General features: G+C 44.5%; 2 protein-coding genes across 2 annotated transcripts; one reads left to right on the top strand and one right to left on the bottom strand.

Annotated features, from left to right (window-relative positions):
- Window positions 1-26,213: 26,213 nt before the first annotated feature.
- On the bottom strand, window positions 26,214-77,066 carry POLR3A (RNA polymerase III subunit A; the record flags this gene model as incomplete). Its single annotated transcript, XM_084244605.1, has 31 exons — window positions 26,214-26,362; window positions 28,318-28,450; window positions 29,595-29,726; window positions 29,981-30,145; window positions 31,209-31,373; window positions 33,992-34,084; window positions 34,281-34,374; window positions 35,399-35,569; window positions 36,117-36,199; window positions 36,287-36,373; window positions 39,719-39,832; window positions 41,010-41,180; window positions 44,024-44,161; window positions 45,768-45,886; window positions 47,892-48,003; window positions 50,580-50,752; window positions 53,833-53,997; window positions 55,179-55,317; window positions 55,482-55,609; window positions 56,011-56,080; window positions 58,213-58,353; window positions 61,015-61,156; window positions 61,760-61,863; window positions 64,346-64,482; window positions 64,672-64,834; window positions 64,941-65,180; window positions 72,908-73,062; window positions 73,329-73,500; window positions 73,951-74,088; window positions 74,342-74,477; window positions 77,023-77,066. The coding sequence occupies 31 exons, from the start codon at window positions 77,064-77,066 to the stop codon at window positions 26,214-26,216; spliced, it is 4,173 nt and encodes a 1,390-aa protein (XP_084100731.1).
- A 3,258-nt stretch (window positions 77,067-80,324) lies between these two features.
- On the top strand, window positions 80,325-86,751 carry RPS24 (ribosomal protein S24). Its single transcript, XM_084245261.1, has 5 exons — window positions 80,325-80,339; window positions 81,621-81,686; window positions 81,975-82,184; window positions 83,763-83,873; window positions 86,660-86,751. Exons 1-5 carry the CDS (start codon window positions 80,337-80,339, stop codon window positions 86,666-86,668), a joined length of 399 nt encoding a protein of 132 aa, XP_084101387.1. The 5' UTR covers window positions 80,325-80,336; the 3' UTR covers window positions 86,669-86,751.
- The last annotated feature ends 57,428 nt before the right edge of the window (window positions 86,752-144,179 follow it).

Here is a 144,179-nt window from a genome sequence, read left to right as displayed (position 1 = left end):
CGCCTCCTCCAGGTCTCCTGGCTCCATCCTGCTTCCTTCCTCAGTCTCTCCTCCAGCTTCTCCTCTTCCTGCTCAGCTCCACCCTCCCTTGGGTGGGGCAGGGAACCTCCCCCTTTCCTGGGGACCACCCTGTTACATGAGTGTGTGTGTGCACACATGTGAGGACACTGCATTGTGTACATGTGAACCTGGGAGTACAAACTGTGCTAGTATGAACGCTCGGTTCAGATGTGTGTGAGCGGAGAGGCAGTCCTTTCTAGAATCATTTCCAGTCCCACCCTGTAAATTGCAGGTGGTCCAACATCTGAGACTTGACATTTAAAAGAATTTCCTTGAAGAGATCCTTAAAAGAAGGAACTCCCTCAGGATGCTGAAAAGGAAATTCTATTTATGAAAACTCCATGTTGCACACAGCTTTTTAGGAATGCTAGAACTATGAAATGAACTATACCTGTTTTGGAAAAAAATTAGCATAGCCTGGTTCTGGTAGAGTCACAAATTATGAAGACATTTTTCTTCCAGACTGGTTTTTTTTTTTTTTTTGGTTTTTTGTTTATTTGTTTGTTTGTTTGTTTTTTAGTTTATGAACAACCCAGAGGCAAATGCCCTAAGATTTATAACAAGAAACCTGGGAGAGACCCATATCCAGTAATGAACATTGCTTAAAGTACCTCTGGGACAGGGCAAGATTTTGAGATCAGGGATTCAAAGCATTTGAGAACCTGAGACTGGATTAATTAAACAAATTAACGATCAACAATTCTTTATTGAGTGCTTACTGTATTCCAGACACTAGGCTAGGCCCTAAGTCTACTCATCTCCTTTTGCAAACAAAGAGCTGAGAAGTCCCTAATCTAAAACACAGAGCCAATACTGTCAGAACTGGGGGAAAATTTAAGTTCCTCAGCTACATTATTGCTCTTTGTATTTGAGCCCATGCCCTCCTTGGAGTCCTCAACTTCTGTTTTCAGTCCCATACAAACTGTCTGCAACAACCTTAGGCTTTTATTTTTTAAAGATTTATTTATTTATGCATACAAGAGCTGGGGTACAGGCCAGAGGTGTGGGGGGTGAGAGGGTTCACCAGCGACAGAACAGGCAGATGTACAAAATACACTGCTGAGGGGAGCAGCGGGCGAGGCAGTAGAGGTCTGCTGCGCCACGCGGGTAGCTCCCTGGCCAGCCAGGGGATAGAACTTGTGCTGCAGTGGCTGTGGACAGCTTCATAGGTTGCATCTTAACCCCTTGTGCCACCAGGGAGGCCCAACAACCTTAGGCTTATGCTCCAGCTCCTCACCTTTACCCCTTCTTTTTTTTTAAAAAAAAAAAAAAGATTATTTATTTATGCATACAAGAGCTGGGGCACAGGTCAGAGATGCAGGGGTGTGTGTGTGAGAGGATTCACCACAGAGTGGGGAACAGAATAGGCAGACTGACTGAAGTATACTGCCGAAGGGAGCAGTGGGGAAGACAGGAAAGGTCTACTGCGCCATGTGGGTAGCTCCCTGGCCAGCCGGGGATTGAACTCGTGCAGCAGAGACTGCGGATTGCTTCATAGTGTGGTGCTTAACCCCTTGCACCACCAGGGAGGCCCTGACCTTTACCCCTTCTTCTCATTAAAATACTCCTAAGGTCTGTCTGTTTTTTCTACAGACACAAGTTTGAAGTCACACTTGGGAAGAATACTGATACTAAGATGTGGTAACAGCTTTCTGGTTACATCTTCCAGGTTACTTCTTCCAAGTAGTTGATACTTTTGACAGCGACACAGAGCCTCAGGTCTGAGCAGTCTTCCTGATGGACCCTGGTAGAGCAGAGCTGGTTGCTCTAATTGTCTGCCCAGGCTTCATGTTTTGCAGAATTCGCTTCCTCACTACTCCCTCGTTTCCTCAAGAGTCTTCACTAGCTCCCCTTTGCCTATTGGACAAGGCTCAGCTCCTTAGCTGGATATCAAGCCCCTGTCTGGTATCTTCTAACTTTGTTTAGTTTATGAAAAACTCCTATTATCTGCCCCCCTCCCTGCCCCTCCTGTGATCAATCCTCTCTGCCCACCCCTGAACGCACTCCTCCTGGCTCTCATCTACCTGCTCAAACCTCTCTCATCCTTTAGGACCAAGAAACCATCCTTCTGCCCCTTGCCCTCCCCACAACTCCAGATGTGCTCATGTATTAAATCACTCTTCCCATGAGCCTCCTTGGTGGCCTAGGGGTTAAGTCTCAGTGCTATCCCACAACATCCTGAGTTCAATCCCTGGCCAGGGAGCTAACCACATATGGCACTGCAGAGCTCTCCTGTCTCTCCTGCTGCTCCCCTCAGCAGTGTAGATTTGCCTGCTCTGCTCCCCACTCTGTCTCTGGTGAATGCTCTCACCTCCCCCCGCCCATACTTCTGACCTACACCCAGCTCTTCCGCCCAAAAATAAATAAAATCTTTAAAACAACAACAACAGGGCCTCCCCTGGTGGTGCAGGCAGTTGAGCGCCATGCTGTGAAGCTGTCCGCAGACTCTGCAGCGCAGGTTCGATGCCGGCCAGCCGGCGAGGGTCCCACATGGTGTGGCAGACCTCTCCTGCCGCCCGCTGCTCCCCTCAGCAGTGTATTTCATCAGTCTGCCTGTTCTGTTCCCCGCTCTGTCTCTGGTGAATCCTCTCACTCTCCCACGCATCTGGCCTGTACCCTGGTTCTTGTATGTATAAATAAATAAATAAATAAATCTTTAAAAAAAAAAAAAACAACAACAACAAAAACAACACTCTTTCCCCTGTTGCTATGGTATATTGATGTACATTGTCCATGAGATCCCAAAATACATGGGATGTATTTTGTCACCCAAGCACACTGTAGGCCTGTACTTTGCACTGTTATTTTTCTCATAGCCCTCACATGCCTGTGGTAGTGAGTCCTGGAGCAGATGTTTCAGAAATACCCAAGGACTAAAAGAATCAAGGTTAGGGAAAGTGGGAACAAAAGGGGTCTTAAGTTGTCTTTTTTTTTTTTTTTAAGATTTATTTATTTATTTATACAAGCACTGGGTATAGTCAGAAGCGTCAGAGGGTGAGAGAATTCACCAGAGCCAGAGCTGGGAGCAGAACAGGCAGAAGGACCAAAGTACACTGCTGAGGGGAGCAATGGGCACGGCAGGAGAGGGCGCACCATGTAGGACCCTCGCCCGGTATCCGGGTATCCGGGTATCTGGGTATCTGGGTATCGAACCAGCGCTGCAGAGACTGTGGGGCAGCTAGCTTTGCAGCCCAGCTCTCAACCACTGAGCCACCAGGGAGGCCCTCTTAAGTTGTCTTTAAAAGCCACTTCTTCAGGGCCTCCCTGGTGGTGCAAGGGGTTAAGCACAGCACAGTGAGGCTGTAGGCAGCCTCTGTAGCAGGACCCACATGGTGCAGCATACCTCTCCTGCCTCCCCTGCTGCTGCTCCCCTCAGCAGTGTATTTCAGTCAGTCTACCTATTGTGTTCCCCACTCTGCCTCTGGTGAATCCTTTCACACACCCCCATCCCCGCACCTCTGGCCTGTACCCCAGTACTTGTATGCATAAATAAATAAATATTTTTTAAAAATAAAAAAAGTAAGGGCCTCCCTGGTGGCGCAGCGTTTGAGCGCTGGGCTGCAAAGCTGCCTGCAGCCTCTGCAGCACCAGTTTGATCCCTGGCTGCCGGCGAGGGTCCCACATGGCGCGCAGACCTCTCCTGTCTCGCCCGCTGCTCCCCTCAGCAGTGCATTTCATCAGTTTGCCTGTTCTGCTCCCCGCTCTGGCTCTGGTGAATTCTCTCACCCTCCCGCACTTTTGACTGTACCCAGTGCTTGTATAAACAAATAAATAAATAAATCTTAAATAAATAAATAATAAATAAAGTGTGTCCAACCTACTCCTACCTTGGAAGGCAAAATCCAACTGCTGAAAAACATACTAGAAATGAAAAGTGTCTTGTCCTTGCAGTCATATGCAAATCAGAATCAAATGGACCTGTGCTAGTCAGACTCTTGGTGGGAAGAATGAACCCAAGCTAGAAACAGTGCACTAGAAGGGGCAGTATACTTCGGACTCTGGCGGGGGTGAAACAGAAACCCACCTGTACACCAACCCTTCCAGGATACTCAGAGTCTTTTCCTGAATTCTTTCCCTGTCTCTCCCCTCCACCTTGTGGCGGTACCAGTGCCTCTAGTCCACAAGGAGGCTCAGAGGTGGGATGCTCAGGATCACAAAGATGGAAAGCAGAATCAGGGTTTGATCAACAGCCTTGGGAACAGCTCCCCACAGGTGTCAACAAGGTTGTCCCCTCTCAGCAAGCCTCTTTATGCAGAAGCAGCAGTGGAGAAACAGCTGCCAGCAGGAAAAGCAGCCTCCAGTTTTCTAGCCAGGAACCATCCGGCTCTGTGCAGTTTCACTGGGGTTGTTCCGTGGTGGGAAAGCCCCTCCGTGGGAGGCCTCATTTAGGCAAGTACAGGCACACGAGGTATTCCTTGCAGAGGCAGCAGCAGCAGCAGGCCACAGCAGAGTAGCTGCTCAAGCGCAAGGCCATGAGAAACTGAATATACAAATGAACAACGACCGGGCCATATCTAGAAACAGAACTCTGACCCACAGTCTGAAGCAGCCAATTCAGAGTCAACCCACTGCCTGCGGCAAACGGTCCAGGCAGCCAAACAGTAACTCCTGGAGGAATGTGCCCCAAACAGACAGGACTTAGCAACTGACAGCCTCACTAATTTCTGCCTCCATTAGCAACTGGAGAAAAGCAAATATGCCGCTGGAGTTAATCACATAGGATGCCCCACTTCTAGTGAAGCTGCCTTCAGCTTCCCCTGGCCAACGGCCTCAAATCAGAGTGTACCTGAAATCTTCCCTTTTTTCCGTTCTAAAACCTATAGACACCAAAGCAAGTGAAGGTGACTGACTCCCAGTAAATATCCTTTGCTTATTCTCATTTGGGTAGGTTTTGTTTATTTCCACAACTCCTAATTGGCTAATTGCTTTGTGACTCAGTTTTCTGAACTTTGAAATAGAATGATAATTCTGAGCATAAATCTTTAAGGAGGAACATGACTTAGATTGTGGGGGGAGCCACCTGATGTTCCCCCACTCCCGGGGACACTTCTGATCTCAATTCCTGTTGTTCTGAGCACACCTGGGTATACCAACATGTCCAATTTCCTCATTTGTTCTCAAGGGAGGAATCTGAAGCCCATGCAGGAAAAATGCCTACTTACCCAAGGTCCTCTCCTCCTGAGGCCTCTGAGAAACCGGTCTTGGGCTCCAGTTTCTTGCCACCTTGGCTCCCAGACTCCAAAAGCAAACATATGAGCCTTTTCAGGAACTCCGCAGGTGTCAGCTTATACCCACTGTGAACCTGAAGAGGGCTGAAGAACGCAAACTGCACCCAGGGGTGGGTTACCGGGAGCCAGAGAAGTTTCCCAACCAGGGGAGCCAGTTGTGGCCAGTACATGCAGTCTTCCCTCTGCAGGGGTTTTTCCTTCTCGATTTCAGGGTGCCTCACCCATTCTCTCTGAGCCTCTTTTAATGGGGAAGAAGACTGACTCCAGAGGAGTCCCTTCTCCTTTCCTGAGGCTGGCTCCACCCAAGGCTGGCCCCACCTTTTCCCTGCAAGAATAAAGCAAGGCAGAGGAGCACCATAGCCAAAGTTATCATTCAGGTTAGCACTGTGCCTTGCACTATTTCAACAGATTGAAATCCTCTGAGGTATTTCCCATTATTAGCATGTCCAACTCACAAACGGGGAAACTGAGTCTCAGAGCATTCAGATGAGCCCAAGGTCACACAACTCGCAAAGAGAACAACAATACAAAAACCCAGTTCACCATCTCACTGTAGAACCTCTGAATATTTTCTAATGAACACAAATACTAGTAGAAGACCTTTGGGGTCTCCCAAAGTTGGGGAAAAGATTCATGTACATTTTCAGAGAAATGCTGGAATCTCCCTCATTCTCAGTTCATTTTTGTTGCACAAACACCTATTAACCATCAAGAGAGGTACTAAGAGTATAGAAGCGAGTAAGAAATGAATTCCAGGGATAATGAGGAGATCACCCTGCTAATCCCCCCTCCCCCCGCAATCACTTCTGTATCTCCCAAATGGGAAAATGTGTCTCAGAGTCAGAGGAGGGTAGAATGGACACATCACTAAATGCACACACACCAGCAAGATGAGTTTGATATCTGGATCCCTGGGCCCCCACCAGACCTGTGAGGCCAGGCCCCCAGGGCAATGGCCTGAAAGCCTGAATCTTATCAGTAGTCTGGGAAATAGTGAGCTGGGACTCTGAAGTCCCTTCCTAGGGATAGTCAGTGCAGCTGGTTTAACTTGCCTTTTAAGCTTGGAGAGCTTCAGGCTGACTCACACAGCAGCCTTAAGCAACACTCCTGAGCGACTCTATCACGGTGCTGGGGGTAATGGATGCAGCCGGCTGGGGCAGATCACTCCTTTAAGCTCAGGTGCTGCCCACTCTCTACCACAGGGCAACGTAAGGTGGTCTACTCCTGGACTCCCTCCCCCTCCCCGACCCCTCCCCCACTGCTGACACTTTGGGACTTTCAGTATTTGTCAGCTGAATGAATAAATTAATGACAGAGGGTGACAGACGTGTTAACAGCTAACAGTAATTCTACCAGCATGGAGTAAGTGCTAAATGGTGGTAGAATGAGTCATTATTGCTGCCTGGATGCCGAGGGAAAGGCATTCATCCTTCTCCCTGCCCTGGCAAAACAGAACCTTAACTCTGCCTCCCTTCCCTTCTCTCTCACATTCAGAAGGCAGCACATCATGCATGAGTGTGTTAAATTCCAGGCAAACACCCATACAGTTCCCCCTCTCCTGCCCCCTATGAGAAATAGAACTATCCCAGAACCTGAGGCTGTGTTGTCCTGTTAGGGGGAACAGGATGTCCTAAAGCAAATTCCATATAGGCTTTGTGGACTCCACCCCCACCCCAGGCCAAAGCCAAAGACACTGGGAACTCCAAATCCCATCACCACCAAAGGGAAGGTGGCTGGGACCTGAGGGTGGGGTTAAGCAGCCAAGTGAGTATAAAGACAGACACGTGGGCTTTGGGGGGGGGTCCCCCATTTTGGCTCTCCACCAGCTCGCAGCATCCGGCCAGCTCTGAGAGTGACTTTGGGTTTCCAGTTTGGCGGATCAGGTAGAACGCATTAAAGACTTTATTTCCCTATTTTCTCCCTGAGTTGTACATTTTCCTTATTTCCTTTTCCCTTGTAAATAAACCTTTTATTAACCTTTTGTGTGTGCCTGTAGTGGAGTATTAATAAGTCCCTTTTAAGCGCGCGGGTGAGGACCCACAGCCAGTCAACCCCTTCAATATCAGGGCTGTCCTATAATAGTCCCACTATACTACTCCGCATTGTCCCTTCGCTCTTCCTCATCCAACCTCTGTTCTAAGTCTAATGTGAAACTTTTTCTTGCGTTTCTTGACAGTCTGGCTGTGAATGTGTTATAGAGCAACCCTGATATTAAACGGGTTCCTGGCTGTGGGTCCTCACCCGCGCGCTTTAAAGGGACTTATGAATACTCTACTACAGACACACGCAAAAGGGTTAATAAAAGGTTTATTTACAAGAGAAAAACAAATAAGGAAAATGTACAACTCAGGGAGAAAATAGGGAAATAAAGTCTTTAATGAGTCCTACCCGATCCGACGACCTGGAAACCCAAAGTCACTCTCAGAGCTGACCAGACGGACTGACGGACTGACGCTGCGAGCTGGCCGAGAGCCAAAAATGGGGGATCCCCAAAGCCCACGTGTCTGCCTTTTGTATCCACCTGGCTGCTTAACCCCACGCTCAGGTCCCAGCCACCTTCCCTTTGGTGGTGATGGGATTTGGAGTTCCCAGTGTCTTTGGCTTTGGCCTGGGGTGGGGGTGGAGTCCACAAAGCCTATATGGAATTTGCTTTGGGACATCCTTTTCCCCCTAACAAATGGAGATATCACTACACAACACATAGTCTAGAGTGGCCTGATTTTGAATTTTCTATGACTCTACATTTTCTGCTATGTCTTGCTTCCTTTGTGCCACCTGATTTGGGGGTGTGGTTTTGTCACTGTTCAAAGGCCCTTTTTTATCTGGCTCCAACCTGCAGCCATTGTCCAACGTGGACCAAAATATAGTGATGACATTCATGATGGTGATAGTAGAACAACAGCATTGGAGGTTACCATTTAATGAGTGTGTATTATATGCTAGTTCTTCTGTTAGGCTACTGACAGTCTCTCATTTAATTGTTGCTATACCCTTCAACCTTGGTATTTTTGCCATTTTACAGATAAGGAAACTGAGAATCAAAGAGGTCAAGGAATTTCACATGAGTCCTAGCACTGGTATGATAATCAGAATTCTCTGGTAGGAATCATATATGGCTAACCTTCAAGGAGGTAGCTCAGATATTATTTCCTCTGTAATCTGCCCCTGCCACCTCTGAGCAAAATGAAATGCTTCATCCTCTGTGCTTCCCTGGCCCGTGTTCCTTCTTGTTTATTGCACTTTCCAGAAAGTTTTCAACAAATCATCGCTGGGCATCTGCTATGTGCCAGGCATTATGCTGTATGACTGACTGCATACCTGTCTCTGCACAGTTTGATCTGGGTATGTTGGCAGAATTAAATGTGTTTCTTTTTTAAAAAATTAAGAATTACTATTATTTCAATTGTACTAAAATATTCATAACATGAAATTTACCATCGTAATCATCTTGAAATGTATTATTAAGTAGCGTTAAGTATACTCACATTGTTTTGCAACCAGTCTCCAGAAATCTTTTCATCTTGCAAAACTAAACCAACTAAAACAAAGTCCCCCTCCTCCCAGCCCCTGGTAGCCACCATTCTAGTTTCTGCTTCTATGAATTTGATGATTCTAGGTTCATCATATATGTGGAATCATGTGGTGTTTGTCTTATTATTGCTGGCTTATTTCACGCAGTATAATGTCCTCTAGGTTTATCCATGTTGCAGCATATGTCAGAATATGCTTCCTTTTGAAGGCTGAATAATATTCTACTGTATATATTATCTGTATAATATATGCATACACATATACATACATTCATGCATGTGTGTATCTATACACACGTTACACATATGTATTGCATTCTGCTTATCCATTCTTGTAGAAGCAACACTTGGGTTGCTTGTACCTTTAGGCTATTGTGAATAATAGCCAAATAATAATGGGTGTGTATAAACATCTCTTCAAGACCCTGGTTTCACTTCTTTTGAGCCTATGTCTGAAGTGGAATTGTTGCATTGCATGGTAGTTTTATATGGGATATTTTGTGGAACCTCCATGCTGTTTCCCATAGTGACTGCACCATTGTACGTTCCTATGAGCCCTGCATAAGCGTTCCAACACCTCCATACTCTTGCCAACTCTTGTTCTTTTCTGGTTTTGTTTTATAGTAGGTATACTAATGGGTGTGAGGTAGTTTAGTTCTGAAAATCTTGCCAAGTGAGCCCAGACTTAGCATATCAGAGTGTTTATGGAGTGAGTGAATACATGAATGAACTTGACAAATGGACAAGAGTTTTATTCCCTAAGGTTGTTTGATGAGTCAGTAATCTCCAATAGGCTGGTGTCTCATTCAAGGTAAAGAACCTGAATTTGAAATGCTTGACTGCAAGATCACACACTCTCACATAATGATGCCTTTCCTCTGAGCGACAAGGAGGTTTATTCCTGCCTGCAGTGCACCCTCAATGTCTCACCCTCTTGGCAAGTAACTCATGGAGGGGACAGCCCCTCTGTAGTTGCTTCTCCCATCTGGCCCCACCCTGCACAAGACAGACAAATCAAGGAGAAAGAAACACATTGGCTTGCAAAATCTAGGGACCCTGAAGCCCACCAGGGATGCTCTGCAGTCTGGGGAGGGAGGGGCACAAAGCCCAGCCAGCTCTCCCCACCCACCCGGTTCTCAGAGGGGTGGATTGAGTTACATTTCAGCAACACTCCCAGGCCAACTTGAAAGCTGAAACAAGCGGCCTCCTGAGAACTCCTCCGGATGCCTGCAGGCTTATACTGGGCTGACTCACTTCCTCACCTTAATGCTCTGCTAATACCTTCCCTTTTTCTGCAGCTTTACTCCTGGCACCACCGTCTGGGTGTGGAATGTCTGGTGAAGCTGCGCAGGTGGGTGGACTGAGCTGTCTGCCCAGATATTGCAAGCATGACCATGACTGCAGATAGAGGATGTGGGGGCCAGAGTGGGGGGCAAAAGTAAAGCCAGCTTTGTCTGCTGGTTCTGAAGTGCGTACTAATCCTCTCAGCCAGTTTGATCTCTGCAAGTCTGAACAAAGTCAACACCTCCAGACAGGAGTCCATATTCTTGAAGGCGGGAGCAGGGGCAAGGTGGAAGGTGGAGAAGAGCAGAGGAATGGGGGAACTGCATTGCACTTCCGGGACTTTCCATCCCATGCCACCTACCCTGGAGAACAGAGCTGCACCTGACAGGTCAAGTTCATAAATGATATTATGTGCTCCAGGTTTCTGGATTTGCTAAAGAATTCTCGCTATTCGCCTGGGTCTTCCTGATTCTGGAAATTCCGCTGTTCCTCTTACATGCATGCACTTTGCTCCCCTGTATGCAATTAAATGTTTCTTTTAGGACTGTAGATTCTTCATCTGTACCTCCTTCACATTGCTTTCTGTGTCTGCCTGCCTCAGCTTGTACACTTTGAGATAGAAATCAGGGCACAGTTTTAATCTTTATTAAAGTTATTCATTCACATAGTTCAAGAAGTCAAATGATGGTCTAAGACTTAGGGGAAAGGCCCTCTCCCTCATCAGAAACAACCCCCTTCAATTTTATGGCTCATTCTTTTGGTATTTGTCACAGTTTCCTAAATTATTTGCTCGGACATCCTTTTCCCCCTAACATTTTTACTATCTTATGATGTTTCAGTGTTGTGCATTACTTATTGTCTTCGTTACTTCAACACTCCACCCACCCTTCCTGACCCCCCCAGCCTCCGCATATAGTAATTTGGTTAGAGCAACAGAGGGTGATTACTTTACTACCAGAACCTAAACACTATTCCCATGTGTTTACACTATAAGCCATGGGAAGGACTATGATTACTTCTCCTTTCATGTACAAATTTTTATTTTCATTCTTTTTTTTTTTTAAGGATTTATTTATTTATTTATTTATTTATTTATTTATTTAAGCACTGGGTACAGTCAGAAGCACAGGAGGGTGAGAGAATTCACCAGAGCCAGAGCAGGGAACAGAACAGGCAGAAGGACTGAAGTACACTGCTGAGGGGAGCAGCGGGCGGCAGGAGAGGTCTGTGCACCATGTGGGACCTTCACCAGGCAGCGACCCTGCAGAAGCTGTGGGCAGCTTCGCAACCTAGTGCTCAACCGCTGCGCCACCAGGGAGGCCCCCCAAACTTTTATTTTCCCTGCAATTAATAAAGATCCCCCAGCCCTCTTTTCCTTTGATTTTCCTTGTACTCAATTTCAAACTCTTTCTGTTGTTGAAATTTCCTCCAATATCATTCAAATGATAGTCTGAAAATTTTATTTTCTTTTTTTTAAAGATTTATTTATTTATGCATACAGAACTGGGGTACAGGCCAGAGGGTGGGGGGGGGTTTGGTGGTGGTGAGAGGATTCACCGGAGAGAGAGGGGAACAGAACATGTGGACTGAATGACATACACTGCTGAGGGGAGCAGCGGGCGAGTCAGGAGAGGTCTGCTGCGCCATGTGGGTCAGCTCCCTGGCCAGGGATTTAACTCGTGCTGTAGTTGCTATGGATAGCTTCATAGGTTGCGTCTTAACTCCTTGCGCCACCAGGGAGGCCCCAAATTTTATTTTCTTAAGGAAATCGCTCCTGGAGCTGATTGGTCTAATCCATTTTAGGCTAGCTGCCCCTAGACCTATAGGATGGAAAAAAAAAAACCTACATCTTTTTTATTTTAAATGACTGAAAATGTCTTTTTCTACTTTCAAACTTGATTGATAATTTGCTTGGGTATAAAAGGATTAAGGTGAGGATAATTTTCTTTCAGAATTTTGAAAGCATTGCTAAACTGTCTTCTAACTTCCAGCATATCTCTGGAGACATTCAAGCCCCTCCAGTTCCTGACCTGTTCCTCTCTCCCTTCGTGAACTTGGAGGGTCTTCTCTTTTTCTTTAGTGTTCTGAATCAGAATGCTTTGTCTTAAAGTGGGTCTATTTTCTTTTCTTTTTTCACTTTATAAGGACAGGTTTTTTAGGAAAAGGATAGGGAAGAAGATGCTTGCACAGACACAAGAGGGTAGAAAGAGCTATTGTTGCTTCTCTGCAAAAGGAAGAGTTTTGTGAAAAGAAACACCTGCACTGGGCCTCACTGGTGGCACAGGAGGTTGAGTGCAGCGCTGTGAAGCTCTCCGCAGTGTCTGCAGCACGGGTTCGATCCTGGTCAGCCAGCGAGAATCTCACATGGCGAGTAGAACTCTCCTGTCTCACCCGCTGCTCCCCTCAGCAGTGTCTTCGGTCCATCTGCCTGTTCTGCTCCCCGCCCTGTCTCTGGTGAATCCTCTCACCCTCCCATGCATCTGGCCTATACCCCAGTTCTTGTATAAAAATAAATAAATCTTTCAAAAAAAATAAAGAAAGAAACACCTGCATAGGCACAGGTGAGCAGGAGAGCTGCTGATGTGGGTCTGCTCTCTACCCACTATGTCAGGCTTTCCATCACCCCCATCACCTGAAAATGCATGTTCCTCAGAGGCTGCTCTCTGCCCAGTTCCTGGAGTCTTGCCCTGTGCCTGGGTGGTTTAGGAGTCAGTTGAACTTTAAAAGGAATCTCAAAATGATCAACTTTATTGATTTAACACACAATATGTTGATTTACTTAGAATAAAATTCACTCATTTGGCATCATCTCGATGATGAGATGCTGCCCGATTCACGAACTGTTTAATAAAGACAATTAAAAAGACATTTTTAAATAAAATAACACTCACTCATTTCAAGAGTATGATAAAAGGATTTTTGACACACAGGTGTATAACCATCACTTCAACCAAAACATAGAACATTTTGCATCACCTCAAAAAACTTCTTTATGTTTTATCTACCTCCTGGTGGGTTTGGGTGTAGATTCTGGAGAGTTCCTCCCCTGCATCTCTTCCTCCCACCCCAATCCCAGCTGCCTTCGCAGCCTGGCATTCCAATCTGCTCATCCCATCCAGTGAAATTGCCAGTCTTGCTTTGGACACTATTTTCCATGAAAACAGTCAGTCTGAGTGAATGCTGAAGTAAATGTTTCTCTAAACTATCACAGCCTTGGACTCGTGATGTTGCCCATATGTGGAGGGGTTTAGTATATTTTGTCCAGCCTCTATAGTAGCTTACATAGGTGTCAGGAAAGGAGACATGTGATTGCAGCTATTCCATCATACCTAGATATAGCAGCTTTAAAAATACACATTTCATATGCTTTCTTTATAAAGCAGAACTGGACAATCTTTTCCTCATGAAAAGGGAAACCCCTGTATTTGAAGCCCTGGGATCTTGAAGAACTCCCAAAGATCCTGACAGGATAGATCTAGAGGCAGAAGATTGGGGCCACGTTCTGCGTTATACTCCCCAGGTGGCCTCTGAGTCACTGGGTGTTGCCATTGTCAAATCAACCACTCGAGAAGCCTGGTGAACTTTAAAGTCAAATGGAGCTGGGTTTGTGTTTTGGTTTTGACATTTATAATGTGCCCTGGGAAAATGACAGAACTACTCTGGTTCTTGGTTTTCTCATTTACAGCAGGGTGATTGCTGCATAGGAAAACCCAACACCTAGTGGACACTGATTATTATTTTTATGGACATAAGAATATTTTGTACCCTGTTAAGTACTTCAAAACTTGGTGGGGGCCTCCCTGATGGCCCAGGGGTTAAGTCTCAGCACTATTACCAAGACAGCCTGCGTTTGATCCCCGACCAGGATGCTAACCCACGTATGGCACAGCAGACCTCTCCTGTCTCACCTGCTGCTCCCCTCAGCAGTGTATTTCAGTAAATCCACCTGCTTTGCTCCCTGGTGAATTGTCTCAGCCCTTGCACCTCTGGCCTACACCCCAATTCTTCTATACAAAAAAAACAAAATTAAAGCTTAGTGAGCATACACTTTGAAAAGCACAGTATTTAAACACCTTCCTCCTCCACTGATTAAAGGCCTTCCCTTGCCTCCCATTCCCCAGCACAGGAAGAGCAGATCCTCACCCTCCCTGTCCTGTGCTTCCTGGCACCAGGAACCAACGTGCTACCTGGATGCATAGGCAGAGAGTAAATGGCCAATGTTATTTGGGCAGTGGAGGTGGTGGGGGGTTGAGGAGGTAAAGCAGGCTGCCCTGGGATGAGCCAGCTCATTCTCTGACGCCATTTGCCCGTTTTCTCATTGTGGATATCTTACTGCCTTTGTGATGATAGTGCTGTTATAGGACAGCCCCGATATTGAATGGGTTCCTGGCTGTGGGTCCTCACCCGCGCACTTAAAAGGGACTTATTAATACTCCACTACAGGCACACACAAAAGGTTAATAAAAGGTTTATTTACAAGGGAAAAGGAAATAAGGAAAATGTACAACTCAGGGAGAAAATAGGGAAATAAAGTCTTTAATGAGTCCTACCTGATCCGCCAAACTGGAAACCCAAAGTCACTCTCAGAGCTGGCCGGATGCTGCGAGCTGGTGGAGAGCCAAAATGGGGGACCCCTCCAAAGCCCACGTGTCTGGCTTTATATCAACCTGGCTGCTTAACCCCACCCTCAGGTCCCAGCCACCTTGCCTTTGGTGGTGATGGGATTTGGAGTTCCCAGTGTCTTTGGCTTTGGCCTGGGGTGGGGGTGGAGTCCACAAAGCCTGTATGGAATTAGCTTTAGGACATCCTGTTCCCCCTAACACTGTGAGCTACTGACATGTCTCTAAAAACAAAACAAAACTTTTCTGCATCAACAGCTGAAAGTGGTTTCTATATCTTGTTACCAGGAACTCTGATTACTACACCTAATGTCAAAAATAAAGCAAATTATCAAAAACAAAGTCATAATGTTTGAAAAGCCAGTGAAACAGGAAACAGGAGCATGCTGGCTCTTCCCCGGTGGCTCTCTTAGCAGTTAAGAACAGGCCACTCGTGAAAATGAAACAAGAGAAAACAAAGAGGTTCACATTAAAAAAGAGAGAGCATTTACTTCTGCCTGTGAGCAAATGTACATTCATACATTTGTGTAATTAAATGATTGTAGCTGGGACTGGAAGAGGAGCAAAGAGTTCCACCCACGTGGCTGGTCTCAAGGAATCCAACCAACTGTTGAAATCTCACTTTGGAGAAACATTTTAAAGATTGTTTCTTAGTGCCAGTGTTATAGGACAGGGAGAGGGGCAGCCCAAACCCCGCAAACCTGCCTATTCTAAATGGGTTCTGCCATCCACCGCATCAGCACAAAACATAGGAGACTTTATTTATTTTTTTTTTTTTTTATAAATTTTATTGTTATATTCCCCATACAATTGCAGCCCCCCATTCTGACCCCAATCCCTCCCCTCCCGCCCCCGCCCCCCTAAAAGTGTCTCTGGTTCATAGTTTTTTGTTGATTTTGATTTTCACTTTCTTATAGTTATTCATTTTCCTGGTCCCTTATTTAAGTTTTCTAGATTCCTGCTATGAGTGAGACCATCCGGTATTTTTCTTTTTCTTTTTGGCTTATTTCGCTGAGCATGATCCCTTCCAGCGCCATCCATGTTGCAGCAAATTGCATGTGTTTATCTTTTTTGAATGCTGAGTAATATTCCATGGTATATATGTACCACATCTTCTTGATCCAGTCATCTATTTTTGGGCATTTGGGTTGTTTCCAAAGCTTAGCTATTGTAAACAGTGCTGCTATAAACATAGGGGTGCAGGTGTTCTTTGGAATTGATGTTTCTGTGTCCTTTGGGTAAATACCTAGGAGTGGAATTGCTGGGTCATATGGAAGCTAAAACATAGGAGACTTTAATGGGAAGGAACTTTAATAAAACTAGGAAACAATACAGGTAAGACAAAGAGTCTAGTTTCTAAATGAAGCACCCAAAGTTACCCGTCCCCTCGTGGGTAAAAGTCCATCCATATGGTGTTAGGGGGAAGTGATGTCCTGAGTTAATCCCATACAGGCTTTGTGGACTCCACCCCCACTCCAGACTAAAGCCATCAAGACTCTGGGAAAGACAAATCCCATCACCACCAAGGGAGGGTGGCTGGGACCTGAGGGTGGAGTTGGGCAGCCAGGTTGGATATAAAAAACCAAACACATGGGCCTTGGGCTCTCTGGCCCGCGATCGCTCACCTCCTGGCTTCACCGCTCCTGGCTGGCGGCCAGCTCTCAGAGCGCCATTTTGGGATTCCTGATCGGCGGATCGGGTAGGACTCATTTAAAACTTTGTCTCCCACTTTTCTCCCAGAGCTGTACATTTCCTCATTTTCCCTTCCCTTGTAAATAAACCTTTTATTAACCTTTCACGTGTGCCTGCAGTAGAGCATTGATAAGTCCTTTTAAGCGCGCGGGTGAGGACCCACAGTCAGGCACCCCGTTTTGTATTGGGGTTGCTCTACAACAATGGGAATGGCCCAGAGCAAGGCCCCAAAGCCTGCCACAAGTCTAAAGCATCTTCCAGTGGGGACCCACAGAAAAGGGTCAGAAACAACCAGACAAGCCTGGAAGGAAAAGAGCAAAATCAACATCAAGATAAAAGCTGCCATTGTCACCACCCCATGGGTCTCACCCACATCTGTGTCACCTAGTCCATGACCAAAAGACAAGTGCAGTTTCTTCACGTGTCTCTAGGCTCCATGCGCCTCCTCCAGGTCTCCTTCTGGCTCCATCCTGCTTCCTTCCTCAGTCTCTTCTCCAGCTTCTCCTCTCCCTGCTCAGCTCCACCCTCCCTTGGGTGGGGCAGGGAAACTCCCCCTTTCCTGGGGACCACCCTGTTACACCAGGAACAGTTTCTTTCTATAGGACAAAAGGGGGAACAATAATTACTCCCATGTACATGGATTTGTTGGGAGTCTGACTTGTCTGTGCCTTTAAAAGAATTGTGGTCATGTGTGTATATGACATAACATTGACCATTTCAGCCATTTTTAGGTGCATCAGATATTTCCATTGTTGGGCACTTTCGTCACCATCCATCTCCAGAACTCCTCTCATCTTGAAAGCTAGAACTCTGTGCCCATTCAACAGCACCTCTATCCCTCCTTCCCTCAACGCCTGGCAACCACCATTCTACTCTCTGCCTCTGCCTCTGACTGCTCCACGCCGCTCGGATAAATGTAATCACACAGTGTATGTCTTGTGACTGGCTTATTTCACCTAGTATAGTGTCCCTAAGTCCATCTGTGTTACAGCATGTGAAGGGATTGCCTTCCTATTTAAGGCTCGCTCCTTTCCCATGGCATGTATATACGACATTTTGTGTATCCATTTATCCAGAAGCCATGCTTGCTTGGGTGACTTGCATCTTTTGGCTATTGTGAATAATGCTGCTATGAATATGGATATGCAAATGGTTGTTTATTTGTAGCCTGGGGGTCAGCCCATATCATCTTCTTCGAGACTTACATAAAATCAACTTGAAATACATGGACAGGGCCTCCCCCGGTGGCGCAGTGGTTGAGCGCTGGGCTGCGAAGCTGCCCACAGCCTCTGCACCACCGGTTCAATCCCCGGCTGCGGGGCGAGGGTCCCACATGGCATGCAGACCTCTCCTGCCATGCCCGCTGCTCCCCTCAGTAGTGTATTTCGTCAGTTTGCCTGCTCTGTTCCCTGCTCTGGCTCTGGTGAATTCTCTCACCCTCCCGTGCTTCTGACTGTACCCAGTGCTTGTATAAATAAATCTTTTTTATTTTTATTTTTTTTTAAATAGAGGCATGTTTATTTATTTTTATTTGCTTGTTTGTTTTTTGTTCATACATGCACTGGGTACAGTCAGAAGTGCGGGAGGGCGAGAGAATTCACCAGAGCCAGAGCGGGGAGCAGAGCAGGTAGGAGGACCGAAGTACACTGCTGAGGGGAGCAGCGGGCGGCAGGAGAGGTCTGCGCGCCATGTGGGACCCTCCTCCGGTGGCTGGGGAGCAGCCGGGGATCGAACCGGCGTCGCAGAGGCTGCGGGCAGCTTCGCAACCCAGCACTCAACCGCTGCGCCACCGGGGAGGCCCGTATAAATAAATCTTAAAAAAAAAAACAAAAAAAAAACTGCAAGCCTTCACCAGAAAATTGCAAATGCATTAAAAAAAAAATTAAAGAAATACATGGACAACACCTCACCTCTCATGCCTGAAACAAAAAAGAATGGAAGCCTCCCTCTCTGTGTCACAGTGTCCAGGAGCCGTTGCTGCTCCCTTCTGGAGACCATGATGACATTATTTCTGGTGCTGTATGAGGTACCCCATACTGCTTGCCCCTTTGTTTTAAAGAAAAGATTTTTTTATTTATGCTTACAGGAACCAGGGTACAGGCCAGAGGTGTGGGGGGTGGGAGGATTCATCAGAGACAGATTGGGGAACCAGAACAGGCAGACTGACTGAAATACACCTCTGAGGGGAGCAGTGGGAGAGATAGGAGAGGTCTGTTGCGCCATGTGGGTTGCTCCCTGGCCGGCAAGGGATCAAACTTGTGCTGCAGAGGCTGTGGATTGCTTCGTAGTGCTGTGTTTAACCCCTTGCGCCACCAGGGAGGCCCCTACTTTGTCTTTATAGACTTCCCTATAATGGCTATTTCATATAAATGAGTCATTTAAAATATGGTCTGGTATTGCCCTTTGTGACTTTCATTTAGAATGTTTTTGAAGGTCATCCTCATTGTAACATATGTCAATACTTCATTCCTTTTTATAACCAAGTAATATTCTATCATACAGACACAGCACTTTTGCTTATATCTATTCATCCATTGATGAACATTTGCGTTGTTCTCACGTTGGGGAAGTTATAAATAACCCTCTCATTAATATTTATGTACCAATCTTAGTTTAACAGGTTTTTAATTCCCTTGGGGTTATACCTAGGAGTGAAATTGCTTGGTCATATGGTTAAGTCTATGTCTAACCTTTTGAGCAATTCCCAGACTCCTTCCCAAGTGGTTTGTTATGAATTGTTTGTGTCTCCCCACATCAGTATATTGAAGCCCTAATCCCCAAGGTAATGGTAATAGATGAGGACTTTGGAAGGCTAATTAGATGTATATGAGGTCATGAAAGTGGACTCCCCATATGGAATTAGAGCCCATATATGGGGAAGAAGAGACACCAGCACTTTCTCTCTCAGCCATGTGAAGACACAGCAAGAGGGCCACTGTCTGCAAGCCAGGAAAATTGCTCTCACAAAGAGGTATCTGCCGCCCCCTGAGCTTGAACTTCCCAGTGTCCAGAACTGTAAGAATAAATGTGTGTGGGCTGTTGCTATAGCAGCTCTGATTACTACTCACCCTTTCACATTCCCACTTCAGTTCATGAAGTTCTAGTTTTTCAACATCTTTGCAAATGCTTGTCATTGTCTGTCTTATTGATTCTAGTCATCCTAATGTGTGTGGCGGTACCTCATGGTTTTGGTTTATATGTCCATGGCAACTCACCTTCCCTTGATTCTTACCCTCTTCCTCTGCTAACACAGAACCTAAAGGAAGATTCTTCAAAGGTCCCTCCAGCATGATGCTCTGAATTCTGTTTCTTTCAGAACCCAGAAGATCCACTGCTGGGCATGGGGGCTAGGGAGTGGGGTGAGAAGAAAAGGTAGACAAAGGGTCTGATTTTGGTCCTTAGAAATCCTTTAAAAAAAAAGATTTTTTTTATGCACACAAAAACTGGGGTACAGGCCAGAGGTGTGGGGGGTGAGAGGATTCACCAGAGCCAGAGCAGGGAACAGAACAGGCAGATTGACTGAAGTACACTGCTGAGGGGCGCAGCAGGTGAGTCAGGAGAGGTCAACTGTGCCATGTGGGTAGCTCCCTGGCTGGGGATCGAACTTGTGCTGCAGTGGCTGCGGATAACTTCATAGGTTGCATCTAAACCTTCATAGATTGCGCCACCAGGGAGACCCTAGAAATCCTTGTAAAGAGCCACAGTCACAGGAGGTCAATGCTGGAGAGATTTCTGCCTTCATCCAGTCCCACTACCTAGTTATTTTACAGGTGAGGAGATGGAGGACCAACTTGCAGCTGCCCAGCGTGTCACTGGGAGAGCAGAGAGCCAGACTTGCCTAGAGAGATGGAGACCCTGAATTGTACTCCAATACTTGGTGTGAGTGAGGATCACTTTCTTCCTTCCTTCCTTCCTTCCTTCCTTCCTTCCTTCCTTCCTTCCTTCCTTCCTTCCTTCCTTCCTTCCTTCCTTCCTTCCTTCCTTCCTTCCTTCCTTCCTTCCTTCTTTCCTTCCTTCCCTCCTTCCTTCCTTCCCTCCCCCTCCCTCCTCCCTCTCCCCCCCACTTCTTTCTTTTTTTAAAAATTTTTATTTATTGGGCCTCCCCGGTGGCGCAGCGGTTGAGTGCTGGGTTGCGAAGCTGCCCGCAGCCTCTGCAGCACCGGTTCGATCCCCAGCTGCTTCCCGGCCACCAGAGGAGGGTCCCACATGGCGCGCAGACCTCTCCTGCTGCCCACTGCTCCCCTCAGCAGTGTACTTCAGTCAGCCTGTTCTGTTCCCAGCTCTGGCTCTGGGGAATTCTCTCACCCTCCTGCGCTTCTCACTGTACCCAGTGCTTGTATAAATAAATAAAAATAAATCTTTAAAAAAAAAGATTTATTTACTTATACAAGAACTGGGGTATAGGCCAGAGGCACAGGAGGGTGAGAGAATTCACCAGAGACAGAGTGGGGAGCAGAACAGGCAGATGGATGGAAGAGACTGCAGAGGGGAGCAGCAGGTGAGGCAGGAGAAGTCTGCCCTGCCATGTGGGTAACTCCTTGGCTGGCTGGGTAACGAATCCACACTGCAAAGGCTGTGGAAATCTTCAGAGTGCGGCGCTCAATCCTCTGTGCACTGGGGAGGCCCCAGACTGAGGATCACTTTCTGAACAGCAGTTTTTCCAGCTATGTTATGGGGATAATACCAACCTCACACAGCTATTTTGAGGACATAAATTATTTAACATGGTAAATGCTTCACAAATAACTTATTTAATTTTGGAATAATTCTCAATTTGAATGATAAAAGAAATCTGACCAGTACATAAAGGTGCATCCAGTGAAAAATGTCTCTCTCCTCTACTTCCTTTTTGGGGCCCGCCATTACAACCAGTTTCCTGTCTTTCCCTTCAGATAGATTTTATATATACAATAGAAATTATTTATCACATCCAGCCCTAGCACTGGTGAGGGAAGATCATTAACTTGCCTGCCTTCCGAAGTTGGTCTTTCCCACTCTGCCCGCTCACCCCCCTTCTCCTGCCAATACACAGAACTGTAGGACTCCCTTATTTATCCAGCTCCCCCTTCCTAAGCCCCAACCACCTGGTAATGATTTCCTAGAGAGTCTCGCAGGGGTCTCCATGGGGACAGTTCCTGTTCCAATCTCCATGGCAACACTTCAGGTTGCTATGGTGACATTTAAGTGATTATTTGGAGACCCTTAAATAAATCACCCATGGTGGTATATGCTAGAAGCTTTTGGCTTCAGCTCTTATGTCCGGGGCCAGAGACGGGGCCTGGACCCACAGTAAAAATGGGAGGAGGTGGGGAGGTGGCAGTCAGGGCCCCTTGTCTCTGCTTCCAGCGCTGCAAGGGGCCCTCTCTGGGCAAAGGTGGAAGTGAGGCTTTGGGGAAGTGGTGGGAGTACAAGAAGCTGCCAGGCTTACGCAGTCCTGGAATAGAGGGACAGCTGCGAGGAAGCCGTTGTGATGAGCAGTGATTCAAAATCAGGTCGGCTGGTTTGTCAGACCCACACTTTTTGGTGCAAAATCCTGAGGGAATTTAAGATCAAATCTACTGTCTTTAAACCATCTACTACATGGCATGCTGAGCATTGAGTGACTAAGTCAAAAATTCTTGTTCTCGTGGAACTTATATTCTACTTGGGGCAATATAAACAATAATGTAATAATGAAAAGATACTGGCCACAGGACGGTTTAAATGTCAGGGAGGGAAGTTAGGGAGTGCTGGGATAAGCTGTCACACACTGCCACAGGGACTGGGAGCCTGGGCACATTCCTGGGCTCTGTACCAGGTACAGAGGGTGAGGACGAGGGGAAGTGGGGAAGGCCGGAGGGACTCTCAGCAGATCAGCACCTTTGTCTTCTGGCAGCACAGCTAAGCAATCGACAGCTTCTGGATACCTCACAAGATGTGCTGACGTGGACAGACACGGCTGACGTTTACTCTCCATTTCACAGACTGGGAAACTTGAGGCCAAAAGAAGGGAGGCAGCATGCCTAAGCTTATGATGAGGCTGCTGACGGGCAGGTGGTGGCGAGAACTTGTCTTGACTAGCGTATTCAGGACCATTTCTCCTGGACCAATGGATTTACTGCCAAGTCTGCAAACTGACACCTGTTGGGAGTTCTGACTGCATATGCGGCTCTCTGTGCACCTGGGAACTGGTGTCACTATCTGGGGAAATGTGGTTCATTTGTAACGTCAACCTCAGGGGCTGGCGATACACTCCCCAATCAACTGGGCAGGCCTTTTGTTTGGTGGTGGAACTGACTGAGGGGTATGTGGCAGGATTCTCCTAGCCCGTGGCTTCCCCAGGAGGCAATACTTCTTACTGGAAATGAAGTTTGGAAGCACAGCCCTGAGGCAAACATGGCAGTGTGTACTCTGTGCCAAGACACCTCCTGAGCAGGTGGTGAGACTTGAGTATTTTTAAGCTAAGTGTCCTCTGCCTTTTCCAAGTGTGCATTATCCACCTTCAACTAGGCCTTGGGTTTGGGCCAGGTTAAGAATGATTTCTGGGGCCTCCCTGGTGATGCAAGTGGTTAAGCACAGCACAATGAAGCTTTCCACAGCTTCTGCAGCACGAGTTTGGTCCCAGCTGGCTAGGGAGCTATTGGTATGGCGCAGCAGACCTCTCCTGTCTTGCCCACTGCTCTGTATTTTAGTAGATCTGCAGTGTATTTTAGTAGATCTGCCTGTTCTGCTCCCCACTCTGTCTCTGGTGAATTCTCTTAGCCCCCTGCACCTCTGGCCTGTACCCCAGTTCTTGTATGCATAAATAAATAAATCTTAAAAAAAAGAAAAAAAATAACAAGTTCTGCCGAGACTGTAAAAATTCAAGAGAAATCACCATTATACAGTGTCAAATTCAATCAGACATGAATCAAAGTGAATACACGTGGATAAACTCTGAAATAGAAACATGGCACCATAATTTAACTCTGACGCAGACAGTGAGACACTAGAATGTCTCCCACTCCAAAAACGGTGAACAAAGCAGGAGGCTGTAACAGAGTCAATAGCTGTTTTAATCCCTTTGCACAAAAGATGTAAACAGGGCAAAGGACCAGACAGATCACTAGTCAGAAATATGTATCTGCTTATGAATGAGACAAAATCTAAATGTTTTCCTTATTTCTTCCAAACAGGCCAAGAGGAAAATCCTCACTGCTTTTGAGCTCACTCACGAGCATACATTGCTATTTGGTGTTCGAGGTGTGCTGACTACAGAGCCCAGCGCCAGGGCACAGCAGATAATCACATTAGTGGGAATTTTAACACTCACCCTAGAACTGACAGTAGGAATTATCAGGCAGGGATGACAGCGCCAGGGCCAGTGCCCTCCAGGCATACTGCTTCTCACTCACTGGGAAAGGAACTTCATGTACTTGCCTCTTGCTGCCTAGAGTGCCACAACACAGACCCTGCGCCCTCATGCAGGTCCGACCCAGTGTCAGGGCCAACTTGCTCCAGCAGGTTCAGACTCCAGGCGGTGACATCTTTATTCCTCACAGCAGCCAGTTACCAGGATCGCTACTCCCCCCGTCTCAAGGGTGATCACACAGGCTGGTGTTCCCTCCCCATCTCCAATTCCACCCTCCCCCGGCACTCTTGGTTATTCCAGAGGCCCTGGATCTGATCGGGCCTGAGGCCTACTTTGCAGGCACATCTTCAGGAAGGCAACTGTGTCTCTCTGTGGCTCTTCACAGGCTGTGAGAGAACCCACGGCGAGGTCTGAAGTGTGTACTAATGGATTTAAACGCTTGTCTTCAATCAGGATAGCTCAGTCCTAAAATACAGGGTGTGGTGTGCTGAACATGAGAAAAATGGCATATTTCACATCACTGACAACCTAAGATAAGTTCAGAGGTCAATTTCATTAAGTGTAGGGAGACCACAGGATCAAACTACAAATTTTAATAGAATTGGCTCAAAATAACTCAGGTCAAGATTTAATTCAGAATCACATCAGTATGTGGGAGAACACTCACTGTAACACAGATCCAAGAGCGAATGGTTATGCTAGGGACCTCCCCATTATAAACACAGAACTGGGAAAATCAACTAGGAATAGCCAATGGATGCCAACATATTTCTGTAAAATGCTGCTTGAATTCTTGGGTCTCCCAATTTAATTAATTTATTTAATCACATCCATTTCTTTTATTAATCATCCAAACTGTCTCACTCAATAAAACACATCTCTTCAGTTTGGGGTGCTTCTTCCAGTGACTTGACACAATGAGATAAATCAGCTGTGCACCTCGGAAGTGCACCCCCTTCAGTGCATGGAGCCAAAAAGGAGGGTTAAAGGCCCACTTCACACTCTTGTCTCACTCCAAATGAGCAGCCGTGACTTTCCAAGGCCCCACTGGGGAGGAAAAGTCAAAACAACGGGACGTGGCTCTGGGCAGGCACCACGGAACCTTGTCCAGAGGGAGCAGAGTTGCAGTATTGCCATTTCTTCTTCCTGGCGCCAGGCCAATGGTAAGGAGCAAGCTCAGCACAAAGAACACACTGTCCCCAGGAGCAAACCCCTCTGTTCTCTGGAAGACATGCTACTCATACTCCCTTCCCATGTTGCATGAAACTCCCTCCCAGTCCTTGAAACACCCACCAGCGATGATGCTGCTCTTTGCAGAAGCCCGGGACAACTGATAAATGTGGGTTCTCCAGGGCGACCCTCCTGCCCGACATGTGCTTTCTGTTGTCGTAGGTGATTGGCTCTGAGTGGAGATTACTGCTACGGACACCCCCAGTCCCTGGTAGGGCCCTCCTGTGTCAGGGTGCTCCTTTCCTCCCTTATAGCTTATGCCTGCCTGTACCTGGGAGGGCCCCTCACCCGCCACAGCCCTGGGACACTGTCTGGGTCTCGAGTTTTGCATTGCCTTCTGTACTTTTCAGTGGTGGGAGGCAGGGCACACAGACGCCTCAGCAGGGGTATGGTCTACACCCCAGCATGTGGGGGCCCCAGACCCCCCTCACACATCATCTACGTGTGCACCAACAGTCCCCACCTTAGCAGGCCCCAAACTCTGCAAGGCTTCTACAGGCCATGAAGAAGGGGTCAGACCCTGTCACAGGGCAGGGTCTCTGCTCGTGGGGGTTGGGTAAAATAACAGAGTGGCCAGGGGTGTTTGTAAAAGACATTTTGGAGCGGCCTGGGACTCCTGACAGTCGCAGTTCAGTTACAAATCATAGATGGTTCCTTTTCCTTAACCAGTTTTTTTTCCAGTGACACTTAACAGAGGTTTCCTTTGGCTTACAACATAAAATCAAAATAACAACAAAACCCCAAATTCTTCAAACTGAACAAATAAATAATAGTAACAATATTTACATGAGTATGTCACAATGAGATCCCAGCACAACCCAGGAATGGATAAAGCAGCACTGTGCCCTGGTCCTGGGGCCCAGATCCAGCTCCTGCTTGGGTGTAACATGCTGGGCAGCTGATGGACAAACAGGTGAGGTGAGAAGGAGCTAGGCTGCCTGGCTGGGGCTCCATGTACGCTGAAGGAGGTGAGGTGGGCAGGAGGTGTTGAGCTGGCTGTAGATTAGGCTTCAAACGAACAGATGAACCTTTCATTCTTCCAACCAAGTACTGCGGTGTGGTGAGTGTCGCCAGGTGGGTGGCACTGGGGAAGCCAGGGCCCTTTCTGACTACTGGCACCACAGGGGAGTCAGGACCTGGGCCTAGGGAGCAAAACCTCTCTGGGTCAGCTGCTGGTCTCGAGCCCCTTTCCAGACAGGACAAGAAGCCGAGGCCAGGAGTGGTTCCCCACTTTCCTAGACTATGTGACGAGGGGGATGTGGAATTCGTTTGAGTCGAAGATCAGGGGCCTCTTGGGAGGACTTGGATCCCTGTTGGCCTTGTGGAGCAGCTTGAAAAGCCCAGTCCCAATGTTCATGGGGATTCCCATGATGATGCATTCAGACACCCCTGAAATCAACAGAAAGGAGATTAGAGAGCTTCTCAGCACACAGGTGGGTTTTCAAAAGATTACTGACTTAGGAGTCAGAAAACTAGGATTTGAGCCCCAGATCCACTACACACCAGCTGGCTGAACTTGGCAAGGTACTTCCTGGACCTCTACATGGAGAGGGCTGTGAAGCACAGGCTGGGCCCTGTTCTGGATGAGTAGGGGGAATTTCTGCAGCTGGGGGAAAGGACATTGCCTGCTCACAGTCCCACTGCTGGCTGGAGACAGGCCAAACCCTACCTTTCATACAGCAAGGATAAGTGTCCAAACTTAGACAGCAAAGATACTGATGTATAGGAAACTCCGAGTTTGCCACCCGGGCCTTTCCTTAACTTAGGGCCTAAAAGCAAAGCAAACAACAGGATAGTGGGCAGATGTCAATCCCCCCGAGAAAGTTGTGGAAAGTTGTTTGCTATGTTCAGGGGCTGGGCCTGGGCCAGGGCCAGGGCCAGGCTTCATGGCATCTGAGCCTTTGGCAGCCACAGCCCGACTGGAAACACTCAGAAGGCAGGTCTCCCTGTGAAGCGACAGCAGATGGTGTGCAGATGCTTTCTTCACGTTCCCTTTCAGTTTCCCAGCAGGCTAATGTGAGCTTTACATCAGGCTTTTGGTTTTACAAGTGAATGCATTCCTGCTACGTTCTGGGCTTTGTGCTAAAGGGGAACCAGAGAGGCAAAAAAAAACAAACTACCAATGCACAGCGAGGACTGACACTGACTTATGATATGTCAAGGATTAGCAGAGGGTGGAGTAGCTATGCCAGGCCCCCAAAGGGATCAGGCAGCAATGGAGGCAGCTGCTTGAGGTCCAGGGCCTAGCATGCAGGGTTGGGGCACTGGGTCTTTGTGCCATCATCAAGATTCGCTCTCATTCCTGCCCTGGCCTTCTCCTGCCCCAATCATTGCTCCTGTTTCTTTTCCATCTTCATTATCTTAAAGAATTATCTAATTTCTCTTTCCATCCACCTGCAACCTACCCCCCTTCTGAAAGGATGAAGAATTCATCAGAGGAGCAAAAACTAGGTGTGCACTCTCTCTAGGGCCCTATCTATTTGGCAAATTCAGGAAGGAGATGGGGGTAAGGTGGGCTGTGACCACGGGAAGCAGAACTTTGGTGCTGGATCAGTGACCAGGTTTGGAATCCCTGCTTGGCCTGACAAGGGTGCCTTGGGCAGGCCACTGTGCTTCCAAGGCCCCGTCTCTTGACCTGTCTCAAGCCTCAGGTCACAGGGGCTTGTCTTGGCATGAGATAGGTGACAGTAAAGCAGGCACTGGCATAGGGCTCAGGGAAGGGCCAGGGGGGTGCAGGCACAGCTGTGGTGACAGGCCCCCTCCTCTCGATCTTGGTAGGACCTGTCAGAGATGTGCTGTGTGGTGGTGGGATAAGGCCAGCACAGGGCAAGACCCTGCAACCAGAATCCCAGGGAGTTAGTTCCCTTGGCTTTCTTACTGGCTAGAGGGTTTAATACTCTCGCCTCACAGATATTCTGATGTCTCAGAATACCCCACCTAAGGTGCCAGGACGGGATGAGGGGGCGCTATGCAGATGCAAAGGCTGACTTTTCCAGGGAGTCAGGACAGCAGGACCCTTCGGGGTTGCCACCTCCTGTCAGCCTGACCCCACACGCAGGGGATGGAGGATCAGTGCAGCTGGCTACAACCCCAAGGGCTAGGAAAATGTCTACACCTCAGGGCTGATCTTTTCTTCTTGGGGAAAAACTGTACTGACAAGAGTCTTTTAACAGATATCGGGCAATACAGGATGCCCAAGTCAAGCTTTGAGGTAAAAGATCAATTCTAGATCCATCATCTGTGACTTAATCCTAAAAAATAAAAGCTCCGCTTATGCTGTCTGTTTGCCTCCCAAGGTCTAGTCACTGTCCAAGCTGTGATGCTCCTGGAAACGTAAGACCTACCACACACAGAGTCCTTCTGCCCAAAGTAGGCAGCATCAAAGAGGTGGTCAGCTGTCTTCTCAAAGGACGCCAGCATCAGCACACTCTCCTTCATCTTGGCCAGGCCAAACCTAGTAATGCCCAGGACTTCGCCCTGCATCAGGGTAGAGCATCAGATTGTTACTCATGACACTAAGGAATATTCAAAGACCACACCCACCATCTCCCCGCCACAGAATAAGAAAACCCAGCCAGTAGTTGTGCAAGTCACACCCTCTGCTTCACGCAGGCTTCTGACAGCCTCCTGTCCCTTCTGTGTCCCACTGAGGCCACCGACAACCGGAGGAGTGCACTGGCTAGCAGGTGCCCTTGAACAGAGGAGGGGGACTGGAGATCTAGGCTTGAGACCCTGACTTTAAAAAAAGAGAGGACTTCTATAGCTGTTTATCATGGCTCAAAATCTCAAATGAGTCTAAGGAGGGCAAGAGCTAAGTAAATTTAGGTGCTGTCATTCAAAGGATCATTGTGTCATCTTCAAAAAAGTATACTTCTAAAAATAACTGGCACAACATGGAAGATACTTGTAAGGCTAAATAAAAAGGATAAAAACGGCACAGATGCTATTTATTACAAACACATCAATATATGCATATAGAGAAAGAGCGGAAGGAAAAGCTTCAAAATGACAACTTTTACTACAGGGTGGCAGGAAGCGGGTCTTTTCTCCCATCTAGTTTCTGAACCTTCCATACAGCAGTACAGTCTTGTACAGACTTGTGTGAAGCAGTACAGACTTGTGTGAAGAGACTTCATGAAAATCAGCTTCCCTATTGAAACTGCTTGAGGAATACATTTTTGGGGAAAAGAACAACAAAACAAAGATCCACCAAAACCAGCCAATGAACCTCAGTCTGCCTGCCTCCATAAGCTCCTGCTTCATATCTTATTAATTTAACCTTTACCTAGGAGTAGCTACAGAAGTGTGATGAATAGATTTAACAGGAAATAAACAAACACCTCAGTTTGCCATGGAAATTTTGGCTTTGGTTTTGCTTTAGGATCCAATTTGTAAGAAGAACAAAACTATTCTCTACCTTGCCCCACAGGTTGTAATTTTCCTGCTGGAGTTTTACGAGAATACCCAGTCTGACCACCATGCTTTGGTTTTTGGGAGATGGTGATAAATTCTTTTCTCACTGTGGTCACCAGTTATGTGTTTGCTCAACATGTCTCAGAAGTTTGACAGCTTTATGTCAGGAAATTTGGGATGCTCAGCAGAACAGGACCCTCTCACGAACCTTGTAAGTCATCAGGTCCGAAAGCAGCATCACATGCCTCCTGTCAATACTCATGCCGTGGTTGACCATCGTGTACTGGATTTCGTTGATGATAGTTGTACGGGCAGCTTCGATGCCCAGCGTTTTCTCCACCTACAGAGAGCCAGAATGAGAGGACGCAGCCACCTCCAGGATGCTTTTGCAACTCCTCTATGGATCCTCCTTTGCCCTACAGGTTCGTAGCAAGTCCCATGCCCTTTTCCAGAAATGGACTACTGAACAGTATTTAGTGTGATGCCCAGAGCAAACAGCAGGATCCCAGGAGTGAGCCGGGAACCAGGAGTGGCTTACAAGCAGCACCGAGGGGGATGGGGCCCCTGGAAGGAGACTGTGGGTATGAGCCGTACCTCATAGGTGTTATTAGAGGTGGTTCGGGTCCCCTTCACACCGTGGGTGGCCATGACAGCCCGCAGGTTATCACCTTCCACCAGAAGCTTGTACTTCTCCTTCCCACTTTGCTCATCAATGTGGATGACAGCTCTGGACACCTCTGGGATGCCTTGCACCACCACCTGGACTCAAGAGACACAGAAGACTCGAGACCCTACAGAGCCCGCAGCCCCCGGACAACCCAATAGCCGCAGAAACCACTGTGAGAACTTGGAACACTCGGGTTTGTTACCTTGATCATCCCCATTTCTTTCTTTCTTTTTTGAAGATTTATTTATTTATGCATACAAGAGCTGGGGTATAGACCAGAGATGCGGGGGAGAGGGGGGTGAGAGGATTCACCAAAGACATAGTGGGGAGCAGAACAGGCAGACTGACTGAAATACACTGCTGAGGGGAGCAGCGGGAGAGGCAGGAGAGGTCCGCCCCACCATGTGGGTTGCTCCCTGGCTGGCAGGGGATCGAACTCATCCTGCAGAGGCTGTGGATTGCTTTGTAGCATGGTGCTTAACCTCTTGCACCACCAGAGAGACCCGATCATCCCCATTTCTTAGCGTTGATTACCAGTAACATACCAAACCTGAAAGTGCCTGTGTGGTATTTGTGGATTAGGGAGAAAGGCAGAAGTTCAGGGGATTGTGCCCCATTCTCTCTTTCTTTTTTCTCTTCAGGGAGCAGAAAGGGCAGGGTTAGTGTGTAGTCAGGGTCTGGGCATTCCCTCAATCTCCCATGAAGTGCCTGTTGCAGAGGGGCCCATCTTCGGGATGAGTGGCTACAGTTTCTGGCAGCGATCCCCAGGGGTGTAGAATCTCCAAATTCACTTTCAGGGGCACGGCCATAGCTCCCCAAAGGCGACGGTATCCAATTGCTGTCCGCACCTCTGTTTAAATCACTGCTACGAGAAACAGTGGTTCTTGGGTTGAGGTGCTTCTGTGCCCCATTCTATCACAGGTTTTACGAGAGGACAGAGAAGAATCTCACAGGCAGAACTGGCATGGCTGTGTTAAAAAGGAAAAATTTGGACTGACTCATTACAGATGTGGTGAAGAAGAAATAAAGAAATTGGGTGTCCCTTTCAGCCTCAGCGGTGATGAAGACCTTCGAACTCCCCGAGGACTGAACGGCTACCTTCTTAAGTCTCTTGGCTCTGGGCTGGGCAGGGCCCCGAAGCAACTTGGGTCTTACCTTGGGGAGGTCCTCCTTCAGGAACTGCAGCACATAGTACATGGAGCTCTTGCTGTTCTCTCTGGGAGTGACACACACCACAGCTTCGCCGTGAACAGCCACATCACCCGGCTTTACTCGGAGCTTGGACATGCAGATGGAGTACCGCACTGTTTCAGCATTCACCTGCAAGGGGCCGTGCTCCAGGACATTACTCACAGGCGTGGAGGCTTTGCTTCTAGTGTATCTTGGCCTTTTTTTCAATCAGTGCTCCTCTAAGAAGCCTGCTTAGTCTTTATTTCCCTAATCTCTCCACCCACCATGAATTTTTTTTTTTTAGATTTACTTTATTTATTTATTAAAGATTTATTTATTTTACACAAGAACTGGGATACAGGCCAGATAGGTGGGAGGGTGAGAGGATTCACCACAGACAGAGTGGGGAACAGAACAGGCAGACTGAGGAAATACACTGCTGAGGGGAGCAGCGGGTGTGACAGGAGAGGTCTGCTGTGCCATGTGGGACCCTAGCTGGCTGGCCGGGATCGAACTGGCGCTGCAGAGGCTGTGGACAGCTTCATAGCACTACGCTCAACCCGCTGAGCCACCGGGGAGGCCCAGAATCTTTTTTTTTTTAATGTAGAAGAACTGGGGTGTAGGCCAGAGGTGTGAGGTGTGGGGGGGGGGGGTAAGAAGATTTACCAGAGGGCCTCCCCGGTGGCGCAGTGGTTGAGCACTGGGTTGTGAAGCTGCCCACAGCCTCTGCAGTGCCGGTTCGATCCCTGGCCGCTGGCGAGGGTCCCACACTGCGCGCAGACCTCCCCTGCCGCCCGCTGCTCCCCTTAGCAGTGTATTTCATCAGTGTGCCTGCTCTGCTCTCCCTTCTGGCTCTGGTGAATTCTCTCACCCTCCCATGCTTCTGACTATACCCAGTGCTCATATAAATAAATCTTTTTTTTTTTTTAAATTATTTCTTTTTTATATTTATTAATTAATTTAATTTATTTATTTATACAAGCACTGGGGTACAGTCAGAAGCGCGGGAGGGTGAGAGAATTCACCAGAGCCAGAGCAGGGAGCAGAATAGGCAGAAGGACCAAAGTACACTGCTGAGGGGAGCAGTGGGCGGCAGGAGAGGTCTGCGCGCCATGTGGGACCCTCCTCCAGTGGCCGGGGAGCAGCCGGGGATGGAACCGGCGCCGCAGAGGCTGCGGGCAGCTTCACAACCCAGCACTCAACCGCTGCGCCACCGGAGAGGCCCTAAATAAATAAATCCTTAATAAATAAATAAATAAAAGCCCACCTGGTGAATCTTAGGTGGAAATGAGGAACCAAAAAAAAAAAAAAAAAAAAAAAAAGATTCACCAGAGACAGAGTAGGGAGCAGAACAAGCAGATTTACTGAAAAACACTGCTGAGGGGAACAGCAGAAAAGACAGGAGAGGTCTGCTGCACCATATGCAGGTTAGCTCCTGGCTGGGGACTGAACTCAGGCCATAGCGGTGATACATGATAGTGCTGAGACTTAACCCCCCACCATGAAATTTTAATGCCAAAGATATACTGTCTATTTGTTTATGTATTGTACGTGTATCTGTGCTTTATTAATAAAGAGTAGATTTTATCCCTAGGCTGCCCCCTCCTAAGAACTGGTTTGTGTCCCCACTGAACATGCAGGCTGAGTTCGTGGCAAAATGCACAGGTTGTGAGGTAGTTTGGGGTGGGTGTGAGGTTGGAGATTAGAATAACTGACAAGAGTCAGTGAAACCTCCCTCCACCAAACTGCTGGCACGCTGTCTTCCCCACTGCAGCTCAGCCCTAGTGAAAGAGCTGCAGGGCAAGGTATAGAAATTCCCAACTGAGGGCCTCCCCGGTGGCGCAGCGGTTGAGCGCTGGGTTGCGGGGCTGCGCGCGGCCTCTGCGGCGCCGGTTCGATCCCCGGCTGCTCCCTGGCCACCGGAGGAGGGTCCCGCATGGCGTGCAGACCTCTCCTGCCGCCCGCTGCTTCCCTCAGCAGTGTACTTCGGTCCTTCTGCCTGCTCTGCTCCCCGCTCTGGCTCTGGTGAATTCTCTCACCCTCCCGAGCTTCTGACTGTACCCAGTGCATGTATAAACAAAAACAAACAAACAAACCAGCAAACAAATAAATAAAAGCATGCCTCTATAAAAAAAAAAAAAAAAAAAAAAGATTAAAAAAAAAAAAAAGAAATTCCCAACTGAGAGAACTGGTTGCTCAATTTTGGAATCAACCGTCATATGGACAACATGTGAGCCTGGCACTTGAGAGAATGAACTGACAGAATGCTCTGGGGCTAGAATAGATTTTTAACCACCTGAGAGCAAAAAGAAGGTGCCAGAAAATGCACGCCCCCACCTCAGGCTGTCCATGAAAAAAAAAAAAAAAAACCCGACAATCTTTCAATTGTTACCTAGAGATAAATACTAATTTAAGAAGCCATATTACCCACCCATCTAAAAACATTTACTGAGTCAATTAGGCCCTGTGCTGGAGCCCAGACAAGCAAGATACAGGGCCCCGTGGTCTTTTCAGATACTGGGAAGATGGACAGAGAAACCATTATTGCAATATGATTTCACAGGAACAGTACTGTGGTCTGCAAAAATTTCAGCTGTCAGGTCTGAGAGAAAGAATGTGAAGGGACAACAGGCTGACATTGAACAGAAACCAAGCAAAGCCTCTCCAGTGCTTCTTGTGCTTTGCTTAGCTCTTGCCCTAGTTTATCAGCGCCTATCTTGGGACTAACAGGGGATGACTTCCTCTACACATTTAATTACGTGACTCACTTCCAGTCTCAGAAGTCTAATCCGTTCCAGGGAGAGCTTGACGAGAATAAAGCAATCATCAGGAAGAAACACTTCTTCAATGTACTCTGAAATCTGGGGTGTCAAAAGATCAGAATGTTAATCACTTTCCCCTTTCCTAAGAGCATGCACTGCTTATTTATTTTTTTTGAAGGCCATATAGTGTGAACGCACAGACTGGAAAATCCACTGCAGTGGGTTTTGACACTTGCTTGCAATTGCAACACTTCTGATCTGGTTTTCTTGTTATCAAGGGGCATTTTTTTCTTACCTCTCCCAAGAGGGTTTTCTCGATCCTCCCCTTCACAAGGCGAGCATAATCTGCATCGTCATCCTTGTCTAGCTGTGCAGTGATGATTGGAGTACTACGAGAAGCCAATGCGAAACAGTCACAACACAATGAACAAGACGGTTTGAAGACCACTGCTTTGTTAAATTTGGTTATCAAATTGTAATGCAGAAAGCAACTGCAATTTAATCAGCATTTACTGTCAGACATACCCTGGAGGGTTTCATAGACATTCTCATTAAAATTTAATATATTTGAAGCTCACGGGCAATCCACTCATCAGTGAATGAGTGACTCATATAATTCTTCCTTACGAGGTGAACCTACATCTCTCTTTTTCTCTGGTCCCAACCAGCAGTTACTTGAGTTCTGTTCTTTGAGTAAATCGATGCCTTGTGAGTTATTTTCGTTTCCTTTATCCCCTTCCCCCTGTCCCTGTCACCTCTTCTCCAGAACACCTCTGGCTTCGCCAATCACTATCAGCTTTGCCCTCGCTGTCACAGATGACACCCTGTAAAGACATTCCTGGGAAAGACCTGACCCGGCAGAGCTCCTGCTGTCCTGAAAGTCTGCAGAGTGCTGCTCTTAAACCAAGTGCAGCTTATGCTAATTACTATCTTTTGTCATTCTGTTAGCTTCAGATCCTAGGAGAAACATTTTGTCATCAGATGTACTGTAATATATTTCTAGCTTTTCGAGTCTCAGATCACCTAAAAATTCTATCATGAAAATACCTGGGATGGTCACAGAAAATGGCCACAGCCCAAGAGTGAGACACATCACTTAGGCTGAGAATAATGACATCCAAAAGGAAAAATCTATGCTGACATGTGGCTCCACTTTTTCCAGTCATTTTTGATTTCTCTCTTTCACGTGACTGGCCACAAAGAACCACTGCCTCACTTTGTATCCAGTTTCAAGTTATTTTTTTCTCAAATGGGTCATTCCTAAACCCAAATATAATCAGCACAGGCATGCCACCCAGACTGTGACACACTGCCTATTAGAGGATCATACACACGTGCCAAGGAGAATCGCTGCTTCTCAAGAAGTATAACAGCCAGTGGGGTGGGGACCAGTGGGGAAGGGAGGTGGAGCACCTGATGGCCTTGGAGGCATTGATGATCTCCTTGATGCGAGGCACACCCAGGGTGATGTTCATGGAGGCCACTCCCGCAAAGTGAAAAGTTTTCAGGGTCATCTGGGTGCCTGGCTCCCCAATGCTCTGGGCACAGAGTGCACCCACCGCAGAACCTGGCTCCATCTGTGCCCTGGAAAGAAGAGCTAGGAATGAAACAACTAGCGAGATTGCTGAGGAAAGGTTTCTGATTATTTCCTTTTAATGAAAAACATACAGCTGCTATTGGGACAGAGTTGGCCACAAGCCAGGCTGTGTCAGTGGTGGAGTAAAAAACCTAGATCAGTGAGAGGCACAGACTAGGGCACGCGATGCTCATGGGTCCAATAATGTCACGGTGCCTTGTGGACAGGGTGTAATGACCTAAACCTCACCTAATAAGTTCTAAGTGTTCTGCTAACAAACTGTCCTGGTGGTGGCAGAGCAGCTGGTATTTGTCGAATATACTGGTTAGTTTCTCCGTGGGGAGAGGCCATTGAGACATTTCTTTGAAATTATTTCCACATCTGAGAGCATCCAGCCTACCTAGCCACTGGCGTGCCTAGATAAGCGGTGACAGAACCCACTCAAACCCTGGCAATCTCAAGAGATGCTGGTGCAGGATTCTGTGCCTGAGCAAACTGGAAGGATGTGAAAGACCCACGTGACAGCCTGGCAGCTGAGCCGATTAGCGTCCCTACCTCATGTACTTGTCCCTACAGGTCTCCAGAAACTTTTCTATTTGGGTGGGTGTGATCCGGTCCAACTGGTACAGCACACGGGGCTGGAAGAACAAAAGCCAAGAACAGAGTTGGAGCAGGCAGCTACTAAAAACACCTGGCTGTTGGGTCACGTTTGGGAAGGCCGTTACCTCTGTTGTGCCGTTATCATTGATGCCATATTTATCTCTGGTTTTCTTAATCTTCTCAGAAACCCCCTTGGTGAAGTTTTTTATTTCCTGAAAGATCACACAGCAAAGATCAGTTATGTATTTCTCAGTATGGCAGGGATGGCATGATTTGCTTCATGAACTTCAGCAACACAAGCAGTCCATCATCTTCAGGGATAGCTAAATGTACAAAGAACACACTATGGATCCTGGTTCTATTACCAAATGTTTTTCTAAGGCATACAGCATGATATCCACACCCTTACACAGGATATTTCTAAGGCCTTCGTACTACAACAATGCTTCCGCAACAAGTGTAACTCTACCACTGATACGTTCAGTCTCTAAATTTTTGAGGGTTTCTTCTGATGTTGTTTATCATCTGTTTAAACACTACAAGTTAAAGCATAGCTTCATAGACACAATATACATTTCAAACACAGGCTTTGAGTCTGCCCTCAATTCCAAGGAAACACTGCCTTAGTGCTGTTTCTCAACACCAATGCAGGCTGGTGGGCCTCAAGGAGATGAATGTCCTGCCCAAGTTGACTTCAGTGTACACCACATAGCTGGACATGTCAAGGTTTGTCTAAAATGCATGTTTTAAGGCAGAAGGAACAAGAAGCTCACTTTTGCAAAAATAAAATCCTATAAGGCACCCATGGAAAGCTTAACAATAGTCCAGTTCCATTCCCACCTTGCAAAAATAAACCTCTTCAGCTTCTTACAGATATTGGATAACTTCTAGCTACTATCTTTTCAGAAAGCAAAACACTAAAACTTCAAGTTCTCATGTTTAAATAGTGTTAGCGTCTTGTGTTCACACTTCATGACTCATGGACCTTCCCTGTCAGCTGTGGCCCGGCTTGGCGAGACCTCCCTGAAAGGGGGCATGGCATTAGCCCCAATGCCCTAAAGCAGGGGACATTGAGGGGCTGAATAAGGCCAGGAGCTTGGTTAAGGCAACTTTCTAGAAAGTTGATGCTTTCTTTAATCTGTTCTTGGGGCAGGGATTTCTGTAATGTCATCTTTGCCCATGGAGAATTTCATTCTGTCTCCAAGGGAGCCATGTGACCAAGGGACTATGTGTGTGTGTCCATCATACCCTGGCTGTCTTTTGTTCTAAACTCCGCTTTCTCATGATACCCTTGTTGGCCAGCTTTCCTTACTGAAAAGTGTGGAGATAAACAGAGGGTTATCAACTGTTGTTCTACACAGAAAAGACTTTTATTAATTTACAAGAATCTGCAAAGTCTCAAGAGACTCTTTCTAAAGAGAAGCTTTCCAGGCTCACTTATTAATTACATGACTGAAACCACATTTTCAGATAGTTATTGCCAGTCAGGGGTAGAAACCAGAGCTGGCAAGGGCAGTGGAACAGCCTCTCCTGGCATAGCTCTTCTTAACAGTGGGGATATCCAAAGGCATTAATACCCACTGTACTTCATTTTCCCTCTGTATCATTCAGTGTAAAGAGCCTCTTTCACATTGGTGATCACTGTACTGTGCCTACTTGTGTAGTTGTGATTGAAAGGCCCCCTACCCCAGATGTTGATATTCGATCACCAGGGGCTTAAAGCCGCCCCACCTGTTGGCATAGGGAAACCAGAGCAAGAGCCTAAGGCTGAGCAAACCCAGGGCATTTTCATCTGTGAGGAACCTTGCACACAGGGAGTGAAAGGGCACACACCTAAAACCAATCCTCGGCTTATGCACTGGAAATGTGATCTTTCAGCTGCCACCCACATGGACGTGCTTCCGATGGCTTTGCTGACAGCAATGACTTTCCTTACACAAAAGACAGAGCAGATACTCTGGAAGTCAGGTTTTTTGAAAAAAAGGGCACTTTTTGGAAATGAAAACTGAAATAAGCTACTAGGAATCCAGCTAAGCCAAACCATGCATACTACAACATGGAAGCTGGCAGACAGTTAATCACACGATTAACCGGTAGTTAAATTCTCACACTCACTCTACAGCATGTCTATGAGCATGGGCACTGGCCGCTGGCAGGGCCAGGGCTCAACATCCTTCTGGACTGCCTCTGTGGGCTCAGCCCTGGCTCAGGTTACGGCCAGAGAACAGTTCACGGTCTCAAGCAAATCTCTTCTGGTTGGTGGATCTTGGACCCTCTCAGCAATCCTCTTCATTAGACAGTGGGTGACTGAGGGGGGCAAGGCCACATTCAGTCATCTTTGTGTCCCTGAGACCTGCAGGGTGTGTGAAATAACTTGAGGGCTGAAAGAGTGCTCATTGCATAAACAGTGCCAGCCAGGGGACACCCATTAAACCTTGTAGGAGGTAAGAAAGGAACCAGTTCAAAGTGATGAGTGGGGAAGCCATGTCTGCCAGACCAGGACAGAAATCTGTAGGCTCTGGTGCTGGCACATAGCTGGAGTGCTGGAGAGTTGACTCCTTGTGCTCAGTTTTCATAGCATGCTCAGTACATTACTTGATTTTATTTCTCATAACCTGTCTCAGTTAAGATCTTTGAGGATAAAAACAAGTAACAATGATGTATAAAAACCAAATCACAACCATAATTTGTTTAAAAAAAAAAAAAGAAGAAACCCTGGGAAAAAACAAAGGCACTCCAGTTAGCTGTACTCTTGATTTTAAACATATTCAAACCTGGAAGTCTTTTTGTGACCTTTCACAACTTAAGAAGAAGTGAATAACGTCCGTAAGCTAAAACGTTCTTACTTAAGTTTCACATTACCGTTTTTATTTTTGGTACACTGAAGGGATGAATTCCTGCTCATTTTGTGCTCCTCTGAAGACCCAATCAGTACAGAAAGGAAAGCATTCACTGATTTCTGTAATCCTTTGCTTTTGATCTTAACCATGGTTACAAACAGGAAGGAGTTGCTTGAGCAGGTCAGTGAAATTATGAAAACAAAAACAAACTGAAAAACCCACAAGGTAACAGCTCCCAGAAAGGAAAAAAGGAAGGCCGACTCAGAGGATTTCTGATCCATACTATGGTAAGAGGAAGAGTAATTCAAAATAAACGGTATTAAAACACCACCACAACTAATTAAAAACTACTGGTGTTCAGAATGACTAAGGGAAGAGCTGGCACACAGGGTTAGAAAGTGGGTCATAGAATGTTGACAGGAATAGGTTTCAAAAAAAATCAGTTTTACAACAAAAGCGTTTTTTTCCTTGAACAGGGAAACACTCATGTGAAAAATATACATAAACTAAGACAGACATGACATAAACTCTTCATGCTGGTGAGATTCTGCCCAGGCCATTTTTGAATTTTTAATCAAAGAGACACTTAGATCCTTCCCCCCTCTGGTTTATAAAGGTCACCAGCCGGCACTTGGCAGACAGCGTCTGGGTGGCAGACAGCACCTGGGTGGCAGGCAGGCCTGGACACGATGGCACCATGGCAGAGCTCTTGCTCACCTGCAGGAAGCTGTCCTGGCAGCAGAGGAACTCGCTTTTCTTCATGATGGACTCTGTCGTCAGGATGAGCTCGTTCCTACTGAGGGCAGGCTCGCTCTGACACGGGAAGACTGCCTCAAGTATTAAAAAGAAACAAAGTGATGGGGGGAGGCCACCGAGAAGGGGGCAGCAGTAAATGAAGGAATACACAAATGACAAAATAACCTTCTGCAGAGTGAGCTTTCAGCAACCGGGAAGTTTTTTCTGTCTAAACAATGTCTACACTCTACCTTTAACATGAGGTGAAAACAGGACAAATGGATACGCCATCTCATATAAAGACTTTTGGGCTGCTGAGTGGGTGACTACTCCATTATGCCCCAGCTTTCACCCACCCCCCAATTTGTGATAAAAATATAAGCCCCCGGGCCTCCCCGGTGGTGCGGCGATTGAGCGCTGGGTTGCGAAGCTGCCCGCAGCCTCTGCAGCGCTGGTTCGATCCCCGGCCGCCAGGTGAGGGTCCCACATGGTGCACAGACCTCTGCTGCCACCCGCTGCTACCCTCAGCAGTGTACCTTGGTCCCTCTGCCTGTTCTACTCTCCGCTCTGGCTCTGGTGAATTCTCTCACCCTCCCGCACTTCTGACTGTACCCAGTGCTTCTATAAATAAATAAATAAATAAATCTTAAAAAAAAAAAAAATAACCCCCCAAAATTCAAAAATGAACATACTCCCACACCCCTAAGCTCATGGGATTCCCCAAAGTTTTAGTGGCTGCATGTTATTCTAATGTATGGGCGGTCCACCACGTAGGCGACCAACGCTCCACGGCTGGTTTGCCGCCTCTGTGGACAATGCTGGGGAAACATTCCTGGCACGTTTAGATCAGTTCTGTTAGAAATTCTGATAAGTAGAACTGTTGGATCAAAAGGCACCCATATTTAAAGTCAGTTCAGTATTGTGAAACTACTTCCCTAAAATGTTGTTCTAAATTATACGCAGTGACAAGCACATGAAATGTGCACGCGCCCAACAATAACAACTTAAAACACTGGCCTCCGTGACATTGTACTAGACACAGAGAGAAACGAAAGTCATCTTCTACTGGCATGTGATTACTTGAGTATTTGCTAATTACTAGACTATGAAACTTTTAGTATATGAAAAAATCATGCAGAGCAACACAAAAAGAAAATGTCGGTTGGACAGATATGACTGCAGCATTCACTGTGCATGTTAATACAAATGTTATCCCCAGTCTAAAGAAACATCCATGAGAACCCTTTAACCATGACATAAGACCGAATCTTACTTTGATGTTGTCCAGAACCCTTTTAAACTCCAAGGGCTCATCTTTCCCCTCCATAGCTGCAGGATCTAAGCCATCTCCTCCATAAATGAACTGGATAATATCACCTGTTGAGCTTCGGACTGTCAAATCATACTGTGAGCAAAGATCTTCAAGGGACTTCACAAGCCTCCTCTAAAGGAAAAGAGGAGAGGAAACAAAAATTCAGCTGCATTGAGAAGACTAGTCATGTGTGCAGAGGATGAGATTTGTAACTCTAAGTATCAAGGTTATATGCACGTTAATCACACAGAAACATTTCATTATCAAGCCCTTAAAATGAGTCCCCAGGCCCAAAGAACGAGCCCAAGAATGCCTCACTAGGCTGTGCAATGGGATGTAGAATATGCTGCAGCCTCCAGCACTGTCGTGTGTCTTAGAATACATGTAATGAAAACCCCATTCCCCTCAAAGGACTCTGCAAACACTGTTTTCCTAGTCTGTTTTGCCTTCCCCCTCTTTCTCCCTAAGGTATAAATTAATGCAATAGCTTTGCATTTCTAAACACAACTTAATCCAGGACCCCTGTGGACTTCAATATGAATTACAGAGGATCAGGTGCAGGCTTCTTTTGGGACAGAGGGGAAAGAAGAGAGAACAGGGACAGTATTGTGTTTGAAGCAGCAGGCAGCAGCCATTGCTCAAATCTGCTTAGAAAGAACCTTCCACCAGCAAAACACACCAGCCAGCAATGTGGTGTGGGCTCAGCAAATTTAAAGACAAAGGAATCTTCCTCCAGGCAACCTCAAAACAAAACTCCCTGATGTCAGAACTAATTTGTTCTAGGTTAATACACTGCTTGGGAAAGTCATACTCTACTTCAAAAAGCTAAAGCCAAAAAAATAAAGTTCAAAGACATTCTGGCAAGAGTGACAAAACGTTTCAGCCTATTGGGTTTTTGGCAAAAGCAATGAGCCCCAAAATCGAAGGGCAATTTGCCATTAAAAGGAAGATGTTAACAATGACAGAAAAGGTTATTAAAACAGGTGTCTGCTGACTCAAGTCCATAGTCACCCTCATCAATCCTGCTGGTTCTGGCCCACTCTTTCACACTCCTGGTTTATCAATTCTGATCTCCCAGCTTGCAAAGAGCCATTGTCTCACACTGGAGTGAGGGGACAAAAAGTCACATCAAGTTCATGGCCCAGCAACTTGGGAGTGTTATAGCTGGCTAATCTTAGTGGGTGGCCTAGGGGTTAAATCTTAGCACTATTACATCTATCACCTCTAAGCCTGAGTTAAATCCCTGGCCAGGGAGCTACCCACATGGTGCAGCAGACCTTTCTGTCTCACCCGCTGCACCCCTCAGCAGTGTATTTCAGTCAATCTGCCTGTTCTGCTCCCCACTCTGTCTCTGGTCAATCCTTCCACCCAAATCCCTCCCTCCCCCCAACCTCTGGCCTAGCTCATGTACAAATTATATACACTCCAGATCTTGTATGCATAAATAAATAAAATGAACCTTAAAAAAATAAAAATTAGTAACTAAAAAGAAATCCTTTGTTTGTGGTCTTATGGAAGTACAAAACAAGATGTGCTTTTACTTCTCAGATTTAGGGGTACTTTTGTGGCAGTCCGAGAATTGCCATAGGCACAGGACACCCTCTAGTTTAACCCTGTCCCAAGATGACCATCCTAGAACTGTGCAGAGAGAGGAGAGAGAGTCACCCTCCAAGTGTCCACATCCTCCTTCAGGTACTGGAATAGGTTCTTAGTCAATTAGAAGGATGTTAATAATGAGTTACATAAATAGTGAGAAGCAGAGTTCTCAAAATAATCAGGAGAGATGCATGGCCATCCTCAATTGAAAGTATTAGGAAACAGAGGCTCAATGAGGTTCAAGGTACTGTCCCTGGAGGTTCCATTCCATATCTCTAGTGGAGAGCTTAGGTGTGTGTGGTATGGCTAGGTCTAGATCACTGGAGGTACACAGGATGATTTGGAAGTTACTACCTTTTTTTGTTGTTTAATTCTAGGGCACCTGGGCCTCCCTGGTGGTGCAAGGGCTTAAGCACCGCACTATGAACCAATCCGCAGCCTCTGTAGCACGAGTTCCATCTCCGGCTGGCTAGGGAGCAACCCACATGGCAAGGTGGACCTCTCCTGTCTGACCCGCTGCTCCCCTCAGCAGTGTGTTTCAGTCTGCCTGTTCTGTTTCCCACTCTGTCTCTGGTAAGTCCTCTTACCTCCCCACACCTCTGGCCTGTACCCTAGCTCTTGTATGCAGCATAAATAAATAAATCTTTTTTTTTTAAAGATATATTTATTTTTATACAAGAACCGGGGTACAGGCCAGATGCGCAGGAGGGTGAGAGGATTCACCAGAGACAGAGTGGGGAACAGAACAGGCAGAATGAAGAAATACACTGCTGAGGAGAGCAGCGAGTGAGACAGGAGAGGTCCGCTTCGCCATGTGGGAATTCTCGCTGGCTGGCCAGACGGGATCGAACCCACACTGCAGAGGCTGCAGACAGCTTCACAGTGCAGCGCTCAACTGCCTGCACCACTAGAGAGGCCCATAAATAAATAAATCTTTTTTAAAAAAAAATTCTAGGGCACCTACATTTCTAAATTTCTCCTTTTAAGTATCAAGACTGGATAAATTATAGCTCATGTACAAATTACATACATGTGTTAGTCAAAATCTGCAGTGCTGGGGCCTCCCTGGTGGCTCAAGAGGTTAAGTCTCAGCACTATGAAGCCATCTGCAGCTACTGCAGCCACTGCAGCACGAGCTTGATCCCAGACCAGGGAGGTGGCCCACATGGCGCAGCAGACCTCTTCTGTCTTGCCCGCTGCTCCCCTTAGCAGTGTATTTTGGTCATCTGCCAGTTCTGCTCCCCGCTCCATCTCTGGTGAATTCTCTCACTGCCTGCACCCCAGCTCTTGTGTGCATATATAAACAAATCCTTAAAAAAAACAAATCTGCAGCGCCCTGTCCCACTCCATTGCTAATGGCCTACATTTCTTCAAGTTACCTGCATGTATCCTGTTTCAGCGGTCTTTACGGCTGTGTCCACGAGACCTTCCCGGCCCGCCATTGTGTGGAAGAAAAACTCGGTTGGTGTCAAACCAGAATAAAAGCTATTAGCTACAAAGCCTTTGGCAGCAGGGAGCTAAAGAGAGGTAGGAAGAAAAAAAAAATCAAACAAAAAGAGTTCAAGGTCCGTAATTCCAAAACCCATTCAAATCAGAAAATGTCCCACCTGTCGACTATAAATACCTGGCTAACACATGCTCATGAAGTAATAGGCTTTACAGGCCCTTTCCCCTTTAGCAAAGGTAATTTGGCACAAACCATCCTTAGCAGAGACAAGGTGGGGTCTGAGCCAGGTCTGGAGCTGGTGCCAGAGGCAGACAAGTGGCTCAGAGGAGGGAAACTGAAGCTTGGCTGATCCCCGGACCAGGCCGGCTGTCTAGGAGACTGAGGGCGTCTCGCTGATCGCAGCAGCTCACCCATTCCCTGGGAAATGCCTCTTCTCAAGACATCATTCCTGTGGGCCAGGCCTGCTCCCTCCAAAACAGAACTTAGTGTTGCTAATGTTTATGGGATTTCATTTTGGGACATTCAAAATGTTCTAAAATTAGATTACAGTGTGGCTATAAAACTGTGACTATGCTCAATGAACAGTATATTTTCAGTGGGTGAACATTATGATTCATAAAACGAATCTAAATAAAACTATTAAAAAAATCTGTGTATAAACACCACCACAGGATATGGCCAAATGGGCTCTGATAGGGATAGGTCTAAGTTTCTTAGGAGACAACCTAGATAAACAAAGGTAATCCCTTTGCTTTCCTATTGCATATAAGGGGCAGCCAGTGAATTCACAGGCTTCCCTAGGAAAGCACAGCTATCCTGAGTCTAGCACTTCAGGGTCTGAGAAGTGAGAATGCCCCGGCCTCTCCTCTGAAGTGGTCACACCTGACAAGCACAGGCCGGCGCCAGTGAGCACCTGGCTGCCTGACCTTAGGGAGAGCACCTGAATTATTCCGGGGGCTATCTGGTACAAAGAATACCTATATATTCACAATACAGCAGTTCTCACGCTAGAGCAGTTGGAACAGGAGGAGGGAGGAGCAGCTGGAACACCTGGACATTAATGGGAGTAACAGCTGACTCCAAATCCAGAACGTACTGAGTGACCAAACCTACCCTTAAGTTCTTCAACTTTTTGATTCCATAGTTGTCTGCTCCTGAAACCCCCCCAACACAGGTCTCTATTTGTCTCTCTCCTGGTTTCTCTCTTACCAGTACCAAACCAAGAGAGCCAATGGAAACTAGAAGTCATTTAAGAACAGAGGCTGAGCGTTCCAGATAGAATCTGGAATTTCCTGGTTAAGTGTGGTTCACACTATCACTGTTTTAAAGTCCTTATTTTTATGTAAAATCCCCAAACAAGTATACCCTCTGAATGCATATATATTTTTGAAAATAGACACACACTTTCATTACTTCAGGTAAGTTGGATGGGAACCTGAAATCCTCCTTCTTGGAGAGAAAATATACAAGAGGGCACTGTTCCAAGTTTAACAGGTCTGAGTTTAACAAGGCTCCTTCTGCCGGCTAGTTTGGACTGAAGAGGAACAAACCCCAAGCAGGACCGCCCTCATAGATCACTCAAGGCGTGGCTTGGTTGGCAGCCAGAGCTTCAATTACTAGTTTCTGCACTGCTGATGCTTACCCTTCAAAGTTCTGCCTGATCCTCTACTGCTTACCTTTGAGTGTTTTTCAAAGTGAGGCAAGGACCTGTTTTCAAAGCCATCAGGCACTCGAGAGCCACTGATGGCTTGCTGTCCCACACAGGCAATCATCTGTGATATGTTAATGAAGGAACCTGGGGAAACGGGTCAGGAATATAATATTCATTCACCAAAATAACATTAACTGAAGTGCAAGCAGATCTGTGGGATAACAACATAGCACACCCCTTACCCTCAACACGTTCATAGTCTAGGAACAGAAGACAGAACAGAACAATGCAGGGTAGAGCTGTTAGTAACCATATGAAAAGTAGAGTGGGCCTCCCTGATGGCACAAGGGTTACAGTCTCAGCACTGTCAAGCTATCACCAGCCACTGCGGCATAAGTTTGATCCCTGGCCAGGGAGCTGACCTACATGGCATAACAGGCCTCTTCTGTCCTGCCCACTGCTCCCCTCAGCAGTGTATTTCAGTAGATCTGCCTATTCTGCTCCCCACACTGTCTGTGGTGAATCCTCTCACCCCCACACCTCATGCCTACACCCAGCTCTTATATGCATAAATAAATAAAAATAAATCTTTTTTTAAAAAAAGAAGGTAGAGGAAGGGTTACCTACAAGTGATTGGAGGCGAAGGAGCTTGCAGGGGCTGGAGCAAACACTTCCAGGTGATTCTTCAAGAATGGGGCAGCGGCCAGGTTGGAATGTTGGTAGACATAATGATTTAGACATAAAGAGGTGGGGGAGGAATTCCAAAGTGGATAGAAAAGTAGAAAGCAGAGATACAGGAATAGGAAAACTGTGGTGTATGTAACAGGGGCAGGAAATAGGAGAATAAAGAGGTGAAAGGCAGGGCCTCCCTGGTGGCGCAGAGGTTGAGCGCTGGGTTGCGAAGCTGCCCGAGGCCTCCGCGGCGCCGGTTCGATCCCCGGCTGCTCCCCGGCCACCAGAGGAGGGTCCCGCATGGCGCGCAGACCTCTCCTGCCGCCCGCTGCTCCCCTCAGCAGTGTACTTCGGTCCTTCTGCCTGCTCTGCTCCCTGCTCTGGCTCTGGTGAATTCTCTCACCCTCCCGCGCTTCTGACTGTACCCAGTGCTTGCATAAATAAATAAAAATAAATCTTTAAAAAAAAAAAAAAAGAAAGGCAGCAAAGGTGAAGAGATTAGAATTTATTTAAGATTTATTTATTTATACATACAAGAGCTGGGGTACAGGTCAGAGATGCAGAGGGTGAGAGGATCCACCAGAGACAAAGTGGGGAACAGAACAGGCAGACTGATGAAATACACAGCTGAGGGGAGCAGCGGGCGAGACAGGAGAGGTCTGTCCCACCCCCATGAGGGTTTCTCCCTGGCCAGCCTGGGATCGAACTTGTGCTGCAGAGGCTGCGGATTGTCTCATAGTGTGTGCTCAACCCCTTGCGCCACTAGAGAGACCCCTGGACTTTATTTTGCCAAAAAAACCCAAAAACCAAAAACCAAAAAACCCCTGAAACATGAGAAGATAGAGGTTTTGAATCTGAGTGCAGTATCATGAAACCTAATACATCCAGTTGCTGAGTAACTGAAATTAAAGCATTTTGCCACATGACTAATTATTTAAAAAATCCTTAGCTTTTTAAAAAGATCAAGCTTGCTCAAAGCACCCTTAAACTTGGAAATCGGCACACACCACCAAGTCCTTCCTTTTTTAAAAAAGATTTATTTATTTATTTATATAAGCACTGGGTATAGTCAGAAGCGCGGGAGGGCGAGAGAATTCACCAGAGTGGAGAGCAGAGCAGAGCAGGCAGAGTGACGAAGTACACTGCTGAGGGGAGCAGTGGGCGGCAGGAGAGGTCTGCGCGCCATGTGGGACCCTCACCCGGTGGCCGGGGATCGAACCGGCGCTGCAGAGGCTGCGGGCAGCTTCACAACCCAGCTCTCAACCGCTGCGCCACCAGGGAGGCCCTAAGTCTTTCCTTTTTAAAGGAGTTACACTTTATCAAATGCAAATAGTTGAGTTTTTTTCTATATATGTGGTTTACAAAGATATGCCTTTATAGATGAAAGATTGCTTGAAATTATGATTCTTACATTTTCTGGAACAAAACCAGCAAGGGGAGAACAGGTGACAGTAGGGGCCAGGGAGGCTGCACTTACCTTTGGAGCCACACAGTGCCATGGTGAGGGGGCTGTTGCTCTTATCCAGCTCCCGGAGGCAGGCGCTGCCAGCATGATCGCGGATCACAGAGAGCTCCTTGAGGATCAAAGCCTGTGGGAGAAAGGGAGAGCTGTGTGGTGGAGCTGCCTCACTAGTTCTGTTGGTGACAAATGTTCAATTTGACATTTAAGGAAATTTGAAAAAATGTAAGATCTCAGATAGCCAAGAGCTAAAGGTTTTAGTCTTAAAGGACCAAGACGCCCTAATTTATAAAGACTCACTTTCCACAAGGTTCTAAAATCAGTCTAGGTGTCAAAACCCTAAATAAGTCTTCATATGGCCAATAAAGCACATGGTGGTTTTACGTACTCAGTACATGGTGGTTTTATGTACTTCGTACAACGGTAAATCTGTATATGTGTTATTGTGTACACATACACATTTGCCTAAATAAAAGTGTAAGATAGTATGTAGTATGTAAAGGAGAACTACTTGTACTGTGTATGAAATTTGTCAATTTTTTCTCACTAAGCACACATTTGATTTCCCACAAGTAAGCGTGTGACAAGATGACTCAACAGGAATATTCTAGTTCATGAGCTCATCCGGATTGCTGTTCTGCATGTCCCAAGTTGGGATACTGAATCAGTTAAGAGTTAAGGTTCCATGGTCTCACTCATAGCAGGAATCTAGAAAACTTAAATAAGGGACCAGGAAAAAGAATAACTATAAGAAAGAAAATATCCAAATCAACAAACAACTATGAACCAGAGACACTCTATGGGAGGGTGGGGGGCGGGGAAAGGAGGGCTTGGGGTCAAAGTAAGGGGGTTGTAATTGTATGGGGAATATAAAAATAAAATTTAAATAAAAAAACATAAAAAAAATAAAAGAGTTAAGGTTCCATTAAAAATAAGTGCTGTCCCCTGGTGGTGCAGGCGGCTGAGTGCCACACTGTGAAGCTGTCCACACCCTCTGCAGCGCTGGTTCAATCCTGGCCGGCCGGCGAGGGTCCCACATTGCATGGCAGACCTCTCCTGGCATGCCCGCTGCTCCCCTCAGCAGTGTACTTCGTCAGTCTGCCTGTTCTGTTCCCCACTCTGTCTCTGGTGAATCCTCTCACCCTCTCGCGCATCTGGCCTGTACCCCGGTTCTTGTATAAATAAATAAATGTTAAAAAAAAAAAAAGAGTGCTGGGCCTCCCTGGTGGTGCAGGCGGTTGAGCGCCACACTGTGAAGCTGTTCGCAGCCTCTGAGGCACGGGTTTGATCCTGGACTGCTGGTGAGAATCCCATATGGCAAAGCAGACCTCTCCTGTCTCGACCGCTGCTCCCCTCAGCAGTATATTTCAGTCAGTCTGCCTGTTCTGTTCCCTGCTCTGTCTCCAGTGAATCTTCTCCCCTCCCGCGTATCTGGCCTGTACTCCAGTTCTTGTATAAAAATAAATAAATCTTTGGGGAAGAAAAAAAAAAAAAAAGAGTGGTGCTGAGGCCACAAGTAATTTACTATGTGAGAAATGCCCATTTGTCTTTCTCTTTCTAAGAAGTGGTGAGATTAGGGCCTCCCCTGGTGGCGCAGCGGTTGAGCGCTGGGCTGCGAAGCTGCCCGCGGCCTCTGCAGCACCGGTTCAATCCCTGGGTGTTCCCTGGCCACCGGGCGAGGGTCCCACATGGCGCGCAGACCTCTCCTGCCGCCTACTGCTCCCCTCAGCAGTATATTTCATCGGTCTGCCTGTTCTGTTCCCCGCTCTGGCTCTGGTGAATTCTCTCACCCTCCCGCGCTTCTGACTGTACCCAGTGCTTGTATAAATAAATAAATAAATCTTAAAAAAAAAAAAAAAAAAAAGAAGTGGTGAGATTAAAGACAAGTTAATGATGAATACCTCACACACAATGGCTTTAAAAAGTTCATTTCATTAGAAAATTTTTTAATGCTCAAAGAACCTCCCTCCCATACTTAGGAGAGTGAAGGCTCTGAGCCTACAGCGAGGTAGAAGAGAGGCAGGCAAAAGTCTGGTGGGGTCAGTCTGTCGACCAGGCTGACTTTAAAGCAGATGTAGGGTCCTAGGAGGCCCATGGTGATTTTGATTCTGACATGTTCTAGTTAAGTTTTTGCTAAACTATCTTCACGTGGAGTGGGGTGCTGGAGGGGGATGCTGTGCAGAGCGTTGGTATGAAATTATCAGACATGACTTCTGTATCTAAGTTTCTTTCAAAGACTATCCACTCAAAGAACAGTGGTGCCAGTCTTGACTGAAAGGATGCTGGAAACAGAAAGGGCAGAAGCACTTCCTTACCAGTTATAGGAGGAGCTCAAGTGTGACATCGGAACAAGAGCAGCCCCGTGTGGCCAAATGAATAGATGGCTGTGATTTTACCACCCAGAATATGAAAGCTGGAAGGGATACAAAGGATCTGACCAAAAGATTAACAAACCGATGAGAACACACACAACCAGCCACTGCTTTTACTTCCCGCTCCTCTCAGCTACCTTGCGTCACGGCTCATAGCACGATAAACCTGTACATGTACTACTGTATACATGTACACATTTGTCTAAATAAAATTATGATAGTATGTACACAGAACATATAAGATAGTATGTAAAGGAGAATTACTTGTACTATTTATAAAATTTGTCTATTTTATAACAGACTCTTGGAGTCTGATTCCAAGAGTCAGACTCACCTCCAGGGTCTCCTCTGCAGTGCAGCCAGGCTGCTGCTGCAGCTTGCCTGTGTTGAGGGCTTCAATGTACTCATCACATTTCTTGTAACCAGCATTCAGCAGCTCGTACTTGGCTTTAAGCAGCCCTTGACCGGGAGTGACGTCACCAATCCCAATGGAGAATCCACGGTTGGCTGTAGAATGGTTAGGAGATAGCACAAGAAGAGAAAACCATGGATGTTAGTCAATAAAGCTACTATATGGAAACAAGTTTATACCATTAGAGTTTGTCACAATTCAACTAATAAAAACTTACTGGATCAGTCCTTCAAGAGCCATGCAAAAAAAACTGAGACTCACTATCTCCTTTCAGAGACCTCACAACTTAGCAGGGAGCACAGTAATATTCTTAGCTAGGTCTAGTAGAAAGCAGGCCGTCATTAAACACTAAAGAGCAGCCTGAGAAAGGGAGCTGTAGAAAGTGAGTCATTTGACTTCTGGTTTTAAAACTGTATCGGGGAGACCATTCCATCCTCTCCCTGCTTCTCTTTTCAGAAATCATCACAAAACAGACAGAAAGAAACCAATATGCATGCTATCTTTAAGAAGACTATGTGCTACCAATAGTCCTACCCTAGCATGCAGACAGTAGGTGGATGAGAGACCGACAGGTTTAAGAGGAAGGGGAAAGCAGTGTGTAATGTGGCTGTGGAAAGAAGCACAGAGCCTGATCATCAGGGCTCAGAAGCTAGATCATCAGGATGATGTAGAATATGAGAGTCACCCTCTAAGAAATGGAATGAGAGAGGCTCTGGATTGGGGAATACTGGGTGCAGAGAGATGGGGATGACTGAAAACCAGGACACTGTAGGAAAGTGTAAATTCCACAGCTGAGATCCCTTAGCCTCTTTCCCTATCCGGCTCCCAGGATCCCAGCAGCCAGGTTATTTACCCTGAGACTAAGATGGGAAAATATGTCTCTGGAGAACAAGACTCCCTACAGAGAAGCAGCACTACAGGTATACTGGTAGCTCCTCATTAAAAGAGCTGACTTCCAGCTCAATCAACCAATAACTGAGAGAACTAGCAGGCATCACGCCCCATTTCTAATCAGTGCTTTAGTGCCTCCCCCCTATAATAAGATGACAGCCAGAGATGACCAGACAAAAGAGAACAAATGCACAGAAAAAATGAATTGAAAAGGAAAGTTCAGGAAGCAAAGTAAACTGTAAGTAAAACCCTGTCAGCGTTGCAGAAATGTATCTACGCGAGATAGACAAAACAGGAAGCCTAAAAAAACCAAATCCAACTAAGTGCAAGTGAGAACAATGAAAACTATGGGAGATAACAGTAATTTTTTTTTTTGATATTTAAAGAGCAGGTTTATGGGCCTCCCCCGGTGGCGCAGGTGGTTGAACGCAGCACTGTGAAGCTGTCTGCAGCCTCTGCAGCGCTGGTTCAAGCTAGGGTACAGTCCAGAGGTGTGGGAGGGTGAGAGGATTCACCAGAGATAGAGTGGGGAACAGAACAGGCAGACAGACCGAAAGCATTGCTGAGGGGAGCAGCAGACGCAAGGAGAGGTCTGCTGCGCCAAGTGGGAATCTCCCTGGCTGTCTGGTAATCGAACCCGCGCTGCAGAGGCTTCAGACAGCTTCACAGTGCTGTGCTCAACCCATTGCACCACCAGGGAGGCCCCTCCCCTGATTTTGAAGGTATTGCTCTACTTTGTCACTCAGGGTTGCGGTTAAGATATATTACTATTCTTCCTAAAAATTTATGTTTGAATCATCTCTTTATTGGCTACTATAGCTGGACTGATTTTCTGATTTTTATCTTCTTTATTGTCCATTTCTGTTTCTTGATTCACTTTCTCTTCTAACACTTCCGGTGATATTTCTTAAATTTTTACTGCTACTGGCAGCATTTCCACTGCCCACCTGTGACTATGCAGGTGCCTCTTTTCACCAACTCTCTCCCTCCGCAGGGCAGCAGCCTCCTGCCTGCCAGTGACCTGTACATACCAGGGTTTCTCTTCACTGACCTCCCTCAGTGTAGGCAGCTCTCCTCTAGGCTGCCCACCTGGAACCACGCAGGCCTCTTAGCAAACCTGTCTCTTTAGGGGCAGCTCTTCCTGCCCGCTTGTGTCTATGCAAGTGTCGTTTACTATCCTATCTCTTTTCTAATAAACCTGCTCTTTATTTTTTTTTTTAAAGATTTTTATTTATTCATTCATGAAAGAACCGGGGTACAGGCCAGAGATGTGGGAGGGTGAGAGGATTTACCAGAGACAGAGCGGGGAACAGAACAGGCAGACTGATGAAATATACTGCTGAGGGGAGCAGCGGGCGAGACAGCAGAGGTCTGCTGCACCATGTGGGTTTCTCCCCAGCTGGTTGGGATCGAACCTGCGCTGCAGAGGCTGCGGACAGCTTCACAGTGCGGCGCTCAACCGCCTGCGCTGCCAGGTTCTCATATGCAAAAAAAAAAAAAAAAAAAAAAAAAAAGACTATCTTAAAATATAAATATGAGTAGAGTACAGATATTTTCAGGCATGACCCCACAGCATGCTGGAAAAAGGAACAAAGGAACTAGTGCAGAGCAAGGATGGTAGGGTAAGCTGGTAGGCTAAATCAAGGATACCAGAGAGGGCTATAATCTCTTTACAGGTTCCCTGGAAGCAGGTAATCAAGGTCTTTAATGAAACAATCCTATTTGGTAGGCAATAGAGAGCTACTGTAGATTTTAAGATGAGAAGTGAAAAGCAAATTCAAATCTGAAGTCAAACTAGCCAATACCAAATTAATTATGAAAAGTACAAATGATTTAGTGTGGAGTAAGTATTCCTTGTGTATCTGTGTGGGGCTGAGAATGAAAGAACATTAAAAAAAACAAAAAACAAAAAAAAACCAGGGCCGCCCCGGTGGTGCAGTGGTTGAGCGCTGGGTTGCGAAGCTGCCCGCGGCCTCTGCAGTGCCGGTTCGATCGCCGGCTGCTCCCCGGCCACCGGAGGAGGGTCCCGCATGGCGCGCAGACCTCTCCTGCCACCCGCTGCTCCCCTCAGCAGTGTACTTCGGTCCTTCTGCCTGTTCTGCTCCCTGCTCTGGCGAATTCTCTCACCCTCCCACGCTTCTCACTGTACCCAGTGCTTGTATGAATAAATAAATAAATAAATAAATAAAATAAATCTTTAAAAACAACAACAACAACAACAACAACAACTAAATAACCCCTAAAACTCCAAAAGCTATAGCAATAAGGATGCTGAGATACTTACAGAGGTAGACAGGAGCCAGCCTGGCAAGTCGTGACATTGCATCAGCAGCTTCATTCTGTCCCCAGTCTCGCAGCAAGATGTAAAAAATATTGTTCTTGGATCCTGATCCGAGTGTTCCTTTATCCATGCTGCCACTCATCAACTCACTGTTCTGGATGGTAACATCTGGAAGGATAACAATAATTATGCATTTAAATAATCTGCTTCATTCCAAAGTGAATTTGAGGCAGTTGGAAAATACCTTCCCATAATGAATATTAAAGCAGAACAAATCACAATCCTCTTTAAATATTTTTTGAGGGGAAAAAGGATAAACACAGGCACTTTAGAAAACCATGAAAAGTTCAATTAGTTATCTTACAGTCCTAACTCTGCAATGTACTAGTTGACCCTTATTCTTTCCAATTATGAACTGTGGATGACAGTGCAAGTACTTGTCATTTATACATCTCCGAGATACTTTTAGCCTCAATAAAGTGACAAACCACACAGTGCTTTGTAAACTGTAATGCACTTTGGTAGTCATCTAAATTACAAGTGGCACTAGCATGAAAAGCTTCAACATCTGCAAAATTAAATCCAGAAATAAAACATAACCCAAAAGAACCCCCCAGAATCTAAAACACCACACATTGTATTTTCAAAGGAATGGTAATAAACCTGAGGAAACTTGGTGCCCTTCAAAACATTTACTCTTAAATATGGCAGTAGAAACCTTGACCTTCAGAGAGACTCTGTGGTTCAGTTCTTCAGAGTCCTAGAGATATCTGTTTCTCACCAGAAGGCCCTTGTGAGCAAAGCTCATTCTAAACCAGTGCGTCTCAAAGTAGTTTTTTGGGAAACTGCTTGTTAGAAGTCAGGGATGAGGTAAGGAGTCCTGCCAGAAAGAAATGCTGGCTAAAACCCACTGGACTATACCTGGGTTCACCACTTTGGGTTGAATTAGCCTAGGTGATTCAGATGGCTTACATTTACATTCTCTCACTATTGCATCTGATCTTCATTGTCAAAAAATCCAAGGACCAGATGAAGCAGTATAAAAAAAAAAAAAGGTTTCGAGTTAAGCCCCACAACAAAGAGGTCACAATTATAGAAACTGCACTCATTGAAACAAGTCATTTGAAATTAAACATGTCTGGAGAATATTCTAAACACTGGCTCATGTGCCTATGCAATCTTTACCTTAAAGAGAAATGTGGAACCACATCTGAGAGGAGAAACACCAGCTACATTTTCCTGAATAACCTTCCCCCGCTTCAGAGAACATGGGATTTGCTCACGAAGGCAGTCACTGGCCACATGCTTCCCTGCCAAATCCCCTTCCCCTCCACATTGCTTTAACTCACAGGAATCATTGACACAGAGGTCTTCTCCTTTGCCACAGTACTGCTTGCCCTTCGTTCGGAGGTTGGCTCGCACTGGGTTATCATCACTAGGCCTGAGGATAATGCTGAAGATCTGCTTTCCTGTCCACAGGGTGACAGGCTGGAGGAGGAAAGGAAGCTACAGCATCAGCTGGCCCATGGTGTCTCAATCACCCTTCACACAAATACGACAGTTCCATGACCACACGTCCATCCTGCGCCAGCATGGGTCAACCATGTGGAAGGACACACAATTGTGTGTGGAAACACAACCTCTGCACAAACCTTTAATATTGTAGGGGGTGGAAGGCGAACTTTAATTTTCTCGTCCTTGCCAACCAATATTGAAGCAATGATTTGGCAAGCCTTGGCTCGGTCAAAGAAAGTGTCCTTAAGAGTGAGGAGGTAGGCACCTAAGAATGTTAAGAAACAACACAAAACAAAGAAAAGGAATGACACCATGAGAAAAATTACAGGTTTCAATTTTAAAATAAAGAGTGAATTAAAATGCACAGCTGTTCAGCTGTTTATCGGCTCTCTCCAACTAGAATCTAAGATCCCCCAGTAAATGGACTTTGACTTACCACTGTATTCCCAGTGATTAGCAAAATGTCTAATTTACGATAAGAGCTCTGTAAGTCCATGTTGATTCAATGAGTAACACAATGTCTCAAATAGTTTTCATTATCAAACAGTACACAAACAACATTATGAAACACAGGCAATTAAATAGCTTATCAAGTTGTCACATGAATCATTGCAAATGAGAATCATCTGTCCCATGGCCTCCTTTCATGTCAATTCACAAGCCCACCTGTTAGAAAGTCCTGAATAGCAGCAATTAATGGTTCTCCATTCCGCGGGGTTACAAGATTTGCTTTAGTCTAGAGGAAAAATAAATACATTAAGTTTGCCATTCTTGGAGGCATGATGTAGTCCATAGAGCCACCCCATGAATACTTCAGAACTCTTATGAATAAAGAGAAGCAGAAAGGTGAGGCTGAGAAATGGAAGCCAGGGGTCTTCATCCCAGCTTTGTTACTAAATATTGGTTTCTACATCTGTGGGGAGGGGGGGAGGAAAAAAAAAGCAACAAGAAAATTGACCTCAGAGGATCCTATTAACACTAAATAAAATACTGAGTGAGGTTTTAAATTCCAGTAAAGAACTCTACATATGTAAAACTAGCTTCTTATTAATAAAAGCACTTCTCCCTAGAAAATTAACTTCTAAGAATGGATAGTGCTATCTTTGAAGTCAATCAATTCCACAACTCCACCAGGATGACAGAATTGTTACATTTCCCTTGGTTGAGACAGTAAGTCCTAACAACAAAAGTACAATAGAACTTAACTAAAATTTGAGTTGAGCAAAAAAGGGTGCTACTTGTTCAACACATAATTAAAATTTAAAGAAGGTTCTATGCATCAGAATGCATTTGTTTAAATCTTGATGTGAAGGTGCTTTCATACATTTGTGGGTTTTCTCACTGGGAAGGTCTTCCAAGGCAGAGACCTGACCCTGCTTTCCTTTGAAAGTCATCCAGAGCTATGATCCTTCAACTGAAGTGGGAAGAGAGTTGTACATTTCTGGTTTAGAGATGCTCTTTGGGTGGGATAGCACATAGTATGGGATGGGAACACAGTACCTGTAAAACTTAACTGCCTTCACTTTAGAATCATTAAATATACTACGAGAGCTGATTAAAAGTATCATAAAAAATGTTTTTTAGAAGGCCTTCCCAGTGGAGCAAGGGGTTAAGACGCAACCTATGAAGCAATCCGCAACCATTGCAGCACGAGTTCGATCCTTGGCCAGGGAGCAACCCACGTGGTGCAGCAGACCAATCCTGACTTGCTCGCTGCTCCCCTCAGCAGTGTATTTCAGTAGATCCACTTGTTCTGTTCCCCACTCTGTCTCTGGTGAATTCTCTCACCCCCCACACCTCTGGCCTGTACCCCAGTTCTTGTATGCATAAATAAATACATCTTTAAAAAAAAGTTTTTAGGGCCTCCCTGATGGCGCAGCGGTTGAGCGCTGGGTTGCGAAGCTGCCTGCAGCCTCTGCAGCGCCGGTTCGACCACCGGCGGCCAGGTGAGGGTCCCACAAAGTGCGCAGACCTCTCCTGCTGCCCGCTGCTCCCCTGAGCAGTGTACCTCGTCAGTCTGCCTGCTCTGCTCTCCCCTCTGACTCTGGTGAATTCTCTCAATTTCCTATGCTTCTGACTGTACCCAGTGCTTATATAAATAAATAAATAAATAAATAAATCGTTAACACACACACACACACACACACACACACACAGTTTTTAGAGGCAGGAACATTTAAAGCCACAAGACCTATCAGTTTATAACACAGATGACTAGAATAATGGAAAAAGGAAGACCAAAACTCTAGAACTCAACAATTTGGGGCCATTAAGTTTAGCAGGGAAGAGTCTTACAAAGACGGCACCCTACCCCACAGCACTGTGGCGGGGCACAAGGTGAACATCACACGTAGCACGTCATCAGAGCCACTCAGGAGCAGGCATCTGCTTCACTCATCACCAGACTCCACCAGCATCTGATGGGCACACCTCCACCATTTGTAAATTAAAATGGTGGTGAGAGACATTACAAAATGTGGCATCTAGTGCACCCTTCAGAAGAAGCATGGAATACATGTTAGGCAGGTTCACTAAATGTTCACTAAAATATACCAGGGCTTAAAAAGTCCTTAGCTATTCAAGAATCTATGCATGCAGAACACCTTTTCCCAAGATACCAAAGAGTCAAGGCATTGCTCTACTCCAGTCTTATCTTTCCATAACCAATGTCCATGCATCTATTTTCTCTCAGGAACCCACATTACAGGCCAGAAGATACACACTCCCCCAATAAGCACCTATTACAGACACTAATTCACACACTAATTCAAATACATCTATGAGGTGTTTTAAAACAGGACATGCTCCTCCCTTCCCAACCTTTCAAGGAGCTGTTACAAAGAATCTGGATCACACCATCCTACTTACCCCCATCAGAACAAGGGCCTCTGCTTTAGCTTCTTCTGTTTGAGGAAGATGAAGGTTCATTTCATCACCATCAAAATCCGCATTGTAGGGTGTACAGACACATTCATTAAACCTAAAGGTCCGATGGGGCTTGACCCTGGCCTGTGGAAACAAGAGAAACATGTAGTCACTTATCCAAAAGTTTCTTAGGTTCGAAACATTCAATAATGTGGCCTCCCTGGTGGCACAAGGGATTAAGACACAACCTAGGAAGCTATCCGCAGCCTCTGCAGCACAAGTTCGATCCTTGGCCAGGGAGCAACTCACATGGCGCACCAGACCTCTCTTGACTTGCCCACTGTTCCCCTCAACAGTATATTTCAGTAGATCTGCCTGTTCTGCTCCCCACTCTGTCTCTGGTGAATCCTCTCATCACCCCCCCACCCCTCTGGCCTGCACCTCAGTTCTTGTATGCATAAATAAATAAATCTTTAAAAAAAACATTAAAAAATGGCTTCCTGTAAATGAAATATTTTAGACTAAGGCAATAAAACATTCCTAACATCTTCTGTCAAATGATAAATGTTATTTGTCAACTCAAGTAGCTCGAGTAGGTCAAACTAACACAATATTTGTCTTAACACAAACACCAGCACAGGACCACATGAAGGGGCTCCTGCTGGCCAGTAATGTCATAATTTGATATATAAAAAAGAAACACACTGATAAATATCCACAAGTTGTAATGAAGAGAGACTATATAATGACAAAGGAAAAAGCCCAAATGAACCAAAAACTCTAACCAAATCAGTAGAATTACTTTATTCTCCAAACTGGTAACAAAGGAAAAAGAATTAAGATACTTATGCCTAAACTATAATTCTTGAAAAAACTTTATTTCTGGGTTAGCAGATAGCTCTAGTTAGTAAGGGAAGATTCCTCATTACCTATCAAAGGAAGGATAAATTAGAGAGTCACCGTTTTGTAGCCCCACTGACATAGTGGTGGCAATGGAACATTCAGAAAAAAAGGTCAATGAGGACATTGACAAAGGCGACAGCAGGAGAATTATCTGAACCCCCAACCTTCTTAGTATACCTCTTAGGTATACTGGGGCAGTCAGACATGTATCACCTGAAATAAGGCAAGAAGTTGGAACTAGCACCACTTATGTGTTATTCTAGCAAAAAACCCTTGAACATGAATCTAATCATGCCTTGAGAGCTAATTTCCCGTTTATAAGAATTAAAAAAAATCAAGAAATGATTAATACCACACCATAACAATAAATTGAGAAGATGAGACATTTTTCAGGATAAATAACTTAGATTTTTCAACAAAGACACTGAACTTAAAAGAAAGGGAAATGTCCTACATCAAGAGATCTAAGGTATGTATCAACTAAAGGGAATGTGTAGACTTTGCATCCCTAATTAAACATATTACCTCAATAAGATTTTTGAGACAACTGGGGAATACGGACGGGGATCTAGACGGTACTAAGGAATGACTGTGGGTTTCCTGAGGAGTGACAATAACACTGTAAGCTATATGTTTCGTAGAGAAGTAAATTGAATGCACTTGGAAGAAAGACACAACATTTGGGTTCATTAAATAAAAAAGGAATAAAACAATTGTGACAAATCTAGACAATCACTGAATACAGAGGATGGGAACAAACGTGTCCCTCAGTCCTCTTTCTAGTTTTGTGCACATTTGAAAATTTACAGACCAAAAAATTTCCTCTGTAAAATGACCCAAGGCTGAGCAAAATTTTCCAGAAAGAAAAGATTTTGCTCAGTACTTAGGTCCCCATCATCATAATACCATAATCAAAGACTGCTTTATTGGTATTTCTTTTTTTTTTTTTTAAAGGAAGTTTCTTTCTTTCTTTTTTTTTTTTAAAGATTTATTTATTTATTTATACAAGCACTGGGTATGGTCAGAGACACGGAAGGGTGAGAGAATTCGCCAGAGCCAGAGCGGAGAGTAGAACAGGCAGAGTGATGAAGTACACTGCTGAGGGGAGCAGCGGGTGCAGTGGGAGAGGTCTGCGTGCCATGTGGGACCCTCACCTGGTGGCTGGGGATAGAACCGGTGCTGCAGAGGCTGCGGGCAGCTTCAAAACCCAGCGCTCAACTGCTGCGCCACCAGGGAGGCCCTTTATTGGTATTTCTACCATGATGTAAAGACTAATGTAGTATGTTCACAAACTACTGAAAAACGAAATCTAGGAAAACTACCATAACAGCCTGTTTAAATACAGTGTTTGCAAAAGCTCATGGATTAAATAGCTTTGCAGAGAGAATTTATGAATATTTAACAAATTAAAGTTACAGCTCATTTCCATTTTAAATCTCCAGAAATAGGACAATTGCTGCTGCAAAACTAAATCACCTAAAAAACATGGTTTAAGGTTTTAGCTGGTGGATTACCGCAAAGAAAGGTATTTTAAGCACTCTAATTCCTTAGTTAATACACTACGTTAAAGTCAATTTTCTGCCAAGTCTATTTTACATAAGTCTGCACACATATATATGTATACACTTGTTTGCAAATGGACTGACGCTAGTGACATTCACACTGATTTTTAATTAGTTCCTCTCTGTTTTACTGTTGTGTAGGAATATTACATTATAAATACTAAAAACACTGCAGGTAAAAGTTTTGCTCAAGACCAGAGTGAGAGAAGAGAAAGAGCAAAAGTATCTGAAAAATACAAAAGTTGAGATTAATGATGATTTAAATTTTGGGAGTCAGGAACTCGGGAGTGCACACACAGCGCCTTCCCCTGACATGGGCGGAGCCCACATCCATGCTCACCAGATGGGCCATAATGCTCAGCTTGTGCAGTGAGGGCTGCCGGTTGAACAGCACCACATCTCCGTCTATAAGGTGTCGCTCCACGATGTCGCCATACTTGAGCTCCTGGGCCATCTTTTCCCTATTTCCGTATTTCAAAAACCTTCACATGAAATGACAAACATGATGCATGAAAATAGAGCCCTTCACCAAGTTTCGCCCTCTTCATATCAGAATTCAATCTCTAAAATGACATTTCTTTGTATCTAAGGTGCTTCTATGAGCCATCAATTAAACTATGACACAGACGGCAAGAGCTTAATTTTAGATATGTTAAAGTATGAAAAGGGTGTATCTCAGAATCACAGTATAAAACAACATCCCCCGGTGGGCCCTGTTTGATAAAATCCTCTTGAGACAAAAAGGCACAGGTGGTGAGTTCATTTCACTGTGAAATGAGAGTTGGTAATACAAAGGCCTCAGAAGAAACAAGTACTCTAAAGTAACTAACCAGAGCCCAGGCGACATAGAAAATGATCCCTTTTCATACCCAAATGTGTTTTGTTTACCTAGATCCAGTAACATAAGGCACCAGGGAACAGATGGACACTTAGTATATAGTCAATGATTCAACAGATCAAATAATGCACCTATGCTCCCTGCAATTTAAACAGGTATTTTCCACGTGCTAAAATGGCATAAAAGTTGTATTCTGCACTGCATTCTATGTGTGGCTGAGTATGGTGGGTAGATTGGGAAGCACTACCTTTTCATTTGTGTATGTCTCTGCTGAATGAAATTGGCTCCTGGGTGAACTTCGGGACCATTTCGAACCAGTTTCCTCAAAAAGTTGATATTTGCCTTGTTCACCTGCAGGACCACAAACAAACAAACAAACAACCCCCCCCCCCCACAAGATATGGTTAGGTTTCCATAAGCTAGTACACTCCTGAGCTGTGTCTGACTCTTTCCTTTCCTTCTAAAGGGTGTCAAAGCAAGAGAGGTACTCAATCTGTTGCCTCAGGTCCTAAGTAACTAGGATCATGGGATGACACACAGGAATACAGGTCCAGCCTGAAACAAATCATTCACTTGCTGGGTGACTTGGTCAAGCCCTTTTCCAGGCCTTTGGATTCCCTATCAATAAAATGAATTAGCTGGGCTAATCTCTAAGAAGTCCCAGCAACTTCTGTGACCTTAGAAATGGGTGGGAACTTCATCTACAATGGTTGACCATGGGCTTCAAAGGTTAAAAAGCCAAGTGATCGGCCCCACAGGCAGTGGTCTGCATCACTGTGCTCTGAACCTCTTGGACAATATCATCCCAGAGAAGGAAACTCTAGTTCATTAGTACCTCAACTGAGGATGCTTTACACAGGCTTTATCTGCGCATCTATGATCCAGGTTATAAATCTTGAGGGCAAATGGTCAACTAATCTTTGACAAAGGAGCAAAGACTATGCATTGGAGCAAAGAAAGTTTGTTCAATAAATGGTGCTGGGAAAACTGGGTCGCTACATGCAAAAGAATGAAGCTTGACCACTACCTCACACCATACACAAAAATCAACTCAAAATGGATTAAAGAACTTGACATAAGACCTGAAACCATAAAATATATAGAAGGAAATATAGGCGAAACACTACGTGATTTGCACATCAAAGACATCTTTACAGACACATCACCCAAAGCAGTGATAGTGAAGGCAAAGATAAACAGCTGGGACTACATCAAATTAAAGAGCTTCTGCACAGCAAAAGAGACAATAACAAAAACAAAGAGAAACCCCACCAACTGGGAGAACATTTTTGCACCCAACACTAATGATAAAGGACTGATCACAAAAATCTGCAAAGAGCTGATGAGACTCAACAACAACAAAGAAAATTATCCAGTCAAAAAATGGGCAGAAGAGCTAAAAAGAAACTTCTCTGAAGAGGAAATGCAAATGGCCAACAGGCATATGAAAAAATGTTCAACATCACTTGTCATCAGGGAAATGCAAATCAAAACTACCATGAGATACCATCTTACACCAGTGAGAATGGCACATATTAAAAAAACTAGCAACAACAAATGTTGGCGAGGGTGTGGAGAAAAAGGAACTCTTCTGCACTGTTGGTGGGAGTGCAAACTGGTCCAACCACTGTGGAGAGCTGTGTGGAGATTTCTGGACCTACTGAACATAGAGCTTCCATATGATCCAGCAATTCCACTCTTAGGTATTTACCCAAAGGACACAGAAACATCAATTCCAAAGAACACCTGCACCCCTCTGTTTATAGCAGCACTGTTTACAATAGCTAAGCTTTGGAAACAGCCCAAATGCCCAAAAATAGATGACTGGATCAAGAAGATGTGGTATATATACACCATGGAATATTACTTAGCATTCAAAAAAGATAAACACATGCAATTTGCAGCAACATGGATGGCGCTGGAAGGGATCATGCTCAGCGAAATAAGCCAGAAAGAAAAAGAAAAATACCGGATGGTCTCACTCATAGCAGGAATCTAGAAAACTTAAATAAGGGACCAGGAAAATGATTAACTATAAGAAAGTGAAAATCAAAATCAACAAACAACTATGAACCAGAGACACTTTTAGGGGGGCGGGGGCGGGAGGGGAGGGATTGGGGTCAGAATGGGGGGGGGCTGCAATTGTATGGGGATATAAAAATAAAATTTATTATTTATAAAAAAAAAAGAAAGAATATATAATGGTTCTCCTCAAAAATTTTCTCAAATACTCTAAGGGCAATAAACTATGTTGTGTGGATAAAAAAAAAAAAAAGAAAAGAAAAAATAAATCTTGAGGGCAAAGCAAAAGCCAATCAGGATCTTTGTTATCAGGTCTTGTAGTTGTCTATACCTCAGTTACAAAAATGTACTGTACATACAAAAATGTACTGTAAATACTGTAAATTTGGTATTCCTAATGAGTGTACATTGATTGTACAGTGGTGCACTATTCTGGTGATGCATCAATAGCCTGAAAACATTTAGTCTTTGATTTAGTAATTCTGAAAATTTAAAAACGATATCCACACCAAGAAAATTGACTAGGGATAGTATTTACCTTAAAGCATGAACTATAAATTGACACAGAAAGAGATCTAAGATGCTATATAACAGCATATTTAATGTACACAGGAGCATACACATGTAAAGACAAACACAACTGTGGTGGTACATAGTGTAGCTCTTATACGTGGTAATAAATGTATGAAACTCACACAGCCTAAACTGCGGGTTGGGTGGATAACTAGGGACTCCCCACTATCTATTGTTTGGAATCTCAAAATATATAAATGGATTCAAACAAAGACTTGAGTAGCTGAATGCTACTTACCTTCTCAGGGAAAGTAAGAATTTTTGCCACGTGAACTGGCACAGCTACCTCATCAATTCGGAGGTTGGGGTCAGGTGAGATGACTGTTCTGCCAGAAAAATCCACTCTCTTTCCCGACAAATTGCCTCTAAATCGACCTAAATAGGTAAAAATATGTCATTGGTCTCCCTGGCACAGAATGTGCTTGTTGGGGGGTGGGGAGGGTGATAATATGACCAGGTAGAGAAGGTAAGTCTGTGATGACCAACAAAATAGGCTGGACATATACTCCACAAAAGATAACAAAGGCAGCAGACTGTCAACCGGACACTTTGCTAGAAACATACCCTGTTTTCCCTTCAGGCGCTGGACGAAACCTCTGGTCCATTTCTTGGGTGCCATATTGAGGGGAATGCCGGAGAGTTCACTGTTAATGTACAGAGCACATTGCAGCTGTAGGAAATCCCAGTCCTCCATGATCATCTGGGTCTTAGCGCCTGAAATCCGATGCTAAAAATGAAAACAAGCCTGTTCAATTGGGATTATCTTAATCAGAATATTTACAGAAACATACTCTATATCTTGGGACTTAGAAATGCTAATGCGAAGCACTGACCTTTTTAATGACGTCATTTAGGAAAATAATTTCTGTCAGTTTCATTGTAAGATCATCTTCGTTGGTGCCAGACTTCAAATCACTCACGACAGAGGGTCTGATGCACAAAGGAGGCACTAACAGTCTTGTGAGAATCAAATCAGAAGGTTTTCCAGCTTCTGGATTCATCAGAAGCAGAGGGACATCTTCAGCTGGGATTCTTTTAAATAAATTCAAAACTATTAAGGGATTCAAGTTTTCCTATGGATAAAGGGAGGAAAATGGACATGTTAATTTTCCATGTTGGTGAAGGATTACTTCTCTTTGTTCTCTAATGTATCCACCTTTTTTTTTTTTTTTTAAAGATTTATTCATTTATGCGTACAAGAGCTGGGGTACAGGCCAGAGATGCGAGGGGTGAGAGGATTCACCAGAGACAGAGTAGGGAACAAAACAGGCAGATTGACCAAAGCACACTGCTGAAGGGAGCAGCAGGCAAGTCAGGAGAGGTCTGCTGCACCATGTGGGTTGCTTCCTGGCCAGCTGGGAATCGAACTAGTGCTGCAGAGGCTGCAGATTGCTTCATAGTGCAGTGCTTAACCCCTTGCACCACCAGGGAGGCCCTGTATCCACCTCTTAACTCAGAGTAAGTACAAGAGATTAAGAGAGATGTTTGTTGATACAATGCTACATTGTAAGAGCCTTAAAAATGTGCATACCTTTTTTTCTGATTATTTAAGCCAACCATTTCATTTCTCACAATTATTCCAAAGGATATCATTTTAGAAATGGACAAAAAGATTCAGCTACAGGATATTCACTAAAACTGTTCTTAGCAAAACCTTGGAAAAAGCCCAAAGGATTTTTACCTAGCTTTGGAAACAGGCTAGATAAAATCATGGCACACCCATACATGGAAAACTATGAAGCCATTAAAAAAAGATGACACCCTAGAAGTGTAGTTTACCATGAAAAGCATTCATAAAATCTTGTTAAATAAAATGAGCAAGTGTATCATTTTGGGGAAAATGTACATCTGCATGGAGAAGAGAAAATAGAAGAGTTTGCCAAGGTCTTAAAATGGTGAACTGAATTATAATCCCTTGCTTCTTTTTTTTTTTACAGTAAAGCTTTCCGTAATGAACTTACATTGTCTTTGTATTAACTTCACTTAATACAAGTATATTATTCATAACATAAGAACTATGAAAATTATCAGAGATAGTCAAGATCCAAGAACAGCAGAGATACAGATAGAGTGGGGCTCATTTGATACAAGGCAGAATATCTTCACCACCAAAGCTCTCTAGTGATTGAGTACGGGCTACCTTGGGTGGTGCTGAGAGAACATGGCTGAAAGGGTGTCAGACAGGGCAACCAGTCACACCGTCTGCTGGGGACATCGGGAAGGCATGTCTAACTTCTATGGAGAGATTCTTAATCTGTTGGTCCACCAAACACTGAATTTGATTTGAAATGGAGGGTGGATATACATCAGCCTTCTGTGGAACAGTTCAGAGTTTCTGTCCAATTTCTAAAGGAGTCTGTGACTCAGAAAAGGTCAAAAACTATTGCTCAAGGGTTTCTTTCAACCCAGTTACGCTGGGCTGCCCATGGAGATGCGGGATTCCAAACTAAATGTGCTGGTAATCTGTCAAAACTCAGACCATCCTGAGATTAATGGGCTATTATAAGGCAATATGCCCAATGTCCGCTTGCTGCCCTCTCTCTAAAAGGCAAATGTGGGCCTCCCGGTGGCACAGTGGTTAAGCGCTGGGCTGCGAAGCTGCCCGCAGCCTCTGCAGCACCGGTTGGATCCCCAACCGGCCAGCGAGGGTCCCTCCTGCCGTGACCACTGCTCCCCTCAGCAGTGTACTTCGTCAGTCTGCCTGTTCTGCTCCCCGCTCTGGCTCTGGTGAATTCTCTCACCCTCCCGCGCTTCTGACTGTACCCAGTGCTTGTATAAATAAATAAATGTTAAAAAAAAAAAAAAGGCAAACGTAACTCAATAATGCTTTGTTCATGTAGAGGGATAAGGAATCCTCTCTGAGGAAGGGGAGCCCGGAATTAGGCAAATAGTGAACTAATGTTTTGCCCTTTGCCCCCCTTCTCCAGGTGGTATAAGAACTAGGACAAGCTGATGATCTCCGTGACCTGCTCTTGCTCCAACTACCACAACAGGCATCAAACAGGACCTCAGGAAAATGGATCTTTTTATATAGACAAAGCTTAAGCAGAAGAAACCAGCAAGAGGGAACACAAGTAACATATGAGACACAATGTACATGTGATTGAGTGAAAGACCCAGACAGCACAGGTGGGTGCATGGAAAGGAGCTAAGGGGCACTCTGGCTGGGAGAAGGGAGCTGTGGCTGCACTAAGCTGAAGGGACACTGAGCACAGCACACGAGCATAAGTGGGGTGAAAGTTCATCTACACTTATCACAACAATGACAGAACAATGTAACCACAACTGCACTGGGTGACATGCTGTAAGCACTTGCTATGTGTCAGGCACTGTGCTAAGCATTTTATTCGGATTTCATCTCTTGATCCTCAAAGAAATCCTAAAGCAGAAACTCTTGTCATCTCAAGTTAATTTTTTAGGAAAATGATGTTGATACTGGTTCACATGTCTAAAGTCATAGAACTAAAGACTGGCTGGGCTCTTAAGCAGCACCCTGAACCACCTCTAGGGTATCAACCTAGGTAAAATGGACTGTGGGGGTGAGGGAGTTAGTGGCAGTGAGGGGAGTGAGGCCTTAGGTAAGTGATTCTAAAGTGAGAGGGGGCATCCCCACTTTAAAGTGCCTCCTGGGGGCCTCTGTGGTGGCGCAAGGGTTTAAGATGCAGCCTGTGAAGCTGTCCGCAGCCTCTGCAGCACAAGTTCGTTTCCTGGCCAGCCAGGGAGCAACCCACATGGTGCAGCAGACTTGTCCTGTATCGCCTGCTGCTCCCCTCAGCAATGTATTTCAGTCTGTCTGTCTGTCCCGCTCCCCACTCTGTCTCTGGTGAATCTTCTCACCCCACCCCCACCTCTGGCCTTGTACCCCAGCTCTTATATGTATAAATAAATAAATCTTTTAAAAAAATAATAAAGTGCCTCCTGGGCTGAATCATTGAGGAGACCAGTTATCTCCCAGGCCCTAGAGAAGAATCACTGCTACTCTGGAGTGTGTGGCAGAGAAGCAACACTTGGCAAGCAAAGATAGTGGCTACAGATTTCTAGGCAGAGGAAAAATGACAGTGAGCTGTCAGAAGGCTGATATGGGAGCAGCAGCATGGGTACAGAGGAGACCTCAAGTCAAGGCCCATACAAGAAAGCCACGGAATGCCTCACACTCCCTGATGATGGCCGTAGGAGGCCAAGGTTGACCTCCCTTGCCTGCCCCTTGACTTCCTCTGTGGTAGCTTAGTTTTAACTGCCCTGAAATCATCTCTATGTGAATGAATTGCTGTGACCCACCACCCTGTTTCCACAGCTACCATTTTCCTGATGCCCATGCACGAGCAGTACTCACCGCTGATTGTGCTTTTCTCATGACCCCTCCACAGAGGTTGGCCATCTACTCCTGTCCGTTCTTATAGCATGCAGTGACTTTGGCCCCTGGCTCTGCTATCCCCAGGTTCAGGGTCTATTTTCTTTTTTAATCAAGGCATTATTTACATAAATTGCACAAATCTTTAAGAGATTGATAATTTTTTACATGGATACATCTGCAGTCACATACCACCATTAAATTCAAGATAGAAAATGTTTCTATTTCTCCAATAACTACCCTGGCACCCCTTTCCAGCCAGCAGAAGTCCTTACTCTTGCAGTAACTGCAATGCTGATATCAATCACCACAGATCAGTCTGGCCTGTTCTTGGACTTGAGCTAAACAGAATCACATGCTTTGTACTCTTTGGTATAAAGTGTCTTTCTCTCAGCAGGATTTGAGGTTCAGCCAGGCTACATGTGTCAGGAGTTCATTTCTTTCCTTGCAGGACAGTATTCCATCATGTGAATCTATGACAATTTGTTCATTCTGTTGACAGGTATCAAGGTTGTTTCCAATGTTGGCGTCTATCAGCAGAGCTGCAATAAATATTCCTGTACAAATGTATTTGTGGATATATGCATTCAGCCCTTTTAGGTATAGACCTAAGAGTTAAATTGCTGAGTCACATACTAGGTATAAACTTAACCTGTAAGAGACCATGGCACAGAATGGGGGTAATATCTTACATTGCTGCCATCCATGTAGAAGCGGGTAAGTTACTTCAAAGCATTTCTAGCATAGCTTGTGTTTTCTTATAGTTTATCTTTCTGGGGGAGGTGGTGTGTGTATAGTTTTAGTTAGCATTTTCCTGATGACTAATAACACACAACAACTCTTCATTTATTTATTGGCCATCCTAAATATATCCTTTGGTAAAGTTCCCATTTAAGTTTTTTCCCTACTTTTAAAAATTGGGTTTTTAAATTCTTGTTAATTTATAAGAATTGTTTCCTATATTATGGACAGCACAAGGCTTTGTCAGATATATATATATATATTTTCTAAAGATTTATTTATTTATTTATACAAGCACTGGGTACAGTCAGAAGCGCGGGAGGGTGAGAGAATTCACCAGAGCCAGAGCGGGGAGCAGAGCAGGCAGAAGGACTGAAGTACACTGCTGAGGGAAGCAGCGGGCGGCAGGAGAGGTCTGCGCGCCATGCGGGACCCTCCTCAGGTGGCTGGGGAGCAGCCGGGGATAGAACTGGTGCTGCAAGGCTGCGGGCAGCTTCACAACCCCGCGCTCAACCACTGCGCCACCGGAGAGGCCCTGTCAGATATATTAATTGTCACTATTTTCTCCTTGCCTGTGGTCTGCCTTTTCACTTGCATAATGGTGTCTTTTGATGAGCAGACTCTTAAGATCTTACTATTTACGTGCAACATAGTATTAGTAAATATGCCAACTACAAAATCCTACAAATAATAAATGAACACAATAAGACTGCAGACTACAAAGTAAATATTCAAAAACCTGTAGCACTTATATACACAATGAACTAGCAGAAAGAGAAATAATCCATACATAACCGCATAAAAGAATAAAATACAGAGGAATAAATTTATCCAAAGAGTTAAAAGATCTGTACATTGACAACTTTAAGACATTGTTGAAAGAAACAGAAGATTCTAAGAAATGGAAAGATATTTTATGCTCATGGATTGGAAGAACTAACACTGTTAAAAGGCTCATATTACTTAAAACAATACTCAGATTCAATACCCCTTTCAAAATTCCAATGGCATTCTTCACAGGAATAGAAAAAAAATTCTAAAAGTTATATGGGACCATAAAAGACCCCAAAAGGTCAAAGCAAATATGACAGGGAAAAAAAACAAAAACAGGCATTATCCACCCAACTTCAAACTATACCACAAAGCTATAGTAATAAAACTGCATATTGGAATAAAAATAAACACACACATATCAATGGAATGAAACATGGAAATAAGCCCAATCATATACAAACAAGTAATTTATGATAAAGAGTCAGTAGCTTACTATGGAGAAAGGAAATTCTTTTTAAAAAAGGGTATTAGGAAAATTGGACAGCCATATGCAAAATAATGAAACTACACCACTTCCTAACATCATATACAAAAATGAATCCAAAATGTATTACAGATTGGAATTTAAAACCTGAAATCCTAAGATATATGAAAGAACACAGAAAGCACTAAATTCTTCAACATTAGTCTTAGTGATGTCTTTGTGGACTTGTCTCTAATGGCTAGGGAGACAAAAGCAAAAGCAAAAACAAATGCAATTACATCTGTAATTGCAAACTAAAAGCTTCTGTACAGAGAAAGAAACCATCATCAAAATAAAAAGGCAACCTACCAAATGGGACAAGGTACTCTCAAACCATACGTCCAAAAAGGAGTCAATATCCAAAATGTATAAAGAATGCATGCAACCCAATCTCAAAAATAAGCCCACAACAACCTTATTAAAAAATGGGCAGAGCATCTTAAAGAACATTTCTGCTAAGAAGACATACCGATGGCCAGCAGGCACATGGAAAGATGTTCATTATTGCTTTCATTAGGCAAATACAAATCAATATCACACTGAGATCACCTTTCTCGTGAGAATGGCTACTCTCAATGTACTGTGGAATACAGTATGTAGAGTCCTCAAAACTCAAAAACTAGTAGAAATTTCTGGTTTTTCCATTTTTGTTTAATTATCAGAAAAATATGAAAACACTAATTTGAAAAGATCTATACACCCTTATGCTCACTGCAGTACTATTTACAACAGTCAAGGTCTGGAAACAACCTAAGTGCCCATCGACGGATGAATGGATCAAGATGTGCTACATGCGCACAGTGGAATACTACTCAGCTATAATAAAGATGAAATCTTGTCACTTGTACCAACATTGATGGACCCAGAGAGTAATATATTAAGTCAGATGAACAAAAACAAATACCGTATAATTTCACTCATATGGAAGATAAACAAAACAAAATCTCTTAGCTTATGAGAATGAAATAGTGGTTACCAGAAGGTAAGGGGAAGGAGGGTGGATGAACTGGATAAAGGGTGTCAACTGTATGGTGGTAGATGGAAAGTGGACTTTTGATGGGGATCATAAGGTGGCATGTATGATGTTGAATTATAATTCTGTATCCTTGAATCTCTATAATGTCATAAACCAAAGTTACTTCAATAAAATGTTTAAAAAAGTTATACCATTTACTCATTGAGTTCCTTTCCTGCTCAAAACCTCCAATGTTACCTCCTAACGGTGTTGTGAGGATTATATGAGGTAATTCATGCAAAGAACCTGGAGCAGGGCCTGTACACAACAAGTCAGCAAACACAAAGTGCTTTTTCTAACATTCTCGGGGGTTTTTAAGAGTCTCAGCTTCAGAATGAGCCAAGACACTGCTCCCTGGACACACCAAGCTCACAGCTCTAGACTGCTCCAATCCTATTCAAGTTTAAGGGTGAGATCAAACCATACCTTTCCTCCTCTTCCCTGACGAAATCCCAAGAGACATCTTTGTTATTCATGCCCTGTGCCCTGTCATATTAATCTTTCCACAGATTAATGGCCTATGACACATCTAAATAAATAGTGGGGGGCCTCTCTGGTGGTGCAGACGGTTGAGCGCAGCACTGTGAAGCTGTCCCACAGCCCCTGCAGTGCCAGTTCGATCCCCGCTGGCCTGGGAGCAACCTACATGGAGAGCAGACCTCTCCTGTCTCATCTGCTGCTCCCCTCAGCAGTGTATTTCGTCAGTCTGCCTGTTCTGTTCCCTGCTCTGTCTCTGGTGAATCCTCTCACCCTCCCGCGCCTCTGGCCTGTATACCCTGGTTCTTGTATAAATAAAATAAATCTTTTGAAAAAAATAGTTAAAAATAAATAAATAATGGGGAATCCTTGAAAGCAGACCCACTGTCTTGCAGTACCTGAAGTTCCTCTACAGGTCTGACAGAATTGGGTACTCAGTAGTAACTCAACTAACTTGTTAATTTAATATACTACTGATTCTAGACAGTATTATATGAATTAAGTATGAATCAAATTCAGAGCATTACAAAACAAGACACTTTATAAAATTCTTAGTTAAGGGCCTCCCTGGTGGCACAGGGGTTAGGTACCGCACTATGAAGCAATCCGTTGCCTCTGCAGCATGAGTTTGATCCCCAGCCGGCCAGGGAGGAACCCACATGGTGAGGCAGACCTCTCCTGTCTCGCCCGCTGCTCCCCTCAGCAGTGTATTTCAGTCAGTCTGCCTGTTCTGTTCCCCGCTCTGTCTCTGGTGAATCCTCTCAACCCCCACATCTCTGGCCTGTACCCCAGTTCTTGTATGCATAAATAAATAAATCTTTAAAAAAAAAAAGGTGTGCATATCAGAGAGGGAAGGAGCGAATGTGTGGGGGACACAAGGGGAGGCAGGCAGACAGTGGTATGTGTTTTTCAGGCTCACCTGTGCCCTTCCCAGCAGGGGCTCTACTTCCTTGTTATGCTCGATGGCAGTTTCAAAAGACTGAAGGAAACTGGATACAATAGGATCCACCACTTTTTTGTTCGTCTTGTATTTCTCATGAATGATTTTCAGCAATCCACATTTTTTCACAGTACCTATAAGAGTTAATTTATTGATCAAGGTTGGAAAAATTAACTTCTTGGTTAGTCTGGCTCGAGGTTGCAGTACAGTTAATGAGATAACTAAAATTGCTATAACAACAAAAGAGAGCTCTTCCTAATAGCCCATCCGTTGTTGGGCTGTAAAGTCTAATTTGTAAAAAAAAAATGACATGAAAATATTGCCTTAAAAACAAATAAACAGGAGAGAGGAAAGGGAAAGGGCTCTCACTGAGCTCCTTCCATGTCCTGCTTCTGCTCACCATTAAAAGCACCGCAGTGATGGCAAATATTTTTTTTCCGGCACTTATCAGAGATTTTTTTCTTCAGTCCTCGCTTCTGGAGGTAGGTTAGGCCAGGCCGCTTTAGATAATCCAGAAACTGTTTCTTCTCCTCCTGGGACAGCATGATGTGGCAGCAGGTCTTGCAGATCATCTTTTAAAAATTCAATGCAACAGTCAAATGGATAATTCTACCCAGGTTTTTATTTTAACATGCTATCTGCCCACATAGGGACACTTAACCAAGTGACCACATTTACCCATCTCCCTGAAGACACGCAGAGAGGTGGCCCTTGTTCCCCAGAAAGCCTTGTTCCCCAGAGCTGCTTGCTAACATTTTGGTTAACTTTCACATTTTTTTCTTTGTGCCATTCTGTATTGCTTGACTTACTATTTTTTGCAATCTGTAACTACCACCTACTCAAAAAAAAACACACCAAAAACCAAGGAGTAAAGAATCTTTAAACAATTTATCATAAGATAGAAATATTATGTTTTAATAAAAACAGTTCCCCTAGATGCACCCCCCACTACCCACAATTCCAATGTTCCTGATCAGTAACTCCCAGATTTATGCCTTGGAAATGAACAGATACGTGCTTACCTGTAAGATGCCTATAACGGCTCTGAAGTAGCCCACGTGAAAACATGGCAATTCCAAGTCGATGTATCCATAGTGGCCCAGACAATCAGCCAAGTTCTTCCCACAGGTTTCACATGGACGGTCCTTCTCGCTTGTACCCTTTGGACAGAAACACAACCAACATCAACGGAAACCAGTGAAGCAGAGTGGGATCAGTGCTCACTCGGTAAGAATCACATAGGAAGCTGCAGTTACATGCATCACATGCATCTGATGGAAGGCAGGAGTCCTGGACTTGGCAGAGATGTGTAGGGGGAAGGGGTTGAGGGAAAGACCCTCTGGCCTCCTCTTACTTGATAAGTCAACAGTTTCATCAGCCAATCAAAACCCAAGCACTGGGAAGGGGTCTTACCATCCTGTGGTCAAGCACCCCGTACAGCAAGGGGGCGTGGTTGTTGTCCTGGCTGTACAGGTTCTTACTCACAACCTGGATGTGTGCCTGCTGGCGCATCTCCTCAGGAGACTTCATTCCAAAACAGATGTGGCTTCTGGAATGGATTAGAAATGGGAGCAAATACATCAACACCACTTACCAAAAATAGTGATTATATATATATATATATATATATATATATGTGACCCACCACAACCAACTTATCAACTTATCCTTTTAATTCCACAGGTCCTGCTCCACCATTATCAAATATATTCAAACCTATCTCATTTTTCCTGGTTAAATATCTCTCGATTCTGCTAGAATCCAGTTTCTATTCTCAGTATCACTATGAATGGTTCTCACCAAGGTCAATGAATCCACTTGCTTGCCACTAAATCCAATTAGAATTTTCTCATTTTACGTCCCTGTAGCATTGGCAGTTACAACCACACCCCTTACCTGGAAATACTTTCTTCTCTTGGCTTTAGTGACATAATTTACTCCGAGATCTCCCCCCTGCCCATTGTTCCTTCTGTGATCTCTTCTCACATTGCTATCCCTTAAACACTGGCCTCTCTCTCTACCAGCATTAAACCTTTACCTGTCTTTTTTTCATTCTTCACTTTCCTCCTGATTTTTAACTCATGTTACACAAATTTATGCTGATGTTTGTCTAATCTCTATCTGTAGACTAGTTGCTTCTATTCAACTGCAGACCCTATAGCCACCTCCTCCCAACAGCTACACTTAGATATACCACAAGCACTTCAGACTTGTCACAGTCAGCATCAGGACCTAACATGATTTCTCCTAAATCTATTCTCATTCATTTTGCCAACAAACTGGGAATATGCTATCCCAAGACATCATCCCAAGGGGTTGAGGCTATAGATTAAACAGACAAGTTTCTGCTAACACGGGGCTCACAGTTCATAGCGGGCAAGACAAATAGATATACAAAAGTGAGTCTGCAGAAAATGAACATGATGGGCAGTGGTTGTGAAAGAGTTTGAGGAACTATTGTTGTGTGGTAAGAAAGTCTGTTTACATGTCAGATCCACATGTAAACTGAATTGTAATGAGCGGGAACCAGCCATAAAATGATCAGGAAGTTGACAATTTGAAGCAAAGATAAACAGAAAGGATCCTATGGCCAGCATGAACCTGGTATTTTCAAGGCATCAAATGAAACCAATGTAGCAGAGCAGAGCTAATGGTCGAGATGAAGTCAGTGAGATTTGCAGGGGGCCAGGTCTAGTAGGGCTTGCACACTTTGGTAGAGAATTGAAATGTTAGTGCCAAGGAAAGCCGCTAGAGGATTTTAAGCTGAAGAGGCAGGGAACTCATCTGCATCTCAACAGAACCACCTGGGAAGCTTTGTGAGAATACATTACATCTGAATACGGACAGGTGTCAGGGTGGGTACAGGACCCTAGATGGATAATGAGAGTAGACTTGGGTGGATTCAGGTAAGACTTAAGTTCCCCATTCCAGTGAAAGACTACCATCTATACAGTTATTCAAGCAAGAAATTCGGTGTCAGTCTCATTTTTCTCTTACTCTCATTTCTGCCAATCTTGTGAATTTTATACCCCAACATCTCTGAAATTCACTTTTCTCCAATGACTACCAGCCTCGTGCAGGCTTCTGTCTGGATCCCTGCCACCTGGTGGCACCTTGTTACCTTTAATTCTATTTCTTCAGGACCAAAAGAGTTTCCAGAAGAACTCTTATCAAGGCACTCCCCACCTCCTATCTTTTCAAAGGGTGGCTTGCAAGAGGACTCCTGAACAATTTCAAATTTCTTGCTTCCTTCTTAACACTCACACTTTCTCCTTCCAGTATACTCCTTGAATTAGGCCTATTTGGTTTGCTCTCTTCTGCCTAAATCCTTTTTTGCCTACTCTTGTCCTTGCACTTGTCATTCCCAAAGTTGATTTGTGTACCTTCTTCAACCGGCAAAAGCAGTGAGTCATAGTCATGTTGTATCTCTAATATCCATCACAGGGCCTAGCAACAGTACGCTCCTCAGATTCTACTGCAAGAACCACTTTTGCATTTTTCTACTAGAAGCTCTGAGTAGACATTAAAGCCCAATAAATAAGCTCTGAAAGGGAAGGCCTAGAACAACAGGCTTACTTCTGAGACTGACATCCACCTGCCTGTGCTACAACTTTCTAGCTGGCAACTTCATTTTTCTGGCACCAAATGTCTCCTGGTCATGTGTTCTGCAGCAAAACCAGAATTAGACACGGTCCCCGCCCCTGCCTGCTCCCCACGCTGCTAAGGCAAAAGATTCACTGAAAAAACGGGGTCATCGTTTGATCTCTGGAGACCTCGAGTTTGGGCCCAAGGTACTTGCATCGCCAAGGTTCACCCCACATCCCTCTTTCTCCGCCCAAGTCCAGGGCTGAAACGCCTCTGCGTTTATGTGAAAAAACAAAAACACAAATATATATTTATGCATATAAATTGCATTGCAGAATCAACATTCTTTAACCTATCCTAATACGACCTCTGACGACGCCTTCAGCTGACTTCTAGCCCTTCCCTTCCAACTGACCCTCACTTCTGACCCCTGGAGACTTGGGAACCCTGACCTCGGACTTCTCCCCAACCCCGATTTCTTCGCCCTAAAGTCACTTGCTCCAGCTCACATTTTCTTGGCCACATCCGTCTCCCGGAACTGCTCCTTCACCATGGTGACGGCTGTCGGGGGCCCTCTTCCAGAACCGGGGAGCGGGGCTAGAGAAACCGTGCACCCCGCACCTCGCAGGGGTGCTTCCTGACTCGTTGCTAACACACCCCGGCTTCCTCTCGGCTGCTGCACGGCGCTCCCACGTGTCCGCCCCTGCTTCCGCCGCTCGCCGGCCCTTCTGTCTAGAGGGGCCTGCGCACGCCGCTTTTTTCCGTCTCCCTACACCGCCACCTGGTGGCACCTTGTTGGAACTGCGCCGACGCCACCACTGTGCAAACTTGCATTTTTGATTCTTTTCTCCAGCGAAAGGGCAACTGCTTGCCTTAACTTTTAGACAACCAGAGAATCAAAAATTGCATATAATGAAAAATCGTCATTGTCAGAATCATCAATACCACCTTAATTAAGAGCTTCTTATTATTTAAGGAAACATGGAGGCTAAAGTCAACCGGCTCAATGACAGAGGGTGCCATCTGATAAACACAGAAAATAAGACAGAAAACACGGTCGCACGTGTACCTCCTGTCCACACAGTTATTTTAAAACTAAAAAAGAGAATTAAACTTATATTCTTGATTCCTAAACTTATATTCTTGATTACCAAAAAAAGCTGTAAAGCTGACAGTTTAAAGTGAGTCACAATGAGGTAGGGAAATAAGATGATAGGAAGTTAATTAAGATTGAAAAGAGAGGGCCTCCCTAGTGGCGCTAGGGGTTAAGACGCAACCTATGAAACTATCCACAGCCACTGCAGCACCACTTCGATCCCTGGCCAGGAAGCTACCCACATGGCACAGCAGACTCTCCTGTCTCACCCGCTGCTCCCCTCAGCAGTGTTTTTGGTCTGCCTGTTCTGTTCCCCACTCTGTCTCTGGTGAATCCTCTCACCCCCCACACCTCTGGCCTGTACCCCAGCTCTTGTTTGCATAAATAAATCAATCTTTAAAAAAAAAAAGATTAAAGAGAGAGTGCACAGGCCCATTGTAAAACCCATCACTGCCCCAGTGCCCAGTGGCTTGAGATGCCAGAAATAAACTAGAGATAAGCTGACAGCAATAAATACTCCAGCGGACCCTCATGGCAGGCAAGACCCCTGCCCCTGGCAGTAAATCCTAGTACAACTCACCCAGCAGAAGAGACCCGCTGCCCTCCACCCTCAAGCCAAAAAACTCTGGCAGTAGCCTAACCCTATAAAGACCAGTGCTCCCATTTTGGGGTGTGACTCTTGGCCTGCAGAATTGTCACCTCAGGGACTTTCAATAAAGCCCACTTTTGTCTGATACTCTTGGCCTCCTTTCTTTTCTAACAAATATCATTTGTGTATTGAGGATCTAAATTGCTTGCCTACATTCTGTGACAACTCATGCGAGGTGATCCGAGTGTGATATCATTAGTGCATGAGACTAACAAAGAAATCACACTACCACAGTGTTACATAACCTGAAACTTCTTTACTATTTGTGAAAAACTGTGAATAGAACCCAATAAAGTCATTCCACACCTTTGAATTTGAAGAAGGGATGCTAGCCATTTTCACTTATTATTGATTCATGCTAGGAAAACTCAATTGTCATAGACAAAAAGCAAGCAAATCGGATGTTACAACCCTCATTCAGCAGCTGATCACTTAATATATCTTTGGAGTAATGTTGACAATACTATGTAAACAAGATTTGATGAGTGACTTATCATTAGAGATTAAGAGCAAAGGTTGTGGAATCAAAGTGTCTCCATGGGTATCATCACCACTGAAATACTGTGTGATCTTGGGAAAGATAATGAACCACACTGTGTCTTTGTTACCCTGATGCAAAAGGGGTAAGTAATTGACACACCGTTTCTTAGATTTGTTTGAAGTTTGAGTTGCAAAATGAAGATAAAATTAGAATGTAGGCTCATTACAATCACTCAATGCATATTAACTGTTCATATTCTGAGAGAAACAGGAAAGCTGCCCTCAAAGTCTGTACCATTGTCTCATGGTCCATACTAACATCCAGCAAGTTTTTTCATAATGTCTATCTTTGAACATGCATACTTAAGTTCTTTACATGTCTGTTTCACTTTAAACAACCGACAAACTTTTGGATCAATGAGCTTGTAAAAGTTCGTTTTTTGTAAGGGCTGAGTTGCCAAACAAAAAAAAAATTAAAGTTTTAACGTTTTTAATCAAAAGTATCACCAGGGAATCTAAAATACTTGGAATACATTAAAACAGTTGAGTATAGGGCCTCCCCGGTGGCGCAGCGGTTGAGCGCTGGGTTGCGAAGCTGCCCGCGGCCTCTTCAGCGCCAGTTCGATCCCCGGTTGCTCCCCGGCCACCGGAGGAGGGTCCCACATGGCGCGCAGACCCCTCCTGCCGCCCGCTGCTCCCCTCAGCAGTGTACTTCGGTCCTTCTGCCTGTTCTGTTCCCTGCTCTGGCTCTGGTGAATTCTCTCACCCTCCCGCGCTTCTGACTGTACCCAGTGCATGTACAAACAAAACAAAAATATAAATAATAAAATAAAAAAAACATGCCTCTATAAAAAAATAAAAAAAAAAAACAGTTGAGTATCTTAAACAACAAAATTTATTTATTTATGCATACAAGAGCTGGGGTATAGACCAGAGATGCGGGGGGCGGGGGGGCGAGAGGATTCACCAGAGACAGAGTGGGGAACAGAACAGGCAGAATGACTGAAATACACTGCTGAGGGGAGCAGCGGGCGACACAGGACAGGTCTGCTGTGCCATGTGGGTTGCTCCCTGGCCGGCAGGGAATCGAACTCGTGCCGCAGAGGCTTCGGATTGCTTCGTAGCTTAACCCCTTGCACCACCAGGGAGGCCCTGAAACAACACAAGTTTAAGTAAGGTTTTCTGCAGTTTCCCTAGCTGTAAAATGAGGAGTCTGGTGAAGCTCTCCTAAAATGTTTTTCAGCCTTAATACTTCTAACTCGGACTGAGGCAACTTAAAATGCAATTCAATTTACAGGCATTTTAAGTATGGGCCAATTCCAAATAATGACTGGAACTGCAATTGACCACGTGCTAGCGTAAGCCTGGGACGTCCAGCCTCTTCACCTCCGGATTGGCCAGTCTAGCCCCTCAGGGGGCGTGGCCAAAGAGCATCTCAGGCTTAGGCATTTTCAATCAGGCATCGGCGCGGTCAGCCTCGAGGCTTGAGCCACGCCCCACGCCGGCGCCGGCTGGGGTCCTTCCGTGCGCGTTGATATGATTGGCCGGTTTAGGGTAACTTTCTTTTCCTCCTGGCTGCCTGAAGATCCACCGCCATCATGGTGAGTTTCCCCGAACGGTATAGTCATCCGCCGCATATCGGTGCCATCCTTTGCTCCCAGGTCCTGCCGTCAGTCTTGCAGCCACGCGAAGCCAGGCTGCTGCTCCTTGGCCATGTTTGGCAGAAACCGGTTGCCCAGGTCCCCGGGGCGGTCCGCGGGGAATCCGGGCTGCGCCGCCGACATGGGAGCCCAGGAGCATGGGAGCCCGGGACTTAGGGACCAGTAGACGCTACTGCTTTTAGCAGTTTTGTGTAGCCCGGTGGATTCGGTGCGGTGGGGGACGAGGCCTTGCCACCGCCGTCTGAAGTTGGGGTTGGCGGCTCGCGGGAGCAGGCGTGCCGAGGGGTGAAGAGAGCCCGCAGCGCCTCTGACAGCTTCGGCGAGTGAAAACATGCCCTGTGTAACCCAGAAAATCGCCAACTGAGTGGATCCTTTCGTTTCACCTTGGGGATATTGAACCCCTGGGAAAAATGTTATCAAATGACTTAGTCTAAGTAGTTAATGGCTCTATTAGAAGTAGTACACCCGTTTTTAGCCTCACCTGTAAGGCATCAGCTCTGCCCCAGGTAACATTTCAAGAGGGAAGTACAGTTGGAGTGAACCTCGGTACCTTTTTGTCCTACTGAAGTTGAAACCTAAAGCAAGTTAGCATGAAAACCTCCTGCTTTTTTGAATAAAATGTTTACTTAGTGCCCACATTCCTCGGTGGTAGTTAACTGTGTAAAAGCTTTTGGTCCTTCGGGATGGAAATAGGGTTTTGTTGTGGCGATGCTTATTCAAGAATCCTAGTTTAGGTGCAGGTGATGGCAACGTTTGTGTCAAGTTTGCGCGTGTGGTTTTGTGACTAACATTTGTTTGAGTCAGTTTTAAGCCAAAATACGTTGCTAACTCTGGGGTGGTCCCCAAGGGAAGTCTGCAAAGTCTTGACAGAAGTTAGGTCATGGGTGGGGGTTGCCACTGAAATTAGTAGTTAGAGACTAAAGTTATTACTGGACATCCTAAAGTGTACAGGACAGTCTTCCACAACAAGGAATTGGAGGGTCAAAATTTCAGTAGTGCTGAGGTTGGGAAACCCTGGTCCAGTGATTCCCGTAACAAAGTGAAGTGAGACTTCGTGGATTAACACAAAACTTGCTAAATGCATTTCCTTTATACTGAGTTTGTGTATTTAGAGGGTCCTGTGATTTAGGTACTATGTTAAATTAGGTACTATGCTAAGGGGATTTGGAAGGAGGTAGGAATTTGTACCTTTATTAACTCTATAGTGTGTTATGTTTTCAGAATGACACAGTGACTATCCGGACTAGGAAATTCATGACCAACCGACTGCTTCAGCGAAAACAAATGGTAAGGGCTAGTATATCAAAATTTGTTTAAGAAAAAGAACTGGGGTGTAGGCCAGAGGTGGGGGTGTGTGTGAAAAGATTCGCCAGAGACAGTGGGGAGCAGAACGGGCACAGCTACTGAAATACACTGCTAAGGGGAGCAGCGTGCCAGACAAAGAGGTCTGCTGTGCCATATGTGGGTTAACTCCCTGGCCAGGCATTGAACACAGGCTGTCGTGATAGCACTGAGACTAACTCCTATGCCACAAGGGAGGCTATAATTCATTATAAACTTGATATCTCCTTTTAGGTCATTGACGTCCTTCACCCCGGAAAGGCAACAGTACCTAAGACAGAAATTCGGGAAAAACTAGCGAAAATGTACAAGACCACCCCTGATGTCATCTTTGTATTTGGATTCAGAACCCATTTTGGAGGTGGCAAAACAACTGGCTTTGGCATGATTTATGATTCCTTGGATTATGCAAAGAAAAATGAACCCAAACACAGACTTGCAAGAGTAGGTGTTCTCATTTGGTCAATAGCAACTGAAAATTTTTTTTCAATAGCGTATTGTGTGTACAGTGGAATGAGTAAGAGCACATAGTCTGGGGCGGGACAACATAAACCTAAAGAACTTTTAAAAGGTTAAGAGAAGAGAGATTCTTTGATAGAGGAACAGAGAGAATCTGGGGATTCAGAAGGGGAGGTCTGTACTATTTGGGGGAGGTGGCATTTGAACTGGGTCTGGAAGGGCAGATAAAGTATTAAGAAATTAGAGCTGGGTGTAGGGGGATGAGTTTTAGGAAGCTTGAAAATAAGTATCTTGAGTTTGGACTTAACTCTTGCAGGCAGCATAGTTTTTGAGTGCCAAGCACTACAGAGTGAATCTGTGGACTGGGCAAACTTCCCAACTTACACTCTGTACAGTAAACTAGCAAAAAGATTAGTACTTTGAAAAAACTGGCTCTCCCATTTTAGCTCTTTGTTTCTATCAGATAGCTCAGTGATGTGATAGATTAGATTTACTTTTTTTTTTTTTTTTTTAAATAGAGGCATGTTTTACTTATTTGTTTGTTTGTTTTGTTTATACATGCACTGGGTACAGTCAGAAGCGCGGGAGGGTGAGAATTCACCAGAGCCAGAGCGGGGAGCAGAGCAGGCAGAAGGACCGAAGTACACTGCTGAGGGGAGCAGCGGGCGGCAGGAGAGGTCTGCGCGCCATGTGGGACCCTCCTCTGGTGGCCGGGGAGCAGCCGGGGATCAAACCGGCGCCACAGAGGCGGGCAGCTTCGCAACCCAGCACTCAACCGCTGCGCCACCGGGGAGGCCCTAGATTTACTCTTAATTGGGAGGGCTTTCTGAGAAGGTGACATTGAAAATGAGATCCTTAACAAAGATTTGAAAGTAATTTTCTAGGCAGCAGGAGAATAGCAAGTGCAAAAGTGGGCAGAATGCGAAGAGTAGATTGAGCAGTTTCCATGTGGTAAGGAGATCTCGGTAAAGGCTCCTATGTTAGTCATCTGGGAGTAACGCGGAGTTAAAATGGAAGAGACTGAAGGGAAACCAAAATTTGGGGACCTAGTAAGCTTTGGGCTTAAGACAGGACAACAACCAATCCTTGAACTAAAGATGCAGGAAGCATTGAGGGGACTTTTATTTCCTCTACCATTTTGCACATAGTGTTTTTTAGTCTGATACTATTTCTCTGGCACAAACAAATATCGTTAAAGGTACTTTTTTTTTTTAAAGATTTATTTATACAAGAACCCCGGGGTACAGGCCAGATGCTTGGGAGGGTGAGAGGATTCACCAGAGACAGAGCGGGGAACTGAACAGGCAGACTGATGAAACACACCTCTGAGGGGAGCAGCCGATGAGACAGGAGAGGTCTGCTGTGCCCTGTGGGATTTTCGCTGGCCAGCTGGGATTGACCCCGCCCTGCAGAGGCTGTGGACAGCTTCGGCGCTCAACTGCCTGCGCCACCAGGGAGGCCCTGTACTTGTTAAATTTTGATCTGCGAAGTACCTTAGGCTCCCTGTAGGTTTCCTACTGACTAGTGGGTCGTGATTGTTTGGTATATGCCTTTTTCCTTCAGCATGGCCTTTATGAGAAGAAAAAGACCTCAAGAAAACAGCGAAAGGAACGCAAGAACAGAATGAAGAAAGTCAGGGGGACTGCAAAGGCCAATGTTGGCGCTGGCAAAAAGGTATAGTTTATCAAGAAAGAGAGAAATGTCACTTGTAGGTCTTTAGTTTCTAGAAAGGGATTTTGTTAATAATTTTTTTAATGTTTCTTCTCTTCCCACTTCTTCTGGATTACAGAAGGTAACGTGTTTTGAGACGCTACATAATGTAGTATCTTAACACCTCAGTAGAGTAGCTTTGCCCACCCCTTACCAGCTCACAGCAGATTAGTACAACATGGGGGCCACATTGGTTCAGAGATTCTATCCTGCTGTGTGGCTTGCAAGAACTATCAGGAAAAATTTTCATTTTACTGCTAATTGGCATGGACTGTTACAGGGGAGAACAGATCTAGTTCCCTGAGACTTTATTTACTTAAAATGCATGAGTGGCTTAAGAAGCAGTTAAATCAATGTGGCCCATGTTTTCCTGGCATGCTGGAGAGGCAGCTGTGATCTCAATTGCTTTCCTCTCCAGTTAGCCCTGACTTAGGTGATTTTAACAATAAGCAGCTTTATGCCAGCTTTGCTAGCTAATTGTAAATAGTTGAATGGAATTAAGGTGTTGGGTTGTTAAATTAACAAATAATCAAGTGTTCTGTGAACTTTTTTTTTTTTTTTCCTTTTCCCTCTACTTTCTTGGATTTCTTGTTCATCAGAAATGAAGTGTCTAGCAGGTACTGAGATTGTGAGCACGGTGTGGGGATGCATCACCTTCACTGAATTTGCTTTGATGCTTTGCATGTTGACTTGTAGACAGTTTTATAGTATGGTCTATTAAAATATCAATGCTTTGTTTTAAGATTGTATATTGAGCAAAGGAGAAAAACTTAATCCTGTTTGCTTTTGAAACTCAAAAATGCATGTTACACTGAAATAACCTGATAGAAGATGAGCACCCTTTCACTGGCACTTGGGGAAGGATATGTCATGGAGTGACATTCCCTGGGCAATAACTTTAGCTAACACAGAACTTGGGGGGGGGGGGCGCCCTTTTGTCTAATCATGAGTAATTGAAGACTGGTTCTGGCACCTCTGGTCATAACTGACCCAGGTAATCTGGCAAAGCCTCTGTCCCCAAGACCCATTCAAGCCGTCTTTCACCATCCCATTGCTTTTTGCTACTGGACCTCTAGTTTTCCATGCAATTTTTTTTTTAATTGAAAGTTTCCAACATAATTGCATATTCACAACAAAACTGATAAACATTTTTACCCACAAGTATGTGTTCAGAATGGTTCACTCCCATTTCAAACACATTTTTTTGCATGTTTAGCCATTGAAAGTGGCCTAAGAGGGTTGTGGGGCCAGTAGGGTTTTGAAAATGTTTGTTATTGCTCCTGTGTCCTTATTTGATCCTGATTCCCATCAGGCAGGAAGTAAACCTGTGCCTGTCCAGGTCTCTTAAATCACCTTGACTTCCCAATGCAGTGGGGTTACAGTAAGGGATGAACTGCCAGAGGAACTGCTTACGGCTTAGAATGTTTCCTGTTTGTGAGACTTAGACATGTAGACACACATTCTGGAGATTGCAAAAAGACTTTGTTTCCTTACTTAGTTCTAAAGGATGTTTAACACATTCTTCATTCAGTCCTCGAGTCTCTTGTGTTAATGCTCAGTGGTGACATTTGTGGAGGGGCTACCTGTGGGTACCCATTTAAGCCATCACTTTTTCTGCTTCAAGTTGTATTCCACTAGCACTGCTCTGAAAAGCTTCCTGGAAAGTGAATGCATAAATGAACACAAATGAATTTGTTGGCTCAAAAAAGTCAAGCATGGTAATGTTCCTTTTTAATTTAGATTTTGTTTGGATGCTAAAATTGACATCCAAATTTGCCTCTTCGGGGTGCAATAAAGTTATTTTAAATTAAGGAATAAATAGTCTTAAGTTTGAAGCGCAATATTGAAACATTTTTACTTGAGCTAGAATCTGCTTCTTTAAGCACTAATTTGCACTACCTTTGGTGGCTGTGAGTAGTGGCTTTTAAAGTATTGAGCTGACACAGGTTTTCTAAGACATGGCTTGATCATCTAGAGCTCTCCCGTTGAGCTCTGGATTTTAATCTGGGATGGTCCCCAGTTGGATGGTGCTAACATACCTAGCAGGATGTTGCTGTGCAGAGCACAAGGCTCAGGTATGTGTACTTCATCCCTAAGTAGTCAGTGGCATCCTAGATTGACACTTTCAGATAGCATGTCATCTTTATGGGGGGGATCATCAGCCGTAGTAACCAGGCTAGGAGTTCTCAATTGCGAAGAATAAATCAGTGTCTAAGTAAGTTCTTTAAACTATTGCAAAGAACAGAATGGTCAGTCTTTAAGGTATCTTGATTGCATGCACTTAGATGCAGCTTATTTTGAAGATTGAAAAGGTACTATTAATGAAATGTTTCTTTCCCTCTTCCTTTCTCCCTTTCCTGCCACTGATTCAGTGAGCTGGAGATTGGACAACAGGTATAATTCAAGCTTTTCATTTTAGATTACTAGACTCCTTGGCTTACTGATGCAGTAATTTAAAATTAGAGCATGTGAAAGTAGATCTAGGAGTAGATTTAGAAATGCTCTCAAGAGTTGTACAGTCTGTAAATACTAATAGTTCCATGTATTTTTTGTTCCATTTCTAACTTGAATGTGAATTTTCCTGATGCTTCCATTGTCTTATCATACACCCTAACATCATTCTAGGATACTAATATTTGTTCTGCATGAGTGTCATTCATTTTAGAATTTGTCGAAGTCTTAGAACTTTAATTTTTAAAGAGTTATAAGGGCAGTTGCTAACTAAATTTTTCTTTCTCTTTGATTTACAGAAGGAGTAAAGATTCTGCAGTGACTTTATCTGTATCTGTGGTGATTATGCAGATTTTTCGTGCGAGGATTAATAAAACCTTTTATGTGTCTGGCTGTTTGAAATATGTTTGAAGTTTACTAGGAGTATTATAACATTAGTCTTCTCTTATAGCAAACTTAGATGCTACCCAAGTTGACATGTTCCATTAAGCATTCAATAAAAGCTGGGTGTGATGGGGTGGTGTTGGGTGTAGAGTGTCTGCAATATGGGAACAAATGGGGCCATTCTGGTGTGCTAATGTTAATATTTGCTATCAGTATATGTGGGCGCCTGGAATGAGATACTTGAAACATGAATTCATTTTGGTTTTCCTAGAACTCCACTTAGTTCTTACTACTGAAGTTATCTGCTGACCTCAGTAGAAATTAGATGACATTTTCATCCTTTATCCTGAAGTAAATAGGATCTGTCCATCACCATCTGCATTGCAGGATTGTGCTTATGGAGTAATGAGTGGCTTATTTTGAGTGGGGGGATGTGAAAGAGGTTCTGGTGTAATGATCATTTGGGTGTAGTTTGTTATTGGTAGATTTGATTGCTTTTTATGAAACATGGGTTAGCTGGTACTTTTCTATAGCAGGTGCTGCTGATTCTCAGATTGGCATTTTTCAGGCATCAGGGTTGATTGAGGGTCTGAATTTGGGTATTGGACATTTGGGGTTGGGAGACTTGTTTTAGAGTTACTGAGTTGAGTTGCCTTTTGAGAAAATATTAGCCGTGGGACTTGCGTATTTGGGATGCTATTTTCCCTGAAGTTAATGTAAGCTTATACCTTAGTTAGGTCCACTTTGGAGTCAAGATTATAGGTGCTGTTAGGTACCATGTCAATGGATGAAAAATTCCAGAGAGACCTCAGATAGCAGCAGTAGAAGACATGGTTGGACTTGAAGGTGGTTTGAGGATAAAGGAAGAGTAACAGCAAGTCTCAGAAGTTTTCAGGAAGTGTTTTGGAGAGCTTGGTGAGACCTTGCCTGAAGGGATTACAGACTGATGGCCAGGTTGTGACTGGGTGAGGGCCTTAACCTACTGGCCAGGGCAATAAGGAGCTTGGGTTTGTATGGCCCTTTGGATTTCTTGTTAGAGAATATGCTTTGCTTGCTAGGGCCTGGAAATCAGATGGTGTGATTTTAGGGAAAGTGAAAGTTGGGAATTGGCTTTGCTAGTTCAATTTTCACCAAAATGGCTAATGGCTGGTGTGCCATAGGGGCTTGAGGTAAGTGATATTTTAAAGTGAGCATCACATAGAGGGCAGAGTTGGTCTGCTTGGTGGCAAATGTAGAAGATGCAATTTCCTGTGATAGCTAGAGGGAGTTGGTGTAGGAGCAGGGTGCTGGTGGGGCATTATGAGTTTTGGGAGACTTGGGTTGGTCAAGGTAGAAGGTGAAGCTGGGAAAAGGTGTGGGAGAAATGGAATCTTAGGGTACAGTGGTTATAAAGTTCAGGAGCAGGGCTAGTGGAACTAAGAACTGGGGTGGGCGGTAGTTTCCATAGAGGGGTCTAGGGACTGATGGGAAGACATAGGTCGCCTGAATGGAGGGAGGTAGGCATCAAGATCAAGAGGGTAGAGGCTTTTCCGTTGGGCTAAGCTCAGGGAGAGCAGAGTTTGTATTGATTCAGACAGTATCTTCTGGGGAAGACATGATAAAGGGCTGGATTTGTTTTTCCAGGGAACCGACTGGACTGGGATGTTACAGTTTTAAAACTGGACAGCTGTTAAATAAAGGTTTGGATTCCCAGACTTAGTAATACCAAAGGCATGAACAGCTGCCCACCTTCCTGGATGATGACAGCTGGCTAGGTTGCAGGGTTTGCTGCTTGCCTTAGGATAGGGCTTTTTTTTTTTTTTTAATAAAGATTTATTTATACAAGCACTGGGTACAGTCAGAAGCACGGGAGGGTGAGAGAATTCACCAGAGACAGAGCGGGGAACAGAACAGGCACACTGATGAAACACTGCTGAGGGGAGCGGTGGGCCACAGGAGAGGTCTGTGTGCCATGTGGGACCCTCGCCTGGCCGCTGGAGACCAAATCCGCGCTGCAGAGCCTGCGGGCAGCTTCATAATCCAGTGCTCAACCTCTGCGCCACCGGGGAGGCCCAGGATAGGTATTTTCCAGTCACCACTTTGTGCAGTGAGCCTGCACCCTAGTCTGCCCTCTGTTAGTGTCCCCGCTGTACACTCCATCTAGTCCGGCTGGGTATCTTTTTCCCATGATGGATTATCTTCAAATTGGGACTCCTGAAACCTGTGCTACTGGCCACCACCAGGCTATTTGAGACTCAAATGATGTAGCATATGTGCGAACAGTTTGGAAATGGAAGTGCAAGGCAACTGGCCAGCGGCAAGTACGTACAGGAACTGGCTTTTTAAATTGTGGGCTATGGTGTTCATGAACTTCAGGATTCCTGTAGATTCAGCACTTTGTTGACCTCAGCAGTAACCAGACCACACTGCTGTTAACAGTCATTGAGAGAACCTATGTAAAAAGGCTATGTTGATTTCACTAAGCCAGTGTCCACACTAATGGGAGTACATCCCTTAACTGCTCTGGTGGGAGACTGGCTTCATGAGAGAGGTAATGGATCTTGGAAGGTGTTGAGAATGTATAGGTGGTTTTGGAAGGGGGTAGGTTTTGAGAGTCTCCAGTGAATAATACTCTGGTACTTTTTTTTTTTTAATATTTATATTTATGCACATAAGGTCTGGGGTGCAGGCCAGAGGTGTGAGGGGTGAGAAGGTTCACCAGAGACCAAGTACTCAGGGTACTCTTTACAGCTTGTCTCAGCACTGCACCCCTGAGCTCCATTTGTAGATGCATGTGCCTAAGTAATCAGGCAGCTTTTAATAATGTTCCTCTCTTTCTTCCTGACAAGTTGATTATTTTGGGTTCTCCTTAGAGACAGCATCTTAACAAATACACCCACTCTTGTGGAGCTGAATATAAACAGTTGTCTCCGTTAGAGAAAAGGAATAACTGTAACCCTCAGTAGGTCTCACTGGACCACGGAGAAGGTTTAGGGCACTCCAGCCACTTAACTAAGCTTGCTCAGCCACTGAGTGGTGGGTGGAGTTGAACATTTGACTCCAGAGCTGAAATTGCTGTGCATTTATTCAGCCAGATAACTGAGCAGCTGTCTTTTGCAGGGCTTCTAAGCCTTACAAGACTCATACCTTGTGTACCTACTATATGTTTAAGTTACCCACTGCCATGAGGATATTAAACATGTGTCAGCCGACCACATTCCCAAATGCTGAGCTGCTGAGTGCATCAGTTCCTGTTCTGAGAGCTAGGGAGATGGATGACGTCCCTGCCCTCAAAAAGCGTTTTAAGCAATTTAGTCAAAGTCTGGTTTTCGTTCCTTGTGAAGCAGCAAACTTGCATAACTCGTTAGAATTCGTGAAAGGAGTCCTGTGGCTGTAGGATCATGTGGGATGGCTGGGTCTTGGAAGGCTTCTTAACTAGCTGCTGGGACAAGGTATGGTCTGATCGGGACTCAGGAATAGGCATTTCATTTGGAGCCATGAAAGATGGTAGATAACACGAGGGAACAAGCAGGGATCTGTGGGATGTGGCAAGACAATATTCTGCCAGGAAATTGGGGATGCAGGTGGGCATTCTCTTAATCAGTGAGATGGAAGACCCTGTGTGACTGGTGGCTTCCAACAGTTTTGCACAATACATTTCTGGTAGGAAGAATTACATTTCAAAAATAGACTTGAGGTTAGGTGCAAGAGCAGATTTCTGACACTTGATTTATTTACATTGGCAAAACAGACTTTCCTGAGTTCTAGAACTCTAGTGTGGGTCTAGGAAGTGAGTGTGCCCCCACACTTAACAGCTGCCCCTTCCCATCTCTTCACCCTTGATCTTTGTGTAAGCCAGCCACTGTGAAATTAAGATCCCCAGAACATCGTCAATCTTGAGGGTTGGGGGTGCAAGTGAGGTTCTGGTGGGAGATGAGACTGGAGAGGTCAGCAGGGAGGTCAGGGAGAACCTTGTGCGCCAGGCTGAAGATTTCTCTTGTTCAATATTTTGCTTGAGTAAAAGAAAATGCTGGAGAATTAGATGTTCAACAGTAGATCAAGTGTTCTTGTCGCATGCTAAATTCCTCTGCAGAAGAGATACTTAATCTGTTGGACGCAGCTCAGTATATGCCTGTTGGATGGAGAGGGGGTTTGTGCAGAAGTAGGGATAGATGGTATGGTAGTCACCAGTCTAGGTGGTGAAAGGAATAGGCTGGGAATCAGGATACCTGGTTTCTGATGCCCACTCAGCCTATTGTAAACAAGTGTGAATGAGGTGCAAGGGTTAGATAAATGGTTCACCTGGCACCTGGGGGCTTGTTAAAAATACAAATGCCTAGGCCACTTGCCTCAGTTTTCTGAGTGAGTAGGTCTGTGCAGTGCCCAAGAAGCTGAAGTTTTAACAGCTTACCAGGTAAAGCTGCTGATCAGCCAGCTTACGAAAACCTTGGAAGGAAGAGTCTAAGGTCCCTTCCGCCTGTGAATTTTGTGACTGAGTAGGAGTCATCAGACCTCTTTGCCTTCAAGAAGCTGGGAAATGAACAGCAATGCTATCACTACTGTTGATAAAAACAGCAGCAGAATATTTAATATTTAATGAGTGCTTTTTGTATGCCAGTTTCAGCTAAGTAAGCCTATTGCATGAATTACCTATCTCACCTTTTATAACTACTCTGAGGGAGGTACTGTTCTCATTTTACAGAGGAAATGTTAAGAAACTTGGTAAAAGTTACACAGCTTTAGCAGTCTTTAATAAGCCTAGGACATTTGTGAATTCAGAAGCTAGAATTCTCACTGAGCCATGATGCAAAGGCAGTGGTCCTCAAATGGGCTCTTGAGTGGGCATCATCAGCATCACCTGGAAACTTCTTAGAGCTGCAAATCCTTGGCATCCCAACCCAGACCTACCAAATCAGAAACCGAGGGTGGGACCCAGCAGCCTGTCGCTTAACCAATCCTCCAGGTGTTTGTGATGCATCCTGAAGTTTGAGAACTGTTGAGCTAGGGTCCACAAGGGAAGGACCTTTCAGAGGGTATCTTTGTGGAGACTGGAAGGGCAGTGCCACGGACCACCCTGTCACTGGCTTTCCCTTTGCTGGAATAAAGAGGCCTGATGACTCCCACGAGGGGGCACTGTGGGCCTAGGCTTGGGCACTGCCTGCTTTGTTGTCACGGCTGCTACCCTTGTGGAAGCTTGAGAAAAGCCTGATGCCACATCAACTGGAGAGGTCACTCTTTCTTCTTAGAAAAGGTCTAATGGGGGTGGTAATCTTGTTTATAGGATTCGGCCCTCGTAGGGAAGCTGAACCTGCAGGGCTTTCTGCTGTTCATATGCGCGTGGTGATGTCTAGCCATCCGTGCTGCAGTGTCTCTGCAGAGCCTGTGCAAACAGCATTCCTCTTTTGTAGCTGCCCAGCCAAGGGGCTTGCAATTTCTCTGAGAGGAAGAATGCTTGAGCACCAGTGGACTGATTCTGGTTCAGTGCTCTCCCTGTAGTGTGAGGCCTCTGTCCTCTCCTTTGACAGGTTAGGTGGGGGTGAGAGTGCTGCGTTAGGAGACCTGTCTTTAGCCTTAGCTCTTCCCCAGCCATTCTTCATGATCTCAGGCAAGTGCCCCTTTATTTTCCTCTCGGCCTCGGTTTCCTACTCTGTAAGGTCAGGGAGTGCTGCTGAGATTGCTTTTAGCATCATTCTATGTGAAGTCCTACCTCAGAAAGCTGAGGAGGAGACATTGGTGCAGCTCAGGGACCTCAGATTGCAGGGTAGCTGTAAGCCCTGCTGTGCGAAGACATCCATCTCCTGTATCCATTTAAGTAAGCCTTGCTGGGAACTTGGTAAAAGGCAGTAAGGTGGAACCTATCAAATTGGATTTTTAAAAAAGTCTAGATCTTTAGACATCGAGGATTTGCTATAGATATCTATCCTGAATTGCTTGGAAGAAGGAAAGATTTATACCTCATTCTCCTACTTTCAGCTGCAATGTGTATTTCTTCTGAAAATACATTACTTTAGAGGGAAGGGCTAGTCAGTGTTGGGGGCCTCTGCATTCATCTCACTAATCCGGAGATTGGTGTCCTGTACCTACGCTTCATGGTAACCCCTCACCTAGCTGAGTTGCTCTGCCAGGCAGCTAGTCCCTGGCATTGAGTGACAGAGAAGTGTGTGTTGCAAGCCAGAGGGGGATAAAGAGAGGGTCTCATCCATCCCTCTACTCCTGCTGCTGCTGCTGCTGATGTGCAGAGAGTTTGGTTAGAAATTGCCCAAGCCATAGGTAAACGTGGAGCTACTCTTCTTGGAGGGAACTGTTAGATCTCAGGCCTTTTTTGAGAAGGAAAGAAAGCAAAGCTCTTCAGTTGATCTGGCACCTCCACTTGGCAAGCAGGTGGCACTGCAATTTCTGTTTATGGATGAGGCACAGAGGGCAGGTGACTTTGCCAAGTCCCTCAGCTCATCAGTGGTGGGGAGAGGACCGAGCATCAGGCCTCCTCACCTTAGCTTATTCTCCTAACAGCAGCTGAGCCATTTACTATTCAGGAACTATTTCCTTCTTAGGTTTTTCATCCCCAGTTTTATTGAGATATAGTTGACACAAGCAGTTTGAATTTAAGGTATAGAGCATAATGATCTGATATGTGTATATATCGCAAAATGATGGCCATAATAAGCTTAGTTAACATTCATATCACAGTTACACTTTTTTCTTGTGATAGTACTGTAATGATTTCCTCTTCTAGCAGTGTTCAAGTATTACAATATTAACTGTTTTCACCATTGTGTATGTTACATCCTCACTTACCTATCTAAAAATAGGAAGTTGGTGTCCTTTGACCTATTTTGCCCACACCTCTAACCCTGTCTTTGGCAACTACTAATCTCTTTTTTTGTTTCTATTTTATTTTTGGCAACTACTAATCTCTTTTTTTGTTTCTATTTTATGTTTTAAGATTCTTTATATAAATAAAATCATATAGTGTTTGTCTTTTTCTCTTTCACTTATTTCACTCAGCATAGTGCCCTCAAAATCCAACCATGTAGCAATTGGAACAATTCCTGTTTTATGATTGAATAATATTCCACTGCACACACATATATTTGTATGTGTGTAAATGCATATTTTTTATCTGCCCATGGACATTTATGTTGTTTTCTTGTCTTGGAGAGTGTATATTATGCTGCTCTGAACATGCAAATGATCTCTTCGAGATAGTGACTTCTTTTTCTTTGGATATATGCCCATAACTGGAATTGGAGTAAATGGTAGTTTGATTTTTGATTTATTGAGGCACCTCCATACTGTTTTCCATAGTGGCCATACCAATTTATACCAGGATTCCCTTTTTTCCACACCCTCACTAATGCTTGTTATCTCTTGTCTTTTTGATAATAGCCATTCTGATAAGTGGCGCTATTTCACTGTGGTTTTGATTTGAGTTTCCTTGATGATCAGTGATGTTGAGCACCTTTTTATGTACCTGTGAATATCTTTTTTTGGAAGAATGTCTATTCAGTTCCTCTGCCTGTTTTTTAATTGGGCAGAGGAATATGATATAGTCCCACTTCTTTATTTTCCCTTTTGCTCACTTAGCTTTTGGTGTCAAGTCCAAAAAAGTCATTGCCAAGACTTATCCCCTATGTTTTCTTCTAGGAATTTTACATTTTCAGGACTTACGTTCAAGTCTTTTAATCTGTTTTGAGTTGATGTTTTTGTATGGTGTAAGATAGGGGTCCTGCTTCATTCTTCTGTGTGTTTTTATTGTCCAATTTTCCCAGCACCATTCCCCCCTACCTCCTATTTTTAAGGTTGCAAAGCACTGCAGTATTGCCTGGGGTAACTTTTCCATGCTGTTCAGCTCATTGCCCTGTGCTGTCTCACAGAGGGTCACTGGTGTGGAAGGGATGCCAGGGAGGTTGAGACTTGAGACTTCTGCTGTTGGTGGACTTCTCCCGCTCCCTGAGTGGACTGTCTGGTTCAGATGCTGTGTGGCGCTGCAAGTAACTGAGAACTCAAACTGCCTTGAACAATGAAGACAGTCACAGCTTACATAAGAAGCCATCTAGAGGCAGAGGGGATGCCAGGGTTGCCTCATGCAGCAGTTCAGCAGTGTCATCAGGCCCTAAATGTTTTTCTTCTCTGCTGTCTGCAGTGTTGGCCCCATTCAGTAAGATGTCTGCCAATTGCAATGTGACCTGACTGCACAGGGCCTGGGCCGAGGCAGTGAACATCTAGGTGTGAAATCCGAGGAGCGTTCACTCAGGGCAGTGCGAGGGCCCAAGAGTGTCTCACCTAGTCCTGGCCCTGTGGCTAACTGTGACCAACCCCCTTCATGTTGGTGGGGGAGACATGCTCCCTGCCCCGATCCTTGTTTCAGTTAGAGTTGGCTAAATTGCTGTAACAATATGGTTGGCATAAACACAATACACATTTATTCCTAACTCTCAGAGTCCAAGGCAGGGTATTCCTGGTCAGCAGGAAGCTTCCTCCACATGTGGTGATTTGGGAATCCAGGCTCCTTCTGATTTGTGCCTTTGTCATCTTTAGTGCCTCATGGTCCCCTGTATCTGATTGGAAAAATGGGTAAAAGAGAAGGTAGAAAGTCATCCTCTCTCCACAAAGGGTCATTCAGTCTTTGGGCAGGAGACTGCAAGGAGGGCAGGGAAATGGAGGCCCACTCTTGCCCAGGCAAAGCGAGGGGAATGGTTCTGGGGTACAGCTCCTGATCGCTGCCAAGGCAGAAGGAAGAGAATAAAGTCCTCCTAGGAAGCCTTTGAACAGCAGCCTCTGGAACGAAATGAAATTTATTGGAAAGCTGGGCAGTGGCTGACAATCACAGCGTAGGCAATGCCAGTGGCTCCCTGTACAGGCCCTCGCTTCCCTTCCTCTCCTTCCTCCTTCCCCCTTTTTGAGTCTTCTCAGTCTTTGCTTCACTGTCCTTGCAGACTGCATACCTCCCCTGCATTTCATTTCCATGCCTCCCACACCAGGCTTCCCCTTGCAAGCTTCCAACATCAGTTCGACCCTTTGTCCTACTTACTACTTCCTGGGAATGAGACCCTGGTGGACCCAGCTCACGAAAGTGATCCTTCCTGGTGCTGCCAGCTCACGAGCCTGCTCTGCACGTACCTGGGACTGCGGGAGCACTGCTGAGAAGGGGTGAAGAAGAGGGCTGTCGATGTGTCCGGGACGACTGCCGCTTGTGTTGCTAAGACGCCATCTTTCTCTCCTTGTCACTCCCAGACAGGAGTGTTGCCACTTGAAAAAAAAGAAAAAAGGATTTCAAAACCTTTATTTTTAATGAGTTAAAAAATAGCTTTACTGAGATGTCATTCAAATACTATTTGCCTTTTAAAGTGAATTTCAGTGTATTCACAGAATTGCACAACTATCACTACCACCTAACTTTTGAAAATTTTCGTTAGGATTCCCACGAGACTCTGAAAGTAAGAACACCTTTTTTTGAGCACCTGCTATTCATGGTGCTAGGCATTTTATGTATATTTGTTACATATATTCTCTTTCGTCCTTACAACCGTTCTTCAAGGTGAGGATTTTTGTCCTCATCTCCAGAGATAAACAAGCTGAAACTCAGGAGTGAAGCCATTTGCTGAGGGTCATTCAGAAATCGAGCTGGGCCTTGAACTTAAGACCTGTGGCTCCAGTGCTCACCCCTGTGCTGTTGCACTCTCCCTCCAGGGGGCCCACCCAGCCTAGGGGTCACTCCTGGGGCACTCTGGGGGTCAGATACAATCCTTGCCACACATGTAGCCAGATACTTGTTGGCAGGGGTTATGGCATCAAGCCTAAATGTAGATGGTGGGATTTCACAGGGTGATTTGAATGCTGAATAAAGGGCACATTGTTGTCTTCACCTGCCTCGAACTGAGGTGACGGCACCTAGAGTGAGGCAATAGTCCTGTTCTACCCCGTGCTGCTGGGCCACTCCTGGACATGGGTAGTTTTTGATCTGTAGGCCACAAGCTGGTGGCCTGCATTTAGATGATGGTGTGATGGCCAGTTTGCAAGGCCTGGAGGGATTTAGCTGGAAATGAGCAGAGAGAGATTTTATTGGTCCAGAGCAATCCCATGGACAAAGGTGAGATTTGTCCTGGAGTGTGGAAGATACAGGGAAATGGCCTGACTGCTCTAAAGGAAGTTTTTAAAACTCAGAGCCAATGACAGAAGACAGGGGCTGCCTTGGGAGTAGTGAGCTTCCTGTCACTGGTGGCATATAGGCAGCCTCGCTGCTTTGTGGGAGTGCTATGGAGGCTCTGGGCCTTTGGTGGCGTGTAGGCCTTGGGGAGTTTTAGTGTTATCTTAGACCCCCAAAGCCTGTACGTCATGGCTTCTGATTTTACAGGGACTTCCTGTCCATGCAGCTGGGATTGCTCCCAGCCCAGATCTGTCATGTCTCACTGATCCCGAGGGCTAAATTTGGAATTTAATAACAACACTTTGGATTTATGTAGCCCGTTTCCTTGGAGGCACTTCATCTGTTATCCCATTAATTCTCATAAGGTCCCTGGGCGGAAGGTGAGGGAGGGTGAGAGGGGAGAAGGAAATTTCTCTCTGACTTCTTCACATTCTGAAGGTGAGAGGAGGTGGCTGGATTAGGAGCAAGTAGGGACTGGGGCAGCGTCTTGGCTCACAGCTCCTCTGGGTTGCCCTTCTCCAAAGAACAGACTGCCTCTGGATAAAAGGGTACATCTCTCCAGCAGAGAGCTTGTTTCTTGGGCACAGTTAATTGGTGATCTGATTCCATAAAATATTTAAGACACACCCAGTGTGGGTAAGGCTCCAGTTTGACTGTTAGGAGTGGGCGCTCATGGAAATGAGCAAATGAAGTTTGGGCCCCAAGGTGAGGGGCAAAGACCAACGTGTCCATCGCTCACCAGCTTGTGGGGGGAAAGTTCTGGAGGTGCCGTTTGGCTTACTAGAGGAGGGGTAGTCTGAGCTGTTTGAATTTGGAAAGAGAACTGGAAAGAATCCTAGAGAACTTGAAGTCTTTAACTCTGAGTTTGAGTCTGGTTCTCCTGCTTTGTAACCAAGGAGTGTGGGTACAGTCCTTGCCTGCCCTACCCCTCTCCACCCCCTGCCATGGTTCCTCAGGAGAGGATTTTTAGATATGGTGATTTTAAGATTCTAAGTCTATGAACTGAGTGTTGTTGCATAGATGACTAGAGAAACCTGGGCACCCAGGTTATGTGGACTAGCTCAGGGAAGAGGTGCTGTTGGAACTGGCTGTGCTGAGCAGCAATGGAAGGGGAGGGTGTCTCAGGTGGAAGACCCCACTTGGGTAAGGACAGATTGGCTTTGGGCCTCTTGTCCACTCCACATCATGCTGTTTGTCACTCCTGCCTCTCCTCAGACTCGTGGGCACCTGACTTCCATATCCTTCCCAAGCTCTTTCCCTTCAAGCCTCGGCATGGCATTTGTATTTCAGGACAGTTCTTGTTGCAGGGCCCAGCCTCCAGGGGGATACTCTTGGCTCTGATTGCTGCTCATCTTCCCTGACAGGGAAGGTGCAGTCATAGACGCAGACATGCAGCTGGAAGGAGTGTTACATTCTCCTTCCCTCTTTAGCAGATGTGGGAATTGGGGTTGGAGTTGCAAGCATGGGAGGAATTTTCTAGGAAGAGAGAAGAGCAGGTAACCAGACCTGGAGGCAGGAGGAAGCCACTAGGGTTGTGGCAGGTGAAAGTATCAGGACTGGAGAGTATACGCAAAGGTTGCCAGAGGGATGAGTGGGATAGGATTGAGCAGGGGCTGCAGCAGGTATTTTCAGGTTAGACTTTACCTGGAGGAAGCCACTGAAGGAACAGAAGCAGTTTTCCCTTTTCCAGATGGTACTGGCCAGAACCAGAGCCACGAATTCACTGCTTCCCCTGATTCCTGCTGGTTTTCCCACCCAGGGGTAGCAACTTCACTCTCTGCTGAGGGTGAAAGCCTTGTAAACAACTTCAACTCTCTGTCACCCCCATGTATGGTTCAGCCATAAATTTTCTGTCTCATTGTTCAAAATATGTCCAGAATCTGAACTTCTTACCTGCATGACTCCTCTGGTCCAAACCCCCATATCTCTCACCTTGCCACTGCCCCCTCACCGCATTTCCAATTATACCCTGGTCTTTCCTATTTATTCTCCATGCAGCAGCAAGAGTGCACTGTGAAAATAAATCATACGAGGTTACTTCTCAGAACCTTCCAGGGATGGCACATCTCACTGAATGAGACTCCAAAAGAACATGATGCACACGGCCCACAACCCTGGCCTCCCCTCCCCTTCCCAGGCACTTGCTCAATTTCTCCAGTTTGTCAATCTTAACCCTGCCACAGGGTATTCGCACGTGTCATTCTGTCTGCCTGGTCCACTTTCTCCCCAGCTAATCTTGTGGGTTATGCTCTCCCTTCCTTCTGGTTTTTGCTCAAGTATCATCCCTTTCTCAGGGATGTTTTCCCTGACCACTATGTCAAAGACTGCAACTTCCTCAAATTTCCTTACTGCCTTTAATTTTTTCTCCTCAGTAATCACTTTTTTTCTGTCATAAAATAGTTTTATTAATAACTTTTTTCCTTTTTAAATTTTTTTAAATTTAAATTTTATTTTTATATTCCCCATATAATTACAACCCCCTTATTTTGACCCCAATCCCTCCTTTCCCCGCCCCCCACCCCCCATAGAGTGTCTCTGGTTCATAGTTGTTTGTTGGTTTTGATATTTTCTTTGTTATATTTTCTTTCTTTCTTTCTTATTCTTTTTCCTGGTCCCTTATTTAAGTTTTCTAGATTCCTGCTATGAGTGAGACCATCCGGTATTTTTCTTTTTCTTTCTGGCTTATTTCGCTTAGCATGATCCCTTCCAGCGCCATCCATGTGGCTACAAATTGCATGTGTTTATCTTTTTTGAATGCTGAGTAATATTCCATGGTGTATATGTACCACATCTTCTTTTTTTTTTTTTTAAATAATAAATTTTATTTTTATATTCCCCCATACAATTGCAAATGCCCCATTCTGACCCCAATCCTTCCCCTCCCGCCCCCCACCCCCCAAAAAGTGTCTCTGGTTCATAGTTTTTTGTTGATTTTGATTTTCACTTTCTTATAGTTGTTAATTTTCCTGGTCCCTTATATAAGTTATCTAGATTCCTGCTATGAGTGAGACCATCCGGTATTTTTCTTTTTCTTTTTGGCTTATTTCGCTGAGCATGATCCCTTCCAGCGCCATCCATGTTGCTGCAAATTGCATGTGTTTATCTTTTTTGAATGCTGAGTAATATTCCATGGTATATATGTACCACATCTTCTTGATCCAGTCATCTATTTTTGGGCATTTGGGTTGTTTCCAAAGCTTAGCTATTGTAAACAGTGCTGCTATAAACATAGGGGTGCAGGTGCTCTTTGGAATTGATGTTTCTGTGTCCTTTGGGTAAATACCTAGGAGTGGAATTGCTGGATCATATGGAAGCTCTATGTTTAGTAGGTCCAGAAATCTCCACACAGCTCTCCATAGTGTACCACATCTTCTTGATCCAGTCATCTATTTTTGGGCATTTGGGTTGTTTCCAAAGCTTAGCTATTATAACTAGTGCTGCTATAAACATAGGGGTGCAGGTTCAGCACTTTTACTGTTTATTTGTTCATTAATTATCTCCCCACTAGAAAGGAAACTTAATGAAGGCAGAGATTTTTTTTTAAAATTTGGTATGTGTGTCTGATTTGTTCATTGCTGTTTTGTTTTGTTTTGTTTTAGTACCTATAACAGTGCCTGGTACCCAGTAGGATAAAGAAATGCTGACTGACTGGCGAAATGGTGGCTGTGTGGAGAGTGCACTGGGCTAGGGAGCAGGGTGGGGTAGCATGGGGAGATCAGCCAGGAGGCAGAATCCTGGGAGATGATGGGGGTTCTTGGGTCTACAAAATGCCAAAGCATAGGCGCCCCCCACCCCCCTTTGCTGTGATTCATCAACTGTCAACAGAAGAGTTTTCAAGTTTAGTTTGTCTAATCCCAATTCTACCATGTAGGGAAACTAAGGGCCACACAAGGAATTCCTTACTAAGTTAGGGAGAGAACCCCAAGTCTAACCCCAAGTGTGTCTCTCAAGTGGTGTCTTGTTAAAGAACTCTGGTCTCTGTGGGGGCAGATACCTCAGGTTGCGTGGCAGTGAGCGTGGCTGTTAGTTTACTCAGTGGCAGGTCGAGGACCTGTTGTGCTGACTGAAGACATATAGAAAGTGTTTTTCTCAGTGGTCACCCTTGGGCTGGTGAGCTGGTGATAAGGTGGCTTCTGTCCCAGGCACTGCCAGTGAGGTTGGAAGCTGGGAGGTCTGCTCAGTGCTTCATATAGATAGATTCTGGAGGATCTTCCAGTCGTCTCTTCAGGCATCCCGTTTATTCCTCTATCACTTCCCTTGTTTGTTTTTCTTGAGGGTGACCCTTGATTTTCCTAAGCTAATAAAGTGGTATCCAGTCCTGCCATAATGGCAACTTGGAAATGAGTACTGACCCAGACCTGACTGGGAGTGTGTGATATTGCCACTGGCCAAAGTGACTGATTGAGGTTTGGCCAGTTGGTACTGTGGGAAGGCTTCCACGTAATGGCTAGGAAGACATCGCTTTGTTCCCAGTGGTGTGATGTACAGATATGGGGCTTGGAACCACTGCAGACATTTTGCTACCTCGAGGGGAGCTGGCTTGAGAGCTAAAGTGAGATTCGGAGCAGGGCAAGCCATTAGTATAGCAGGAAACAGCGAGAGCCCTGCTCTGAGCTACCCAAAGCACCCACTGTTCTAGACTCCAGTTATGAGGGCAATAAATGCCTCCCTTGTTGAGTTGGCTTTTCCATCTCTGGTCACTGAGGAGACCACTTGGGTGGATAGGCAGTGGTGAGGCTGTGAGTGGGGATGGCGAGAGCCAAATATGGCTGTTGCTGGAAGTGTGGTCCACAGCCCTCTTGTGTCCCTGCTCCTTTGAGAAGTCTACTTCCTTTTAGGCCTGGAGGTAAGTGCACAGGAGATTCTCTGAGCTGTTCCCCTGCTGAAAGTGGGCTGCTTGGGCTCCCTGCATGGTTCCTAGCACTGTTGGAACCCTGAGGCGAAATGAACCTTTTTATAGTCACTGACATTTCACTTCCCTTTTACTCCATAGACACATGTCCTCTTAGGGGAAGGCACTGGACCTGTCCATGTGGGCTCCTGTGAGCACTTGATGGGCCACAGAGGGCTCCATGCCATCTCCATGTGCGGGAATTTTCCCTTTGCCCCTGGGTGGGCTGGTGCCCAATGGGCTCCATATGAATGAAAAACATGAACTTACAAAGAAAATCAGCTTCGTTTAAGTACATACAGCAAAAATTTGTGAAGAAGTGACGTGCTTTATTAATGCAATTATAATAATATCTGTGGCAGGGCTACTATCTACAATAATTCTAAGTAGTGATGGAGAGCATGAGGACCTTTGGGATATCTGTAACATGAAATTGATGTTATATGAAAATATTTGTGATTTCTGTTGGTGACAACAGGGCTGCTTGTCTGTATTCATAACTGAAAAAAGTTACAGGTTAGGGGAGTAAAGATAAAATTTTTCCCTCAAGTTCATGGTTCCCCTGCATTCTATTGATGGATTCCAGGGTCTGTGGGCCCCAAATTAAGAACCTCTGTATGTCATGTAGTTGTAAAAAAAACTATGCAAAACTACACACATGTGCACACATGTCTCTAATCTCTCTCTTTGTATCATCTCATACATGTATACACATCCCTCCACAGAAATGCACACATACACTCACATACTTACCTCACCACACACCCAGTACCTTCTGTACTAACACATGCACAATCTGAAGTCCCAGGCTAGATGGGCAGGGCCCTGGAGTTTGATGTGGCCGCTACATGGCAGCTGTGCATGGGCAGAGGAGGTCAGGCTCATGCCATCTGGATACTGCTACCCAACCCCTGCCCCCAGGCACCAAGGAGATCCATTCTAGAAGGATGGGAAGTCTGTCCAATCCACTCTCCCAAGGCACAAACCAAGGAGCCAGGAGGCCTCCAGAGTCCTCCCTCTCCTTAATGAAGTCCTGATCTGCCCCCTGATGGGTGATGGGGATTTGACAGCCCTGTGGCACCACAAGTGGGCCACCAGGGAGCCCTCAGCTTGCACTCATCTGAGTCCATGGGGGCAGCCGGGTAGTGGGCCCAGTACTGTGCAGGGATGTCCTCAAAGGAGAGCATTCTTCATTGGTAATGAACATTATGTCTGCAGAAACTAATGGCCCAACCTCCTATTCAGTTTATGTAAAATAAAACAGGCCATATGCTGCTGCTTTCAGAGTTTGGGTGTTTAAATTAAATGTTGTTTAATGAATATTCAAACCCATTTGCTCCAAAGTTGTGCTCAATGTGGTGGCGGCTTTTATCCCCCCTCCTTCCTCACAGCCCCTCCCTGCTCCAGTACCCAGGGTATTAAGCCATTAGAACAGGGTGTGAACATCCAGGCATCTGTCTTCCAACGGAAAGTTGGATATTAAAATGCTGGAGCAGATGACAGTATAAATAAAGACATACAGTGAGAGGCTCGTCTGGTTATTTTTTTGTTTGGTAATTAAGACTGAGGAGGTTTTGACTTAAGTTCTCTCTTTTTGAGAAACAGAGGTGGGGGATCAAGAGCTTTCCACCTCTTCCTTCTTTCCTTTGCCTGTCAGCCCAGAGAGGCCTCTGCATTGGCCTCTTGTGTCACTGGTATACTGACTAGTGTCAGCCTGGTCACGTAGAGATATGAAATGGTTTTATTTTTCTCTACCACTGCTTTCTGCTGAACTTGTCAAATTAGCCTTAACATCAGCTGGAGTGGAGTCCATAGCTTTATTGTCATTTAAAGTCCAGGCTTGTTCAAAACTGCCAATTTATCTCTGAATTGACACTCTCCTCATTGGCCTGTTGTACGCCAAACCTGCCTTCTGCTCTTAGATGATGGAAGTGGGGAGAGGACACTCTGCTCTCTTAGGCCTCCCACTCCAGAGCCTTGGGTCTCACTGTTCTTGGATTGGGTTGATGGGGTCACTAGACAAGTGGTCTCAAGGGGTGGTGGAGGTGTCTCTATGACGGTTGCTGCCATGACTGAGTGGTGGTGTCTGTAAATGAAGGGGCTCGTGTCCTTGGGCAGAGTTAGATCATCCAAGCTGCCTCTATCAGTGAGGATGCCTGCAGAAAGAAGCAGCAGGTCTTCCTTCACTTCCAAGAGTAGAGTACACCCTATGTCTTTTCTGGGTAGGGTGCTGCTTCTTAGATTGTCCAGGGCTCTGGATAGGAGTAGCTGAGCCCCTTCTGTGTCTTCCAGGGCCATGGAATTAGGAGCATGGATACCCCTCTTCCTAGGTATTCTACCCCACTTTCCTTTCTCTGCTGGTGGTATGGGCTCCTCCAACAAGTCTTGTACCTTCAGAGGTCTGCAGGGGAGAGTGGGCACCACGTTCCATGCTTATGTATCAAGTGCCAGAGTATGCAGGTCAACTTCACCCCATACTTCCAGATTTTGTTCCTCTCAAGGCAGTATCAGGCCTGTAGATTTTGCAACACAGCAAGTGCCCAACTGGGTAAGGGAGTGCCAGCCTCCCCGTCTCGTGGGCATTCTCTTCCCCATATCTATGAGTGGCTCTTCTGAACCCCTCATCACAACAGCATGCTCTGTGTAGGACCAATTCCCACAGTAAGTCTCTTTATCTCCCCTCCCCATTCACATGCACAACAGTATGGGGTGGGACAAGGTATTGAGGCACAGGATAGCATGGGGTGAGCTGAGAATCTGGCTCACAGATTCCTCTGGTCTCTTGAAAGGAAGCCTGGTTGGGTCCATTTATGTTGGCATAGCCATTTTGCACACCATAGTACACACCTCAGAGAAAAGGACCTCCTGTGAACTGCAAGGTATCCTGTTGCCTGACCCAGCTCCAACAACCTTTATCTTCCACCTGCCTTGGAGAATTGGAACCTTCTAGGTGAGATCAGTTTGAAGACATTCTTCCCTGGCCTTGTTGTATGTGTGTGTTGAGAGAAATTTGCAGCTGAGAATCTGTTTCTAGGGTTCAGAACAAGCTAGGAATCCCTATGTACTGGTCCTGGCTCCCATCATATACACATGCATTATCCACAGTGGGAGTGTTTCATCCGGATGAATAGAAGTCTTGGTTCTAAGCCCATTTCCTAGGTCCCTGACTCTCCAGGTGACAGGTATGGACTCTCAAAATCCATTTTCATGATAACCAGAACCAAACAATTCAGGAGCTGAACATGCTATAAGGGTACCATTTGTTTCTTCATTCTTCCAGCCTGTGCCAGACCTTGCTGTAAGCACCGGGGAATAGCAGAATGAATAAGCTGCAGCTCCTGTTAGGGTGGGGTTCACAGGCTAGTACAGGATGGAAGCAGGTTCTGAGATGTGTTTAGTGGCACTAGGTAGACAGCCAGCTGTCTCCCTAGGATGAGGAGTGCTCGTCCATCACACTACATCTATTTCATCCCTACTTGTTGCCACTCATTTGTAATGAAAGGAATGCAGGCAGATGGACAGGCAACTTTTTAGAATATTTTCAATTAGGTGATTATTTTGCTTACTCCTTTTCAAACCATATAAGATACTCTCTCCTTAGGAGACGAGAAATTTGAGCAACTGAGAGATTAAGTTTTTTGTCCCAGTGCTAGACTGTTGAAGAGGCAGAATTTGAACCCAAGTCTTCTGACTCCATATGACTTGCCTAGCTAGTGGTGCAGTGGCCTTGAAGGATCGTATTTTCATTTGGTAGAGGAGACTCAGTTCCAGAGATCAAAACAAACAATCCATCATGTGGCTGCACAGAAGCTTCTTCAGTGAAGGGCAGTAACTCTTGGAATATTTTACACATCCCTTCTCTTATCTCTAAAGACAGCTGAGCCATGACCCCTGAGTTCTGTGGCAGCCTAATCTGGATATTGCCCAGGAACTTGTGGGTATCTTTGCAGACACGGGAGGCTTGGGTCCCTGGGGAGGACAGAGAGAAGGACATTCAGAAACATGGGGTCAGATCCCTTACACCAGGGCTGAGAGGCCCCTGCTCCATGGTGGAAGCACAGTTTCTTTTTGGAAGCATAATGCCCATTGTTGTAGGTGGGGACATTGGGTTGCATGGAACACAATTCATAGTGCCCAGCTCACGCACTGAGGACTTGGCAGGACCCAGTAATGTTATTGGAACAATACAGGGTTCTTTACATGGAAAGTAAGGCCAGCCAGCTCATAGGAAGCTGACCTGGGAGGCCACCAGGCTGTGAGGCCGCTTTTCTTTCTATCTCTAACCTCCTGTCTCTCCAGGGCTGTGTGGCCTTTCCTTTTTCCTTCCCTAAGTCTCCTCTGTTTTCCTCTCTGAAGGCAGGAGTCTTCTGTTCATTCATAGCTTTTGTGCTCCAGAAATCCTTCTTCATGTTGTTTGCTGGTGGCTTGGTTTGCTCTAGGGCCAACTATGGTTAAGATTCTATACAACCCAAATGCCCATCACTATCTTAGTCCAAATTCTTTTTTTTTTAAATGTATCATTTTTCATTTGCTGCTTTTTTTATTTTTTTAAGATTTATTTATTTATACATGCACTGGGTACAGTCAGAAGCACGGGAGGGTGAGAGAATCCACCAGGGCCATAGGGGAGAGCAGAGCAGGCAGACTGAGGAAGTACACTGCTGAGGGCAGCAGCTGGAGGCAGAGAGGTCTGCGCACCATGTGGGACCCTCGTCCCGCGGCCGGGGATTGAACCGGCGCTGCAGAGGCTGTGGGCAGCTTCACAGCCCAGTGCTCAACCACTGCACCACCGGGGAGGTCCTCTTTTTTTTTTTTAATTTTTTTTGCTTAGAAGAACTGGGGTATAGGCCAGAGTTGCGGGGGGACAGGTGGGGTAGTGGTGAGAGGATTCACCAGAGACAGAGTGAGGAGCAGAACAGGCGGATCTACTGAAATACACTGCTGAGGGGAGCAGCAGGAGAGATGGAGAGGTCTGCTGTACCATGTGGGTAGCTTCCTGGCCAGGTATTGAACTCGCCGTATCGGTGCTAGCGCTGAGTCTTAACCCCTAGACCACCAGGTACGCCCCCATTAGTTCATGTTCTTAAGAGGGAAAATCTGATCACTCATTAGTCAATGAACTTGATATCCTTTGTAAGGTTTCGGTCTCTGGACCAATCAGAGAATGCATGTGGTACAAATGAGGCTGCCTAGGGTTGCCCTAATGTCAATGGACAGGGCAAGTCTGCCCGAACATATCTGCCTTAGACTGACAGCAAGCTGAAGCCTTGTATCCACTCCATACGTGGGCAGGAGGGCAGGACCATGCTCTTGTGGTCTTTCTCCAAGTGGGCAGCTTCCTTTTGAAGACTCTGTGTAGGGGGATTGTGCCCTTGGGGAGGCCCCCAAGACAACATCTCACTGGTGTGAGCAGAATTCACATCACTGCATTCCCATATTTGTTAAGACTAATTATTCTATTTCCAGGTATTCCCCATGTGCCAGGCATTGTGCTCAATATTTTACTCATGGAATCTCATTTAATTCTTATAATCCTGCCAGGAAAAATGGGCCTAACTAGTACCATTATACAAGTGAAGAGACATTTCTTTTTTCATCAGATATTGATCGAGTGCTTAATGAATGCCAGAGCTGTGCTGAAGGTAGAATGGTGTGTGATAGCTGCCATTATTGCAAGCTCACTGTAGATCAGAGACCACAAGAAGGGGCTGGTATAATTCATCCCCCTTTCATTGCTCACAAACTTATGAGAGAATTTCTGTTTTTAACGCATTTTATAGATAAGTCCAGAGAAGTTAAGTTCCTTTCATGTCACACAGCTAAGTAAGCGGCTCAATCTGAATTTGAACCCAGGACTGATGGCTTCTTGTGGGATTCAGGATAAAGACAGATCTTGCTGGCCAAGGGCTGCGTGGGAAGTAACATTTTCATGGCCTTTGTATCAGGTTATTTCAGTTCCAGAAGGAGTGGTGGGGAGTGGGATTCATGGGGTCACAAAGACTCTTGGTTTCCTTGTAGGCCCTATTATCACACCATGTGCCATGGTCTGGCTGTTTGTGTTCTCCCCTCCCCTGACAGAATTCATATATTGAAATTCTAACCCCTAATGGCAATGGTGTTAGGAGGTGGAGAATTTGGGAGGTCACTGGGTCATGAGGATTGCACACTTGTGACTGAGATTAATGCCCCACAGAGTTCCTCACCCCTCCCACCATCTGAAGACACAGTGAGGAGTCTGTGACCCGGAAGGGGGCCCTCACCTCACTGTGCTGGCATATGATCTTGGATTTTCAACCCCTCTCACTGAGAAATAAATTTCTTTTGTTTAGGAAGCACCCATTCTGGGGTATTTTGCTATAGTAGCTTGAATGGACTAGGACAGTGTTTGTGTCTGGGAGCTCTGCTGGCCCAGCTGGCTGAGCAGGGCCATCCATGTTTGTGGCTGCCCCTACTACCCATTTCCCTTACATTCTTGTGGACAGATGCTTTGATGTTGGGGTCATGTCTGTAATGAAAAGCTGCGTGTATATGTGTGTGTGCAAGAGGGAGAGACAGACAGAGAAAGAGATTAGACGTTAAAGGAGATCTTAGCATCAGGGCTTTAAATGGGCGATGATAAGGTGACTTCTTAATTGGCTGTCACAACAGCCAACTGGGTTCTGCTACATCCACAGAGGCCTTCTGTTTCCTTGCAGTGCAGCAGTGCTGGGGGCCATGTGGCAGCCAGCTCCCAGGACTCAGCTGGAATCAGGTGGGTCTGGGGAGCAAGCTTTCCCACTGGCCCTGGGGATCCAAGAGACTTAAACCGACCAGGCACCACCTGGGTTGGCCAGATTTCTGGAACCGGGGTAAGGATTTTCCCTCCTTCAATGGCTTCCTCAAATCACAAAGGAATTACTGCCTGAAGTTTTTCTCTCCTGGGCTGTTATAACTACCTCCTTATGTTATAATGAGCCCAGAAGTCACCCTCTGAAAGTGCTGGTGAAGGAACAATCCTGCTTTAGATGAGTTGGGAGGGTGAGAAGACCTTGGGGTCCCTGTTGAACTGGGACTCCCATTTTAGCTGAGGAAAGAAAATAGGAAAGGACATAGTACTAACCTGGCAGAGGAATATGCTTTGATATTGGAATATAGGATGAATATAGGATGCAGGGGCCTTAGAGCCAAGATCTAAGAAGAAAGTAGCTAATAATAACATAGTGTTTATTGTGGGGTGGGTCTTGTGCTAAGCGCCTTAACATTTTAATTTATTTAATGTGCACAACAGCCCTATGAAATAGGAACTTTATTTACTTATTTAATAAAGATTTATTTATTTTTTATGCAAGAATCAGGGTACAGGCCAGATGCCCGGGAGGGTGAGAAGATTCACCAGAGACAGAGCGGGGAACAGAACAGGCAGACTGAAGAAATACACTGCTGAGGGGCGCAGCAGGCTAGACAGGAGAGGTCTGTTTTGCCAATTGGGATTCCTCCCGGCGGGCCAGGATTGAACCCGCACTGCAGAGGCTGTGGACAGCTTCACAGTGCAGCGCTCAACCGCCTGCGCCACCAGGGAGGTCCTGAATTAGGAACTTTATTGCCTCAATTTTAGAGTTGATGAAATTGAGGACAGTGTGAGGCACAGAGAGGGTGAGGTGTCCCAGGTTCACAGCCAGTTAGTGGCTGAGCACACAGTCAGGGCCCACTTCGCCTGCATCCTGGGCCACTATCCTGTGCTGGCCTTCATTGTAACCAGGGCTGGGCCTCTGGGCCTCTCTCTGTGGAGTAGGTGGGCAGCTACTGTGTTTGACATGTAGCCTGGCCCTGGATTCTCCCAAGAGTGTGAGATAAGATGGGGAGAGCTTCTCTTGCCAGGAACAAAGGAACTACCCAGATAACATTAGCACCCAGCCGTCCAAGTCAGCCTTTCCTGGTTGATCACACTTGTCATTAATCCCCATGTGAAACACACTTGGGACCAGGCTCCAGACCTTGTATTTGCTGCCAAGATTTTCATACACCTGATAAACGATTCTGCTGGAAGAAGCTTGAAGGGCATCTGTGGAAAGTGGCTCTGAGTAAGATGCTGTAAGACCTTTTTACACATTCCCATCCATTCTGAGGCTTCTCTGGGGCCAAGAAATAAGAATGGTCACAGCATTGGGAAGCCACACTCTAAAGGTCTTTGATCTAGGGCCTCCCTGGTGGCGCAAGGGGTTAAGATGCAACCTATGAGGCTGTTCGCAGTCACTGCAGCACGAGTGCGATCCTGGGCTGGCCAGGGAGCTACCCACATGGCGCAGCAGACCTCACCTCTCTTGCCCTCTGCTCTCCTCAGAAGTGTACTTCTGTCAATCTGCCTGTTCTGTTCCCCACTCTGTCTCTGGTGACTCTTCTCACCCCCCACACCTCTGGCCTGTACCCCAGCTCTTGTATGCATAAATAAATAAATCTTGAAAAAAAAAAAAAGAGGTCTTTGGTCTAGAGTCAAGACGCCTGTAGAGTTTTTTCCCAGGAAATTGGCGATTGGAAATTGGCCTTGACCCATCTTTTCACAACACTTGAGGGCAAATAAGTCCAGACAGGAGAAAGGAGGATTTGAGGTCAACTGGTATTTGTCCCAGTGCTAGGACTCTTAGGGCCATGGCTGGCCTTCCTCCTTGTCAGGTCATGCACATGGAACAATGTTACAGCACATTGCATGCATTGCCTCCATTTAGTCTCCACAACAACGGGAAGTTGAGGCCCAAGTGGCAGAACTGGGATTTGACTCCAGTTGCTTTCTTATTATCCCTTGTGCTTCTTTTTAATATCAAGACCTCTTTATGTTTGCCAGAGCACTTTCTCTTCCATACATAAACTCTCTGGGGGAAATAATTCCTGAATCAATAATCAGGATGGCCAGTCCATCTTTAAACAGCCCACATTCAAATCCCAGGTATATCATTTACTAACTGTGGCTTTGAGCAAGTTGTGCAGTTTTTGAAGCCTCAGTTTCTACTTTGTAAATTGGAGATAATGTCTAAATTAGAGGGCATTTCTTAGGGATGAAATGAAAAAACTCCTTGGAAGGCACTTATGATGCCACACCTGAAAGTGGTAGCCATTAAATTATTATTGATAAAGAGGGTCAATATTTGACATTGAGTCATACTGAAAATCTGGAATTTAGTTAGTTGTAACCACATACTAGAGCTTTTGGTTAATTCCTAAAGAAGGAATGGCAGTTATGATTTCATTTATTAAAGTCTGTGGTAGGCTGAATAATGTCTCCCCTGCATATCCATGTCCTAATTCCAGACCCTGTGAATATATTACCTTTCCTGGAAAAAGTGGTTTGCAGAAGTGGCTAAATTAAGGATCTTGAGATGACTGTATGGGTGGGCTCTGTGTAATTACAAGGGTACTTAAAAGAAAGAAGCAGGAGGGTTAGCGTTACAGAAGCAGATCTGATGATGGAAGCGAAGTTGGAGAGAGAGAGAGAGAGAGAGAAAGATTTAAAAAATAGTTTGTTGCTAACTTCAAGATGGAGGAAAAGACTGTGAGCCAAGGAATGTGGACAACCTGGAAAGGCAAGGAAACAGATTCTTCCCTAGGGCCTCCACAGGGAGTGCAACCCTGCCAGCCCATTAGGACTTCTGACCTGTAGAACTGTAAGGTAATAAATTTTTGTTGTTTAGCCACTGAGTTTGTGGTAATTTGTTAGAGCAGCAATAGGAAATCAATCCATGATCCATATTTAAAAATCTCTTCAAATTCCACAGGCATTTTTAAGTACCTTCTCCAGGCTGGGCACTGTGCTAGTTACACCCAAAGTGTGTGTTTTTTTTTAAGATTTATTTTTATTAAATTATACATATAAGAATTGGGGTGTAGGCAAGGGGTGCGGGGGAGGGGGATGAGAGGATTCACCATAGACAGAGTGGAGAGCAGAACAGGCAGATCTACTGAGCTGCAGTGGGTGATACAGGAGAGGTCTGCTGCACCATGTGGGTCAGCTCCCTGGCCGGGAATCGAACTCATGCTACAGTGGCTGCTGATAGCTTCATAGTGCTAAGACATTAACCCCTGTGCCACTAGGGAGGTCCCTAATGTATTTTGTACATAGTGTGATAAGTGGGGCAGAGTGTGGACTTGGAATAAAAGATGCAGGCTAGTTTTGCTACTCACTCACTCAGTGTGTTCTTGGCCCAGTCACGTGACCTCTTTGAGCCTCACTTTCCCTATCTAGAGAGTTTAATGCCTGAAAAATACGTGGCATGGGACTGGGACTCAATAGCTTCTAATTTAATTAAGGTTGCTGTCCATTTTTCCCATACATGGATGAACCACATCTCTCTTCCCCAGGGGAGCCCTCTTGTCTGGCAAAAGTAGATTCTGGATGTCATAGTCAGTGTCTGCTGTCTCTGGGGCTTTCCTGGGAAAGGAGCAGCTAGCCTGCCCACCAGTACAAAAGACAGAGGTAGGGCCAGGCAATGGGTAAGAACTCACGTTCAGCCAAGGCTTTCCAGAGGTGGATCTAGCTCCTGCTACCTTCCTTATTTTCAGGGAACCCCGGCGTTATGATTGCCCTCCCCAAGACTTGTCCCTCATGCCTCGCATTTTACGAGCTTCAGATGTAGACTTTTGATGTCATCTCAGGATGTAACATATAGTCTTAGAGCCTACTGGTGGGAATAAAAGAAAAGGAGGTGCATCTTGCAGTTTTGATTTTTTGTCTGTGTCCTGGGCTTCATGATTATAATGTTGCCTGCTTTTCAGAAATACATGTTTTCTTTTATAGCTAGCAAAACCACACTTGTTTGGGATGGCAAAACATTTTGGTAAATATACACCTTAAAAATTCCCCACTTTTCTTTCTCTCTCTCTCTCTCTTTTTTACATTCTGACTTTGGCAATTCTTTATGTTTACTTTATACACAGCTTCAAGAAATGGAAGTAGCCTGAGTTGATCTTAATGTCAAGAAGGTTATGCTTCCAGCCACATTCTAAAAAAGAAGGAAAAAACCCCTACAAACCTGCATTTGTATAGAGACAGTCCCTTTGAAGCACTATCCCATTCATTACCGCCTGTAATGTTCTCAACAGCAATCTGAAACATGTGTTGTTATTCTGCTGCTCTGATGTTCAACCAGGACGCACAGGGTGAGGCGGTGCAGAGCATCCCATTGTGCCCACCATTCTGGTGGTTCCCCACCAGCATCCATTCTGATTGGTTAGGGCCCACGCTACTTGGATGGTGACTTGCTTGAATGGTACCCTCGGTTATCCCCATTTTACAGATGAGAAAATCCAGATAGGTGAAGGGCAGGTGCCAGGCTGTGCATCTCACCCGAACTCCCCGAGAACCTGTGAGCTTTTCCCTCCACCCAAGCTGCCCCTCTTTACTGCAGGTTAAATCACTCTTGCTTTAAAGACCCCCATTACAATACCTTGGTTTCTTCTCTTTTTACCACCTCGGAAGCGGCTGTAAAAATATTAAAACCAATTGCCATCATCTCTCAGACCGCTGCGTTTATGAGATGTAGCTTTCAAATGAATGGAAATAATCGGAAACTCCCTCCCCATTCCATTCTATGGGGGCATTTCAGATTTATACAATATTTCTGAAAGCTCTTATAATAGGGCATATGCACTTAGGGCATTAATGAACTCGGTTCAGTGCTGGCTGGTCTCATTTCATGGAGCTAATTGTTAAGTGTTTTGCATACTTACAATTGAACTAAATTATTCCAAGCTAGCTGGTTTCAGGAAGTGTTAATTATATTTCAGTAAAGGAAAATCAAGGCTAAAAAATCATCCACTTAGAGCTTATCTATTTATGAACATCTCATTCTGGAGATCTCAAACATATATTTTCATGCCACGTGAATATTGAGATTAATATTTCTTCACCAAAGAAACCTTTATTCCTTCCTTGAATAGGGTCCCCCATCCTGTCCTTCCAGCTTTATTCAGTGCCTAGTCTGAAAGTTGAAAGAAACCTTCCTTTGTATTTCTGGCGCCTCGAATCTTTAAGTTAGATGCCAAGAACAGCATTAGTTCCATTCATCTTGAGACCAACTGGCCTTCTGTAAGTGATATTAAGTAATTAATTTATGGGCCCTGCACAGGCCATTTAGGATCAAGTGCTTCCTTGCTTCTGGGGTTCTTTTTTGAGGAAGGTGTTTGGGCAGAAGTTTTCACCTGGGACTTGGGTTGGAGAGGCTGAACGGCCAAGGGTTGCCATTCAGGTCTCAGTACAGGGGCGGGGTAGGGAGGCCAGGAGAGGAAAAGAGCTGAGAAGGCACCACAACACTTACATTGCCCATTCACACAGGTACAAGTCCAGGGCCTTGGTAGTGTCCAGGGCTACAGTAGCAAACAATGACTATGAGACCGCCTAATCCAGGGAGAGAGGCCCAGAGGCCCTTCCCTTGTCACGAAGTAGCAGGTCTGAACAACACCTAACAAGAGGTTCTAGTTTCTTTTGTACTGGTTGCTCAGTTGCTTTTCTATTTGTTGTTATCTTTCTGTTCACTCATGCATGTGTCCATTTGCTCATTCAGTACACACATGTCAAGCTGTGGAAGGCCCATCGTGTGAGAGCACTGGACCAGGGACTGGATGAGGATGGCAAAGTGTCCCCTTCCAGGAACTCTCATGATACTTAAATAGATCAGGGCATCAGAACCACCTAAAATGCTTGTTAAAATGTGGGGTGTTGAGCTTCATCTCAGCTTTGGGATTCAGCAGGTGTGGAGAGGTAATTTCCTTGTATAAGGGGTTCCCAGGTGATGCAAGGATCACCCTCTGCAAACCACTCATGGGATTTAGGAAGTTGTGTTCCAAGATCAGCTTGATTTGTATCTAAATTTATATACATCGCTGTCTCAGAGCCTTTTTTTTTTTGGTTGGCAGATGAGAGGGGCATTTTTTCCCCACAAAGTTTTTTTCCATTAAAAAATCACTTTATCTCATAAATAATGAATAGAGAATAACCAATATATGTTGAGAAATGGATGTCGAGTGGCTAGTCGGGCTCATGAAACAGCTGAATAACTCCCTCTGAATGCTAGCCTTCCAGAATTAGATTCAAACCCATACTTGTGCAAAATGACAAATGACTCCTTTGCAAAGGCTTCCAGGGATGCTTGCATGTATATGGGACCTTGGGCGGAATTAATATTTAAATAGCAGTGGTTTGAATGTCATCCCGGTGTTAAAAGTATATATTCGGTCTACCCAAAGCTGACATAGGCCTTGGTTTGGTATCAGGATACTGCTGAAGGCACAACTGACGTGGAGAGAAAAGAGGATCAGGGAAGGTAAGGTGATAACTCACCTGGGGCTTGATGAATGAATAGGAGTTATGCTAGCTCCGGAGTGAGGGTCCTGTGGAGAACATTTGGGGCAGAGAGAACAGTCTCTGCAAGGCACAGAAAAGGCAAGACTTGTCCTAAGAGTAGAGAGAAGAGGTACAGACTTTGCTCTATGACGGTGTGCAGGGGGAGAGGAGGAAGGGATGGTGGTGAAACAGGATTACCAAAGCCTTGCTTGTTAGACTGAAAATTCTAATTTTTTATTCTAGTTCTTTGTTCTGAAATACAGATGCCAGATGAGCACTTGCTATTTCATAGTGAGGGTGGTTTCTTCATTGCTATCTGGTCAGGGTGTGAGTAGAAATCTGGCGGGGCTAGGAGACAATTGGGAGGTAAAATTAATTAAAAGAAAAGAAAACAGAACAAAACATCAGTTCCTCAGCAGCAGTAGCCTTATTTTCAGAGCTCCTTTGACACCTGCTATATTGGGCTGTGCATACAGAACTTCGTTATTTCAGACTGTCCTCTTGGCAGTGTTAGTCTGGAAGGAGGAATAATGGGGTTTGATGGGCTTATCCTCTTGGATCCATGATCTCTACCTCAGGAGAAGTGGGGTGTGGCAGAAGAGGACCAGAGTGGAGCTCTCTAAAAGTAGAGGGTGTGCAAACCTCTCAAGTTCAAGGACAGTATATGGGTAGAGTTGGGGCACCAGACCCTCTTCTCCCTGTGGCACTGGGGCATCCTTACAGAAATGCCACCTCCACTTTATCCAAGGGAGCTTCAGTGGTTTCTGCTTCTTAAAACCCAACAATCTCTAAACACAGTGACTTTCCATGTCCAACCCAGGAGGTGGCACATGCCATGTGCTCACTCAAAACCTGTCCAGTTACTGACTTAGTGAGGGATTTTTTAAACAATATTTATTTATTTGTGCATACAAGAATTGGGGTACAGGCCAAAGATGTGGGGGATGAGAGGATCCACTAGAGGCAGAGTGGGGAACGGACAAGCAGACTGACTGAAATGCTGAGGGGAGCAGTGGGCGAGACCAGAGAGGTCTGCTGCGCCATGTGGGTATCTCCCTGGCCGGGGATCAAATTCGTGCTTCAGTGGCTGTGGATAGAGTCATAGGCTGTGTCTTAACTTCTTGCGCCACCAGGGAGGCCCTGAATTAGTGAGGGATTTGAACTCTGGAGAAGATTGAGATGAACAGAGGGAAGGAGGAGGGCCAGGGTATCTTTTCATTTTCCTCCCACTCCCTTGAATATAGATGGGGATACTGTGGAGGAGCAACTGAAGATGTCCTCTCCTTGCACCTCTTTGGTGTCTGGAACGTGGCGCCCCCCTCCTTCCTCCCTCCAGAAGCTACACATGTGGCTGGTACTGTTTCTGATGTCTTTCTTGCATCACCACAATGTCACATCAATTCAGGTGGTGGTTTTGAGCCAATTAAAATTTATAAACCACAGGTAGTGAGTGAAATCCCAAGGATTAATTTGCTCAGTGGAGTATTACTCTGTGTAATGTCATAGGTGCTCCTTCAGCAAACGTGGCAAGATGGAGCTGGTTCATCCCCTCCCGTGTTTTATTGTAAATGCTCTAATTGGTCCCACTGGGCTGGTGGTGGGATGTGGCTCCACCTCCTCTAAGCACTGTGAAAGGGCAGAGTCAGCTGTTTGAACCAACTGAGGTGCCCACAACCCAGTTCCCTTTCTCCGCTACCAAACAGAGCCCACCATCTCCTCCCCCAACTGGAAGAGATGTGCCCTCTCCAGCCAGCTCTCCGGCTGCCCTCAGCGCCAGGCCATGGAAAGAGCAGTAATGGGCTGATCCTACGAACCCCAACACTTGCTACTTCCCAGAGCTTTGTAATGAGAGTTTTCTCATTTAGGAACTGGAGTGAATCAACACCCAACTTAATAATATGGCAATGCCCACCTGTCCCACCAGCCACCTTGCCTCCAAGACAACCCAAAGAGCAGCAGAGAGGATTTGTTAAAGTTGAGGCTGCAAAATCAAGGCCCCATGTTTGGCTGGATGTGAGCCTGTCCAGTAGGCTTTGGTGTTGGTGTTCAGGAGACTTGGGTTCTAGTTAAATTCCTTTCCAACCAGAACTTGGCTCCAGAGACTCTTGGCTCAAGGGAAGTTAGTACTGTGAGGGCAGTCTGACTGGGACATCTGTCACCCATTGATTGCCAGGTTGATTCCATTGATATGAGTGGGTAGGCTGATGTACCCTTTTTCCCTCACCGTTCTGTGTATGTTCTTCTGGAAACTGCACCCACGGTCAAAGAGGACAACCTTCTCTGATAGAGGAGGACCATACTTTGGTCAAGTGTGTATGATTAGCTATGCTACCCTGCTGAAACCTTGACACACTTACTGAAATTCACTTTCCTCTGGAGAATCTAGATGTCAGTGTTGTAAGTGAGACTAGTCACTTTGTAGCTGGTGACTTGAAGCCCAGAGGGGCTTAAGTGGCTGTGTAGAGAGGTAGGCAGTGGTGGAACAGTGGGAAGCTATTTAACATAATGGCTAAGAATTCTGGCTTTGGAGCTAGATGGACCTGGATTCAAGTCCCTGTTGTATAATTAACAACCTGCTGCCCTTAGACGAAGCACCTACCTCTGGGAGTTTGTTTCTTTTTTTACTTGAATGCAGGGTTGCTTGATGTATGTGAAGTGTTTAGCACAGTGCTTGCAGCTAGCCAATTCTTAACAAATGGTAGCTGGACTTCAGCAGTAAAAAGGAGCAGGGAAGTATGAAATGACTGTCAGGTTTGCATTGCTTTCTGAACTAGAAGGAGGGCTGTGCCTCCTGAAGATTTACACAGTAGGATATGACATAATGGGAAGACAGAGTTGTGGGACAGCCATAAATCGATCATGTCAATGACAAATGCTAGAGATCTTCGAGAATCTCCATCCAATAAACCATGATGATTTTGAAACCTTACCTGGTGTATTTCCAGCATACTTCTGCATTAACTGGTACTTTTGTGCCTTCTGTTCAGAAAGGGACTTGGATTCTTGGAATTTGAGGCCCAGATCTTGAAATGGACAATGACAGGCTGCTTGACAGATCTGGGGTAGAGGAAGAGAGTCAGGGAATCAGTGATGGGTGCTGCCTGCAACACATTCAGATAGTTGACAGAATCCAACTAAAAAGTCAGTGAGTCAGAGAAAAGGTTGCAGGGCAGAAGGAGGGCCAACAGTGAAGCCAAATCGAAGAGCCGCTACACTGCCTTTGGGGACACACTTGGGTTTCGATGCCCCTATCATCACACCCTACTCTGTATGATGCAGGATATCCAGTGGGGTGGACACTGGTCTAAAAGGCCCTTTTATTGCTGTGGAAGCACAGCTGTTCTCTCAGGGATTTTACTCCTGCCCTGCCCTCCACAGAGGGTGACCACCATGCTCCAGAGGAATGAAAGGAGTGTCTCATCACCAAAGGATAAGGACTCGCTGTAATAAGGTCCTGGTGTTTCAAAAACACAGCATTTAAGCAGTAGGACACCAATAATAAACCAAAGCTCACTTTATTGATACAACAGAAAAAAAAAAAGCAGCCCTGCTCTATTCAAATCATGGCTGGGTGGATGACTGGGTGGAAGGCAGAACCCACACAGCTTCCCCTGCATCACCTGAAAAGCTCTGATTCTAGGACAGTGGTCCTCAAAGAGTGTCTCTGCATCAACAGCTTCAGCATTGCCTGGAGACATGTTGGAAATGCAACTCCTCGAACTTGTGGCAGACTCACTGAATCAGAAACCCTAGGGGTAAGGGCTTAGCACTCTGTTTTGACAAGCCAAATTCAAGCTAATATTCAAGTTTGAGAACCACAGAGAATTTTGAGGAGATGCTTTTTCTCTCAAGGGCCTCAGTTTCCCCTATGTAAAATGGCAAATTGGAATGATTTAACTACAAGTTTAAATAATTCCATTAAGTGGAAAGACTTGAGCTCTTCATTCTACTCTGTTATCAGTAAGCTGAGCATCACTGGGAAAATCACTACACCTTTCTGAATATAGTTGTCTTATTCATGAGAGAAAAGGCATTTAGATGGCTTCAGGGAGGAGGTGGTACCTGCACATGGGCTGGATTAGATAGCCTCTGTAGGCAACCTGTGGACCCTGGTATGTCCATGATGTATTTGTAAGTTGATTTGCTACAGCAGTGATTTTCAAGCGCCAGACTGAAAACAGCTATGTATCTATAGCTAGGACACTGGTTAAATAAATTATGGTTCATCCACACAATAAAATACTCTGCACTGTCAAAAAGAATCAGGAGAATGTGTATGCAATGATTTGGGCCAATTGCAGATACATTAAATGAGAACACCAATGTAGGGAACAATATAATATGCTAACATTTGTGTAAAAATATAAATGTTTAAAAATAGGTAAGATGTTTCTGGCTATAATATATGCTACTTAGAAAGGGCACCATAGGGACTGAGGTTGGATGGATGATCATGGGACTTTCTTGTCGCAATATCCCCTTCGGGATTGTTTGAGTTTTTTAAAGCATGTATATGTGCTACTCAAGAAAATGAAAATGCAACTACAGTAAAGAACCAAAGTCCTGTCTGACCCTCTGATGTTTTTGTCTTTGGAGTATTGGCAACTGAGGCTGCAACTCAGAAGATGCATGAGGTGGTGAGGTGCCTGAGAGAGGAGGGGGCAAGGATGGCAGCAGGTGTTGGCAGAGTTCACCATTACTCACAAATGGCTCAGGCCTCCGTCTTCACCTTGCACAGCAAAGCGGAGGCACAGAGGGCCCTAGCTCTTAAGCTGTGGCCTGAACTGAGGAGGGATGCCCTGGAGAACAGGGCTGAGCTTGCAGGTAGTTGGGAAACTTACTTCACTGTGGGCTCCCAAGGGTACTCCCACTGCTTCTATCATGAGTCCAGTACCCCAGAGACACCATGGAGACGGGGGAGGTTCTGCTGGGACACACTGTCACCTCCATAGACAGAGCTTCCGTTTACAGTGGCATTTCCCTTACATGATTTCCTGCTTGTCTGTGAGGGTGACTTATTATTAACCCCTTTAGGCACATGAAGAAAGGGATGCTTGTTTCTTCCAAGGATCTGCTTATGATCACATTGGTAAATGGCTGGGCTGGGATTGGAACTCAGTTTACTACTTTGAATCCTGTGCAATGAATGGTGGAAACAGGTTGTTCTTTGTTAATTTCTTAGGCAGGGAATGGGCGTTACCTCTTTTGGTATAGAGAACTTTCCTTGCCTTGTCCAGCTGAGAGTTCAAGCAACTTGCAGGCAGCTACTGCCTAGGAAATTTGATTGGGCGGGTAGCTAACTCCTGGTGGGGAGGAGGAAGATACCTCTGTGTCTCTGGGAGAGTTTCTTTTTCTTTTCTTTTTTTTTTTTTTTAATTATTTATTTATTTATACAAGCACTGGGTACAGTCAGAAGTGTGGGAGGGTGAGAGAATTCACCAGAGCCAGAGCGGGGAGCAGAACAGGCAGACTGATGAACACTGCTGAGGGGAGCAGCGGGCGGCAGGAGAGGTCTGCGCACTATGTGGAACCCTCGCCCAGCGGCCGGGGATCGAACTGGTGCTGCAGAGGCTGCAGGCAGTCTCGCAGCCCAGCGCTCAACCGCTGCGCCACCGGGGAGGCCCTCTGGGAGAGTTTCTGCCATGGCCAGGCCGCATTTTCCTTTTCTCATTGCCAAACTCCAAATCAGATAAATGAATAAAATGAACATTCTCTGTCTTTCTCTGCCTATTGAAATCCTTCAAGGAGATTTCCTTCAATGTCCAGCTCAATGCCCCTCCTTCATGAAGTTCCCCTGACTGACCGCAGTGGACTGGATCTCTTCTTGCAAAGCAAGAAGTCCAGGCGGAATGAGATAGTCAATTCCCTCAAAGGGGAGAGCTGGGATTTGGATTCCCTGGGAACACCCACCCTGTCGCAAATCATAGTAACACAGTCATGTTTTTGGAGGGCTGAAATGTCTCCTGCTCTCATTTCTCTTCTCTGCACACAAAAATCATTTATGATGATGAGTCTCATATGGCCAAAAAGGGGTATATGGGAGGGAGTGGCCAGAGGAGAGAAATGGCTCACAGTCGGGCTCTTACGAAAGCCCTCTCTATCCAGCAGGCTGCAGGGAGACTGGATGCTGAAGGGCGAGACGCCATGGGAAGAGCTGAATTAACCTGTGTGGTCTCTCTGGCAGTGGTAAGGGAGAGCCTGGAAAAGGAAAGCTAGGGGCTCAGCTGGCCTAGGGACACTTGATGGATCTGAATTAGGCATTGAGGGAGGTATCCGTGGAGGTGTGGGGAGCAGCCAGAGCTGGAATCCACAGTCAGAGGAGGAGGGGGAAGAAAGGCTTGGAGGGGACTTAGATAGCCCAGTGACCTCTGATGGGTCAGACAGTGGGTGATGCAGCATCTCAAGTGAAAAGAGGGCCCAGAGGAAGTCTCAAAAACCGAGGGGCACATTTTGTTAAAAGGTGGGGTGGAGCAGGGTGATAGCCAATCTCACCTGTGAGAGGCTGGGGAAGGTGGTTGGATCAGGTAGTTAGGAGGTCCAGGAAGCCTGATGTGATTGCTTTCTGCGGTGTGATGGTGGCATAGTTGGCCTGCAGTGGGAGGCAGGCAGCTGAGCCATCGCTGGTCGGCTGGGAGTGGGTGCCCAGCACAGGCTCACTGCTTGATTAATTCTGCAGCTTGAACAACACAAATAGCCAGAAATGTAAACACTGCCAGATCCCGGTACAGTGCCCCTTGCTATTGCTAATTAGCCTTGAGATTATTCTTTGCAAGGGAGCAGCTACAGCACACCTCAGTTACAGCTGAACTACCTGAGCGGGCAAGCAGGTCTGGTCATCGACTGCCCATTGGCACCTTCCTGTCCCCCTCCTTCACCTTAAGAAATGCCCAATCACCCGGCTCCTGCCTACTGGTCCTACCTTTCTGAGGTGCCATGGCTTGAGTATTACTAGTTAAGAGAGGGACTAATTTGTGTAACAGAAAAGCCACGGAGAGAGAATGTGGTGTAAATGTTAATCGTTTTTTTAACTTCACATTATGTGATCCGTTAACATTAATATTTAATTTAATGCAGTCAAAAGATTAATGCTTGTGTTTATTTCTAAAAAAGGCAAGGATGCTTCAGGCTGCTTTTCAGCTTGGTTGAGCTTTGGGAAAAAAAAAAAAATCCACCCAGAACAGAAGAAATGTATTCATGCTGTAATAATACAAATACTCTCTCCCCCACCCGCTCTCCCTCCTCAATTCCTAAAAATAAGCCACGGGGTTCTAATGGGGACACTGATTAAATATTCGGCTCTGTAATTTATGCCCAAGTGAATCCCAACAGGAACCAGGGGCTCTGGAAATCTGTTGTGAAATAATTATCCTGAATGACATTGTCGAGATGGTCTGCAAGGGTGCTGTCAATAATGCATTAGCCCAAATCTGTTTGAAATACAGCAAGGAAATTACACGATATTCATGGGAACCTGAAAGAATTATCAGTAAACAAATTTAATCAACTTGATGTTATGCATACCACTCAACCTCTTATTATCTGATCATCTAGGTTTAGAACACGCAAGGGAATTGAATGATGTGGGATGTGAGGCTGAAGCTGAGCCTGTGTGTGTGTGTGTGTGTGTTTGCTGTGGAACAAGCCTCAGGTCTCAGCATTTTTTCTCCTTGGCTGCATTTCATTTGCATTTTTCTCGAGACTTGATTGCTGGCTGCCAGCTTGCACCTCTGCCTGGCCCTTGAACTCTCATTTTCCCCCTGAGTATCAAAGCCCTGCTCAGTAAAGTCAACTGGCTGCCCACCCAACCTCCTGATGTCTCTACTCCCCTTCTGTCTTCCCAATAAGTGGTGGTAGCCCCTACCTGCAAATGCAGAAGTAGAGGGGCAGTGATATGGTTATCTGGGGGAGATGCTTCCAGGCATAGGAAAAAGAATTGCTAAGTGAAGACATGCCATAATATGCTGGGTGATCTTAAATAAATTCCTTTTCATGTCTGAACCTTAGATTTATCATCTGAAAAATGGGTCTTGGGCTGGGTGGTCTGCATGGTGTTATGAAATCTTTGTAGAAGCTCAGCTGCATTTCATTTGCTTGGAATCTTCTTATTTTCCAGAACATAATGGGGACTTTTGAGGGTCCAATTTCCATGTGGGAAATTGGAGGCAGTCAAGATGAGAACTTTCAGACATACTTCTCATGAGCTCTGCCCTACAAGTCAGAGCATTGCTTTTCCTCTATACTAAAAGCCATGGGAGCATTTCTGTCTCTGTTTTAGAACTGAGTCCTAGGTTCTGTGCCAGGGAACTTCGTGTTGCCCTTTCTGATTCTGCATGTCACTTTCCATTTCCACTAATCAGGTTCCCTATGTGTAAAACAAAGAGATTGCATGAAGTGACTTTTTTTTATATCTTTTATTTTAACTTTGAGATTCCATATCTTCATTGACTTTCTCAGTCCTCAATGGGCTATGATTTTGTACTTTGAGCCAAGGGGTTTAGTTTTCATTCTAGACTAATTCTTCCTTCTTCTTCCTTGTGAATTGTAAACACATTCTTCTTGACCACCTGGTGTGGTCAGTGCTCAGGACCAGATCTCTGTGCATGGGGGAAGGTGCACACAATTATTTTCTGTGCTTGACACTGGGCCTAGTGTTGGCATCGCTTGATGGAAAGTTCTACTTGGGAAAATTCACTTAATAAGTTCTTTTGGGAACCTACTGTGTGTCTGCCCCTATATTTGACATTATATGGGATAATGGAAACATTACATTAACACAGAGTATGAACTAAGCACTAAGCTAAGCACATTACATGTTTAAAAGTGATTTTCTATTGCCTGGGGATGAACCACCATGAAGAGAAGTAGGATAAGAGGAAGAAAACACTTGTATTATAAAGAATACCAAAAATGAATAGGTACAGATAACCCTCTAGAAGCTACTGAATAGGTTCTTCCACTGCTATCTATCACTGCAACTGCTCCTGGCCTACAGTGGTCCAGTCTATACAAATGGAAATCTAGACATGGTGCTATTCAATATGGTAGCCACATAAGAGCTTCAGTTTGCTACTGAGTATTTTAAATGTGGCTGGTCTGGAGTGAGATGTGCAAAATACATAGTGAGTATAAAATAATACTGAATTAAAAAGATTTAATACAATAGAAGGATGTATATTAAGTATATCATTAATCATCATTTTGCATTGCTTACGTGTTGAAATATAAAGTTAATTTCACCTGTTTATTTCTCCTTATTTTAGTGTGATTACTAAGAAATGAAAAGTTAAGTGTGTCTTGGGGCCTCCCTGGTGGCCTAGGGGTTAAGTCTCAACACTATTAGTGCAAAGGCCTGAGTTCGATCCCCTTGCTGTAGCTGACCCACACGGCACAGCAGACTTCTCCTGTCTGGCCCGCTGCTCCCCTTAGTGGTATATTTCAGTAGATCTGCATGTTCTGCTCCCCACTCTGTTTCTGGTGAATCCTCTCACCACTCATACTGCTGGCCTACACCCACTTCTTCTATGCAAAAATAAATAAATAAAATATAAAAAAACCTCCAAACTTCAAAAAACAATCTTTTTTTAAAATGTGTCTTACATTTTATTTCTTTTGAAAATAGAAATATTTAATTATTTAAAAGAATACTTAGATTTAAAAAAAATTATATTTGGGTATAATATCCAGTTAGACCCCATCTAATCAAATGAGTCCTTGAAAGTGGACACCCTTTCCTGGCTGCCATCTGAAAGAGATGGAATGAGTGGGATGGATGGAAGGGGCATGAAATATTATGGGTGTGGTAGCGAAATGGACTTGCCATTGCTGGCCTTGAAGATAAAGAAAGGGAGCAGATTCTCCCCTAGAGCCTCCAGGAAGGAACACAGCTTAGTTGACAGCTTGATTTTGGTGCAGTGAGATCTATGCTGGACATCTGACCTGTAGAACTGTGGGATAATACATTCGTGTTGTTTTAAGCCATCATAGTAATTTGTTATGGCAACAATGGAAAACTAATGCAGAGAGACGTTCAGTTGGTGAGAGGGCACAGCAGCTTGGCATGGTAAAATTGCATGAGTTGCCTATGAGTTGGATGGACATCTTGGAAGATAAATGGTTTGGGCCATTCTGCCTGGAACCATCTAAGAGGTTGGCAGCAGGGGAAGGGATCTTAGCAGGAAGAAGCTTTGGGAGGGACCACCAAGGGTGATACCTGAAGGGAATCAGAGAAGGTAGGTTGGAGCAGCTCTTGGGGTTGTGCCTTGGGAACCCCCCTTGCTGTAGAATCCCCTGAAGAACTCATGTATGCATTCCAAGATTGGGTTGGGACTTGCCACATAAAGATATTATTAGAGATGGTGAAGAGAGGGACATGGAAGAACTGTTAGTCATCTGTGTTGATTACCTAGCTAGGTTATGCTAAGTAATAAATAACCCCCAAATCTTTGAGTTTTATGACAATGTGAATGTATTTCTTGCTCATTCTATATGTCTATGTCTACCCATTCATGTGGGATCTATGCTTACATGTCCTTTGGATTCACCAAGGGGGATAGGGGATAACTTCAAGGGGACAGGAAAGTATAATTCTACCAGGTACCTGTGTGAGGTTAGGACTGGGAACATTTATTGGATAGCACTAATGTCTGTTGAGCTCCCTTTCTCTCTATTATTCTTTCCATATCCAAAAACTCACAAAGAGGAGGGTTGCAGGAGGGGGAGGTGGGTGAAAGAACAGAGCATGTACCCTCTCTCATGGCAAAGACTTTCAGATTGATGCCTGGCTAGTGTGGAAGGAAGGGGAGGATGTAAATTCTAAATTAGGCCTGCAATTGAGATTTTAAACCAGACTGGACTTTCCATTTAGATATTTAAAGTGAAAGGAGGCTAGGGGTTCTTTCTGTAATGTCATTACAAAATAGGAAATTGACATTCATCAGGTCTTAGATGAAAGTAGGGCTTAGAAAGAAATAAAGCTGGCATTATGTTTAGCCTTAAACCAGCTATTTGTGCATTTAACCCTCAAAACAACATTTTGAAACAGTTACTGTTATTATTTTCATTTTACATATCAAAAAAATCCTGACATTCAGAGAGGTTAACTAACATGTCTAGTGTCACACAGCTCAGTAGCTAGCCAAAGCTCAAACTGACTCCAAGCATACTTTTTAAAAAATTTTTTAGTTTTAATTTTTTTTAACATTTATTTATTTTTATACTAGAACCCGGGTATAGGCTAGATGTGTGGGAGGGTGAGAGGATTCGCTGGAGACAGAGCAGGGAACAGAACAGGCAGACTGAAGAAATACACTGCTGAGGGGAGCAGCAGGCGAGGCAGGAGAGGTCCGCTTTGCTATGTGAAATTCTCGCCGGCCGGCCGGGATCTAACCCGTGCTACAGAGGCTGCGGACAGCTTCACAGTGCAGCGCTCAACAGCCTGCACCACCAGGGAGGCCCACATACTTTTTAAAAAATGTCATATTTTTGTATTATATTCAAGAACCCATTCTTTCCTTATACAATATTTTATTTTCAATTTTTAAATATTATTTTATACATTTTTTACATCATTTTTCATTTTTGCACAATGTATGCATTTTCATCTTTGTTATATTCCCCATAAAATTCCCTCCTCCCTTATTTTGACCCTACTTCCTCCTCTCCTCCCATGCCCCCCGTAGTATGTCTTTGGTTATATAGTTGCTTGTTGATTTTGATTTTTGCTTTATTATAATTAGTCTTTTTCCTGGTACATATATACAATGGAATATTACTCAGCAATCAAAAAAGATAAACTCATGCAATTTGCAGCAACATGGATGGCGCTGGAAGGGATCATGCTCAGCGAAATAAGCCAGAAAGAAAAAAGAAAAATACCGGATGGTCTCACTCATAGCAAGCATACTTTTAAAAACCATGCTTGGGCCTCCCTGGTGGCACAAGGGGTTGAGTGCCGCACTATGAAGCAATCCGCAGCCTCTGCAGCACGAGTTTTGTCCCTGGCCAACCAAGGAGCAGCCCACATGGCGAGGCAGACCTCTCCTGTCTCGCCTGCTGCTCCCCTCTGCAGTGTGTTTCACTCAGTATGCCTATTCTGTTCCCCACTCTGTCTCTGGTGAATCCTCTCACCTGCCACATTTCTGGCCTGTGCCCCAGCTGTTGTGTGCATGGGTGAATAAATCTTTGGAAAAAAAAACCCCACAAAACCATGCTTGCTTTATTGCGACACACTATTCGGATAAAATGGCCTTTTTGGAGTAGACAAGGAGCAATACACTAATGCTGTGAGTTATTGCTTTGTGGGTAAGAGGGTAAAATTGGAAAGATCCTCAGGATATAAAAAGGAATCAACATTCTGGACACCTACCATGTGCCAGGCCCTGCCATGTACTTGACATTTATTATCTCATTTAATTCCCATTTAATTTCTCTATAAAATAAGCAATTCCTTCCAATTTTGCAGATGAGTCAAACTGAGGCATCAAGAGATAAAGTGACTTGCCCAATATCAAGCAACTAATAGACAAGTTTGAATCCAACTCTGTTTTTCAAAACTCTTTCCACCCAGCAATGATTTCCCACTAAGTGAGTTCTGGAAGAGTCAGAGGAGATGGAAGCCATTGTTAGGGGAGATGGATCTTGAGAAGGGCCTGCAGGATGGGAGGATGTGATGGAAACAAGGAAATGGCAAGCGAAGGTGCAGAGATGAGAGTTTGGGGACCGTGAGCAGGCAGGTCTGATTGGCAACAAGAGTGTGTAAGAACAGTGGGGGTGAGAAGAGAGGCAGGTTGGAGACAGATGGGACGTTGTTTAGAATGTCAGTCTGAGGCGGTTGGCTTTGTTCCCTCAGGCCATGGGGGACCATTTGGAGAAAGGTCTGGCATGCTGTCGAGGAGGAATAGTAAGCCTGGAGTCTGGAGTTGCTGGGGCTGCCCCTGAGCTGTAGTGCTGGGGCTCTCTGCCCATGTAATCATTATCCCCTTAGCAATTGGAAAACAAGAAGGGGCAGGAACATCCCTCAAGACAAAGACATGGTAAGCGTTGGGGAGGTAATGAAGGAAGATTCCAGATACAACAGGACAGACAATGGATCACCTAGGAGGGAGGGTAACAAGGCAGAGGAAATAATTTGGTGCATGACAGACTTTCAGGTTTCAGCCTTGAATGTTACTGTCTATGGTGACCTTGTAAATGTGACTTTGCTTTTCTGACATTGAAATTAAATGAGATCTGTGTGGCCGATCCTGAAAATTTTCTCACTTTAATGTGCTAGAGTGTGGCCCCTTTAGTTCATGTGACCTTCCTGATGAGCTCCTCTTCTACAGGGAATAGAGAAACCTAGCATGACTTTTGATGATCTCTACCAGTCTATTCAGTCTCCTATTAGTTAAAATATCCCCACTATTCATTTTATCTTATCAGAGATGTCGTAAATAATCCCTTTGGTATTGCTGAAAATCTCTTTAAGTAAATGCTCAGTCTTTTAGAGTTTCACTCCTTCCTCTTCTTGCAAGATGGTACCTGGGTATTTGAGTGGGGAGTGGGATCTGAGATCTGCATGGTGTCTTCCATATCCTGGAGCTGGTCTGTTCTGCTCATGGACTGGTGGCTCCTAAGTTCTTTTCTGGCCATCTGGATGATGTGCTGGTGGATTCTGTGATTTTGACTATTTGTCTTTGGTCACAAATTTCCTCCCACTCACGGTGGCTTATTTCTCTTGATTCCCAACCTCCGTTCTCTCAGTATCTTTATGTACCCAATTGTACAGCCCTCTGTGATAGGGACTCAGGCCATTTCCTGTGCTCCTGCTGTGCATCACCCTCTGTCATATTGCTTTTATGAGTGACTTTTCCCAGAGGTGTACAGACTTGTGCTCCTAAACATGGGAAGTGCATTGTTAGTTTTTGGGATGCTCTTGTCTTTCCTCTCTAATGTATCTCTTCAAGGTGAGTTTGCAGCTAGAGGGGTAATGTCAGACACATTGTTCTCCACCTTCCCTTCCCTTTCTCCATCTTTTCTTTCCCACAACCCATTGAATGTAAAAAACACCTTCATTTTTACTTCGATTAAAATACCTGCCTTGTGGTTCAGGGGTGCTGACTCCATGTCTAAATCCAGGGATAGGCAAATAACTCAAGACAAATTATTCCCTTCTCGCCAGAGTTTAGTTCAATGAAGGACGTGTGACCACATCTGTGCAATGAGAGATCGCTCTCATGTAGAACTTATGACAGAGAAACTCTCTTTCCAACTTTAAAAAATTGAGTAGTTTATATAGAGTGAAATGTGTAGTAAACCCTTAGTGTTTTGTTTGAAGAGTTTTGACGAGTATATGTACATTTGTGTAACTAACACCCAACTGAAAAAATAGATAATTTCTCTCACCCTGAGAGTTCCTGCAGGCTCTTTCCCAGAAAGTTTCCTATTGTCCCTTTCTAGTCAAATATTATCATTTTCGCCCTGGCACACATATTAGAGACAATTATTAAGTCACCATTCTGACTTTCATCACATTGATTACTTTTACTGTTACAGAATTTTACATTTGGACTTCTATTTCACTTATTTGTCTATTCTTAATCCTGCACCACACTGCCTTGACATATTGCCTTCAAGTCAAACAGTATAAATTTTTCAATTTTTTTTCTTTTTCAAGATTGTTTTTGCTATTTTGCATTTTCCTAAAAACTTTAGAATTAACCTATCGGTTCTTAAAAAAAAAAAGCTGGGATTTTGATAGGGACCTTACTGAGTCGATAGATCAATTAGAAGAAAGTTATCTTATTCATATTGAATCTTCCATCCATGAATATGTTATATCTTCCCATTTATTTAGTTCTCTTTTCAGTCCTTTCAGCAATGTATTGTTTATATCAGCATAGGTGTCTTTCATGATGTTCATGCCTAATTTAGTACATTTTTCCTTTTTATTTTTAAATTTATTTAGAATTTAATATTTTTGATGCTATTGTAAAAAAAAATTAAAATTCATTTTCTAGCTGTTTATTGCAAGTATAGGAGTTCTTTTCTTATTGTTTGCTAAACTGGGTGGGAGCTCAGTCATGTAATGGCCACTATGAGGAGACTATCTCTGAGAGAGAATTCAAAACAGAGCTGAAAGATATTAAATGAAGATAGAGATAGAGGTAGAAATAGATCTGAACAAAGGAGCTCTTACAGTTAATTTTTCCCAAAATCAGGTCTACCCTGGACTTCACTGGTGGAGAGAGAGAGCGAGAGAGAGAGAGAGAGAGAGCGAGTGAGAGAGCGAGCGAGCACTACTCTCATTACATTTCATTAATCCAGTATCTAACTCGGCCTACTGTGCAGGTTAGTTGATATGTAGGACTACAAGTAGCATGGCCAACAAAGAAAAGAAAAAAACATCAGCCACCAATTTCTGTTCTATCTTCCTATGAGTGAGAACTGTGGGCCTGCTGGTTTCCTCACTAAGTGATCAACTAAGAGTCATTTGCTTAATTCTTTCTTTTTTTTTTTTAAGATTTATTTATTTTATGCATACAAGAACTGTGGTACAGGCCAGAGGTGTGGGGGATGAGCGGATCCACCAGGGACAGAGTGGGGAACAGAACTGGCCGATTGACTGAAATACACTGCTGAGGGGAGCAGCGGGCAAGTCAGAGAGGTCTGCTGCACCATGTGGGCTGCTCCCTGGCTGGCCAGGATGGAACTCATGCTGCAAAGTCTTCAGATTGCTTCATAGTGCAGTGCTTAACCCCTTGCACCACCAGGGAGGCCCAGTTGCTTAATTATTTCTATTCTTTCCTCCTACCCGCCTCTCCCTCATCCCATCCTTTTCTCCTTCCCCCCATTAGTTAGACTGTGGTCCTGCCATTTGAGATACAAAGATCACTTCAGTCTTGCTGAGGAATAGCGGATTTGTTTTGCATCACTTGGGGCCTGTGGCATCACAAAAAGCAGTAGCTTTTGATGGTTGCTTTCTCTGCAGCCATCAAGGAATGTCACTGCCTTTCATGTTATTCATTCAGTTTAGATTCTCCCTCTGATAGGCTAGGGGGAAGGTATATTGATTCTTCCCATCCATGAGTATTTTTCCATCTTCAATAATGTCCAATAAATCTTATTGTATAGGTCCTTCATTCCTTGGTTACACTAAAATTCTGAGGTATTTGATTCTTTCGGAAATATTATGAATGGAATTATTTTCTTAATTTTTTTTCTCAGTCATTGTATATAAAAATGTTGTGGATTTTTGTCTGTTGGTTTTGTAATCTGCCACTTCGCTGTATTTATTTATTGTTTCTAACAGCTTTTTGGTGGAATATTTAGGGTTTTCACTATATAAAATCATACCATCTGTGATTAGTGATGGTTTCATTTCTTCTTTTCCAAATTGGATTTCCTTTATTTTGTATTATATCTGAATTCTCTAGCCAAAACCTCTAAAATTAAATTAAGTGGCAACAGTGGTCATCTTTGTTTTGTTCCTGATCTTGAAGGTAGATGTTTCCATTTCTCGCCATTAAATTTTATAGTGGCTGCTGTTTTATAATATATATCTTTATTATAAGGAGTCTACCTCAGTAGACTCCTGTCTCATCTTGTTTATTTTTTTAATCATAAATGGGTGCTGAGCCTTATCAAATGCTTTCAATAGATTCTATTTACTGATATCATATGATTTTTATTGTTACTGATTGATATAAATGTATTACCACTATTGAATTACCTATATTAAACTGTTCTTGCATCCCTGGGATAAATCCCACCTGTTGAATTCTATATGCTAGTACTTCGTTGAAAAATTTTATATCAATGTTCATCAGAGATATTGGTTTATACTTTTCTTTCCTGCTTGTTAATTTGTAATATATGACCTTTATTGTAATATATGATTGCTTTATCAGGTTTCAGTATTAAGGTAATGTTGGTATCATAATATGTATTGTAGAATTCTCCCTCTTCTTGGATTCTTAGAAACAGTTTTAGCAAGATGGGCAGAAGTTATTTAAATCTTTGGCAGAATTAATTTGTAAATTCATCTGGCCCTGGACTTCTGGCTTTGGAAAGATGTTTTAAATTGCTGTTTAAGGGCCTCTCCTGTGACGCAGCGGTTGAGCGCTGGGTTGTGAAGCTGCCCGCAGCCTCTGCAGCGCCGGTTCGATCCCCGGCTGCTCCCCGGCCACAGGAGGAGGGTCCCACATGGCGCGCAGACCTCTCCTGCCGCCCGCTGCTCTCCTCAGCAGTGTACTTCGGTCCTTCTGCCTGCTCTGCTCCCCCTCTGGCTCTGGTGAATTCTCTCACCCTCCCGCGCTTCTGACTGTACCCAGTGCTTGTATAAATATAAATAAATAAACAAATAAATAAAAAAAATTAAAAAAAATTGCTGTTTAAATTTCCATGCTTGGGCCTCCCTGATGGCGCAAGGGGTTACGCACGGCACTACGAAGAAATCCGCAGCCTCTGCAGCATGAGTTCAATTCCCAGCCAGGCAGGGAGCTACCCACATGGCACGGCAGACTTCTCCTGTCTTGTCCACTGCTTCACTCAGCAATGTATTTCAGTCTTCTGCCTATTCTGTTCCCCACTCTGTCTCTGGTGGATCCTCTCACCTCCCAGCATCTCTGGCCTGTGCCCCAGCTCTTTTAGGCATAAATAAATAAATCTTTAAAAAAAAATTTCCATGTTTGTGATTGGTTTATTCAACTCTTCTGTTTCTTCCAGGCTTAGTCTTGGTAAACTCTATTGATTAAAAATTTTGTCCATTTCTTCAAAGTTATTGAATTATTTGTCTATAATTTATGTTATTGAATTATACCTGGCAATTCTATATTATCTGTGATAATTTCTACTATTTCATTTATGACTCTGTTAATTAACGTTTTCTCTCTTCTTTATTAACCTAGTTAGAGGTTTGTCTGCTTTGTATATCTTCGCAAAGAACAAATTCTTAGTTTCATTGATCCTTTGGATAGTCCTTTCATCTCTATTTCATTTGTTTTCACTTATATTTTTACTATTTCCTTCCTTCTATTGACTTTGGATTTTGTTTGTTTCCCTTTTCAAGTTGCTTTAGGTGTCATATTATTTATTTGGTATTTTTCTTGCTTCTTACATAGGCCTGCTTTGCAATTATCTTCCTTCTTTTGCTGTATCCTCTAGATTCTGGTAGTTTTTGTTCTCATTTTCATTAGTTTCTAGGTATTTTTTAAATTTCTTTTGAAATTTCCTCTTTATCTAATAGCTATTAAGTATATCATTTACTCCCCATATATTTATAGCTTTTCCTGTTTTATTTTTATAGTTGATTTCTAGCTTTATGACATTATGGTGAGAGAGAGTACCTGGAATGATTTCAATCTTTGTAGTTTTATTGAAAATTGACTTGTGTCCCAACATATGGTCTAGCCTTGCCAATGTTCAATATGCAGTTGAAAAAAATGTGTATGCAGCATTTTTGGGGGCAGAGTGTTCTGTAGATTTCTGTTAAACCTATTTGATCTAGCTCTTCAGTTAAGGCTGTTGTTTTCTTAGTTATTCTCCATCTCGTTTATGTGTCAATAGTTGTAAGTGGGTTATTAAAGTCTCCTATTACTATTGTGCTGTTGTCAATATTTCTCTTTAGTTCTGTTAGCAATGCTTATGTAGCTCAGTGCTCCATCATTTTGTGATGTATATTTATGACTGTTATTTCTTTTTATTGTATTAGGCCCTTAATTATAAATTAATGTCTATCTCTATCTGTTATTACCTTTTTAAATTGGGAGTCTATTTTATCTGATATAAATATAGCTATTTCTGACTTTTTTTGGTTATCATCTGCTTGTAGTATTGTCTTCTAATCTTTAACTCTTAAGTCTATGCTTGTCTTTGTTGTATAGATAGGTTTCCTTAAATAGTAAAAGGCTGAACTTGTTTTGAAATTAATTCAGCCACTCTATACTTTTTTTTTTTTTAAATATTTATTTATTCATTTACACAAGAACCAGGGTACAGGCCAGATGCATGGGAGGGTGAGAAGATTCACCAGAAACAGAGCGGGGAACAGAACAGGCGGAAGGCCCAAAGTACACTGCTGAGGGGAGCAGCGGGAGAGACAGGAGAAGTCTGCGCACCATATGGGACCCTGGCCAGTCAGCCAGGATCAGCCGGTGCTGCAGAGGCTGCAGACAGCTTCACAGCGCCTGCGCCACCAGGGGAGGCCCCACTACATACCTTTTAACTGTTGAATTCAGGCCACTTACTTTTTTTTTTTTTTTTTTTTTAACAGGCCACCCTTGCCTAGCGGCCGGGGAACAAACCAGAACTGTAGAGGCTGCGGGCAGCCTCGCAGCCCAGCGCTCAACCGCTGTGCCACCAGGGGAGGCCCTCAGGCTACTCACTTTGAAGATGATTATTGAGACATAAGTGGTATTGCCCTTTTGTTATTTTGTTGTTTATTTGTTTTGTTTATGTATTCTTACTTTCTGACATCTTCCTTTTATGTTTATATTCCATTTCACAGTCTATGTGTTACTTTTATTGATTTTTGCTTGAAGATTCTGCTGAAGTTAATATATGATGGACTAGTTCCTTAACTCCTAGGATGGTCTGGTCTCAATCTCATTTTGATGGACCACACTGTACTCTGTTATATAATTTAGATATCTGTTACCTCTGCATTTGTTACTCTGTTGCTTTATAATAACCCCTTTAGTGCTTCTTTCATGTGTTGCTTGATGTTGAGTTCTTTCAGTTTTTGCTTTTCCGTGAAGTCCTTATCCTGCCGTCTGCCTTGAATGTTAACTTGCAGTGTGAAGGCTTCCAGGCTGGACATTTTTTTTCTAGGCGTACTTTAAAGCCCTCCTAGCTAGGTTGATAGTACTACGGAATTCCTTGTCTTCTAAAACTTGCTGTTTCTTGGAACACCACATGTAGGATTTATTTAAAGCATACTATACATGTAAACTTAAAATATTTATTTTATTTGCAAGAATAACTCACTGTTAGTAGCAAAAAGGGCATAAAACATAGACTGGTTACACAACAGCTATGAGCAAGATTGACTCATATCAATCCTAACCTTCAACTTGGGATGTCAGTGTTTCCTAGTCTTGGTTTTGACTTGATGTCAATGGGTTCTTTAGGATCAATATTGTCTCTATATTGGTAAGCTTAATTCTCACAGGAGAATTAGGATTTTTTTCCCCTTTGTTTCTCAGCTGACTTTTCTTGGGAGCTGAGCTTGGAAAAACATTTAAATTCCCTGAGAAATAACAGAAAGAAATTTCTGAATGGATACATTGGTCTTGAAGGGTGTAGAGATATAAACTAGAGGATTTGGGGAAGATAGATATAATGGGTAGCTATGCTATATGCTATATGGTAGACTTTCTGTAGGAAGTGGCATTTGAACTGGACTGGGAAGACTGAGTAGGATTTAGAGATTAGAGGTGGGGGGTAAGAGTAAGGAGGAAGGCATTCCAGGTGGAAGGTACAACTTGAGCAAAGGAAGACTGAGAAGCTGAAATTTGGAGACATAGGGAAATTATTCATCTTGAGCAGAGCTGTAAAAGAGGGTGACTGACAAGATTTGGAAGGGTAGACTGGAACTGCATCCTTAGGGAGCAGAGTGGGGCTCATATATCTTTTGCATCTCCCCACTTTTTAAAGTAGATGTTTTAGGGTGATTTATTTCTACATTATGAGGAAACTGAAGCTTGTCTGTTAAGGGATTTGCTTAAGTTCACACAGGTAATAAATGGTAGAAGTAGGGGTACATGAACCCTACGGGGGACACTGTCCAATATCTTGTTCATCACAGAGAAATATATGGAATGAAGGAGTCATTGGAGCTTTTTAAAATGTCTGTTGGGTGAAATGATGTGTGGAAATTAGAGGGAAATTAGATTTTGGTTTAATGTGAGCAAATACTTTCAGAACAAACAGGCTTCCATAACTGTTGTTTAACAACTATTTGTGGGGCATGTCTACCTGTCTTTCTGTCTGTCTGTTTCCATCTGTCCATCCACCCACCCACCCATCCATCCTAATCTCTCATGGATGTTGTGAATTTGTAACTAATCATGGTTTCCTCTTCTTTTTGGCTGCAAGGAAGCTTAATGTTAAATTTGTGGCTCTGTAGAATGGAATGGTTTGACTTTCTTAACCCTTGCTGTATTGTCTTTTCCTGTCCTTTTGACCCTTTGATATTATTTTATCCCATTGTATTCAGCACATTCATTCAAGCTGCCTAAATTTTGGATGTATTAACGAATTAACTGGGTACTGACTGAGAAATTCTAGATGTGCAAAACTGTGTAATGTGTTGGTTTGTAAGGTCATAAGCTCATTGTCATCAGAGGTGTGTAAAAAGAGACTGAAGGGCTATTGAACTCAGAGAGCTCTATAGTTATGAATAATCTAGAATATTCAGGACCTGGAAACAGGTCATTCTTTCACTTTCATTTATAGCCTTCCCTTCAACAAGATGCACCCAGTTCCTATAATAAAATCCTTATCCTCTCATAGACCTGAGATCCTCTGGCTACACAGGCAAATACTCTGGGGGCTAGGAATACAGAATACCTGGCACTGGGGCAACAGTGCAGCTGACATTAATAGCATGTGACTAGTAGTGGATAGATTGAGTAAGCAGATGTTAAGGTTTTGGCTGATTCATTACTATTTGGGAAAAACCTGATAGGGATGCTCTCACTCTAGGAATTAATTAGTTTATGCTTCATCAGTCATATTGAGCAGAGTGTAAATGGCCCTTCAGAGTACAGAGCTCTCCTGTTAGGGGAATTAGCATTCCTTCCACCCAGCAAGACTTGGGAGCAGGGAGCTTTCTTCCATGAAAGAGCAGGCAGCGGGGAGGAGAGGACCAAGGAGACAGAAAGGCATGCGCACCTGAGGTGTGCCTTCCCAGCATCCGTTACATACTTGGGATCTTGAGAAAAATCTCTGACTTCATTGTGTCTCTGTTTTCTCATCTATAAAATGTGGATAAAGATACTGACTTTACAGTATTGTGAAAATTAAATGAGTTAATGTATGTGGAATATACATATTAAGAATAGGGCTTATCACGAATAGTTGCTTATTAGTGGGAAAACCTAGACTGCAATGCAGATCTTAGCCAACCTTAGGTCCATCTATGAACTTCTATAGGCGAAGTTTCTAAACAAAAATGCAACCATTGCAAAATTAAACTCTTGCCTTCCCCAGTATGGAACACTCCCCCACCACTTTCCTACCTAGACTTACCTTCTATTGCTTCAGACTCCTCCCCATCTTGAGCCCTTTTGGTTTGGTCCCCCTGTGCTTGTTTCTCCTATTTGGAATAGCTCCTGTACTCAGTTCCTGGGACCCGATGTTGATATCTGTGTTATAGCAAATGACACTGTTATGCCTCCTTTGCTGCTGCTGTTGCTGAACTTTAAATATGTTTAAAAAATTGTCTTTCTATTTTTGTCTGGTTCCCATTAATATTGTGAATCCCTTGGAGATAAGGAATGTGGCTTAGTTAACTTTGTTCCCTCCAGTAGATGGTGAAATACTTAATACTTGGTAAACAGAATGGAACAACCCAGAGTTGGGTAAATCTGAAAGAGGTTCTCTTGTCTACCCATTAACAACTGTGTGTCCTCAGGCAATTTAATTAACTTCTCTGGACCACTACTTCTTCACATGATTTTTGAGACTCCAAAAAGTTATGCCAAGTCCTGTAAACATCTAAACGATGAGAGGAAGGTTTCATTGATAGTATGATGACGAGGAGGCAATCTGAATGGCAGTGTGATAATGATGATTCCCTACAGGAAGAATGGGCTATGGGTTATGAAACTGCAAAGAGGTAGTGGTGGCCAGAGGGGACTGGCAGGATTGTATGCCCATAGGGACACTTGGAGGTGGTAAGCAAGTGACCAAGATGACAGAATGGTCATCATTGGTGTAGCTGATAAGGAGGATAATGGTGGATGACCAGGATGGAGAAGTTGGGAGGAGAGAAAGTTTGAGGCCCAAATGGGCTGGTAAGTTTGAGAAATGTAAACTTTAGATGGAGCTTCTCCCATATAGAGGCTCTACCAGGAAGATGAAAGTATGAATGAAAGCAAATCTTAGATGTCTCTTGTATTGAGCTGATGCCTGAGAGAGTGTGGAGACAGATCAGAGAGCTTAGGAGAGAATTTTAGGGAAGAGAGACATCTTTTGAAGATTTAGTCACCATTTAACCCATGGATAGAGGAGAGTGCACCAAGATACAGCAGGTGGCATCATACTAATGGTGAAAGACTGAATGCTTTTCCTTTAAGATCAATAACAAGACAAAGATGTCTGTTCTCATCACTCATATTCTAGACAGAACAGTTTGGCAAGAAAAAGAAATAAGGGAAGATGTAGTTTGTAAAGGAAGAAGTAAGACTATCTGTGCTTACAGATTACATGATTTTGTATGTAGAAAATTTTAAAGAATTAAAAAAAAAACTATTTGTGCTAATAAACCAGTTTAGCAAGATTACAGGATACACGGATGCTATTAATAAAATCAGTTCAATTTCTATATACTAACTGTGAGCAATCTGAAAATGAAATCAAGAAAATAATTCTATTTATAGAAGAGAAAGTAGCAAAATATATAGGAATAGCAGAAAGTAGCAAAATATATAGGAATAAATTTAACCAAAGAAATGCAAGATTTATGCAGTAGAACCACAAAGAACTGTTGAAAGAAATTAAAGAAGATCCAAATAAACAGACAGACACATTCCACATTCTTTGATTAGAACACTTCAAATTTTTCAAAGGGCAGCATTCCTAAATTGGCCTATAAATTGAATATAATTTGTGTCAAAATTCTTGGTAGAAATTGATCTTAAAATTCATATGGAAGTTTAGTGAACCTAGACTTGCCAAAACTGGAAAAAGAACAAAGTAGGAAGACTCACATTTACTGATTTTTAAATTGCACTATAAACTTACTGTAATGAAGACCACATGGTATTTTAATAAGAATAGACATATAAATCAATGAAATAGAATTGAGTCCAGAAATAAATCCTCAGATATACAGCAAATTGATTTTTGACAAAGGTGCCATGACAATTCAATGGGGGGGGGGAAGAATAGTCTTGATTTAATTTTTTTAAACATTTTTCAATTTATTTTATTTTTTTTTGATTTATTTATTTACTTATACATACAAGCACTGGGTACAGTCACAAGCGTGGGAGGGTGAGAGAATTCACCAGAGCCAGAGCGGGGAGCAGAGCAGGCAGAAGGACCGAAGTACACTGCTGAGGGGAGCAGCGGGCAGCAGGAGAGGTCTGCGCGCCATGTGGGACCCTCCTCCTGTGGCCGGGGAGCAGCCAGGGATCGGGGATCGAACCGGCGCTGCAGAGGCTGTGGGCAGCTTCTCAACCCTGCGCTTAACCGCTGCGCCACGGGGGAGGCCCGAAAGAATAGTCTTTAAAGAAATGGTTTTAAAATGACTGGGTATCTACATGTAAAAGAATGAATCACACCTTCCCTTTGAACATTTACAAAACTTACAACTTAAGACTAAAAACTCTTGGAAGAAAGCATAGAATTAAATATTTGTGTTCTTAATTAGGCAACAATAACTTAAAAATTTCCACCAACTGATGATGGATAAGCATATTGATATGTCCATACCAGCAATTAAAATGAATAAAGCACTGATATATGCCACATTGGTGACTCTTAAAAACATTATGCTAAATGAAAGTCAGTTACAAAAGATCACAAATTGTGTGATGCTATTTATGTTAAATGTCTAGAGAGGCAAATCCAGAGACAAAAGATGAAAAATTGCTAAGGACTGTGGGAGGGGAGAAAGGAAAATGATAATATGTACAGAATTTCTTTTTGTTGAATGATGAAAATGTTCTAAAATTAGGTAGTGGTGATAATTTTAAAACTGTGAATATACTAAATACCACTGAATGTATTTTAAATTAAGGTTGAATATTGTGGTATGTCCGTAAAGCTGTTAAACATTTTAAATTATTTAAAATTAAAAAAATTAAGTTACTCAGTTGCACTAACTAAAATTTTTTGTTTGTTTGTTTATTGATGTACCACCGGTTTACAACACTGCACATGATTTAGGGGAATAGCTTTACACCTTCTCAAATGTACGTTACCATACACCAAGTATCAATGTATCCATAGTCATTTACCCTAGACATTGAGCACCTACCCCCCTTTATCCCACCCCTTCCCCGCTTCCCTCTATAGCAGCCTTAATTCTGCAGTCATATTTCTAGAGTTTGTTTTGGTTTAGTTTTGTCAATTCCTTTATGTTTTCCTCTATATTCCATATATAAGTGAAATCACATGGTTTGACTTTCTCCTTCTGACTTAGTTCACTTAGTATAATCCCTGCCAGTCCCATCCATGTTGTTACAAGCGGCAAGAGTTCATCTTTTATTTTTTCAGCTGAGTAGTATTCCATTATATGTACATGCCACATCTTCTTTTATCCTCTGCTCTGTCAAAGGGCATTTTGGTTTTTCAAAAACCTGGCTATTGTCAATAGTGCTGCAATAAACTTAGGAGTACATATATCCCTGTGATTGAATAATTTTGTATTTTTGGGGTAGATACTTAGGAATGGATTGCTAGATCATATGGTATGTCTAATTTTAATATTTAGAGAAATCTCCATTTGTTTTCCGCAGGGATTGGATATATCCATATCCCTATGAGCAGTGTATGAGGGTTCCTTATTCTCCTCATCCTCTCTCATATTTGTTGTTTCTGTTTATTTTATTTTTTATATGGGCCATTCTCTCTGGAGTAAAGTGGTTTCTCATTGTGATTTTGATTTGCTTTCTCTGACGATAAACATTTTTTCATGTGCTACTGACCACTTGTTTGTCTTCTTTGGAGAAGTACCTATTTAGCTCTTCCCCCACCCACTCCTTTTTTAAATTGGGTTCTTTTTTTCTCTTTTTGTTGAGTCATATGCATTCTTTGTAGACCTTGGATATCACCCCTGGTCAGATATGACATGCAAACATTTTCTCCCATTCAGTTGGTTGCCTTTTTTTTTTTTTTTTAATAAATATCTTACATTTCTTTTTCTTTTTTAAACTTTTTTGCACTTTTTTTTTTAAGATTTATTTATTTATTTATACAAGCACTGGGTACAGTCAGAAGCGCGGGAGGGTGAGAGAATTCACCAGAGCCAGAGCGGGGAGCAGGGCAGGCAGAAGGACCGAAGTACACTGCTGAGGGGAGCAGCGGGCGGCAGGAGAGGTCTGCGCCATGTGGGACCCTCCTCCGGTGGCCGGGGAGCAGCGGGGATCGAACCGGCGCTGCAGAGGCTGCGGGCAGCTTCGCAACCCAGCGCTCAACTGCTGCGCCACCTGGGAGGCCCTGGTTGCCTTTTTGTTTTAATGATAGTTTCTTTTTCTGTACAGAAGCTTTTTATTATTTATTTATTTATTTAAAAATTATTTATTTATTTATACAAGCTCTGGGTACACTCAGAAGCGCGGGAGGGTGAGAGAACTCACCAGAGCCAGAGCGGGGAGCAGAGCAGGCAGAAGGACCGAAGTACACTGCTGAGGGGAGCAGCGGGAGGCAGGAGAGGTCTGCGCGCCATGTGGGACCCTCCTCCTGTGGCCAGGGAGCAGCCAGGGATCGAACCGGCGCTGCAGGGGCTGCGGGCAGGTTCGCAACCCAGCACTCAACTGCTGCGCCACCGGGGAGGCCCAGTACAGAAGCTTTTTAATTTGATATAATTCTATTTGTTTGTTTTTGCTTTTGTTTTCCTTGCCATTGGAATCAGGCCCCCAAAGTCGTCCCTAAAGCTAATGTCATGGAGTGTTTTCCCTATGTTGAACAGTAGTGGCTATCCTTGTCGTGTGCCTGATCTTAGACAAAAAGCTTTCAGTTTTTCACCATTGATCTGGGGCTGAAGTGCTATATACTTACATTGTAGTACTGCTTTTGCTGTGTGCCATTGGTTTGGTAAGTTGTGTCTTCATTTTCATTTGTCTCCAAGTATTTTTTTTTTTTTTTGATAGAGGCATGTTTTATTTATTTATTTATTTGTTTGTTTGTTTTGTTTATACATGCACTGGGTACAGTCAGAAGCGCGGGAGGTTGAGAGAATTAACCAGAGCAGGGAGCAGAGTAGGCAGAAGGACAGAAGTACACTGCTGAGGGGAGCAGCGGGCGGCAGGAGAGGTCTGCGCGCCATGTGGGACCCTCCTCCATGGCCGGGAGGCAGCCGGGGATCGAACCGGCGCCGCAGAGGCCGCGGGCAGCTTCGCAACCCAGCGCTCAACCGCTGCGCCACCGGGGAGGCCCATGTCTCCAAGTATTTTTTAATTTACTTTTTGATTTCCTTACTCAGTAGTGTGTTATTCAATCTCTACATATTACACATTTTTTCCTGCTTTCTTTTTGTAATTTATTTCAAATTCAATACCGTTGTGATCAGAGAAGAGACTTGATATGGTGAGTTCCCAGGGGTGTGCTGTGGTGGATCTGCTTCCAGGTCCCATTATGGGACTTAGGGCTTGCTGAGATCTGCCCAGGGTTACTGTGTAAGGGCCTTGCCAGTTCTACTTTGCTGCATGCAGGGCCTGCGAGGCCCTGGGTCTCACCTCACCTGCCCAGGTGGGCTGTCTGCTTGGCCCATTCCATTGGTTGTTATGGTCCTCCCTCCTCTGGCGTTTACTCCTGGTATGTGCTGTAGTCTGTTTTTCCTTCGGGAGTTATTGACTTTGTTGTGCTGCAGTCCAGCTGCAAATATGTGAAGGATGTGAGTATGTAAGTCCAGTGTCTTCACTCTGCTGCCATCTTGCCTTGCCCCCTCTGCACTAATAACTCTGTAAGTGCTCAATAGTCATATATGACTAATGGCTACCATACTGAACAGAACAGGTCATTGCAGAAAGCTCTGTTGGACAGCTGTACAGAGCCTGGACAGGTATTCCTAACTTGCCCTTCTGGACATCTACCTGCAAGGACTATAAGTTACATATCAGTGAAGTGGCTATTTCTTCTGATGAAACTGACTTGACATCACCAAGTCAATTATTGTAGCTTATAGGATATAGTGCTTTGCTTGGTTTAACATTTGCCTATAATCAGGGTAAAACATACATGGAAAATAGATGAAATAAATATAGCAAAACATCAAGTATGATTATTTTGAGTAATGAGAATATGGGTCATTAGTTTGCTTCTGACTATTTCTAGTGGACTAAAAATCCAGAATTCTTGCCTATCTTCACTTACCTCCCTCCCACCCCATGTGCTCTAAGTGACATTGTTGGAATTCCTAGAGACAGTCATGTGTGAAACTATTTCCTCATTCCACAAACCAGTTAAGCTGATTTGAGCTGGGTTTCTGTCATTTACAACTAAAAGAACATTTACTAATTGTGCTACTTTTCTGAATTACTATGTCTTCTACTATGTGCATCTATTGCTTCTCAAATTGAAAAAAAAATTGAACTTTTAGAAAACTTTATAAAATGTAATATATGTAATATAACATGTTAAGAAAAATCCAGATAGGGAGAGGTAGGTGATTTATACATGAAATAGGATTGACTGTGAGTTGTTAAAGGGGAAATCTGGGAGGGAGGGGTGTTCTCTGGAGTTCATTATTCTATTGTTGATACTTAAAAAAATTCCATTAAAACAGCGAATCATGATCAGCAGTATTATCTGATGCAGGAGGTCAGAAATGTGTTAATTGACTTGGCAATGTTCCAGAGGGGCTCTTTAAGAGATTGTTGTGGAGAATAGCCAGAAAGCAAAAGGGGAGGAGGAATTGGGTTATAAATGAGGAAAGCAGACATTTTTTCTTCCCAAATTTTGGGCAGTTAGGAAACAGAATGAGTGGTAATTGAGAGGGAGTGTTAATTAAGAGGTTGACTTGTGTATAATCTCTTCTGTGGTTTTCAATATTTTTTGAAATTTTTTTTTCACTTAAAAGTAATACTTAGAAATTGATAGTGGAAAGATAAAAAAGGGTAAAAAGACAAACAAAAAATCATCCACTGTCCCATTTGGAAAGTTACGCCTATTAAATAGTATTTGTGGATTTTCTGCCAATCTATATTATCTAACTATTGATATTTCTTTTTTTACGTAGCAGAT

Source organism: Talpa europaea (assembly GCF_964194135.1).
Source record: "Talpa europaea genome assembly, chromosome: 10".
Classification (NCBI taxonomy): Eukaryota; Metazoa; Chordata; class Mammalia; order Eulipotyphla; family Talpidae; genus Talpa; species Talpa europaea.
The sequence above is the reverse complement of the archived record's forward strand: the minus strand, read 5'-3'. Positions and strand labels throughout refer to the sequence as shown.

What these genes read in the sequence shown, in the direction of transcription:
- RPS24 (XM_084245261.1), top strand. An exon ending in TGCTTCAGCGAAAACAAATG is followed by an intron (nt 81,687 to 81,974) that starts GTAAGGGCTAGT and finishes ATCTCCTTTTAG; the next exon opens with GTCATTGACGTCCTTCACCC. An exon ending in CCAAACACAGACTTGCAAGA is followed by an intron (nt 82,185 to 83,762) that starts GTAGGTGTTCTC and finishes TTTTTCCTTCAG; the next exon opens with CATGGCCTTTATGAGAAGAA.